Genomic DNA, 144,179 nt, shown 5'->3' with positions numbered 1-144,179 from the left:
TAGAATGTGTGCTGCCCCCTGCAGGAATAACAGTGTATACATAGAATAATGTGTGCTGCCCCCTGCAGGAATAACAGTGTATACATAGAATAATGTGTGCTGCCCCCTGCAGGAATAACAGTGTATACATGGAATAATGTGTGCTGCCCCCTGCAGGAATAACAGTGTATACATGGAATAATGTGTGCTGCCCCCTGCAGGAATAACAGTGTATACATAGAATAATGTGTGCTGCCCCCTGCAGGAATAACAGTGTATACATGGAATAATGTGTGCTGCCCCCTGCAGGAATAACAGTGTATACATAGAATAATGTGTGCTGCCCCCTGCAGGAATAACAGTGTATACATAGAATAATGTGTGCTGCCCCCTGCAGGAATAACAGTGTATACATGGAATAATATGTGCTGCCCCCTGCAGGAATAACAGTGTATACATAGAATGTGTGCTGCCCCCTGCAGGAATAACAGTGTATACATAGAATAATGTGTGCTGCCTCCTGCAGGAATAACAGTGTATACATAGAATAATGTGTGCTGCCCCCTGCAGGAATAACAGTGTATACATGGAATAATGTGTGCTGCCCCCTGCAGGAATAACAGTGTATACATAGAATAATGTGTGCTGCCCCCTGCAGGAATAACAGTGTATACATAGAATAATGTGTGCTGCCCCCTGCAGGAATAACAGTGTATACATGGAATGTGTGCTGCCCCCTGCAGGAATAACAGTGTATACATAGAATAATGTGTGCTGCCCCCTGCAGGAATAACAGTGTATACATAGAATAATGTGTGCTGCCCCCTGCAGGAATAACAGTGTATACATGGAATAATGTGTGCTGCCCCCTGCAGGAATAACAGTGTATACATGGAATAATGTGTGCTGCCCCCTGCAGGAATAACAGTGTATACATAGAATAATGTGTGCTGCCCCCTGCAGGAATAACAGTGTATACATGGAATAATGTGTGCTGCCCCCTGCAGGAATAACAGTGTATACATAGAATAATGTGTGCTGCCCCCTGCAGGAATAACAGTGTATACATAGAATAATGTGTGCTGCCCCCTGCAGGAATAACAGTGTATACATGGAATAATATGTGCTGCCCCCTGCAGGAATAACAGTGTATACATAGAATGTGTGCTGCCCCCTGCAGGAATAACAGTGTATACATAGAATAATGTGTGCTGCCTCCTGCAGGAATAACAGTGTATACATGGAATAATGTGTGCTGCCCCCTGCAGGAATAACAGTGTATACATAGAATAATGTGTGCTGCCCCCTGCAGGAATAACAGTGTATACATAGAATGTGTGCTGCCCCCTGCAGGAATAACAGTGTATACATAGAATAATGTGTGCTGCCCCCTGCAGGAATAACAGTGTATACATAGAATGTGTGCTGCCCCCTGCAGGAATAACAGTGTATACATAGAATAATGTGTGCTGCCCCCTGCAGGAATAACAGTGTATACATAGAATGTGTGCTGCCCCCTGCAGGAATAACAGTGTATACATAGAATAATGTGTGCTGCCCCCTGCAGGAATAACAGTGTATACATAGAATAATGTGTGCTGCCCCCTGCAGGAATAACAGTGTATACATAGAATAATGTGTGCTGCCCCTGCAGGAATAACAGTGTATACATAGAATAATGTGTGCTGCCCCCTGCAGGAATAACAGTGTATACATAGAATAATATGTGCTGCCCCCTGCAGGAATAACAGTGTATACATAGAATGTGTGCTGCCCCCTGCAGGAATAACAGTGTATACATAGAATAATATGTGCTGCCCCCTGCAGGAATAACAGTGTATACATAGAATGTGTGCTGCCCCCTGCAGGAATAACAGTGTATACATAGAATAATGTGTGCTGCCCCCTGCAGGAATAACAGTGTATACATGGAATAATGTGTGCTGCCCCCTGCAGGAATAACAGTGTATACATAGAATAATGTGTGCTGCCCCCTGCAGGAATAACAGTGTATACATGGAATAATGTGTGCTGCCCCCTGCAGGAATAACAGTGTATACATGGAATAATGTGTGCTGCCCCCTGCAGGAATAACAGTGTATACATAGAATAATGTGTGCTGCCCCCTGCAGGAATAACAGTGTATACATAGAATAATGTGTGCTGCCCCCTGCAGGAATAACAGTGTATACATAGAATAATGTGTGCTGCCCCCTGCAGGAATAACAGTGTATACATAGAATAATGTGTGCTGCCCCCTGCAGGAATAACAGTGTATACATAGAATATGTGCTGCCCCCTGCAGGAATAACAGTGTATACATAGAATAATGTGTGCTTCCCCCTGCAGGAATAACAGTGTATACATAAAATAATGTGTGCTGCCCCCTGCAGGAATAACACTGTATACATAGAATAATGTGTGCTGCCCCCTGCAGGAATAACAGTGTATACATAGAATAATGTGTGCTGCCCCCTGCAGGAATAACAGTGTATATACATGGAATAATGTGTGCTGCCCCCTGCAGGAATAACAGTGTATACATGGAATAATGTGTGCTGCCCCCTGCAGGAATAACAGTGTATACATAGAATAATGTGTGCTGCCCCCTGCAGGAATAACAGTGTATACATGGAATAATGCGTGCTGCCCCCTGCAGGAATAACAGTGTATACATAGAATGTGTGCTGCCCCCTGCAGGAATAACAGTGTATACATAGAATAATGTGTGCTGCCCCCTGCAGGAATAACAGTGTATACATGGAATGTGTGCTGCCCCCTGCAGGAATAACAGTGTATACATAGAATAATGTGTGCTGCCCCCTGCAGGAATAACAGTGTATACATAGAATAATGTGTGCTGCCCCTGCAGGAATAACAGTGTATACATAGAATAATGTGTGCTGCCCCCTGCAGGAATAACAGTGTATACATAGAATAATGTGTGCTGCCCCCTGCAGGAATAACAGTGTATACATAGAATAATGTGTGCTTCCCCCTGCAGGAATAACAGTGTATACATAAAATAATGTGTGCTGCCCCCTGCAGGAATAACACTGTATACATAGAATAATGTGTGCTGCCCCCTGCAGGAATAACAGTGTATACATAGAATAATGTGTGCTGCCCCCTGCAGGAATAACAGTGTATACATAGAATAATATGTGCTGCCCCCTGCAGGAATAACAGTGTATACATGGAATAATGTGTGCTGCCCCCTGCAGGAATAACAGTGTATACATAGAATAATGTGTGCTGCCCCCTGCAGGAATAACAGTGTATACATAGAATAATGTGTGCTGCCCCCTGCAGGAATAACAGTGTATACATGGAATAATGTGTGCTGCCCCCTGCAGGAATAACAGTGTATACATAGAATAAATGTGTGCTGCCACCTGCAGGAATAACAGTGTATACATGGAATAATGTGTGCTGCCCCCTGCAGGAATAACAGTGTATACATAGAATGTGTGCTGCCCCCTGCAGGAATAACAGTGTATACATAGAATAATGTGTGCTGCCCCCTGCAGGAATAACAGTGTATACATGGAATAATGTGTGCTGCCCCCTGCAGGAATAACAGTGTATACATAGAATAATGTGTGCTGCCCCTGCAGGAATAACAGTGTATACATAGAATAATGTGTGCTGCCCCCTGCAGGAATAACAGTGTATACATAGAATAATGTGTGCTGCCCCCTGCAGGAATAACAGTGTATACATGGAATAATATGTGCTGCCCCCTGCAGGAATAACAGTGTATACATAGAATGTGTGCTGCCCCCTGCAGGAATAACAGTGTATACATAGAATAATGTGTGCTGCCCCCTGCAGGAATAACAGTGTATACATAGAATAATGTGTGCTGCCCCCTGCAGGAATAACAGTGTATACATAGAATAATGTGTGCTGCCCCCTGCAGGAATAACAGTGTATACATGGAATAATGTGTGCTGCCCCCTGCAGGAATAACAGTGTATACATAGAATAATGTGTGCTGCCCCCTGCAGGAATAACAGTGTATACATAGAATAATGTGTGCTGCCCCCTGCAGGAATAACAGTGTATACATGGAATAATATGTGCTGCCCCCTGCAGGAATAACAGTGTATACATAGAATGTGTGCTGCCCCCTGCAGGAATAACAGTGTATACATAGAATAATGTGTGCTGCCTCCTGCAGGAATAACAGTGTATACATGGAATAATGTGTGCTGCCCCCTGCAGGAATAACAGTGTATACATAGAATAATGTGTGCTGCCCCCTGCAGGAATAACAGTGTATACATAGAATGTGTGCTGCCCCCTGCAGGAATAACAGTGTATACATGGAATAATGTGTGCTGCCCCCTGCAGGAATAACAGTGTATGCATAGAATAATGTGTGCTGCCCCCTGCAGGAATAACAGTGTATACATAGAATAATGTGTGCTGCCCCTGCAGGAATAACAGTGTATACATAGAATAATGTGTGCTGCCCCCTGCAGGAATAACAGTGTATACATAGAATGTGTGCTGCCCCCTGCAGGAATAACAGTGTATACATAGAATAATGTGTGCTGCCCACTGCAGGAATAACAGTGTATACATAGAATAATGTGTGCTGCCCCCGGCAGGAATAACAGTGTATACATGGAATAATGTGTGCTGCCCCCTGCAGGAATAACAGTGTATACATAGAATAATGTGTGCTGCCCCCTGCAGGAATAACAGTGTATGCATAGAATAATGTGTGCTGCCCCCTGCAGGAATAACAGTGTATACATAGAATAATATGTGCTGCCCCCTGCAGGAATAACAGTGTATACATAGAATAATGTGTGCTGCCCCCTGCAGGAATAACAGTGTATACATAGAATGTGTGCTGCCCCCTGCAGGAATAACAGTGTATACATAGAATAATGTGTGCTGCCCCCGGCAGGAATAACAGTGTATACATGGAATAATGTGTGCTGCCCCCTGCAGGAATAACAGTGTATACATAGAATAATGTGTGCTGCCCCCTGCAGGAATAACAGTGTATGCATAGAATAATGTGTGCTGCCCCCTGCAGGAATAACAGTGTATACATAGAATAATATGTGCTGCCCCCTGCAGGAATAACAGTGTATACATAGAATAATGTGTGCTGCCCCCTGCAGGAATAACAGTGTATACATAGAATAATGTGTGCTGCCCACTGCAGGAATAACAGTGTATACATAGAATAATGTGTGCTGCCCCCGGCAGGAATAACAGTGTATACATGGAATAATGTGTACTGCCCCCTGCAGGAATAACAGTGTATACATAGAATAATGTGTGCTGCCCCCTGCAGGAATAACAGTGTATACATGGAATAATGTGTGCTGCCCCCTGCAGGAATAACAGTGTATACATAGAATAATGTGTGCTGCCCCCTGCAGGAATAACAGTGTATACATAGAATAATGTGTGCTGCCCCCTGCAGGAATAACAGTGTATACATAGAATAATGTGTGCTGCCCCCTGCAGGAATAACAGTGTATACATGGAATAATGTGTGCTGCCCCCTGCAGGAATAACAGTGTATACATAGAATGTGTGCTGCCCCCTGCAGGAATAACAGTGTATACATAGAATAATGTGTGCTGCCCACTGCAGGAATAACAGTGTATACATAGAATAATGTGTGCTGCCCCCTGCAGGAATAACAGTGTATACATGGAATAATGTGTGCTGCCCCCTGCAGGAATAACAGTGTATACATAGAATAATGTGTGCTGCCCCCTGCAGGAATAACAGTGTATACATGGAATAATGTGTACTGCCCCCTGCAGGAATAACAGTGTATACATAGAATAATGTGTGCTGCCCCCTGCAGGAATAACAGTGTATACATGGAATAATGTGTGCTGCCCCCTGCAGGAATAACAGTGTATACATAGAATGTGTGCTGCCCCCTGCAGGAATAACAGTGTATACATAGAATAATGTGTGCTGCCCCCTGCAGGAATAACAGTGTATACATGGAATAATGTGTGCTGCCCCCTGCAGGAATAACAGTGTATACATGGAATAATGTGTGCTGCCCCCTGCAGGAATAACAGTGTATACATGGAATAATGTGTGCTGCCCCCTGCAGGAATAACAGTGTATACATAGAATGTGTGCTGCCCCCTGCAGGAATAACAGTGTATACATAGAATAATGTGTGCTGCCCCCTGCAGGAATAACAGTGTATACATAGAATAATGTGTGCTGCCCCCTGCAGGAATAACAGTGTATACATGGAATGTGTGCTGCCCCCTGCAGGAATAACAGTGTATACATAGAATGTGTGCTGCCCCCTGCAGGAATAACAGTGTATACATAGAATAATGTGTGCTGCCCCCTGCAGGAATAACAGTGTATACATAGAATAATGTGTGCTGCCCCCTGCAGGAATAACAGTGTATACATAGAATAATGTGTGCTGCCCCCTGCAGGAATAACAGTGTATACATAGAATAATGTGTGCTGCCCCCTGCAGGAATAACAGTGTATACATAGAATAATGTGTGCTGCCCCCTGCAGGAATAACAGTGTATACATAGAATAATGTGTGCTGCCCCCTGCAGGAATAACAGTGTATACATAGAATGTGTGCTGCCCCCTGCAGGAATAACAGTGTATACATAGAATAATGTGTGCTGCCCCCTGCAGGAATAACAGTGTATACATAGAATAATGTGTGCTGCCCCCTGCAGGAATAACAGTGTATACATGGAATAATGTGTGCTGCCCCCTGCAGGAATAACAGTGTATACATGGAATAATGTGTGCTGCCCCCTGCAGGAATAACAGTGTATACATAGAATAATGTGTGCTGCCCCCTGCAGGAATAACAGTGTATACATGGAATAATGTGTGCTGCCCCCTGCAGGAATAACAGTGTATACATAGAATAATGTGTGCTGCCCCCTGCAGGAATAACAGTGTATACATAGAATAATGTGTGCTGCCCCCTGCAGGAATAACAGTGTATACATGGAATAATATGTGCTGCCCCCTGCAGGAATAACAGTGTATACATAGAATGTGTGCTGCCCCCTGCAGGAATAACAGTGTATACATAGAATAATGTGTGCTGCCTCCTGCAGGAATAACAGTGTATACATAGAATAATGTGTGCTGCCCCCTGCAGGAATAACAGTGTATACATGGAATAATGTGTGCTGCCCCCTGCAGGAATAACAGTGTATACATAGAATAATGTGTGCTGCCCCCTGCAGGAATAACAGTATATACATAGAATAATGTGTGCTGCCCCCTGCAGGAATAACAGTGTATACATGGAATGTGTGCTGCCCCCTGCAGGAATAACAGTGTATACATAGAATGTGTGCTGCCCCCTGCAGGAATAACAGTGTATACATAGAATAATGTGTGCTGCCCCCTGCAGGAATAACAGTGTATACATAGAATAATGTGTGCTGCCCCCTGCAGGAATAACAGTGTATACATAGAATAATGTGTGCTGCCCCCTGCAGGAATAACAGTGTATACATAGAATAATGTGTGCTGCCCCCTGCAGGAATAACAGTGTATACATAGAATAATGTGTGCTGCCCCCTGCAGGAATAACAGTGTATACATAGAATAATGTGTGCTGCCCCCTGCAGGAATAACAGTGTATACATAGAATGTGTGCTGCCCCCTGCAGGAATAACAGTGTATACATAGAATAATGTGTGCTGCCCCCTGCAGGAATAACAGTGTATACATAGAATAATGTGTGCTGCCCCCTGCAGGAATAACAGTGTATACATGGAATAATGTGTGCTGCCCCCTGCAGGAATAACAGTGTATACATGGAATAATGTGTGCTGCCCCCTGCAGGAATAACAGTGTATACATAGAATAATGTGTGCTGCCCCCTGCAGGAATAACAGTGTATACATGGAATAATGTGTGCTGCCCCCTGCAGGAATAACAGTGTATACATAGAATAATGTGTGCTGCCCCCTGCAGGAATAACAGTGTATACATAGAATAATGTGTGCTGCCCCCTGCAGGAATAACAGTGTATACATGGAATAATATGTGCTGCCCCCTGCAGGAATAACAGTGTATACATAGAATGTGTGCTGCCCCCTGCAGGAATAACAGTGTATACATAGAATAATGTGTGCTGCCTCCTGCAGGAATAACAGTGTATACATGGAATAATGTGTGCTGCCCCCTGCAGGAATAACAGTGTATACATAGAATAATGTGTGCTGCCCCCTGCAGGAATAACAGTGTATACATAGAATGTGTGCTGCCCCCTGCAGGAATAACAGTGTATACATAGAATAATGTGTGCTGCCCCCTGCAGGAATAACAGTGTATACATAGAATGTGTGCTGCCCCCTGCAGGAATAACAGTGTATACATAGAATAATGTGTGCTGCCCCCTGCAGGAATAACAGTGTATACATAGAATGTGTGCTGCCCCCTGCAGGAATAACAGTGTATACATAGAATAATGTGTGCTGCCCCCTGCAGGAATAACAGTGTATACATAGAATAATGTGTGCTGCCCCCTGCAGGAATAACAGTGTATACATAGAATAATGTGTGCTGCCCCTGCAGGAATAACAGTGTATACATAGAATAATGTGTGCTGCCCCCTGCAGGAATAACAGTGTATACATAGAATAATGTGTGCTGCCCCTGCAGGAATAACAGTGTATACATAGAATAATGTGTGCTGCCCCCTGCAGGAATAACAGTGTATACATGGAATAATGTGTGCTGCCCCCTGCAGGAATAACAGTGTATACATAGAATAATGTGTGCTGCCCCCTGCAGGAATAACAGTGTATACATAGAATAATGTGTGCTGCCCCCTGCAGGAATAACAGTGTATACATAGAATAATGTGTGCTGCCCCCTGCAGGAATAACAGTGTATACATAGAATAATGTGTGCTGCCCCCTGCAGGAATAACAGTGTATACATAGAATATGTGCTGCCCCCTGCAGGAATAACAGTGTATACATAGAATAATGTGTGCTTCCCCCTGCAGGAATAACAGTGTATACATAAAATAATGTGTGCTGCCCCCTGCAGGAATAACACTGTATACATAGAATAATGTGTGCTGCCCCCTGCAGGAATAACAGTGTATACATAGAATAATGTGTGCTGCCCCCTGCAGGAATAACAGTGTATATACATGGAATAATGTGTGCTGCCCCCTGCAGGAATAACAGTGTATACATGGAATAATGTGTGCTGCCCCCTGCAGGAATAACAGTGTATACATAGAATAATGTGTGCTGCCCCCTGCAGGAATAACAGTGTATACATGGAATAATGCGTGCTGCCCCCTGCAGGAATAACAGTGTATACATAGAATGTGTGCTGCCCCCTGCAGGAATAACAGTGTATACATAGAATAATGTGTGCTGCCCCCTGCAGGAATAACAGTGTATACATGGAATGTGTGCTGCCCCCTGCAGGAATAACAGTGTATACATAGAATGTGTGCTGCCCCCTGCAGGAATAACAGTGTATACATAGAATAATGTGTGCTGCCCCCTGCAGGAATAACAGTGTATACATGGAATAATGTGTGCTGCCCCCTGCAGGAATAACAGTGTATACATAGAATAATGTGTGCTGCCCCCTGCAGGAATAACAGTGTATACATAGAATAATGTGTGCTTCCCCCTGCAGGAATAACAGTGTATACATAAAATAATGTGTGCTGCCCCCTGCAGGAATAACACTGTATACATAGAATAATGTGTGCTGCCCCCTGCAGGAATAACAGTGTATACATAGAATAATGTGTGCTGCCCCCTGCAGGAATAACAGTGTATACATAGAATAATATGTGCTGCCCCCTGCAGGAATAACAGTGTATACATGGAATAATGTGTGCTGCCCCCTGCAGGAATAACAGTGTATACATAGAATAATGTGTGCTGCCCCCTGCAGGAATAACAGTGTATACATAGAATAATGTGTGCTGCCCCCTGCAGGAATAACAGTGTATACATGGAATAATGTGTGCTGCCCCCTGCAGGAATAACAGTGTATACATAGAATAATGTGTGCTGCCACCTGCAGGAATAACAGTGTATACATGGAATAATGTGTGCTGCCCCCTGCAGGAATAACAGTGTATACATAGAATGTGTGCTGCCCCCTGCAGGAATAACAGTGTATACATAGAATAATGTGTGCTGCCCCCTGCAGGAATAACAGTGTATACATGGAATAATGTGTGCTGCCCCCTGCAGGAATAACAGTGTATACATAGAATAATGTGTGCTGCCCCTGCAGGAATAACAGTGTATACATAGAATAATGTGTGCTGCCCCCTGCAGGAATAACAGTGTATACATAGAATAATGTGTGCTGCCCCCTGCAGGAATAACAGTGTATACATGGAATAATGTGTGCTGCCCCCTGCAGGAATAACAGTGTATACATAGAATGTGTGCTGCCCCCTGCAGGAATAACAGTGTATACATAGAATAATGTGTGCTGCCCACTGCAGGAATAACAGTGTATACATAGAATAATGTGTGCTGCCCCCTGCAGGAATAACAGTGTATACATGGAATAATGTGTGCTGCCCCCTGCAGGAATAACAGTGTATACATAGAATAATGTGTGCTGCCCCCTGCAGGAATAACAGTGTATACATGGAATAATGTGTACTGCCCCCTGCAGGAATAACAGTGTATACATAGAATAATGTGTGCTGCCCCCTGCAGGAATAACAGTGTATACATGGAATAATGTGTGCTGCCCCCTGCAGGAATAACAGTGTATACATGGAATAATGTGTGCTGCCCCCTGCAGGAATAACAGTGTATACATGGAATAATGTGTGCTGCCCCCTGCAGGAATAACAGTGTATACATGGAATAATGTGTGCTGCCCCCTGCAGGAATAACAGTGTATACATAGAATGTGTGCTGCCCCCTGCAGGAATAACAGTGTATACATAGAATAATGTGTGCTGCCCCCTGCAGGAATAACAGTGTATACATAGAATAATGTGTGCTGCCCCCTGCAGGAATAACAGTGTATACATGGAATGTGTGCTGCCCCCTGCAGGAATAACAGTGTATACATAGAATGTGTGCTGCCCCCTGCAGGAATAACAGTGTATACATAGAATAATGTGTGCTGCCCCCTGCAGGAATAACAGTGTATACATAGAATAATGTGTGCTGCCCCCTGCAGGAATAACAGTGTATACATAGAATAATGTGTGCTGCCCCCTGCAGGAATAACAGTGTATACATAGAATAATGTGTGCTGCCCCCTGCAGGAATAACAGTGTATACATAGAATAATGTGTGCTGCCCCCTGCAGGAATAACAGTGTATACATAGAATAATGTGTGCTGCCCCCTGCAGGAATAACAGTGTATACATAGAATGTGTGCTTCCCCCTGCAGGAATAACAGTGTATACATAAAATAATGTGTGCTGCCCCCTGCAGGAATAACACTGTATACATAGAATAATGTGTGCTGCCCCCTGCAGGAATAACAGTGTATACATAGAATAATGTGTGCTGCCCCCTGCAGGAATAACAGTGTATATACATGGAATAATGTGTGCTGCCCCCTGCAGGAATAACAGTGTATACATGGAATAATGTGTGCTGCCCCCTGCAGGAATAACAGTGTATACATAGAATAATGTGTGCTGCCCCCTGCAGGAATAACAGTGTATACATGGAATAATGCGTGCTGCCCCCTGCAGGAATAACAGTGTATACATAGAATGTGTGCTGCCCCCTGCAGGAATAACAGTGTATACATAGAATAATGTGTGCTGCCCCCTGCAGGAATAACAGTGTATACATGGAATGTGTGCTGCCCCCTGCAGGAATAACAGTGTATACATAGAATAATGTGTGCTGCCCCCTGCAGGAATAACAGTGTATACATAGAATAATGTGTGCTGCCCCCTGCAGGAATAACAGTGTATACATGGAATAATGTGTGCTGCCCCCTGCAGGAATAACAGTGTATACATAGAATAATGTGTGCTGCCCCCTGCAGGAATAACAGTGTATACATAGAATAATGTGTGCTTCCCCCTGCAGGAATAACAGTGTATACATAAAATAATGTGTGCTGCCCCCTGCAGGAATAACACTGTATACATAGAATAATGTGTGCTGCCCCCTGCAGGAATAACAGTGTATACATAGAATAATGTGTGCTGCCCCCTGCAGGAATAACAGTGTATACATAGAATAATATGTGCTGCCCCCTGCAGGAATAACAGTGTATACATGGAATAATGTGTGCTGCCCCCTGCAGGAATAACAGTGTATACATAGAATAATGTGTGCTGCCCCCTGCAGGAATAACAGTGTATACATAGAATAATGTGTGCTGCCCCCTGCAGGAATAACAGTGTATACATGGAATAATGTGTGCTGCCCCCTGCAGGAATAACAGTGTATACATAGAATAATGTGTGCTGCCACCTGCAGGAATAACAGTGTATACATGGAATAATGTGTGCTGCCCCCTGCAGGAATAACAGTGTATACATAGAATGTGTGCTGCCCCCTGCAGGAATAACAGTGTATACATAGAATAATGTGTGCTGCCCCCTGCAGGAATAACAGTGTATACATAGAATAATGTGTGCTGCCCCCTGCAGGAATAACAGTGTATACATAGAATAATGTGTGCTGCCCCCTGCAGGAATAACAGTGTATACATAGAATAATGTGTGCTGCCCCCTGCAGGAATAACAGTGTATACATAGAATAATGTGTGCTGCCCCCTGCAGGAATAACAGTGTTTACATAGAATAATGTGTGCTGCCCCCTGCAGGAATAACAGTGTATACATAGAATAATGTGTGCTGCCCCCTGCAGGAATAACAGTGTATACATAGAATGTGTGCTGCCCCCTGCAGGAATAACAGTGTATACATGGAATAATGTGTGCTGCCCCCTGCAGGAATAACAGTGTATACATAGAATAATATGTGCTGCCCCATGCAGGAATAACAGTGTATACATAGAATGTGTGCTGCCCCCTGCAGGAATAACAGTGTATACATAGAATAATGTGTGCTGCCTCCTGCAGGAATAATAGTGTATACATAGAATGTGTGCTGCCCCCTGCAGGAATAACAGTGTATACATGGAATAATGTGTGCTGCCCCCTGCAGGAATAAGTGTATACATAGAGTAATGTGTGCTGCCCCCTGCAGGAATAACAGTGTATACATAGAATAATGTGTGCTGCCCCCTGCAGGAATAACAGTGTATACATAGAATAATGTGTGCTGCCCCCTGCAGGAATAACAGTGTATACATAGAATAATGTGTGCTGCCCCCTGCAGGAATAACAGTGTATACATAGAATAATGTGTGCTGCCCCCTGCAGGAATAACAGTGTATACATAGAATGTGTGCTGCCCCCTGCAGGAATAACAGTGTATACATGGAATAATGTGTGCTGCCCCCTGCAGGAATAACAGTGTATACATAGAATAATGTGTGCTGCCCCCTGCAGGAATAACAGTGTATACATAGAATAATGTGTGCTGCCCCCTGCAGGAATAACAGTGTATACATAGAATAATGTGTGCTGCCCCTGCAGGAATAACAGTGTATACATAGAATAATGTGTGCTGCCCCCTGCAGGAATAACAGTGTATACATGGAATAATGTGTGCTGCCCCCTGCAGGAATAACAGTGTATACATAGAATAATATGTGCTGCCCCCTGCAGGAATAACAGTGTATACATAGAATAATGTGTGCTGCCCCCTGCAGGAATAACAGTGTATACATAGAATAATGCGTGCTGCCCCCTGCAGGAATAACAGTGTATACATAGAATAATGTGTGCTGCCCCCTGCAGGAATAACAGTGTATACATGGAATAATGTGTGCTGCCCCCTGCAGGAATAACAGTGTATACATAGAATAATATGTGCTGCCCCCTGCAGGAATAACAGTGTATACATAGAATGTGTGCTGCCCCCTGCAGGAATAACAGTGTATACGTAGAATAATGCGTGCTGCCCCCTGCAGGAATAACAGTGTATACATGGAATAATGTGTGCTGCCCCCTGCAGGAATAACAGTGTATACATAGAATAATGTGTGCTGCCCCCTGCAGGAATAACAGTGTATACATGGAATGTGTGCTGCCCCCTGCAGGAATAACAGTGTATACATAGAATAATGTGTGCTGCCCCCTGCAGGAATAACAGTGTATACATAGAATAATGTGTGCTGCCCCCTGCAGGAATAACAGTGTATACATAGAATAATGTGTGCTGCCCCCTGCAGGAATAACAGTGTATACATAGAATGTGTGCAGCCCCCTGCAGGAATAACAGTGTATACATAGAATAATGTGTGCTGCCCCCTGCAGGAATAACAGTGTATACATAGAATAATGTGTGCTGCCCCCTGCAGGAATAACAGTGTATACATAGAATGTGTGCAGCCCCCTGCAGGAATAACAGTGTATACATAGAATAATGTGTGCTGCCCCCTGCAGGAATAACAGTGTATACATAGAATAATGTGTGCTGCCCCCTGCAGGAATAACAGTGTATACATAGAATAATGTGTGCTGCCCCCTGCAGGAATAACAGTGTATACATGGAATAATGTGTGCTGCCCCCTGCAGGAATAACAGTGTATACATAGAATAATGTGTGCTGCCCCCTGCAGGAATAACAGTGTATACATAGAATAATGTGTGCTGCCCCCTGCAGGAATAACAGTGTATACATGGAATAATATGTGCTGCCCCCTGCAGGAATAACAGTGTATACATAGAATGTGTGCTGCCCCCTGCAGGAATAACAGTGTATACATAGAATAATGTGTGCTGCCTCCTGCAGGAATAACAGTGTATACATGGAATAATGTGTGCTGCCCCCTGCAGGAATAACAGTGTATACATAGAATAATGTGTGCTGCCCCCTGCAGGAATAACAGTGTATACATAGAATGTGTGCTGCCCCCTGCAGGAATAACAGTGTATACATGGAATAATGTGTGCTGCCCCCTGCAGGAATAACAGTGTATGCATAGAATAATGTGTGCTGCCCCCTGCAGGAATAACAGTGTATACATAGAATAATGTGTGCTGCCCCTGCAGAAATAACAGTGTATACATAGAATAATGTGTGCTGCCCCCTGCAGGAATAACAGTGTATACATAGAATAATGTGTGCTGCCCCCTGCAGGAATAACAGTGTATACATGGAATAATGTGTGCTGCCCCCTGCAGGAATAACAGTGTATACATAGAATGTGTGCTGCCCCCTGCAGGAATAACAGTGTATACATAGAATAATGTGTGCTGCCCACTGCAGGAATAACAGTGTATACATAGAATAATGTGTGCTGCCCCCTGCAGGAATAACAGTGTATACATGGAATAATGTGTGCTGCCCCCTGCAGGAATAACAGTGTATACATAGAATAATGTGTGCTGCCCCCTGCAGGAATAACAGTGTATACATGGAATAATGTGTACTGCCCCCTGCAGGAATAACAGTGTATACATAGAATAATGTGTGCTGCCCCCTGCAGGAATAACAGTGTATACATGGAATAATGTGTGCTGCCCCCTGCAGGAATAACAGTGTATACATAGAATAATGTGTGCTGCCCCTGCAGGAATAACAGTGTATACATAGAATAATGTGTGCTGCCCCCTGCAGGAATAACAGTGTATACATAGAATAATGTGTGCTGCCCCCTGCAGGAATAACAGTGTATACATGGAATAATGTGTGCTGCCCCCTGCAGGAATAACAGTGTATACATAGAATGTGTGCTGCCCCCTGCAGGAATAACAGTGTATACATAGAATAATGTGTGCTGCCCACTGCAGGAATAACAGTGTATACATAGAATAATGTGTGCTGCCCCCTGCAGGAATAACAGTGTATACATGGAATAATGTGTGCTGCCCCCTGCAGGAATAACAGTGTATACATAGAATAATGTGTGCTGCCCCCTGCAGGAATAACAGTGTATACATAGAATAATGTGTGCTGCCTCCTGCAGGAATAACAGTGTATACATGGAATAATGTGTGCTGCCCCCTGCAGGAATAACAGTGTATACATAGAATAATGTGTGCTGCCCCCTGCAGGAATAACAGTGTATACATAGAATGTGTGCTGCCCCCTGCAGGAATACCAGTGTATACATAGAATAATGTGTGCTGCCCCCTGCAGGAATAACAGTGTATACATAGAATGTGTGCTGCCCCCTGCAGGAATAACAGTGTATACATAGAATAATGTGTGCTGCCCCCTGCAGGAATAACAGTGTATACATAGAATAAAGTGTGCTGCCCCCTGCAGGAATAACAGTGTATACATAGAATAATGTGTGCTGCCCCCTGCAGGAATAACAGTGTATACATGGAATAATGTGTGCTGCCCCCTGCAGGAATAACAGTGTATACATGGAATAATGTGTGCTGCCCCCTGCAGGAATAACAGTGTATACATAGAATAATGTGTGCTGCCCCCTGCAGGAATAACAGTGTATACATGGAATAATGTGTGCTGCCCCCTGCAGGAATAACAGTGTATACATAGAATAATGTGTGCTGCCCCCTGCAGGAATAACAGTGTATACATAGAATAATGTGTGCTGCCCCCTGCAGGAATAACAGTGTATACATGGAATAATATGTGCTGCCCCCTGCAGGAATAACAGTGTATACATAGAATGTGTGTTGCCCCCTGCAGGAATAACAGTGTATACATAGAATAATGTGTGCTGCCTCCTGCAGGAATAACAGTGTATACATAGAATAATGTGTGCTGCCCCCTGCAGGAATAACAGTGTATACATAGAATAATATGTGCTGCCCCCTGCAGGAATAACAGTGTATACATAGAATGTGTGCTGCCCCCTGCAGGAATAACAGTGTATACATGGAATAATGTGTGCTGCCCCCTGCAGGAATAACAGTGTATGCATAGAATAATGTGTGCTGCCCCCTGCAGGAATAACAGTGTATACATAGAATAATGTGTGCTGCCCCCTGCAGGAATAACAGTGTATACATAGAATAATGTGTGCTGCCCCCTGCAGGAATAACAGTGTATACATAGAATAATGTGTGCTGCCCCCTGCAGGAATAACAGTGTATACATAGAATGTGTGCTGCCCCCTGCAGGAATAACAGTGTATACATAGAATAATGTGTGCTGCCCCCTGCAGGAATAACAGTGTATACATAGAATAATGTATGCTGCCCCTGCAGGAATAACAGTGTATACATAGAATAATGTGTGCTGCCCCCTGCAGGAATAACAGTGTATACATAGAATAATGTGTGCTGCCCCCTGCAGGAATAACAGTGTATACATGAAATAATGTGTGCTGCCCCCTGCAGGAATAACAGTGTATACATAGAATGTGTGCTGCCCCCTGCAGGAATAACAGTGTATACATAGAATAATGTGTGCTGCCCACTGCAGGAATAACAGTGTATACATAGAATAATGTGTGCTGCCCCCTGCAGGAATAACAGTGTATACATAGAATAATGTGTGCTGCCCCCTGCAGGAATAACAGTGTATACATGGAATGTGTGCTGCCCCCTGCAGGAATAACAGTGTATACATAGAGTAATGTGTGCTGCCCCCTGCAGGAATAACAGTGTATACATAGAATATGTGCTGCCCCCTGCAGGAATAACAGTGTATACATGGAATGTGTGCTGCCCCCTGCAGGAATAACAGTGTATACATAGAATAATGTGTGCTGCCCCCTGCAGGAATAACAGTGTATACATGGAATAATGTGTGCTGCCCCCTGCAGGAATAACAGTGTATACATAGAATAATGTGTGCTGCCCCCTGCAGGAATAACAGTGTATACATGGAATAATGTGTACTGCCCCCTGCAGGAATAACAGTGTATACATAGAATAATGTGTGCTGCCCCCTGCAGGAATAACAGTGTATACATGGAATAATGTGTGCTGCCCCCTGCAGGAATAACAGTGTATACATAGAATGTGTGCTGCCCCCTGCAGGAATAACAGTGTATACATAGAATAATGTGTGCTGCCCCCTGCAGGAATAACAGTGTATACATGGAATAATGTGTGCTGCCCCCTGCAGGAATAACAGTGTATACATGGAATAATGTGTGCTGCCCCCTGCAGGAATAACAGTGTATACATGGAATAATGTGTGCTGCCCCCTGCAGGAATAACAGTGTATACATAGAATGTGTGCTGCCCCCTGCAGGAATAACAGTGTATACATAGAATGTGTGCTGCCCCCTGCAGGAATAACAGTGTATACATAGAATAATGTGTGCTGCCCCCTGCAGGAATAACAGTGTATACATGGAATGTGTGCTGCCCCCTGCAGGAATAACAGTGTATACATAGAATGTGTGCTGCCCCCTGCAGGAATAACAGTGTATACATAGAATAATGTGTGCTGCCCCCTGCAGGAATAACAGTGTATACATAGAATAATGTGTGCTGCCCCCTGCAGGAATAACAGTGTATACATAGAATAATGTGTGCTGCCCCCTGCAGGAATAACAGTGTATACATAGAATAATGTGTGCTGCCCCCTGCAGGAATAACAGTGTATACATAGAATAATGTGTGCTGCCCCCTGCAGGAATAACAGTGTATACATAGAATAATGTGTGCTGCCCCCTGCAGGAATAACAGTGTATACATAGAATGTGTGCTGCCCCCTGCAGGAATAACAGTGTATACATAGAATAATGTGTGCTGCCCCCTGCAGGAATAACAGTGTATACATAGAATAATGTGTGCTGCCCCTGCAGGAATAACAGTGTATACATGGAATAATGTGTGCTGCCCCCTGCAGGAATAACAGTGTATACATGGAATAATGTGTGCTGCCCCCTGCAGGAATAACAGTGTATACATAGAATAATGTGTGCTGCCCCCTGCAGGAATAACAGTGTATACATGGAATAATGTGTGCTGCCCCCTGCAGGAATAACAGTGTATACATAGAATAATGTGTGCTGCCCCCTGCAGGAATAACAGTGTATACATAGAATAATGTGTGCTGCCCCCTGCAGGAATAACAGTGTATACATGGAATAATATGTGCTGCCCCCTGCAGGAATAACAGTGTATACATAGAATGTGTGCTGCCCCCTGCAGGAATAACAGTGTATACATAGAATAATGTGTGCTGCCTCCTGCAGGAATAACAGTGTATACATGGAATAATGTGTGCTGCCCCCTGCAGGAATAACAGTGTATACATAGAATAATGTGTGCTGCCCCCTGCAGGAATAACAGTGTATACATAGAATGTGTGCTGCCCCCTGCAGGAATAACAGTGTATACATAGAATAATGTGTGCTGCCCCCTGCAGGAATAACAGTGTATACATAGAATGTGTGCTGCCCCCTGCAGGAATAACAGTGTATACATAGAATAATGTGTGCTGCCCCCTGCAGGAATAACAGTGTATACATAGAATAATGTGTGCTGCCCCCTGCAGGAATAACAGTGTATACATAGAATAATGTGTGCTTCCCCCTGCAGGAATAACAGTGTATACATAAAATAATGTGTGCTGCCCCCTGCAGGAATAACACTGTATACATAGAATAATGTGTGCTGCCCCCTGCAGGAATAACAGTGTATACATAGAATAATGTGTGCTGCCCCCTGCAGGAATAACAGTGTATATACATGGAATAATGTGTGCTGCCCCCTGCAGGAATAACAGTGTATACATAGAATAATGTGTGCTGCCCCCTGCAGGAATAACAGTGTATACATAGAATAATGTGTGCTGCCCCCTGCAGGAATAACAGTGTATACATGGAATAATGTGTGCTGCCCCCTGCAGGAATAACAGTGTATACATAGAATAATGTGTGCTGCCCCCTGCAGGAATAACAGTGTATACATGGAATAATGCGTGCTGCCCCCTGCAGGAATAACAGTGTATACATAGAATGTGTGCTGCCCCCTGCAGGAATAACAGTGTATACATAGAATAATGTGTGCTGCCCCCTGCAGGAATAACAGTGTATACATGGAATGTGTGCTGCCCCCTGCAGGAATAACAGTGTATACATAGAATAATGTGTGCTGCCCCCTGCAGGAATAACAGTGTATACATAGAATAATGTGTGCTGCCCCCTGCAGGAATAACAGTGTATACATGGAATAATGTGTGCTGCCCCCTGCAGGAATAACAGTGTATACATAGAATAATGTGTGCTGCCCCCTGCAGGAATAACAGTGTATACATAGAATAATGTGTGCTTCCCCCTGCAGGAATAACAGTGTATACATAAAATAATGTGTGCTGCCCCCTGCAGGAATAACACTGTATACATAGAATAATGTGTGCTGCCCCCTGCAGGAATAACAGTGTATACATAGAATAATGTGTGCTGCCCCCTGCAGGAATAACAGTGTATACATAGAATAATGTGTGCTGCCCCCTGCAGGAATAACAGTGTATACATAGAATAATATGTGCTGCCCCCTGCAGGAATAACAGTGTATACATGGAATAATGTGTGCTGCCCCCTGCAGGAATAACAGTGTATACATAGAATAATGTGTGCTGCCCCCTGCAGGAATAACAGTGTATACATAGAATAATGTGTGCTGCCCCCTGCAGGAATAACAGTGTTAACATGGAATAATGTGTGCTGCCCCCTGCAGGAATAACAGTGTATACATAGAATAATGTGTGCTGCCCCCTGCAGGAATAACAGTGTATACATAGAATAATGTGTGCTGCCCCCTGCAGGAATAACAGTGTATACATAGAATAATGTGTGCTGCCCCCTGCAGGAATAACAGTGTATACATAGAATAATGTGTGCTGCCCCCTGCAGGAATAACAGTGTATACATAGAATGTGTGCTGCCCCCTGCAGGAATAACAGTGTATACATAGAATAATGTGTGCTGCCCCCTGCAGGAATAACAGTGTATACATAGAATAATGTGTGCTGCCCCCTGCAGGAATAACAGTGTATACATAGAATAATGTGTGCTGCCCCCTGCAGGAATAACAGTGTATACATAGAATAATGTGTGCTGCCCCCTGCAGGAATAACAGTGTATACATGGAATAATGTGTGCTGCCCCCTGCAGGAATAACAGTGTATACATAGAATGTGTGCTGCCCCCTGCAGGAATAACACTGTATACATAGAATAATGTGTGCTGCCCCCTGCAGGAATAACAGTGTATACATAGAATAATGTGTGCTGCCCCCTGCAGGAATAACAGTGTATACATAGAATGTGTGCTGCCCCCTGCAGGAATAACAGTGTATACATAGAATAATGTGTGCTGCCCCCTGCAGGAATAACAGTGTATACATAGAATAATGCGTGCTCCCCCTGCAGGAATAACAGTGTATACATGGAATAATGTGTGCTGCCCCCTGCAGGAATAACAGTGTATACATAGAATAATGTGTGCTGCCCCCTGCAGGAATAACAGTGTATACATAGAATAATGTGTGCTGCCCCCTGCAGGAATAACAGTGTATACATAGAATAATGTGTGCTGCCCCCTGCAGGAATAACAGTGTATACATGGAATAATATGTGCTGCCCCCTGCAGGAATAACAGTGTATACATAGAATGTGTGCTGCCCCCTGCAGGAATAACAGTGTATACATAGAATAATGTGTGCTGCCCCCTGCAGGAATAACAGTGTATACATAGAATAATGTGTGCTGCCCCCTGCAGGAATAACAGTGTATACATAGAATAATGTGTGCTGCCCCCTGCAGGAATAACAGTGTATACATAGAATGTGTGCTGCCCCCTGCAGGAATAACAGTGTATACATGGAATAATGTGTGCTGCCCCCTGCAGGAATAACAGTGTATACATAGAATAATGTGTGCTGCCCCCTGCAGGAATAACAGTGTATACATGGAATAATGTGTGCTGCCCCCTGCAGGAATAACAGTGTATACATGGAATAATGTGTGCTGCCCCCTGCAGGAATAACAGTGTATACATGGAATAATGTGTGCTGCCCCCTGCAGGAATAACAGTGTATACATGGAATAATGTGTGCTGCCCCCTGCAGGAATAACAGTGTATACATGGAATAATGTGTGCTGCCCCCTGCAGGAATAACAGTGTATACATAGAATAATGTGTGCTGCCCCCTGCAGGAATAACAGTGTATACATAGAATGATGTGTGCTGCCCCCTGCAGGAATAACAGTGTATACATAGAATAATGTGTGCTGCCCCCTGCAGGAATAACAGTGTTTACATAGAATAATATGTGCTGCCCCCTGCAGGAATAACAGTGTATACATAGAATAATGTGTGCTGCCCCCTGCAGGAATAACAGTGTATACATGGAATAATGTGTGCTGCCCCCTGCAGGAATAACAGTGTATACATAGAATAATGTGTGCTGCCCCCTGCAGGAATAACACTGTATACATAGAATAATGTGTGCTGCCCCCTGCAGGAATAACAGTGTATACATGGAATAATGTGTGCTGCCCCCTGCAGGAATAACAGTGTATACATAGAATAATGTGTGCTGCCCCCTGCAGGAATAACAGTGTATACATAGAATAATGTGTGCTGCCCCCTGCAGGAATAACAGTGTATACATGGAATAATGTGTGCTGCCCCCTGCAGGAATAACAGTGTATACATAGAATAATGTGTGCTGCCCCCTGCAGGAATAACGGTGTATACATAGAATAATGTGTGCTGCCCCCTGCAGGAATAACAGTGTATACATAGAATAATGTGTGCTGCCCCCTGCAGGAATAACAGTGTATACATAGAATAATGTGTGCTGCCCCCTGCAGGAATAACAGTGTATACATAGAATAATGTGTGCTGCCCCCTGCAGGAATAACAGTGTATACATAGAATAATGTGTGCTGCCCCCTGCAGGAATAACAGTGTATACATAGAATGTGTGCTGCCCCCTGCAGGAATAACAGTGTATACATAGAATGTGTGCTGCCCCCTGCAGGAATAACAGTGTATACATAGAATGTGTGCTGCCCCCTGCAGGAATAACAGTGTATACATAGAATGTGTGCTGCCCCCTGCAGGAATAACAGTGTATACATAGAATAATGTGTGCTGCCCCCTGCAGGAATAACAGTGTATACATAGAATAATGTGTGCTGCCCCTGCAGGAATAACAGTGTATACATAGAATAATGTGTGCTGCCCCCTGCAGGAATAACAGTGTATACATAGAATGTGTGCTGCCCCCTGCAGGAATAACAGTGTATACATAGAATAATGTGTGCTGCCCCCTGCAGGAATAACAGTGTATACATAGAATGTGTGCTGCCCCCTGCAGGAATAACAGTGTATACATAGAATAATGTGTGCTGCCCCCTGCAGGAATAACAGTGTATACATAGAATAATGTGTGCTGCCCCCTGCAGGAATAACAGTGTATACATAGAATAATGTGTGCTGCCCCCTGCAGGAATAACAGTGTATACATAGAATAATGTGTGCTGCCCCCTGCAGGAATAACAGTGTATACATAGAATAATGTGTGCTGCCCCCTGCAGGAATAACAATGTGTGCTGCCCCCTGCAGGAATAACAGTGTATACATAGAATAATGTGTGCTGCCCCCTGCAGGAATAACAGTGTATACATAGAATAATGTGTGCTGCCCCCTGCAGGAATAACAGTGTATACATAGAATAATATGTGCTGCCACCTGCAGGAATAACAGTGTATACATAGAATAATGTGTGCTGCCCCCTGCAGGAATAACAGTGTATACATAGAATAATGTGTGCTGCCCCCTGCAGGAATAACAGTGTATACATAGAATAATGTGTGCTGCCCCCTGCAGGAATAACAGTGTATACATAGAATGTGTGCTGCCCCCTGCAGAAATAACAGTGTATACATGGAATAATGTGTGCTGCCCCCTGCAGGAATAACAGTGTATACATAGAATAATGCGTGCTGCCCCCTGCAGGAATAACAGTGTATACATAGAATAATGCGTGCTGCCCCCTGCAGGAATAACAGTGTATACATAGAATAATGTGTGCTGCCCCCTGCAGGAATAACAGTGTATACATGGAATGTGTGCTGCCCCCTGCAGGAATAACAGTGTATACATATAATAATGTGTGCTGCCCCCTGCAGGAATAACAGTGTATACATAGAATAATGTGTGCTGCCCCCTGCAGGAATAACAGTGTATACATAGAATAATGTGTGCTGCCCCCTGCAGGAATAACAGTGTATACATGGAATAATGTGTGCTGCCCCCTGCAGGAATAACAGTGTATACATGGAATAATGTGTGCTGCCCCCTGCAGGAATAACAGTGTATACATAGAATAATGTGTGCTGCCCCCTGCAGGAATAACAGTGTATACATGGAATAATGTGTGCTGCCCCCTGCAGGAATAACAGTGTATACATGGAATAATATGTGCTGCCCCCTGCAGGAATAACAGTGTATATACATAGAATAATGTGTGCTGCCCCCTGCAGGAATAACAGTGTATACATGGAATAATGTGTGCTGCCCCCTGCAGGAATAACAGTGTATACATAGAATAATGTGTGCTGCCCCCTGCAGGAATAACAGTGTATACATAGAATGTGTGCTGCCCCCTGCAGGAATAACAGTGTATACATAGAATAATGTGTGCTGCCCCCTGCAGGAATAACAGTGTATACATGGAATAATGTGTGCTGCCCCCTGCAGGAATAACACTGTATACATAGAATAATGTGTGCTGCCCCCTGCAGGAATAACAGTGTATACATAGAATAATGTGTGCTGCCCCCTGCAGGAATAACAGTGTATACATAGAATAATGTGTGCTGCCCCCTGCAGGAATAACAGTGTATACATGGAATAATGTGTGCTGCCCCCTGCAGGAATAACAGTGTATACATAGAATAATGTGTGCTGCCCCCTGCAGGAATAACAGTGTATACATAGAATAATGTGTGCTGCCCCCTGCAGGAATAACAGTGTATACATAGAATAATGTGTGCTGCCCCCTGCAGGAATAACAATGTGTGCTGCCCCCTGCAGGAATAACAGTGTATACATAGAATAATGTGTGCTGCCCCCTGCAGGAATAACAGTGTATACATAGAATAATGTGTGCTGCCCCCTGCAGGAATAACAGTGTATACATAGAATAATGTGTGCTGCCCCCTGCAGGAATAACAGTGTATACATAGAATAATGTGTGCTGCCCCCTGCAGGAATAACAGTGTATACATAGAATGTGTGCTGCCCCCTGCAGGAATAACAGTGTATACATAGAATAATGTGTGCTGCCCCCTGCAGGAATAACAGTGTATACATAGAATAATGTGTGCTGCCACCTGCAGGAATAACAGTGTATACATAGAATAATGTGTGCTGCCCCCTGCAGGAATAACAGTGTATACATAGAATAATGCGTGCTGCCCCCTGCAGGAATAACAGTGTATACATAGAATGTGTGCTGCCCCCTGCAGGAATAACAGTGTATACATAGAATGTGTGCTGCCCCCTGCAGAAATAACAGTGTATACATGGAATAATGTGTGCTGCCCCCTGCAGGAATAACAGTGTATACATAGAATAATGCGTGCTGCCCCCTGCAGGAATAACAGTGTATACATAGAATAATGTGTGCTGCCCCCTGCAGGAATAACAGTGTATACATGGAATGTGTGCTGCCCCCTGCAGGAATAACAGTGTATACATAGAATAATGTGTGCTGCCCCCTGCAGGAATAACAGTGTATACATAGAATAATGTGTGCTGCCCCCTGCAGGAATAACAGTGTATACATAGAATAATGTGTGCTGCCCCCTGCAGGAATAACAGTGTATACATGGAATAATGTGTGCTGCCCCCTGCAGGAATAACAGTGTATACATGGAATAATGTGTGCTGCCCCCTGCAGGAATAACAGTGTATACATGGAATAATGTGTGCTGCCCCCTGCAGGAATAACAGTGTATACATAGAATAATGTGTGCTGCCCCCTGCAGGAATAACAGTGTATACATGGAATAATGTGTGCTGCCCCCTGCAGGAATAACACTGTATACATAGAATAATGTGTGCTGCCCCCTGCAGGAATAACAGTGTATACATAGAATAATGTGTGCTGCCCCCTGCAGGAATAACAGTGTATACATGGAATAATGTGTGCTGCCCCCTGCAGGAATAACAGTGTATACATAGAATAATGTGTGCTGCCCCCTGCAGGAATAACAGTGTATACATGGAATAATGTGTGCTGCCCCCTGCAGGAATAACAGTGTATACATGGAATAATGTGTGCTGCCCCCTGCAGGAATAACAGTGTATACATAGAATAATGTGTGCTGCCCCCTGCAGGAATAACAGTGTATACATGGAATAATGTGTGCTGCCCCCTGCAGGAATAACACTGTATACATAGAATAATGTGTGCTGCCCCCTGCAGGAATAACAGTGTATACATAGAATAATGTGTGCTGCCCCCTGCAGGAATAACAGTGTATACATGGAATAATGTGTGCTGCCCCCTGCAGGAATAACAGTGTATACATAGAATAATGTGTGCTGCCCCCTGCAGGAATAACAGTGTATACATGGAATAATGTGTGCTGCCCCCTGCAGGAATAACAGTGTATACATGGAATAATGTGTGCTGCCCCCTGCAGGAATAACAGTGTATACATAGAATAATGCGTGCTGCCCCCTGCAGGAATAACAGTGTATACATAGAATAATGTGTGCTGCCCCCTGCAGGAATAACAGTGTATACATAGAATAATGTGTGCTGCCCCCTGCAGGAATAACAGTGTATACATAGAATGTGTGCTGCCCCCTGCAGGAATAACAGTGTATACATAGAATAATGTGTGCTGCCCCCTGCAGGAATAACAGTGTATACATAGAATGTGTGCTGCCCCCTGCAGGAATAACAGTGTATACATAGAATAATGTGTGCTGCCCCCTGCAGGAATAACAGTGTATACATGGAATAATGTGTGCTGCCCCCTGCAGGAATAACAGTGTACACATAGAATAATGCGTGGGGTGTATCTGCACACCACCATCACCTCTATCTCTCTCTGACATCACCATAATACTCACCAGTCACCAGGGACTCCTCCGGGTAAACAAACTGCATAGGTTTGATAAAATGATGCTTCTTCAGGAAACTGATGGGTTTAAAACCGATGAGAACCAAGCTGGGATCATCAAATCTCTTCAGCTCGTCAGTCTCCTCCTTCTCCATCACAATCTGCTTGTTGCTATAAGTCTGAAATAACAGAACATAGGGCAGAATGCAATACTTACACCAGTGTACTACCAACAGAGAGCTCATCTGTTACTCCTTCTGCCACTACCTGTGACGTCACTTCCTTCTGCCAAGTACCTGTGACGTCACTTCCTTCTGCTACTACCAGCGACGGTCACTGCCTTCTGCCACTACCAGCGACGTCACTGCCTTCTGCCACTACCAGCGACGTCACTGCCTTCTGCCACTACCAGCGACGTCACTGCCTTCTGCCACTACCAGCGACGTCACTGCCTTCTGCCACTACCAGCGACGTCACTTCCTTCTGCCACTACCTGTGACGTCACTTCCTTCTGCCAAGTACCTGTGACGTCACTTCCTTCTGCCAAGTACCTGTGACGTCACTTCCTTCTGCTACTACCAGCGACGTCACTGCCTTCTGCCACTACCAGCGACGTCACTTCCTTCTGCCACTACCTGTGACGTCACTTCCTTCTGCCAAGTACCTGTGACGTCACTTCCTTCTGCCAAGTACCTGTGACGTCACTTCCTTCTGCTACTACCAGCGACGTCACTGCCTTCTGCCACTACCAGCGACGTCACTGCCTTCTGCCACTACCAGCGACGTCACTGCCTTCTGCCACTACCAGCGACGCCACTGCCTTCTGCCACTACCAGCGACGTCACTGCCTTCTGCCACTACCAGCGACGTCACTTCCTTCTGCCAAGTACCTGTGACGTCACTTCCTTCTGCCAAGTATCTGTGACGTCACTTCCTTCTGCCAAGTACCTGTGACGTCACTTCCTTCTGCTACTACCAGCGACGTCACTGCCTTCTGCCACTACCAGCGACGTCACTGCCTTCTGCCACTACCAGCGACGTCACTGCCTTCTGCCACTACCAGCGACATCACTGCCTTCTGCCACTACCAGCGACGTCACTGCCTTCTGCCACTACCTGCGACGTCACTGCCTTCTGCCACTACCTGCGACGTCACTTCCTTCTGCCACTACCTGCGACGTCACTTCCTTCTGCCACTACCTGCGACGTCACTTCCTTCTGCCACTACCTGCGACGTCACTGCCTTCTGCCACTACCTGCGACGTCACTGCCTTCTGCCACTACCTGCGACGTCACTGCCTTCTGCCACTACCTGCGACGTCACTGCCTTCTGCCACTACCTGCGACGTCACTGCCTTCTGCCACTACCTGCGACGTCACTTCCTTCTGCCACTACCTGCGACGTCACTTCCTTCTGCCACTACCTGCGACGTCACTTCCTTCTGCCACTACCTGCGACGTCACTTCCTTCTGCCACTACCTGCGACGTCACTTCCTTCTGCCACTACCTGCGACGTCACTTCCTTCTGCCACTACCTGCGACGTCACTGCCTTCTGCCACTACCTGCGACGCCACTGCCTTCTGCCACTACCAGCGACGTCACTGCCTTCTGCCACTACCTGCGACGTCACTGCCTTCTGCCACTACCTGCGACGTCACTTCCTTCTGCCACTACCTGCGACGTCACTTCCTTCTGCCACTACCTGCGACGTCACTTCCTTCTGCCACTACCTGCGACGTCACTTCCTTCTGCCACTACCTGCGACGTCACTGCCTTCTGCCACTACCTGCGACGCCACTGCCTTCTGCCACTACCAGCGACGTCACTGCCTTCTGCCACTACCTGCGACGTCACTGCCTTCTGCCACTACCTGCGACGTCACTGCCTTCTGCCACTACCTGCGACGTCACTGCCTTCTGCCACTACCAGCGACATCACTGCCTTCTGCCACTACCAGCGACGTCACTTCCTTCTGCCAAGTACCTGTGACGTCACTTCCTTCTGCCAAGTACCTGTGACGTCACTTCCTTCTGCCACTACCAGCGACATCACTGCCTTCTGCCACTACCAGCGATGCCACTGCCTTCTGCCACTACCAGCGACGTCACTGCCTTCTGCCACTACCAGCGATGTCACTGCCTTCTGCCACTACCTGCGACATCACTTCCTTCTGCCACTACCTGCGACGTCACTTCCTTCTGCCACTACCTGCGACGTCACTTCCTTCTGCCACTACCTGCGACGTCACTGCCTTCTGCCACTACCTGCGACGTCACTGCCTTCTGCCACTACCTGCGACGTCACTTCCTTCTGCCACTACCTGCGACGTCACTGCCTTCTGCCACTACCTGCGACGTCACTGCCTTCTGCCACTACCTGCGACGTCACTGCCTTCTGCCACTACCTGCGACGTCACTGCCTTCTGCCACTACCTGCGACGTCACTTCCTTCTGCCACTACCTGCGACGTCACTTCCTTCTGCCACTACCTGCGACGTCACTTCCTTCTGCCACTACCTGCGACGTCACTTCCTTCTGCCACTACCTGCGACGTCACTGCCTTCTGCCACTACCTGCGACGTCACTGCCTTCTGCCACTACCTGCGACGTCACTTCCTTCTGCCACTACCTGCGACGTCACTTCCTTCTGCCACTACCTGCGACGTCACTTCCTTCTGCCACTACCTGCGACGTCACTTCCTTCTGCCACTACCTGCGACGTCACTTCCTTCTGCCACTACCTGCGACGTCACTTCCTTCTGCCACTACCTGCGACGTCACTGCCTTCTGCCACTACCTGCGACGCCACTGCCTTCTGCCACTACCAGCGACGTCACTGCCTTCTGCCACTACCTGCGACGTCACTGCCTTCTGCCACTACCTGCGACGTCACTTCCTTCTGCCACTACCTGCGACGTCACTTCCTTCTGCCACTACCTGCGACGTCACTTCCTTCTGCCACTACCTGTGACGTCACTTCCTTCTGCCACTACCTGCGACGTCACTGCCTTCTGCCACTACCTGCGACGCCACTGCCTTCTGCCACTACCAGCGACGTCACTGCCTTCTGCCACTACCTGCGACGTCACTGCCTTCTGCCACTACCTGCGACGCCACTGCCTTCTGCCACTACCAGCGACGTCACTGCCTTCTGCCACTACCTGCAACGTCACTGCCTTCTGCCACTACCTGCGACGCCACTGCCTTCTGCCACTACCTGCGACGTCACTGCCTTCTGCCACTACCTGCGACGTCACTGCCTTCTGCCACTACCTGCGACGTCACTGCCTTCTGCCACTACCTGCGACGTCACTTCCTTCTGCCACTACCTGTGATGTCACTTCCTTCTGCCACTACCTGTGACGCCACTGCCTTCTGCCACTACCTGCGACGTCACTTCCTTCTGCCACTACCTGTGACGTCACTTCCTTCTGCCACTACCTGCAACGTCACTGCCTTCTGCCACTACCTGCGACGCCACTGCCTTCTGCCACTACCTGCGACGTCACTGCCTTCTGCCACTACCTGCGACGTCACTGCCTTCTGCCACTACCAGCGACGCCACTGCCTTCTGCCACTACCTGCGACGCCACTGCCTTCTGCCACTACCTGCGACGTCACTGCCTTCTGCCACTACCTGTGACATCACTTCCTTCTGCCACTACCTGTGATTTCTTTATGTCGCTGGGAAGGAGTAGGCTTCCATTCTCCCGATTGAAAGAACGTGTTTTGGTTTTCACTGGTTCGTTGTTTTCCCGGTAAAGTTTGATAGGTGATGGTTTCATGGCTTTCTGGATCAAGTTATAGACACCGACGGCAAGACTGACATCATTCCCCAACTTCAGGGAAATCCTGCATTGGATGAAACAAAACCGGCAAACTCAGCATCTGCCTGGCCTACAATGCGTGACACATTGCCATGCATACACAGGAGAGGCAGAGGAAGGGGGATTGGAGGAGGAGCGGGTACAGGCACGGTACAAGGGGTACAGAGGATGAAATAATGGAGCTACGCATCAGGTATTACAAGGTATCACCACTGCTTGACATTAACAGAGGCAAACTGACGTTTTAATACCAACAGCGGTTGGGTAGTGGTTAATACCCAAGTGGTAACACTTGAGACGGGCCTCTGGACGAAACCTTGTGTTTTTTAGTGGTTATAGTACTTAAAATAAACCTGCAAATTTTGCATAAATCCAGGTAGAGACCCAGTCTTTCTTCTATTTGGATAGTGGTCAATAATTCTTCAGGTAGCAACCTACAGAAACGGAACAGAAAACCTGCAGGGTGTGACCATCACTTGCCTTTCCCACGTAGACCGTCTTGTACAAAACTCGGCAGGTTGGCCGTTCCCGACATCTAGGAGAGCCAATCCCGTCTCGTCTGTATGCCCGACTCCTCAATTTTCCCCCATAAATCCCTGCCAGATACCTGCACAACCCTCTCCTCAATTATCCCCCAGCAATCCCTGCCGGATACCTGCACAGGGCTCTCCTCAATTATCCCCCAGAATTCCCTGCCGGATACCTGCACAGGGCTCTCCTCAATTATCCCCCTGAGATCCCTGCTGGTTACCGTACCTGCAAAGCCCTCTCCTCAATTATCCCCCAGCAATCCCTGCCGGTTACCTGCACAGCCCTCTCCTCAATTATCCCCCAGCAATCCCTGCCGGTTACCTGCAAAGCCCTCTCCTCAATTATCCCCCAGAAATCCCTGCCGGTTACCTGCACAGCGCTCTCCTCAATTATCCCCCAGAGATCCCTGCTGGTTACCTGCACAGGGCTCTCCTCAATTATCCCCCAGAGATCCCTGCTGGTTACCTGCACAGCGCTCTCCTCAATTATCCCCCAGAGATCCCTGCTGGTTACCTGCACAGGGCTCTCCTCAATTATCCCCCAGACATCCCTGCCGGTTACCTGCACAGCGCTCTCCTCAATTATCCCCCAGAGATCCCTGCTGGTTACCTGCACAGGGCTCTCCTCAATTATCCCCCAGAGATCCCTGCTGGTTACCTGCAGAGCGCTCTCCTCAATTATCTTCCAGAGATCCCAGCTGGTTACCTGCACAGCCCTCTCCTCAATTATCCCCCAGAGATCCCTGCTGGTTACCTGCAGAGCGCTCTCCTCAATTATCCCCCAGAGATCCCTGCTGGTTACCTGCACAGGGCTCTCCTCAATTATCCCCCAGCAATCCCTGCTGGTTACCTGCACAGGGCTCTCCTCAATTATCCCCCAGAGATCCCTGCTGGTTACCTGCAAAGCCCTCTCCTCAATTATCCCCCAGAGATCCCTGCTGGTTACCTGCACAGGGCTCTCCTCAATTATCCCCCAGAGATCCCTGCTGGTTACCTGCACAGGGCTCTCCTCAATTATCCCCCAGAGATCCCAGCTGGTTACCTGCACAGGGCTCTCCTCAATTATCCCCCAGAGATCCCTGCTGGTTACCTGCAGAGCGCTCTCCTCAATTATCTTCCAGAGATCCCAGCTGGTTACCTGCACAGGGCTCTCCTCAATTATCCCCCAGACATCCCTGCTGGTTACCTGCACAGGGCTCTCCTCAATTATCTTCCAGAGATCCCAGCTGGTTACCTGCACAGCGCTCTCTTCCTGTTCTCTTTTGCCCGAACTTTTTTCATTAAGTCATCCAATTTGGTGGATGCTTTAAACTGCACACCAAGGTCTTCATCCTCATCGGTATTCACAATATCCCGATAAAATACAGAGATGTCAAATCCACCCGCCTTCTCCAGGTGCATCAGATCCAAGATGATTCCTGAGGATACAAGATTCAGAAATCAGGAGATAGTGTCATGTGACAAGAGAGATACATCCAACAGCCACAGAGAGGGTCTGAGGAAATCAGGACATGGCATCATACGACAAGGGAAATACATCCAACGGGCAGTCAGGGGCTAAGGAAATCAGGACATGCCGTCATGTGAAAAGGGAAATACATCCAACAGGCACAGAGAGGGTTTGAGGAAATCAGGAGATGACATCATGTGACAAGAGAAATATGTCCAACAGGCAGTCAAAGGGTTTGCATTACTGCTTGAGATACAGAAGAGAGTGCTGTCCTACTGGGCCCACCTACAGCGCAGCAGCCCTGACTCCTCCCACTACAAAGATACAGAAGAGAGTGCTGTCCTACTGGGCCCACCTACAGCGCAGCAGCCCTGACTCCTTCCACTACAGAGATACAGAGGAGAGTGCTGTCCTACTGGGCCCACCTACAGCGCAGCAGCCCTGACTCCTCCCACTACAGAGATACAGAAGAGAGTGCTGTCCTACTGGGCCCACCTACCGAGCAGCAGCCCTGACTCCTCCCACTACAGAGATACAGAAGAGAGGGCTGTCCTACTGGGCCCACCTACAGCGCAGCAGCCCTGACTCCCCCCACTACAGAGATACAGAAGAGAGTACTGTCCTACTGGGCCCACCTACAGCGCAGCAGCCCTGACTCCTCCCACTACAGAGATACAGAAGAGAGTGCTGTCCTACTGGGCCCACCTACAGCGCAGCAGCCCTGACTCCTCCCACTACAGAGATACAGAAGAGAGTGCTGTCCTACTGGGCCCACCTACCGAGCAGCAGCCCTGACTCCCCCCACTACAGAGATACAGAAGAGAGTGCTGTCCTACTGGGCCCACCTACAGAGCAGCAGCCCTGACTCCCCCCACTACAGAGATACAGAAGAGAGTGCTGTCCTACTGGGCCCACCTACAGCGCAGCGGCCCTGACTCCCCCCACTACAGAGATACAGAAGAGAGCGCTGTCCTACTGGGCCCACCTACAGAGCAGCAGCCCTGACTCCCCCCACTACAGAGATACAGAAGAGAGGGCTGTCCTACTGGGCCCACCTACAGCGCAGCAGCCCTGACTCCCCCCACTACAGAGATACAGAAGAGAGTACTGTCCTACTGGGCCCACCTACAGCGAAGCAGCCCTGACTCCTTCCACTACAGAGATACAGGAGAGAGTGCTGTCCTACTGGGCCCACCTACAGCGCAGCAGCCCTGACTCCCCCCACTACAGAGATACAGAGATACAGAAGAGAGTGCTGTCCTACTGGGCCCACCTACAGCGCAGCAGCCCTGACTCCCCCCACTACAGAGATACAGAACAGAGGGCTGTCCTACTGGGCCCACCTACAGCGCAGCAGCCCTGACTCCCCCCACTACAGAGATACAGAACAGAGGGCTGTCCTACTGGGCCCACCTACAGCGCAGCAGCCCTGACTCCCCCCACTACAGAGATACAGAAGAGAGTACTGTCCTACTGGGCCCACCTACAGCGCAGCAGCCCTGACTCCTTCCACTACAGAGATACAGAAGAGAGTACTGTCCTAATGGGCCCACCTACAGCGCAGCAGCCCTGACTCCTTCCACTACAGAGATACAGGAGAGAGTACTGTCCTACTGGGCCCACCTACAGCGCAGCAGCCCTGACTCCCCCCACTACAGAGATACAGAAGAGAGTACTGTCCTACTGGGCCCACCTACAGCGCAGCAGCCCTGACTCCTCCCACTACAGAGATACAGAAGAGAGTGCTGTCCTACTGGGCCCATCTACAGAGCAGCAGCCCTGACTCCTTCCACTACAGAGATACAGGAGAGAGTACTGTCCTACTGGGCCCACCTACAGCGCAGCAGCTCTGACTCCTCCCACTACAGAGATACAGAGGAGAGGGCTGTCCTACTGGGCCCACCTACAGCGCAGCAGCCCTGACTCCCCCCACTACAGAGATACAGAAGAGAGTGCTGTCCTACTGGGCCCACCTACAGCGCAGCAGCCCAGACTCCTCCCACTACAGAGATACAGAGGAGAGTGCTGTCCTACTGGGCCCACCTACAGCGCAGCAGCCCTGACTCCTCCCACTACAAAGATACAGAGGAGAGGGCTCTCCTACTGGGCCCACCTACAGCGCAGCAGCCCTGACTCCCCCCACTACAGAGATACAGAAGAGAGTACTGTCCTACTGGGCCCACCTACAGTGCAGCAGCCCTGACTCCTTCCACTACAGAGATACAGAAGAGAGTACTGTCCTACTGGGCCCACCTACAGCGCAGCAGCCCTGACTCCTCCCACTACAAAGATACAGAGGAGAGGGCTCTCCTACTGGGCCCACCTACAGCGCAGCAGCCCTGACTCCTTCCACTACAGAGATACAGAAGAGAGTGCTGTCCTACTGGGCCCACCTACAGCGCAGCAGCCCCGACTCCCCCCACTACAGAGATACAGAAGAGAGTGCTGTCCTACTGGGCCCACCTACAGCGCAGCAGCCCTGACTCCTCCCACTACAAAGATACAGAGGAGAGTGCTGTCCTACTGGGCCCACCTACAGCGCAGCAGCCCTGACTCCTTCCACTACAGAGATACAGAAGAGAGTGCTGTCCTACTGGGCCCACCTACCGAGCAGCAGCCCTGACTCACCCCACTACAGAGATACAGAAGAGAGTGCTGTCCTACTGGGCCCACCTACAGCGCAGCAGCCCTGACTCCCCCCACTACAGAGATACAGAAGAGAGTGCTGTCCTACTGGGCCCACCTACAGCGCAGCAGCCCTGACTCCCCCCACTACAGAGATACAGAAGAGAGTGCTGTCCTACTGGGCCCACCTACAGCGCAGCAGCCCTGACTCCTTCCACTACAAAGATACAGAAGAGAGTGCTGTCCTACTGGGCCCACCTACCGAGCAGCAGCCCTGAATCCTTCCACTACAGAGATACAGAAGAGAGTGCTGTCCTACTGGGCCCACCTACCGAGCAGCAGCCCTGACTCACCCCACTACAGAGATACAGAAGAGAGTGTTGTCCTACTGGGCCCACCTACAGAGCAGCAGCCCTGACTCCTTCCACTACAGAGATACAGAAGAGAGTGCTGTCCTACTGGGCCCACCTACCGAGCAGCAGCCCTGACTCACTCCACTACAGAGATACAGAAGAGAGTACTGTCCTACTGGGCCCACCTACAGCGCAGCAGCCCTGACTCCTTCCACTACAAAGATACAGAAGAGAGTGTTGTCCTACTGGGCCCACCTACAGAGCAGCAGCCCTGACTCCTTCCACTACAGAGATACAGAAGAGAGTGCTGTCCTACTGGGCCCACCTACCGAGCAGCAGCCCTGACTCACTCCACTACAGAGATACAGAAGAGAGTACTGTCCTACTGGGCCCACCTACAGCGCAGCAGCCCTGACTCCTTCCACTACAAAGATACAGAAGAGAGTGTTGTCCTACTGGGCCCACCTACAGAGCAGCAGCCCTGACTCCTTCCACTACAGAGATACAGAAGAGAGTGCTGTCCTACTGGGCCCACCTACAGCGCAGCAGCCCTGACTCCCCCCACTACAGAGATACAGAAGAGAGTGCTGTCCTACTGGGCCCACCTACAGCGCAGCAGCCCTGACTCCTTCCACTACAAAGATACAGAAGAGAGTGTTGTCCTACTGGGCCCACCTACAGCGCAGCAGCCCTGACTCCTCCCACTACAGAGATACAGAAGAGAGTGCTGTCCTACTGGGCCCACCTACCGAGCAGCAGCCCTGACTCACTCCACTACAGAGATACAGAAGAGAGTACTGTCCTACTGGGCCCACCTACAGCGCAGCAGCCCTGACTCCTTCCACTACAAAGATACAGAAGAGAGTGTTGTCCTACTGGGCCCACCTACAGCGCAGCAGCCCTGACTCCTCCCACTACAGAGATACAGAAGAGAGTACTGTCCTACTGGGCCCACCTACAGAGGAGCAGCCCTGCCCCCCACTACAGAGATACAGAAGAGAGGGCTGTCCTACTGGGCTCATCTACAGAGCAGCAGCCCTGACTCCTCCCACTACAGAGATACAGAAGAGAGTACTGTCCTACTGGGCCCACCTACAGCGCAGCAGCCCTGACTCCTCCCACTACAGAGATACAGAAGAGAGTGCTGTCCTACTGGGCCCATCTACAGAGCAGCAGCCCTGACTCCTCCCACTACAGAGATACAGAGGAGAGGGCTGTCCTACTGGGCCCACCTACAGCGCAGCAGCCCTGACTCCCCCCACTACAGAGATACAGAAGAGAGTGCTGTCCTACTGGGCCCACCTACAGAGCAGCAGCCCTGACTCCCCCCACTACAGAGATACAGAAGAGAGTACTGTCCTACTGGGTCCACCTACAGCGCAGCAGCCCTGACTCCCCCCACTACAGAGATACAGAAGAGAGTGCTGTCCTACTGGGCCCACCTACAGAGGAGCAGCCCTGACTCCTTCCACTACAGAGATACAGAAGAGAGTACTGTCCTACTGGGCCCACCTACAGCGCAGCAGCCCTGACTCCTCCCACTACAGAGATACAGAAGAGAGTACTGTCCTACTGGGCCCACCTACAGCGCAGCAGCCCTGACTCCTCCCACTACAGAGATACAGAAGAGAGGGCTGTCCTACTGGGCCCACCTACAGAGGAGCAGCCCTGACTCCTTCCACTACAGAGATACAGAAGAGAGTACTGTCCTACTGGGCCCACCTACAGCGCAGCAGCCCTGACTCCCCCCACTACAAAGATACAGAAGAGAGTACTGTCCTACTGGGCCCACCTACAGAGCAGCAGCCCTGACTCCCCCCACTACAGAGATACAGAAGAGAGTGCTGTCCTACTGGGCCCACCTACAGAGCAGCAGCCCTGACTCCTCCCACTACAAAGATACAGAAGAGAGTGCTGTCCTACTGGGCCCACCTACAGCGCAGCAGCCCTGACTCCCCCCACTACAGAGATACAGAAGAGAGTACTGTCCTACTGGGCCCACCTACAGCGCAGCAGCCCTGACTCCTCCCACTACAGAGATACAGAAGAGAGTGCTGTCCTACTGGGCCCACCTACAGAGCAGCAGCCCTGACTCCTTCCACTACAGAGATACAGAAGAGAGTGTTGTCCTACTGGGCCCACCTACAGCGCAGCAGCCCTGACTCCTCCCACTACAGAGATACAGAAGAGAGTGCTGTCCTACTGGGCCCACCTACAGAGCAGCAGCCCTGACTCCTCCCACTACAGAGATACAGAAGAGAGTACTGTCCTACTGGGCCCACCTACAGCGCAGCAGCCCTGACTCCTTCCACTACAGAGATACAGAAGAGAGTACTGTCCTACTGGGCCCACCTACAGCGCAGCAGCCCTGACTCCTCCCACTACAGAGATACAGAAGAGAGTGCTGTCCTACTGGGCCCACCTACAGAGCAGCAGCCCTGACTCCTTCCACTACAGAGATACAGAAGAGAGTACTGTCCTACTGGGCCCACCTACAGCGCAGCAGCCCTGACTCCTTCCACTACAGAGATACAGAAGAGAGTGCTGTCCTACTGGGCCCACCTACAGCGCAGCAGCCCTGACTCCCCCCACTACAGAGATACAGAAGAGAGTGCTGTCCTACTGGGCCCACCTACAGCGCCGCAGCCCTGACTCCCCTCACTACAGAGATACAGAAGAGAGTACTGTCCTACTGGGCCCACCTACAGCGCAGCAGCCCTGACTCCTCCCACTACAGAGATACAGAAGAGAGTGCTGTCCTACTGGGCCCACCTAAAGAGCAGCAGCCCTGACTCCTCCCACTACAGAGATACAGAAGAGAGTACTGTCCTACTGGGCCCACCTACAGCGCAGCAGCCCTGACTCCTTCCACTACAGAGATACAGAAGAGAGTGCTGTCCTACTGGGCCCACCTACAGCGCAGCAGCCCTGACTCCTTCCACTACAGAGATACAGAAGAGAGTGCTGTCCTACTGGGCCCACCTACAGCGCAGCAGCCCTGACTCCTTCCACTACAGAGATACAGAAGAGAGTGTTGTCCTACTGGGCCCACCTACAGCGCAGCAGCCCTGACTCCTTCCACTACAGAGATACAGAAGAGAGTGCTGTCCTACTGGGCCCACCTACAGCGCAGCAGCCCTGACTCACCCCACTACAGAGATACAGAAGAGAGTGCTGTCCTACTGGGCCCACCTACAGAGCAGGAGCCCTGACTCCTCCCACTACAGAGATACAGAAGAGAGTGCTGTCCTACTGGGCCCACCTACAGAGCAGGAGCCCTGACTCCTTCCACTACAGAGATACAGAAGAGAGTGCTGTCCTACTGGGCCCACCTACAGCGCAGCAGCCCTGACTCCCCCCACTACAGAGATACAGAAGAGAGTGCTGTCCTACTGGGCCCACCTACAGCGCAGCAGCCCTGACTCCTTCCACTACAAAGATACAGAGGAGAGTGCTGTCCTACTGGGCCCACCTACAGCGCAGCAGCCCTGACTCCTCCCACTACAGAGATACAGAAGAGAGTGCTGTCCTACTGGGCCCACCTACAGCGCAGCAGCCCTGACTCCCCCCACTACAGAGATACAGAAGAGAGTGCTGTCCTACTGGGCCCACCTACAGAGCAGGAGCCCTGACTCCTCCCACTACAGAGATACAGAAGAGAGTGCTGTCCTACTGGGCCCACCTACAGAGCAGGAGCCCTGACTCCTTCCACTACAGAGATACAGAAGAGAGTGCTGTCCTACTGGGCCCACCTACAGCGCAGCAGCCCTGACTCACGCCACTATGAAGTCATAGTGGAGTGAGTCACAAAATGAAGACCAAGAAAAGCCATGTGCTGTGAAAGAAGTGGTCATTTCTGTGCTCCTCCCAAATCCAGATCCACACAGGTCCTATCAAGAGCCCAGATAAATCCCACCACAGCCAGGAGCAAAGAGGACTATGTGGAGAAATGGACGAGTGAAGCAAATCATATAGAAATCACTGCAGGCCTGCACAAGTTATCCTCAATGCCAAGGCCAGCAGAACGTATAACAACTACAAATCTTTCCCAGACGATACCTCTATACACCAGCTTAAAGAGACTCTGTAACAAAAATGTCATCCTTTTTTCTACCATCCTACAGGTTCCTAAACCTATTCTAATGTGCTCTGGCTTACTGCAGAACTTTCTACTATCACCGTCTCTGTAATAAATCAATGTATCTTTCCCCTGTCTGACTTGTCGCCCTGTGTCTGGAAGGCTGCACACCCCTCTCCAGGCCCCTCTATGCACACTCCAGTGTGTGTGTTATTTGCATAAGCCAGCAGAGTCTCTGCTCTCTTATCAGTGATAGAGAGCTGGATAAAAATCCTCTGTTAGGCTGTGAAAGGAGCTGGCTGACACATACTGAGGAATTACAGACACAGGGCAGAGCTGTCTGCAGGAAGAAACGATCAGCCTGTCACTAGTATTCAGTGGATGAGAGCTGCAGGGGACAGAAGGTAAACACACAAGTGATCTATTGAGATTCAAAAGGAAGGGTGTATACAGCCTGCTTGTGTATGGATGTATTTTCTATGTGTGGACATACTGTACATCAACCTACATCCTGTTTTGGTGGCCATTTTGTTTGTTTACAAACAAACTTTTTAAAACAGTTTTTGACTACTTTTAATGCGGCGGGGAGCGGTGAAATTGTGACAGAGGGGAATAGGAGATGTCCCCTAACGCACTGGTATGTTTACTTTTGTGTGATTTTAACAATACAGATTCTCTTTAAGCAAAGACCAGGATGGTTACAGTCATAATAATAATAATAATAATCAGACCTCTTCACAGACAAAACTGACAGTTTCAAACCTCCAGGACTTTAGTCAGAAGTGCAGGATATATACGCTCTCTGATCACAGCATCGTATTCCTAGGCCTGGATGTGTCTCTATATGACCTCATCCTTGAGAAATACTGCCTGAACTACGCACTGTCCCATCTCAGCTTCTGCAGAAATGACAGAGTAAGCCAGAGAACTTCCAGAACAATCATTCCCTTATTGGAGACAATGAAAAGAAGGCCTTCTACAGCAGTTGTGTCTGTTCTACCCACATGCACTCCCAGCTGCCTTAGTACATCTGATGAACCAGATTAATTGGAGCAAAAAAGAAAGGTCCTCAGGCCACCATGATTATACCAATATACAAAAAGATTTATTGCAAAATAATCCATACAAAGCACAATCCCCTGAATGTAGCCCATAAATAAGTAACGATCCCTCCCCAAATTTAAAAACCAACAAAGCATGCGGAGCAGAGGTTATGCATGAGTGATGCAGTGCCCGCTACTAGATCAGCATGTCAATCACTGGCCCAGGCCTATAAGATTATACACACCAACACAGTCGCCCGCGCATACATACACCTTTCATTCTGCCATCATATCTCAAAAGTGTTTTCGGGGGAATCATGTGACAAGATATCCGGAAGCCGTTGGCTAATATTACTGGAACTTGTAACGTATATATGGACAATCCTATCCTGAGACAAAGGGAGGAAGAGGGGGGCCCCCGAAGACACTTTTGAGATATGATGGCAGAATGAAAGGTGTATGTATGCGCGGGCGACTGTGTTGGTGTGTATAATCTTATAGGCCTGGGCCAGTGATTGACATGCTGATCTAGTAGCGGGCACTGCATCACTCATGCATAACCTCTGCTCCGCATGCTTTGTTGGTTTTTAAATTTTGGGGAGGGATCGTTACTTATTTATGGGCTACATTCAGGGGATTGTGCTTTGTATGGATTATTTTGCAATAAATTTTTTTGTATATTGGTATAATCATGGTGGCCTGAGGACCTTTCTTTTTTGCTCCAATTAATCTGATTCCAGTACTTAGGTTGGCCCCACCCTATATTGTTCAGGGATATTAACCAATTTATGAAGCACCATTGCTCTCTCATTTATTATTGTACTTGATTTAGGCTTGTTAAATTAACAAATTGCATTGGCTGGATAATTTAGTCTGGCATCCCTAATTGCCCTGAATTGTTGTATACAATTGAGTTCCTCCCCTGGTTTTTATTCAAGTTTCTTGCATATTTGGGTCTGTTAAGAAATTTCCTTGACATGGCTTACACAATAGGTGAAGATCTGGATGGTGAAATTGCTGCTAGTTTTACTCATGTGGCTGTGGAGACAGACAGTGACCTCTCGGAACTTAAGGAATTGTTTTTTTTTACATAAAAACCTGTTGATAAAACAATTAAAAAGGAAGTGGAATGCCTCCCTCCTGGAGTCCTATGTAAAGGCAGGTGTAATACCTAATGGTATATTAGAGAGAATTATTCCTGCCGGTAACCTCCTAACTCCACGTTTTGTGGAAAAATGGAAAGAAAAATCTCTTGAACGGGGACTAGAAATCTTAAAGATGATGGCTGATGAGGAACGGGAACAACTTAAGGAAATTACTGAAGAAATTTCAGATAGTGTGACTGAATTGAACACACTAAGTACCCATATAGAGTTCAATTCTTTTAATGAGAACTTAAAGAGGCAGATTGAGAAAATACAGGCCAGTATTAAGAAACAAAAGCAACAAAAATTTCAGAAAGACCTAGCAGGTTGGGACTCGGATGAGGCCCTTAACCCAATTAATAGAATAGAACAGAAAAAATCAAGAAGGGGTAGAAAAGGTTCCTCTGGACTTGAGAGTTTGGAGCCATCGAGTATTGATACTGATGGATCCACGGGAAGTAAAAAATCTGTCACTTTTTTAGAAGAGAGCAATACCCCCAGGAGAGGACGAGGGAGGAACAAAAAAGGAAGAGGACGAGGCAGAGGAGGTCGAGGAGAATGGAAAAATGGAGGAGTGAGGGGGACAGAACAGGAATACAGACACGATCAGACAGACGAGGAGTTACCAGTCAGAGTCACCAGGAGCGGGAACCAGAGGAAATAGAACTTAGAAATGAGGAGATCGGCAGGAATATAATAAATCTTTCTGTCTTTCAACTCCAGGACAGACATATTTCATTGTTAAAGCGAGGACTGTCTTTCTCCCCAACCACCTCTGGTGACATTTTTGAAATCTATAAGGACATATACCTGTTCCTGAGAAAAGTCTTGCTAAAATTGTCTTATGGACAATCTTCTCAGCAATCAATAGAACAGCGACAGAATTATACCCCTCTCACATTGAGTGAGAGAGAAACATTAGCAGCTTTGGAATCATTAATGCAGGAACAGGTATCAATGGATGACTCCGTAAATGTACAAAACTACAATGATGTCTCTATAGATCGGGAGTTGACTCCCTCTCAGATTACCCAGGAAATTTTGCAATAAATCTTTTTGTGTATTGGTATAATCATGGTGGCCTGAGGACCTTTCTTTTTTGCTCCAATTAATCTGATTCCAGTACTTAGGTTGGCCCCACCCTATATTGTTCAGGGATATTAACCAATTTATGAAGCACCATTGCTCTCTAATTTATTATTGTACATCTGATGAACGCCTGGCGGATGGAGAGCCCGGGTGAACGCACGAGTTAAGCCCCACACACGCTCAACAGCGCTCTTTTATGCAGCACAATTATCAAAACTTTTATTGTGAAACAACTAAAAAAAAAGTATTTTGCTATTGTTCAAACAGCTGATAAGACTGATAAGAAGTCAATCCAACAGAAATTTTTTTCAGTTGTTTCAACTTGTTTCACAATAAAAGTTGTTCAACAAGTGTGCTGCATAAAAGAGCGCTGGTGAGCGTGTGTGTAGGGATAAACAGGTGCATCTGATCACACACCATTTCTCTAGATGGACCACTCCTTCAGGTAGTAGTGTTTAGAGTTTCAGGACACCTCTGGACCTTGTACAGGCCAGAGACCCAACTAGAGGTGGGAAGTCTTCAGTCATTGCCCAATGTATGCCGAAAGCAATTTCATCTTCTCCATGTGTGGCAGGTACATTATTTACTGAACAGGACAGGCCCTGTTTGGGCCTTTATTATTAAGGCTGGGAGCTACATGTGATGTTGTTCTGTATAATAGTACTGGCCTCGGTGAGTATGGATCATCATGAAGGTAGCAATTCCTGAAAGCCAGTCCTAGAACAATAAAACGAGGATCACTTTCACTTCTGCCCATGTTGTGATGCTACATTTGTACTATAATCAGATACCGGCATTGCTTGTGTGACTTCAGGTCCTCGGGCCTCTTTTCTTGCTATCTCTATAGAAGGTCCTTGCTCCTCTTTTCTTGCTATCTCTATAGAGGTCCTTGCTCCTCTTTTCTTGCCATCTCTATAGAAGGTCCTTGCTCCTCTTTTCTTGCTATCTCTATAGAGGTCCTTGGCCCTCTTTTCTTGCTATCTCTATAGAGGTCCTTGCTCCTCTTTTCTTGCTATCTCTATAGAGGTCCTTGCTCCTCTTTCTCTTGCTATCTCTATAGAGGTCCTTGCTCCTCTTTTCTTGCTATCTCTATAGAGGTCCTTGGCCCTCTTTTCTTGCTATCTCTATAGAGGTCCTTGCTCCTCTTTTCTTGCTATCTCTATAGAAGGTCCTTGGCCCTCTTTTCTTGCTATCTCTATAGAAGGTCCTTGCTCCTCTTTTCTTGCTATCTCTATAGGAGGTCCTTGCTCCTCTTTTCTTGCTATCTCTATAGAAGGTCCTTGCTCCTCTTTTCTTGCTATCTCTATAGAGGTCCTTGCTCCTCTTTTCTTGCTATCTCTATAGAAGGTCCTTGCTCCTCTTTTCTTGCTATCTCTATAGAGGTCCTTGGCCCTCTTTTCTTGCTATCTCTATAGAGGTCCTTGCTCCTCTTTTCTTGCTATCTCTATAGAAGGTCCTTGCTCCTCTTTTCTTGCTATCTCTATAGAAGGTCCTTGGCCCTCTTTTCTTGCTATCTCTATAGAAGGTCCTTGCTCCTCTTTTCTTGCTATCTCTATAGAAGGTCCTTGCTCCTCTTTTCTTGCTATCTCTATAGAGGTCCTTGGCCCTCTTTTCTTGCTATCTCTATAGAAGGTCCTTGGCCCTCTTTTCTTGCTATCTCTATCGAAGGTCCTTGCTCCTCTTTTCTTGCTATCTCTATAGAAGGTCCTTGGCCCTCTTTTCTTGCTATCTCTATAGAAGGTCCTTGCTCCTCTTTTCTTGCTATCTCTATAGAAGGTCCTTGCTCCTCTTTTCTTGCTATCTCTATAGAAGGTCCTTGCTCCTCTTTTCTTGCTATCTCTATAGAGGTCCTTGCTCCTCTTTTCTTGCTATCTCTATAGAGGTCCTTGGCCCTCTTTTCTTGCTATCTCTATAGAAGGTCCTTGCTCCTCTTTTCTTGCTATCTCTATAGAAGGTCCTTGGCCCTCTTTTCTTGCTATCTCTATAGAGGTCCTTGGCCCTCTTTTCTTGCTATCTCTATAGAGGTCCTCGGGCTTCTTTTCTTGCTATCTCTATAGAGGTCCTTGGCCCTCTTTTCTTGCTATCTCTATAGAAGGTCCTTGCTCCTCTTTTCTTGCTATCTCTATAGAGGTCCTTGGCCCTCTTTTCTTGCTATCTCTATAGAAGGTCCTTGCTCCTCTTTTCTTGCTATCTCTATAGAGGTCCTTGCTCCTCTTTTCTTGCTATCTCTATAGAAGGTCCTTGGCCCTCTTTTCTTGCTATCTCTATAGAAGGTCCTTGGCCCTCTTTTCTTGCTATCTCTATAGAAGGTCCTTGGCCCTCTTTTCTTGCTATCTCTATAGAAGGTCCTTGCTCCTCTTTTCTTGCTATCTCTATAGAAGGTCCTTGCTCCTCTTTTCTTGCTATCTCTATAGAAGGTCCTTGCTCCTCTTTTCTTGCTATCTCTATAGAGGTCCTTGCTCCTCTTTTCTTGCTATCTCTATTGAGGTCCTTGGCCCTCTTTTCTTGCTATCTCTATAGAAGGTCCTTGCTCCTCTTTTCTTGCTATCTCTATAGAGGTCCTTGCTCCTCTTTTCTTGCTATCTCTATAGAGGTCCTTGCTCCTCTTTTCTTGCTATCTCTATAGAGGTCCTTGCTCCTCTTTTCTTGCTATCTCTATAGAGGTCCTTGCTCCTCTTTTCTTGCTATCTCTATAGAGGTCCTTGCTCCTCTTTTCTTGCTATCTCTATAGAAGGTCCTTGCTCCTCTTTTCTTGCTATCTCTATAGAAGGTCCTTGGCCCTCTTTTCTTGCTATCTCTATAGAAGGTCCTTGCTCCTCTTTTCTTGCTATCTCTATAGAAGGTCCTTGCTCCTCTTTTCTTGCTATCTCTATAGAAGGTCCTTGCTCCTCTTTTCTTGCTATCTCTATAGAAGGTCCTTGGCCCTCTTTTCTTGCTATCACTATAGAAGGTCCTTGCTCCTCTTTTCTTGCTATCTCTATAGAAGGTCCTTGCTCCTCTTTTCTTGCTATCACTATAGAAGGTCATTGCTCCTCTTTTCCTGCTATCTCTATAGAGGTCCTTGCTCCTCTTTTCTTGCTATCTCTATAGAGGTCCTTGCTCCTCTTTTCCTGCTATCTCTATAGAGGTCCTTGCTCCTCTTTTCTTGCTATCTCTATAGAAGGTCCTTGCTCCTCTTTTCTTGCTATCTCTATAGAAGGTCCTTGCTCCTCTTTTCTTGCTATCTCTATAGAGGTCCTTGGCCCTCTTTTCTTGCTATCTCTATAGAAGGTCCTTGCTCCTCTTTTCTTGCTATCTCTATAGAAGGTCCTTGCTCCTCTTTTCTTGCTATCTCTATAGAAGGTCCTTGGCCCTCTTTTCTTGCTATCTCTATAGAAGGTCCTTGCTCCTCTTTTCTTGCTATCTCTATAGAAGGTCCTTGGCCCTCTTTTCTTGCTATCTCTATAGAGGTCCTTGCTCCTCTTTTCTTGCTATCTCTATAGAAGGTCCTTGCTCCTCTTTTCTTGCTATCTCTATAGAAGGTCCTTGCTCCTCTTTTCTTGCTATCTCTATAGAGGTCCTTGCTCCTCTTTTCTTGCTATCTCTATAGAAGGTCCTTGGCCCTCTTTTCTTGCTATCTCTATAGAAGGTCCTTGCTCCTCTTTTCTTGCTATCTCTATAGAAGGTCCTTGCTCCTCTTTTCTTGCTATCTCTATAGAAGGTCCTTGCTCCTCTTTTCTTGCTATCTCTATAGAGGTCCTTGCTCCTCTTTTCTTGCTATCTCTATAGAAGGTCCTTGCTCCTCTTTTCTTGCTATCTCTATAGAAGGTCCTTGCTCCTCTTTTCTTGCTATCTCTATAGAAGGTCCTTGCTCCTCTTTTCTTGCTATCTCTATAGAGGTCCTTGCTCCTCTTTTCTTGCTATCTCTATAGAGGTCCTTGCTCCTCTTTTCTTGCTATCTCTATAGAGGTCCTTGCTCCTCTTTTCTTGCTATCTCTATAGAAGGTCCTTGCTCCTCTTTTCTTGCTATCTCTATAGAAGGTCCTTGGCCCTCTTTTCTTGCTATCTCTATAGAAGGTCCTTGCTCCTCTTTTCTTGCTATCTCTATAGAAGGTCCTTGCTCCTCTTTTCTTGCTATCTCTATAGAAGGTCCTTGCTCCTCTTTTCTTGCTATCTCTATAGAAGGTCCTTGGCCCTCTTTTCTTGCTATCTCTATAGAAGGTCCTTGCTCCTCTTTTCTTGCTATCTCTATAGAAGGTCCTTGCTCCTCTTTTCTTGCTATCTCTATAGAAGGTCCTTGCTCCTCTTTTCTTGCTATCTCTATAGAAGGTCCTTGCTCCTCTTTTCTTGCTATCTCTATAGAAGGTCCTTGGCCCTCTTTTCTTGCTATCTCTATAGAGGTCCTTGCTCCTCATTTCTTGCTATCTCTATAGAGGTCCTTGCTCCTCTTTTCTTGCTATCTCTATTGAGGTCCTTGCTCCTCTTTTCTTGCTATCTCTATTGAGGTCCTTGGCCCTCTTTTCTTGCTATCTCTATAGAGGTCCTCGGGCCTCTTTTCTTGCTATCTCTATAGAAGGTCCTTGCTCCTCTTTTCTTGCTATCTCTATTGAGGTCCTTGCTCCTCTTTTCTTGCTATCTCTATAGAAGGTCCTTGCTCCTCTTTTCTTGCTATCTCTATTGAGGTCCTTGGCCCTCTTTTCTTGCTATCTCTATAGAAGGTCCTTGCTCCTCTTTTCTTGCTATCTCTATAGAGGTCCTTGCTCCTCTTTTCTTGCTATCTCTATAGAGGTCCTTGGCCCTCTTTTCTTGCTATCTCTATTGAGGTCCTTGCTCCTCTTTTCTTGCTATCTCTATTGAGGTCCTTGCTCCTCTTTTCTTGCTATCTCTATAGAAGGTCCTTGCTCCTCTTTTCTTGCTATCTCTATTGAGGTCCTTGGTCCTCTTCTTGTCATCTCTACTGCGGTCCTTTGGACATACTTCTCCAATGCCCACTATCTTGTGTACTTTCAGAAGAAATACCATCATAAGCACAATAACCCAAAATGTTACAGAAACCCTCCCAGGAAACACTTCCTAAGATTTCAGTAGGAAACCCCTAAATGACGGCCCCTCGTGTGTTCAGGGAGCCCCTCGTGTACTCAGGCAGCTCCTTGTGTATCCAGGCAGCCCCCCCCCCCACAGCCCCTGTGTTCAGGCAACAGCCAATGCTATGCTATCTCACCTGTTTCGCAGAGGTCTTTGGCCTTGGCCCTGGCCTGCATGGCTTTGTCCGGATCCCCGGCATGTGGGTTGTCCTCATTGGTGAACAGCATGATCCGCTTGTGACTCAGCTTCAGCTTCACATTGCTGAAGAGGTTTGAACATTGCCAGAGAGCTTCTCCCAGAGAGAAATCCCGGGAATGGCCGATGGAGCTGGAGAAAAAATCCCTTCCTTTATCCTCCCGGAACTTGTCCAGATCCAGAACTCGCTTCGCACCTACACAGGAAACACACAGCACTGATTACCCAACACTGGCCTCTCCCTATTCCACACCCAGAGCTCGCTTCACACCTAGACAGGAAACACACAGCGCACTGATTACCCAACACTGGCCTCTCCCTATTCCACACCCAGAGCTCGCTTCACACCTAGACAGGAAACACACAGCGCACTGATTACCCAACACTGGCCTCTCCCTATTCCACACCCAGAGCTCGCTCCACACCCAGACAGGAAACACACAGTGCCCGGATTACCCAACACTGGCCTCTCCCTATTCCACACCCAGAACTCGCTTCGCACCTAGACAGGAAACACACAGCGCACTGATTACCCAACACTGGCCTCTCCCTATTCCACACCCAGAACTCGCTTCGCACCTAGACAGGAAACACACAGCGCACTGATTACCCAACACTGGCCTCTCCCTATTCCACCCCCAGAGCTCGCTTCACACCTAGACAGGAAACACACAGCGCACTGATTACCCAACACTGGCCTCTCCCTATTCCACACCCAGAGCTCGCTTCACACCTAGACAGGAAACACACAGCGTACTGATTACCCAACACTGGCCTCTCCCTATTCCACACCCAGAACTCGCTTCGCACCTAGACAGGAAACACACAGCACACTGATTACCCAACACTGGCCCTTCCCTATTCCACACCCAGAGCTCGCTTCACACCTAGACAAGAAACACACAGCACTGATTACCCAACACTGGCCTCTCCCTATTCCACACCCAGAGCTCGCTTCACACCCATACAGGAAACACACAGCGCACTGATTACCCAACACTGGCCTCTCCCTATTCCACACCCAGAGCTCGCTTCACACCTAGACAGGAAACACACAGCGTACTGATTACCCAACACTGGCCTCTCCCTATTCCACATCCAGAGCTCGCTTCACACCCAGACAGGAAACACACAGCGCACTGATTACCCAACATTGGCCTCTCCCTATTCCACACCCAGAGCTCGCTTCACACCTAGACAGGAAACACACAGCGCACTGATTACCCAACACTGGCCTCTCCCTATTCCACCCCCAGAGCTCGCTTCACATCTAGACAGGAAACACACAGCACTGATTACCCAACACTGGCCTCTCCCTATTCCACCCCCAGAGCTCGCTTCACATCTAGACAGGAAACACACAGCGCACTGATTACCCAACACTGGCCCCTCCCTATTCCACACCCAGAGCTCGCTTCGCACCTAGACAGGAAACACACAGCGCACTGATTACCCAACACTGGCCTCTCTCTATTCCACACCCAGAGCTCGCTTCACACCTAGACAGGAAACACACAGCGCACTGATTACCCAACACAGGCCTCTCCCTATTCCACCCCCAGAACTCGCTTCGCACCTAGACAGGAAACACACAGCGCACTGATTACCCAACACTGGCCTCTCCCTATTCCACACCCAGAGCTCGCTTCACACCTAGACAGGAAACACAAGGCGCACGGATTACCCAACACTGGCCTCTCCCTATTCCACACCTAGAGCTCGCTTCACACCTAGACAGGAAACACACAGCGCACTGATTACCCAACACTGGCCCCTCCCTATTCCACATCCAGAGCTCGCTCCACACCCAGACAGGAAACACACAGCGCACGGATTACCCAACACTGGCCTCTCCCTATTCCACACCCAGAACTCGCTTCGCACCTAGACAGGAAACACACAGCGCACTGATTACCCAACACTGGCCTCTCCCTATTCCACACCCAGAACTCGCTTCGCACCTAGACAGGAAACACACAGCGCACTGATTACCCAACACTGGCCTCTCCCTATTCCACCCCCAGAGCTCGCTTCACACCTAGACAGGAAACACACAGCGCACTGATTACCCAACACTGGCCTCTCCCTATTCCACACCCAGAGCTCGCTTCACACCTAGACAGGAAACACACAGCGTACTGATTACCCAACACTGGCCTCTCCCTATTCCACACCCAGAGCTCGCTTCACACCTAGACAGGAAACACACAGCGTACTGATTACCCAACACTGGCCTCTCCCTATTCCACACCCAGAACTCGCTTCGCACCTAGACAGGAAACACACAGCACACTGATTACCCAACACTGGCCCTTCCCTATTCCACACCCAGAGCTCGCTTCACACCTAGACAGGAAACACACAGCGTACTGATTACCCAACACTGGCCTCTCCCTATTCCACATCCAGAGCTCGCTTCACACCCAGACAGGAAACACACAGCGCACTGATTACCCAACATTGGCCTCTCCCTATTCCACACCCAGAGCTCGCTTCACATCTAGACAGGAAACACACAGCGCACTGATTACCCAACACTGGCCCCTCCCTATTCCACACCCAGAGCTCGCTTCGCACCTAGACAGGAAACACACAGCACTGATTACCCAACATTGGCCTCTCCCTATTCCACATCCAGAGCTCGCTTCACACCTAGACAGGAAACACACAGCGTACTGATTACCCAACACTGGCCTCTCCCTATTCCACATCCAGAGCTCGCTTCACACCCAGACAGGAAACACACAGCGCACTGATTACCCAACACTGGCCTCTCCCTATTCCACCCCCAGAGCTCGCTTCACATCTAGACAGGAAACACACAGCGCACTGATTACCCAACACTGGCCCCTCCCTATTCCACACCCAGAGCTCGCTTCGCACCTAGACAGGAAACACACAGCACTGATTACCCAACATTGGCCTCTCCCTATTCCACATCCAGAGCTCGCTTCACACCCAGACAGGAAACACACAGCGCACTGATTACCCAACATTGGCCTCTCCCTATTCCACACCCAGAGCTCGCTTCACACCTAGACAGGAAACACACAGCGCACTGATTACCCAACACTGGCCTCTCCCTATTCCACATCCAGAGCTCGCTTCACACCCAGACAGGAAACACACAGCGCACTGATTACCCAACACTGGCCTCTCCCTATTCCACACCCAGAGCTCGCTTCACACCTAGACAGGAAACACACAGCGCACTGATTACCCAACACTGGCCTCTCCCTATTCCACACCCAGAACTCGCTTCGCACCTAGACAGGAAACACACGGCGCACTGATTACCCAACACTGGCCTCTCCCTATTCCACACCCAGAACTCGCTTCGCACCTAGACAGGAAACACACAGCACTGATTACCCAACACTGGCCTCTCCCTATTCCACCCCCAGAGCTCGCTTCACATCTAGACAGGAAACACACAGCACTGATTACCCAACACTGGCCTCTCCCTATTCCACACCCAGAGCTCGCTTCACATCTAGACAGGAAACACACAGCCCACTGATTACCCAACACTGGCCTCTTCCTATTCCACACCCAGAGCTCGCTTCACAGCTAGAAAGGAAACACACAGCACTGATTACCCAACACTGGCCTCTCCCTATTCCACCCCCAGAGCTCGCTTCACACCTAGACAGGAAACGCACAGCACTGATTACCCAACACTGGCCTCTCCCTATTCCACACCCAGAGCTCGCTTCACATCTAGACAGGAAACACACAGCACTGATTACCCAACACTGGCCCCTCCCTATTCCACACCCAGAGCTCGCTTCACATCTAGACAGGAAACACACAGCACTGATTACCCAACACTTGCCTCTCCCTATTCCACCCCCAGAGCTCGCTTCACACCTAGACAGGAAACACACAGCGCACTGATTACCCAACACTGGCCTCTCCCTATTCCACACCCAGAGGTCACTTCACACCCAGACAGGAAACACAGAGCGCACTGATTACCCAACACTGGCCTCTCCCTATTCCACCCCCAGAGCTCGCTTCACATCTAGACAGGAAACACACAGCGCACTGAATACCCAACACTGGCCCCTCCCTATTCCACATCCAGAGCTCGCTTCACACCTAGACAGGAAACACACAGCACTGATTACCCAATGGTGGCCTCTCCCTATTCAACACCCAGAGCTCGCTTCACACCTAGACAGGAAACACACAGCACACTGATTACCCAACACTGGCCTCTCCCTATTCCACCTCCAGAGCTCGCTTCACACCTAGACAGGAACCACACAGCGCACTGATTACCCAACACTGGCCTCTCCCTATTCCACACCCAGAGCTCGCTTCACACCTAGACAGGAAACACACAGCACTGATTACCCAACACTGGCCTCTCCCTATTCCACACCCAGAGCTCGCTTCACACCTAGACAGGAACCACACAGCGCACTGATTACCCAACACTGGCCTCTCCCTATTCCACACCCAGAGCTCGCTTCACACCTAGACAGGAAACACACAGCGCACTGATTACCCAACACTGGCCCCTCCCTATTCCACACCCAGAGCTCGCTTCACACCTAGACAGGAAACACACAGCACTGATTACCCAACACTGGCCTCTCCCTATTCCACCTCCAGAGCTCGCTTCACACCTAGACAGGAACCACACAGCGCACTGATTACCCAACACTGGCCTCTCCCTATTCCACACCCAGAGCTCGCTTCACACCTAGACAGGAAACACACAGCGCACTGATTACCCAACACTGGCCCCTCCCTATTCCACACCCAGAGCTCGCTCCACACCTAGACAGGAAACACACAGCGCACTGATTACCCAACACTGGCCTCTCTTTATTCCACACCCAGAGCTCGCTTCACACCTAGACAGGAAACACACAGCGCAGTGATTACCCAACACTGGCCTCTCCCTATTCCACACCCAGAGCTCGCGTCGCACCTAGACAGGAAACACACAGCACTGATTACCCAACACTGGCCTCTCTTTATTCTACACCCAGAGCTCGCTTCACACCTAGACAGGAAACACACAGCACACTGATTACCCAATGCTGGCCTCTCCCTATTCCACCCCCAGAGCTCGCTTCACACCTAGACAGGAAACCCACAGCGCACTGATTCCCCAACACTGGCCTCTCCCTATTCCACCCCCAGAGCTCGCTTCACACCTAGACAGGAAACACACAGCACTGATTACCCAACATTGGCCTCTCCCTATTCCACACCCAGAGCTCGCTTCACACCTAGACAGGAAACACACAGCGCACTGATTACCCAACACTGGCCTCTCCCTATTCCACACCCAGAACTCGCTTCACACCTAGACAGGAAACACACAGCGCACTGATTACCCAACACTGGCCTCTCCCTATTCCACACCCAGAGCTCGCTTCGCACCTAGACAGGAAACACACAGCGCACTGATTACCCAACACTGGCCTCTCCCTGTTCCACACCCAGAGCTCGCTTCACACCTAGACCGGAAAAACACACAGCACTGATTACCCAACATTGGCCTCTCCCTATTCCACACCCAGAGCTCGCTTCACACCTAGACAGGAAACACACAGCGCACTGATTACCCAACACTGGCCTCTCCCTATTCCACACCCAGAACTCGCTTCGCACCTAGACAGGAAACACACAGCGCACTGATTACCCAACACTGGCCTCTCCCTATTCCACACCCAGAGCTCGCTTCGCACCTAGACAGGAAACACACAGCGCACTGATTACCCAACACTGGCCTCTCTCTATTCCACACCCAGAACTCGCTTCGCACCTAGACAGGAAACACACAGCACTGATTACCCAACACTGGCCTCTCCCTATTCCACACCCAGAGCTCGCTTCACATCTAGACAGGAAACACACAGCACTGATTACCCAACACTGGCCTCTCCCTATTCCACCCCCAGAGCTCGCTTCACATCTAGACAGGAAACACACAGCACTGATTACCCAACACTTGCCTCTCCCTATTCCACCCCCAGAGCTCGCTTCACATCTAGACAGGAAACACACAGCACTGATTACCCAACACTGGCCTCTCCCTATTCCACACCCAGAGCTTGCTTCACATCTAGACAGGAAACACACAGCGCACTGATTACCCAACACTGGCCTCTCCCTATTCCACACCCAGAGCTCGCTCCACACCCAGACAGGAAACACACAGCGCACGGATTACCCAACACTGGCCTCTCCCTATTCCACACCCAGAGCTCGCTTCACACCTAGACAGGAAACACACAGCCCACTGATTACCCAACACTGGCCTCTCCCTATTCCACACCCAGAGGTCACTTCACACCTAGACAGGAAACACACAGCACTGATTACCCAACATTGGCCTCTCCCTATTCCACCTCCAGAGCTCGCTTCACACCTAGACAGGAAAAACACAGCGCACTGATTACCCAACACTGGCCTCTCCCTATTCCACCCCCAGAGCTCGCTTCACACCTAGACAGGAAACCCACAGCGCACTGATTACCCAACACTGGCCTCTCCCTATTCCACATCCAGAGCTCGCTTCACACCTAGACAGGAAACACACAGCACTGATTACCCAATGGTGGCCTCTCCCTATTCCACACCCAGAGCTCGCTTCACACCTAGACAGGAAACACACAGCACACTGATTACCCAACACTGGCCTCTCCCTATTCCACCTCCAGAGCTCGCTTCACACCTAGACAGGAACCACACAGCGCACTGATTACCCAACACTGGCCTCTCCCTATTCCACACCCAGAGCTCGCTTCACACCTAGACAGGAAACACACAGCACTGATTACCCAACACTGGCCTCTCCCTATTCCACCCCCAGAGCTCGCTTCACACCTAGACAGGAAACACACAGCGCACTGATTACCCAACACTGGCCCCTCCCTATTCCACACCCAGAGCTCGCTTCACACCTAGACAGGAAACACACAGCACTGATTACCCAACATTGGCCTCTCCCTATTCCACCTCCAGAGCTCGCTTCACACCTAGACAGGAAACACACAGCACTGATTACCCAACACTGGCCTCTCCCTATTCCACACCCAGAGCTCGCTTCACACCTAGACAGGAAACACACAGCACTGATTACCCAACACTGGCCTCTCCCTATTCCACACCCAGAGCTCGCTTCACACCTAGACAGGAAACACACAGCGCACTGATTACCCAACACTGGCCTCTCCCTATTCCACACCCAGAGCTCGCTTCACACCTAGACAGGAAACACACAGCACTGATTACCCAACACTGGCCTCTCCCTATTCCACACCCAGAACTCGCTTCACACCTAGACAGGAAACACACAGCACTGATTACCCAACACTGGCCTCTCCCTATTCCACACCCAGAGCTCGCTTCACACCTAGACAGGAAACCCACAGCGCACTGATTCCCCAACACTGGCCTCTCCCTATTCCACACCCAGAGCTCGCTTCACACCTAGACAGGAAACACACAGCGCACTGATTACCCAATGGTGGCCTCTCCCTATTCAACACCCAGAGCTCGCTTCACACCTAGGCAGGAAACACACAGCGCACTGATTACCCAACACTGGCCTCTCTTTATTCCACACCCAGAGCTTGCTTCACACCTAGACAGGAAACACACAGCGCACTGATTACCCAACACTGGCCTCTCTTTATTCCACACCCAGAGCTCGCTTCACACCTAGACAGGAAACACACAGCACACTGATTACCCAATGCTGGCCTCTCCCTATTCCACACCCAGAGCTCGCTTCACACCTAGACAGGAAACCCACAGCGCACTGATTCCCCAACACTGGCCTCTACCTATTCCACACCCAGAGCTCACTTCACACCTAGACAGGAAACACACAGCGCACTGAATACCCAACACTGGCCCCTCCCTATTCCACACCCAGAGCTCGCTTCACACCCAGACAGGAAACACACAGCGCACTGATTACCCAACACTGGCCTCTTCCTATTCCACACCCAGAGCTCACTTCACACCTAGACAGGAAACACACAGCGTACTGATTACCCAACACTGGCCTCTCCCTATTCCACACCCAGAGGTCACTTCACACCTAGACAGGAAACACACAGCGCACTGATTACCCAACATTGGCCTCTCCCTATTCCACCTCCAGAGCTCGCTTCACACCTAGACAGGAAACACACAGCGCACTGATTACCCAACACTGGCCTCTCCCTATTCCACATCCAGAGCTCGCTTCACACCTAGACAGGAAACACACAGCGCACTGATTACCCAACACTGGCCTCTCCCTATTCCACCCCCAGAGCTCGCTTCACATCTAGACAGGAAACACACAGCACTGATTACCCAACACTGGCCTCTCCCTATTCCACACCCAGAGCTCGCTTCACACCTAGACAGGAAACACACAGCACTGATTACCCAACACTGGCCCCTCCCTATTCCACACCCAGAGCTCGCTCCACACCCAGACAGGAAACACACAGCGCACTGATTACCCAACACTGGCCTCTCCCTATTCCACACCCAGAGCTCGCTTCACACCTAGACAGGAAACACACAGCGCACTGATTACCCAACACTGGCCTCTCCCTATTCCACACCCAGAGCTCGCTTCACACCTAGACAGGAAACACACAGCACTGATTACCCAACACTGGTCCCTCCCTATTCCACACCCAGAGCTCGCTTCACACCTAGACAGGAACCACACAGCGCACTGATTACCCAACACTGGCCCCTCCCTATTCCACACCCAGAGCTCGCTCCACACCCAGACAGGAAACACACAGCGCACGGATTACCCAACACTGGCCTCTCCCTATTCCACATCCAGAGCTCGCTTCACACCTAGACAGGAAACACACAGCGCACTGATTACCCAACATTGGCCTCTCCCTATTCCACCTCCAGAGCTCGCTTCACACCTAGACAGGAAACACACAGCGCACTGATTACCCAACACTGGCCTCTCCCTATTCCACACCCAGAGCTCGCTTCACACCTAGACAGGAAACACACAGCGCACTGATTACCCAACACTGGCCTCTCCCTATTCCACATCCAGAGCTCGCTTCACACCTAGACAGGAAACACACAGCGCACTGATTACCCAACACTGGCCTCTCCCTATTCCACACCCAGAGCTCGCTTCACACCTAGACAGGAAACACACAGCACTGATTACCCAACGCTGGCCTCTCCCTATTCCACATCCAGAGCTTGCATCACACCCAGACAGGAAACACACAGCACTGATTACCCAACACTGGCCTCTCCCTATTCCACACCCAGAGCTCGCTTCACACCTAGACAGGAAACACACAGCGTACTGATTACCCAACACTGGCCTCTCCCTATTCCACACCCAGAGCTCGCTTCACACCTAGACAGGAAACACACAGCGCACTGATTACCCAACACTGGCCTCTCCCTATTCCACACCCAGAGCTCGCTTCACACCTAGACAGGAAACCCACAGCGCACTGATTACCCAACACTGGCCTCTCCCTATTCCACACCCAGAGCTCGCTTCACACCTAGACAGGAAACACACAGCGCACTGATTACCCAACACTGGCCCCTCCCTATTCCACACCCAGAGCTCGCTCCACACCTAGACAGGAAACACACAGCGCACTGATTACCCAACACTGGCCTCTCTTTATTCCACACCCAGAGCTCGCTTCACACCTAGACAGGAAACACACAGCACTGATTACCCAACACTGGCCTCTCTTTATTCCACACCCAGAGCTCGCTTCACACCTAGACAGGAAACACACAGCACACTGATTACCCAATGCTGGCCTCTCCCTATTCCACCCCCAGAGCTCGCTTCACACCTAGACAGGAAACCCACAGCGCACTGATTCCCCAACACTGGCCTCTCCCTATTCCACCCCTAGAGCTCGCTTCACACCTAGACAGGAAACACACAGCACTGATTACCCAACATTGGCCTCTCCCTATTCCACACCCAGAGCTCGCTTCACACCTAGACAGGAAACACACAGCGCACTGATTACCCAACACTGGCCTCTCCCTATTCCACATCCAGAGCTCGCTTCACACCTAGACAGGAAACACAGCGCACTGATTACCCAACACTGGCCTCTCCCTATTCCACACCCAGAGCTCGCTTCACACCTAGACAGGAAACACACAGCACTGATTACCCAACGCTGGCCTCTCTTTATTCCACATCCAAAAAAGCTTTATTGGCAGCACCAAATCCCTCTAGCATCGCCAAATGAATACATTAGTATTAGCATGGGAGGGGGTGGTATAGGGGGTTGGGTATACAGTCCATAAAGGTGTGGAGGATACAAGGGACAGTATGGGGGGATATAGGTTGATAGGGGTGCGGAGTGTATAGGGGGCAGTATAAGGGCTATACAGTCCATAGGGGAAGGTATAGGGGGCAGTATGAGGGGTATACAGTCCATAGGGGAGGGTATAGGGGGAAGTATAAGGGATATACAGTCCACAGGGGAGGGGAGTATAGGGGGCAGTATAAGGGGTATACAGTCCATAGGGGAGGGTATAGGGGGCAGTATAAGGGGTATACAGTCCACAGGGGAGGGGAGTATAGGGGGCAGTATAAGGGGTATACAGTCCATAGGGGAGGGGGTATAGGGGGCAGTATAAGGGGTATACAGTCCATAGGGGAGGGGAGTATAGGGGGCAGTATAAGGGGTATACAGTCCATAGGGGAGGGTATAGGGGGCAGTATAAGGGGTATACAGTCCATAGGGGAGGGTATAGGGGGCAGTATAAGGGATATACAGTCCACAGGGGAGGGGAGTATAGGGGGCAGTATAAGGGGTATACAGTCCATAGGGGAGGGGGTATAGGGGGCAGTATAAGGGGTATACAGTCCATAGGGGAGGGGAGTATAGGGGGCAGTATAAGGGGTATACAGTCCATAGGGGAGGGGAGTATAGGGGGCAGTATAAGGGGTATACAGTCCATAGGGGAGGGTATAGGGGGCAGTATAAGGGATATACAGTCCACAGGGGAGGGGAGTATAGGGGGCAGTATAAGGGGTATACAGTCCATAGGGGAGTATAGGGGGCAGCATAAGGGGTATACAGTCCATAGGGGAGGGGGTATAGGGGCAGTATAAGGGGTATACAGTCCATAGGGGAGGATATAGGGGGCAGTATAAGGGGTATACAGTCCATAGGGGAGGGGAGTATAGGGGGCAGTATAAGGGGTATACAGTCCATAGGGGAGGCTATAGGGGGCAGTATAAGGGGTATACAGTCCATAGGGGAGGGTATAGGGGGCAGTATAAGGGGTATACAGTCCATAGGGGAGGATATAGGGGGCAGTATAAGGGGTATACAGTCCATAGGGGAGGATATAGGGGGCAGTATAAGGGGTATACAGTCCATAGGGGAGGATATAGGGGGCAGTATAAGGGGTATACAGTCCATAGGGGAGGGTATAGGAGGCAGTATAAGGGGTATACAGTCCATAGGGGAGGGTATAGGGGCAGTATAAGGGATATACAGTCCACAGGGGAGGGGAGTATAGGGGGCAGTATAAGGGGTATACAGTCCATAGGGGAGGGTATAGGGGGCAGTATAAGGGATATACAGTCCACAGGGGAGGGGAGTATAGGGGGCAGTATAAGGGGTATACAGTCCATAGGGGAGGGGGTATAGGGGGCAGTATAAGGGGTATACAGTCCATAGGGGAGGGGAGTATAGGGGGCAGTATAAGGGGTATACAGTCCATAGGGGAGGGGAGTATAGGGGGCAGTATAAGGGGTATACAGTCCATAGGGGAGGATATAGGGGGCAGTATAAGGGGTATACAGTCCATAGGGGAGGGGAGTATAGGGGGCAGTATAAGGGGTATACAGTCCATAGGGGAGGCTATAGGGGGCAGTATAAGGGGTATACAGTCCATAGGGGAGGGTATAGGGGGCAGTATAAGGGGTATACAGTCCATAGGGGAGGATATAGGGGGCAGTATAAGGGGTATACAGTCCATAGGGGAGGATATAGGGGGCAGTATAAGGGGTATACAGTCCATAGGGGAGGATATAGGGGGCAGTATAAGGGGTATACAGTCCATAGGGGAGGATATAGGGGGCAGTATAAGGGGTATACAGTCCATGTGGTATCATGTTCCTCTCAGTTGGTGGCAGGCAGTGACATATCGGGCAGCTATTTGCACGGTTGTTTCCTCCTCCCCCAGTAGGATGTAGAATTTCCTCTCCTTCTCTGCGGATTTATCCTTAATGTCCTCTCTGTTTTCTGATAATTATGAATAAGCAAATCCCAGATCCCCGGCAAGGCTTAGATCTACAATATTTCTATCAGACATTGTACTCGATTTATAAAAAGATGTGCTGAATATTTGGGAGGAAAATATAACCCACTTATTTGGTATTTGGTGGTAATATCTACAACTGAAACTCAGTGTGTCTGAATATGGAGTTCTGAACTAGGGCAAGTCAGTGAAATGCAAATAAATCGGTACAGGATTATGTAAATTTTGTATGCAAATTTATGCAACTTGAAAATGTACCAATCAAGTCCCACCAAGGTTTAATGGAGTGGCCTATCTTCAAGTCGCATATATTTGCATTAAGAATTTACATAATCCTGCATCAGCTAAGAGTTCTTATTGCCCATCCCTAGTCTGGACACTCCAGAGGCAATAACGGCGCAGGAGATTTGGGGCGCACAGGCGCCACCACAGGCGGTCAGGAGAATTACAGCTAGAGCGGCACTCAGACAGCAATTTGGGCTCCGTCAAAAGAATATGAAACTATAAAAACTGTGTCCTTCGGCCGCCAGCAATAGCGTACTTCTGAATGCACGGCGGCCTGCAGGGGGATAGCAATAATGCTGCAGACGCCTCTAATAAGGCCATGATGCTCCAGGAACATCCCAGGAACAGTACGAGGGAAATAGCGTACTTCTGAATGCACAGCGGCCTGCAGGGGGATAGTAATAATGCTGCCGGGACGCTGCTGAAGCCTCTAATAAGGCCATGATGCTGCAGGAACATCCCAGGAACAGTACGAGGGAAATAGCGTACTTCTGAATGCACAGCGGCCTGCAGGGGGATAGTAATAATGCCGCCGGGACGCTGCTGAGGCCTCTAATAAGGCCATGATGCTCCAGGAACATCCCAGGAACAGTACGAGGGAAATAGCGTACTTCTGAATGCACGGCGGCATGCAGGGGGATAGCAATAATGCTGCCGGGACGCTGCTGAAGCCTCTAATAAGGCCATGATGCTCCAGGACCATCCCAGGAACAGTACGGGGGAAATAGCGTACTTCTGAATGCACAGCGGCCTGCAGGGGGAGAGCAATAATGCTGCCGGGACGCTGCTGAAGCGTCTAATAAGGCCATGATGCTGCAGGACCATCCCAGGAACAGTACGGGGGAAATAGCGTACTTCTGAATGCACGGCGGCCTGCAGGGGGATAGCAATAATGCTGCCGGGACGCTGCTGAAGCCTCTAATAAGGCCATGATGCTCCAGGAACATCTCAGGAACAGTACGAGGGAAATAGCGTACTTCTGAATCCACGGTGGCCTGCAGGGGGATAGCAATAATGCTGCCGGGACGTTGCTGAGGCCTCTAATAAGGCCATGATGCTCCAGGAACATCCCAGGAACAGTACGGGGGAAATAGCGTACTTCTGAATCCACAGCGGCCTGCAGGGGGATAGCAATAATGCTGCCGGGACGCTGCTGAGGCCTCTAATAAGGCCATGATGCTCCAGGAACATCCCAGGAACAGTACGAGGGAAATAGCGTACTTCTGAATGCACAGCGGCCTGCAGGGGGATAGCAATAATGCCGCCGGGACACTGCTCAAGCCACTAATAAGGCCATGATGCTCCAGGAACATCCCAGGAACAGTACGAGGGAAATAGCGTACTTCTGAATGCACGGCGGCCTGCAGGGGGATAGCAATAATGCTGCCGGGATACTGCTGAAGCCTCTAATAAGGCCATGATGCTCCAGGAACATCCCAGGAACAGTACGAGGGAAATAGCGTACTTCTGAATCCATGGCGGCCTGCAGGGGGATAGCAATAATGCCGCCGGGACGCTGCTGAAGCCTCTAATAAGGCCATGATGCTCCAGGAACATCCCAGGAACAGTACGAGGGAAATAGCGTACTTCTGAATCCACAGCGGCCTGCAGGGGGATAGCAATAATGCTGCAGGGACGCCGCTGACGCCTCTAATAAGGCCATGATGCTCCAGGAACATCCCAGGAACAGTACGAGGGAAATAGTGTACTTCTGAATCCACAGCGGCCTGCAGGGGGATAGCAATAATGCTGCCGGGACGTTGCTGAGGCCTCTAATAAGGCCATGATGCTCCAGGAACATCCCAGGAACAGTACGAGGGAAATAGCGTACTTCTGAATGCACGGCGGCCTGCAGGGGGATAGCAATAATGCTGCCGGGACGCTGCTGAAGCCTCTAATAAGGCCATGATGCTCCAGGAACATCCCAGGACCAGTACGAGGGAAATAGCGTACTTCTGAATGCACGGCGGCCTGCAGGGGGATAGCAATAATGCTGCCGGGATACTGCTGAAGCCTCTAATAAGGCCATGATGCTCCAGGAACATCCCAGGACCAGTACGGGGGAAATAGTGTACTTCTGAATGCACGGCGGCCTGCAGGGGGATAGCAATAATGCTGCCGGGATACTGCTGAAGCCTCTAATAAGGCCATGATGCTCCAGGAACATCCCAGGAACAGTACGAGGGAAATAGCGTACTTCTGAATGCACAGCGGCCTGCAGGGGGATAGCAATAATGCTGCCGGGACGCTGCTGAAGCCTCTAATAAGGCCATGATGCTCCAGGAACATCTCAGGAACAGTACGGGGGAAATAGCGTACTTCTGAATGCACAGCGGCCTGCAGGGGGATAGCAATAATGCTGCCGGGACGCTGCTGAAGCCTCTAATAAGGCCATGATGCTCCAGGACCATCCCAGGAACAGTACGAGGGAAATAGCGTACTTCTGAATCCACGGCGGCCTGCAGGGGGATAGCAATAATGCTGCCGGGACGCTGCTGAAGCCTCTAATAAGGCCATGATGCTCCAGGAACATCCTAGGGACAGTACGAGGGAAATAGCGTACTTCTGAATCCACAGTGGCCTGCAGGGGGATAGCAATAATGCTGCCGGGACGCTGCTGGAGCCTCTAATAAGGCCATGATGCTCCAGGAACATCCCAGGAACAGTACGAGGGAAATAGCGTAGTTCTGAATGCACGGCGGGCTGCAGGGGGATAGCAATAATGCTGCCGGGACGCTGCTGAAGCCTCTAATAAGGCCATGATGCTCCAGGAACATCCCAGGAACAGTACGAGGGAAATAGCGTACTTCTGAATGCACGGCGGCCTGCAGGGGGATAGCAATAATGCTGCCGGGACGCTGCTGAAGCCTCTAATAAGGCCATGATGCTCCAGGAACATCCCAGGGACAGTACGAGGGAAATAGCGTACTTCTGAATCCACAGCGGCCTGCAGGGGGATAGCAATAATGCTGCCGGGATACTGCTGAAGCCTCTAATAAGGCCATGATGCTCCAGGAACATCCCAGGAACAGTACGAGGGAAATAGCGTACTTCTGAATGCACAGCGGCCTGCAGGGGGATAGCAATAATGCTGCCGGGACGCTGCTGAAGCGTCTAATAAGGCCATGATGCTCCAGGAACATCCCAGGAACAGTACGAGGGAAATAGCGTACTTCTGAATGCACGGCGGCCTGCAAGGGGATAGCAATAATGCCGCCGGGACGCTGCTGAAGCCTCTAATAAGGCCATGATGCTCCAGGACCATCCCAGGAACAGTACGAGGGAAATAGCGTACTTCTGAATCCACAGCGGCCTGCAGGGGGATAGCAATAATGCTGCAAGGACGCTGCTGAAGCCTCTAATAAGGCCATGATGCTCCAGGAACATCCCAGGAACAGTACGAGGGAAATAGCGTACTTCTGAATGCACGGCGGCATGCAGGGGGATAGCAATAATGCTGCCGGGACGCTGCTGAAGCCTCTAATAAGGCCATGATGCTCCAGGAACATCCCAGGAACAGTACGGGGGAAATAGCGTACTTCTGAATGCACGGCGGCCTGCAGGGGGATAGCAATAATGCTGCCGGGACGCTGCTGAAGCCTCTAATAAGGCCATGATGCTCCAGGGACATCCCAGGAACAGTACGAGGGAAATAGTGTACTTCTGAATGCACGGCGGCCTGCAGGGGGAGAGCAATATTGCTGCCGGGACGCTGCTGAAGCCTCTAATAAGGCCATGATGCTCCAGGAACATCTCAGGAACAGTACGGGGGAAATAGCGTACTTCTGAATCCACAGCGGCCTGCAGGGGGATAGCAATAATACTGCCGGGACGCTACTGAAGCCTCTAATAAGGCCATGATGCTCCAGGGACCATCCCAGGAACAGTACGAGGGAAATAGTGTACTTCTGAATGCACGGCGGCCTGCAGGGGGATAGCAATAATGCTGCCGGGACGCTGCTGAGGCCTCTAATAAGGCCATGATGCTCCAGGACCATCCCAGGAACAGTACGAGGGAAATAGCGTACTTCTGAATGCACGGCGGCCTGCAGGGGGAGAGCAATAATGCTGCCGGGACGCTGCTGAGGCCTCTAATAAGGCCATGATGCTCCAGGAACATCCCAGGAACAGTACGGGGGAAATAGTGTACTTCTGAATGCACGGCGGCCTGCAGGGGGATAGCAATAATGCTGCCGGGACGTTGCTGAGGCCTCTAATAAGGCCATGATGCTCCAGGAACATCCCAGGAACAGTACGGGGGAAATAGCGTACTTCTGAATGCACAGCGGCCTGCAGGGGGATAGTAATAATGCTGCCGGGACGCTGCTGAAGCCTCTAATAAGGCCATGATGCTCCAGGAACATCTCAGGAACAGTACGGGGGAAATAGCGTACTTCTGAATCCACAGCGGCCTGCAGGGGGATAGCAATAATACTGCCGGGACGCTACTGAAGCCTCTAATAAGGCCATGATGCTCCAGGGACCATCCCAGGAACAGTACGAGGGAAATAGTGTACTTCTGAATGCACGGCGGCCTGCAGGGGGATAGCAATAATGCTGCCGGGACGCTGCTGAGGCCTCTAATAAGGCCATGATGCTCCAGGAACATCCCAGGAACAGTACGAGGGAAATAGCGTACTTCTGAATGCACGGCGGCCTGCAGGGGGATAGCAATAATGCTGCCGGGACGCTGCTGAAGCCTCTAATAAGGCCATGATGCTCCAGGAACATCCCAGGAACAGTACGAGGGAAATAGCGTACTTCTGAATGCACGATGGCCTGCGGGGGGATAGCAATAATGCTGCCGGGACGCTGCTGAAGCCTCTAATAAGGCCATGATGCTCCAGGAACATCCCAGGAACAGTACGAGGGAAATAGCGTACTTCTGAATCCACAGCGGCCTGCAGGGGGGAGAGCAATAATGCTGCCGGGACGCTGCTGAGGCCTCTAATAAGGCCATGATGCTCCAGGACCATCCCAGGAACAGTACGAGGGAAATCGTGTACTTCTGAATGCACGGCGGCCTGCAGGGGGAGAGCAATAATGCTGCCGGGACGCCTCTAATAAGGCCATGATGCTCCAGGAACATCCCAGGAACAGTACGAGGGAAATAGCGTACTTCTGAATGCACGGTGGCCTGCAGGGGCATCGCAATAATTCCGCCGGGACGCTGCTGAAGCCTCTAATAAGGCCATGATGCTCCAGGAACATCCCAGGACCAGTACGAGGGAAATAGCGTACTTCTGAATGCACAGCGGCCTGCAGGGGGATAGCAATAATGCTGCCGGGACGCTGCTGAAGCGTCTAATAAGGCCATGATGCTCCAGGAACATCCCAGGAACAGTACGGGGGAAATAGCGTACTTCTGAATCCACAGCGGCCTGCAGGGGGAGAGCAATAATGCCGCCGGGACGCTGCTGAAGCCTCTAATAAGGCCATGATGCTCCAGGAACATCCCAGGAACAGTACGGGGGAAATAGTGTACTTCTGAATCCACAGCGGCCTGCAGGGGGAGAGCAATAATGCTGCCGGGACGTTGCTGAAGCGTCTAATAAGGCCATGATGCTCCAGGAACATCCCAGGACCAGTACGAGGGAAATAGCGTACTTCTGAATGCACAGCGGCCTGCAGGGGGATAGCAATAATGCTGCCGGGACGCTGCTGAAGCCTCTAATAAGGCCATGATGCTCCAGGAACATCCCAGGAACAGTACGAGGGAAATAGTGTACTTCTGAATGCACGGCAGCCTGCAGGGGGATAGCAATAATGCTGCCGGGACGCTGCTGAAGCCTCTAATAAGGCCATGATGCTCCAGGAACATCCCAGGACCAGTACGAGGGAAATAGCGTACTTCTGAATGCACAGCGGCCTGCAGGGGGATAGCAATAATGCCGCCGGGACGCTGCTGAAGCCTCTAATAAGGCCATGATGCTGCAGGAACATCCCAGGAACAGTACGAGGGAAATAGTGTACTTCTGAAACCACGGCGGCCTGCAGGGGGATAGCAATAATGCTGCCGGGACGCTGCTGAAGCCTCTAATAAGGCCATGATGCTCCAGGAACATCCCAGGAACAGTACGAGGGAAATAGCGTACTTCTGAATGCACGGCGGCCTGCAGGGGGATAGCAATAATGCCGCCGGGACGCTGCTGAAGCCTCTAATAAGGCCATGATGCTGCAGGAACATCCCAGGAACAGTACGAGGGAAATAGCGTACTTCTGAATGCACAGCGGCCTGCAGGGAGATAGCAATAATGCTACCGGGACGCTGCTGAAGCCTCTAATAAGGCCATGATGCTCCAGGACCATCCCAGGAACAGTACGAGGGAAATAGTGTACTTCTGAATGCACGGCGGGCTGCAGGGGGATAGCAATAATGCTGCCGGGACGCTGCTGAGGCCTCTAATAAGGCCATGATGCTCCAGGAACATCTCAGGAACAGTACGGGGGAAATAGCGTACTTCTGAATGCACGGTGGCCTGCAGGGGGATAGCAATAATGCTGCCGGGACGCTGCTGACGCCTCTAATAAGGCCATGATGCTCCAGGAACATCCCAGGAACAGTACGAGGGAAATAGCGTACTTCTGAATCCACAGCGGCCTGCAGGGGGATAGCAATAATGCTGCAAGGACGCTGCTGAAGCCTCTAATAAGGCCATGATGCTCCAGGAACATCCCAGGAACAGTACGAGGGAAATAGCGTACTTCTGAATCCACAGTGGCCTGCAGGGGGATAGCAATAATGCTGCCGGGACGCTGCTGAAGCCTCTAATAAGGCCATGATGCTCCAGGAACATCCCAGGAACAGTACGAGGGAAATAGCGTACTTCTGAATGCACGGCGGCCTGCAGGGGGATAGCAATAATGCTGCCGGGATACTGCTGAAGCCTCTAATAAGGCCATGATGCTCCAGGAACATCTCAGGAACAGTACGGGGGAAATAGCGTACTTCTGAATGCACGGTGGCCTGCAGGGGGATAGCAATAATGCTGCCGGGACGCTGCTGAAGCCTCTAATAAGGCCATGATGCTCCAGGAACATTCCAGGAACAGTACGAGGGAAATAGTGTACTTCTGAATGCACGGCGGCCTGCAGGGGGATAGCAATAATGCTGCCGGGACGCTGCTGAAGCCTCTAATAAGGCCATGATGCTCCAGGAACATCCCAGGACCAGTACGAGGGAAATAGCGTACTTCTGAATGCACGGCGGCCTGCAGGGGGATAGCAATAATGCTGCCGGGACGCTGCTGAAGCCTCTAATAAGGCCATGATGCTCCAGGAACATCCCAGGAACAGTACGAGGGAAATAGCGTACTTCTGAATGCACGGCGGCCTGCAGGGGGATAGCAATAATGCTGCCGGGACGCTGCTGAAGCCTCTAATAAGGCCATGATGCTCCAGGAACATCCCAGGAACAGTACGGGGGAAATAGCGTACTTCTGAATGCACGGCGGGCTGCAGGGGGATAGCAATAATGCTGCCGGGACGCTGCTGAAGCGTCTAATAAGGCCATGATGCTCCAGGAACAGCCCAGGAACAGTACGAGGGAAATAGCGTACTTCTGAATGCACGGCGGGCTGCAGGGGGATAGCAATAATGCTGCCGGGACGCTGCTGAAGCGTCTAATAAGGCAGTCACCCCACAAACTGCCAGACTTTCCAGGAGATTTAGGTCCAATTGTGAAATAAACGTTCACTTAATGGACACCTAAAGTGAGAGGGATATGAAGGCTGCCATATGTATTTTCTGTTAAACAATAACAGTTGCCTGGCTGTCCTGCTGGTCTCTCTGGCTGCAGTAGTGTCTGAATCAAACACCTGAAACAAGCATGCAGCTAATCTTGTCACACTTCAGTCACAGCACCTGATCTGCTGCATGCTTGTTCAGGGGTTATGGCTAAAAGTATAAGAGGCAGAGGCTCAGCAAAACTGCCAGGCAATCTGCATAGTTCATAAGGAAATACATTTGGCATCCTCTATATCTCATTTCATGTTCTCTGTACAGTCAGGTCATCGGCATGGACATTCCGAGGCGAGGAACTGATTACTCTTACCTGGCGTGTCCAGATCATGGAGGACATAGATGTGCTTAAAGGGGTCGAGATTTTTGCTTTCTTTGGTCCCAAAAAACACCAGCGATAAGAGATCCCGGTCACTGCTGATGATCTTGCTTGTGTAGACACTGCGAATGCACTACAGAAAGGAAACCATTACCGACAACGTCACACGATCATGTATCTTGTACCCTCTCCCTTCCCTAGTGTATTCTACATGATTGTGTGCTCCTTTCCTATGACAGCCTGTACTTGTATTACTGGGCCTACCTAACCAGCCCAAATCCCATGATCATGTATCTTGTACCCTCTCCCTTCCCTAGTGTATTCTACATGATCGTGTGCTCCTTTCCTATGACAGCCTCCTCCTTGTATTACTGGACCTACCTAACCAGCCCCAAATCACATGATCATGCATCTTGTACCCTCTCCCTTCCCTAGTGTATTCTACAGGATCGTGTGCTCCTTTCCTATGACAGCCTCGTACTTGTACTACTGGGCCTACCTAACCAGCCCAAATCACATGATCATGTATCTTGTACCCTCTCCCTTCCCTAGTGTATTCTACATGATCGTGTGCTCCTTTCCTATGACAGCCTCGTACTTGTACTACTGGGCCTACCTAACCAGCCCAAATCACATGATCATGTATCTTGTACCCTCTCCCTTCCCTAGTGTATTCTACAGGATCGTGTGCTCCTTTCCTATGACAGCCTTGTACTTGTATTACTGGACCTACCTAACCAGCCCAAATCACATGATCATGTATCTTGTACCCTCTCCCTTCCCTAGTGTATTCTACATGATTGTGTGCTCCTTTCCTATGACAGCCTGTACTTGTATTACTGGGCCTACCTAACCAGCCCAAATCACATGATCATGTATCTTGTACCCTCTCCCTTCCCTAGTGTATTCTACATGATCGTGTGCTCCTTTCCTATGACTGCCTGTACTTGTATTACTGGACCTACCTAACCAGCCCAAATCACATGATCATGTATCTTGTACCCTCTCCCTTCCCTAGTGTATTCTACATGATCGTGTGCTCCTCTCCTATGACAGCCTCCTCCTTGTATTACTGGACCTACCTAACCAGCCCCAAATCACATGATCATGTATCTTGTACCCTCTCCCTTCACTAGTGTATGCTACATGATCGTGTGCTCCTTTCCTATGACAGCCTCGTACTTGTATTACTGGACCTACCTAACCAGCCCAAATCACATGATCATGTATCTTGTACCCTCTCCCTTCCCTAGTGTATTCTACAGGATCGTGTGCTCCTTTCCTATGACTGCCTGTACTTGTATTACTGGGCCTACCTAACCAGCCCATATCACATGATCATGTATCTTGTACTCTCTCCCTTCCCTAGTGTATTCTACATGATGGTGTGCTCCTTTCCTATGACAGCCTCGTACTTGTATTACTGGACCTACCTAACCAGCCCAAATCACATGATCATGTATCTTGTACCCTCTCCCTTCCCTAGTGTATGCTACATGATCGTGTGCTCCTTTCCTAGGACAGACTCGTATTTGTATTACTGGGCCTACCTAACCAGCCCAAATCACATGATCCTGTATCTTGTATCCTCTCCCTTCCCTAGTGTATTCTACATGATTGTGTGCTCCTTTCCTATGACAGCCTCATACTTGTATTACTGGACCTACCTAACCAGCCCAAATCACATGATCATGTATCTTGTACCCTCTCCCTTCCCTAGTGTATTCTACATGATAGTGTGCTCCTTTCCTATGACTGCCTGTACTTGTATTACTGGACCTACCTAACCAGCCCAAATCACATGATCATGTATCTTGTACCCTCTCCCTTCCCTAGTGTATTCTACATGATCGTGTGCTCCTCTCCTATGACAGCCTCCTCCTTGTATTACTGGACCTACCTAACCAGCCCCAAATCACATGATCATGTATCTTGTACCCTCTCCCTTCACTAGTGTATGCTACATGATCGTGTGCTCCTTTCCTATGACAGCCTCGTACTTGTATTACTGGACCTACCTAACCAGCCCAAATCACATGATCATGTATCTTGTACCCTCTCCCTTCACTAGTGTATGCTACATGATCGTGTGCTCCTTTCCTATGTCAGCCTCATACTTGTATTACTGGACCTACCTAACCAGCCCAAATCATATGATCATGTATCTTGTACCCTCTCCCTTCCCTAGTGTATTCTACAGGATCGTGTGCTCCTTTCCTATGACTGCCTGTACTTGTATTACTGGGCCTACCTAACCAGCCCATATCACATGATCATGTATCTTGTACTCTCTCCCTTCCCTAGTGTATTCTACATGATGGTGTGCTCCTTTCCTATGACAGCCTCGTACTTGTATTACTGGACCTACCTAACCAGCCCAAATCACATGATCATGTATCTTGTACCCTCTCCCTTCCCTAGTGTATTCTACATGATCGTGTGCTCCTCTCCTATGACAGCCTCCTCCTTGTATTACTGGACCTACCTAACCAGCCCCAAATCACATGATCCTGTATCTTGTACCCTCTCCCTTCACTAGTGTATGCTACATGATTGTGTGCTCCTTTCCTATGACTGCCTCGTACTTGTATTACTGGACCTACCTAACCAGCCCAAATCACATGATCATGTATCTTGTACTCTCTCCCTTCCCTAGTGTATTCTACATGATGGTGTGCTCCTTTCCTATGACAGCCTCGTACTTGTATTACTGGACCTACCTAACCAGCCCAAATCACATGATCATGTATCTTGTACCCTCTCCCTTCCCTAGTGTATTCTACATGATCGTGTGCTCCTCTCCTATGACAGCCTCCTCCTTGTATTACTGGACCTACCTAACCAGCCCCAAATCACATGATCCTGTATCTTGTACCCTCTCCCTTCACTAGTGTATGCTACATGATTGTGTGCTCCTTTCCTATGACTGCCTCGTACTTGTATTACTGGACCTACCTAACCAGCCCAAATCACATGATCCTGTATCTTGTACCCTCTCCCTTCACTAGTGTATGCTACATGATCCTGTGCTCCTTTCCTATGACAGCTTTGTACTTGTATTACTGGACCTACCTAACCAGCCCAAATCACATGAGCATGTATCTTGTACCCTCTCCCTTCCCTAGTGTATTGTACATGACCGTGTGCTCCTTTCCTATGACAGCCTGTACTTGTATTACTGGGTCTACCTAACCAGCCCAAATCACATGATCATGTATCTTGTACCCTCTCCCTTCCCTAGTGTATTCTACATGATAGTGTGCTCCTGTCCTATGACTGCCCTGTACTTGTATTACTGGACCTACCTAACCTGCTCAAATCACATGATCATGTATCTTGTTCCCTCTCCCTTCCCTAGTGTATTCTACATGATGGTGTGCTCCTTTCCTATGACAGCCTCGTACTTGTATTACTGGACCTACCTAACCAGCCCAAATCTCATGATCATGTCTCTTGTACCCTCTCCCTTCCCTAGTGTATTCTACATGATGGTGTGCTCCTTTCCTATGACAGCCTCATACTTGTATTACTGGGCCTACCTAACCAGCCCAAATCACATGATCATGTCTCTTGTACCCTCTCCCTTCCCTAGTGTATTCTACATGATTGTGTGCTCCTTTCCTATGACAGCCTCGTACTTGTATTACTGGACCTACCTAACCAGCCCAAATCTCATGATCATGTCTCTTGTACCCTCTCCCTTACCTAGTGTACTCTACATGATCGTGTGCTCCTGTCCTATGACAGCCTGTACTTGTATTACTGGCCCTACCTAACCAGCCCAAATCTCATGATCATGTCTCTTGTACCCTCTCCCTTACCTAGTGTACTCTACATGATCGTGTGCTCCTGTCCTATGACAGCCTGTACTTGTATTACTGGGCCTACCTAACCAGCCCAAATCACATGATCATGTATCTTGTACCCTCTCCCTTCCCTAGTGTATGCTACATGACCGTGTGTTCCTTTCCTATGACAGCCTGTACTTGTATTACTGGACCTACCTAACCAGCCCATGGACCTACCTAACCAGCCCAAATCACATGATCATGTATCTTGTACCCTCTCCCTTACCTAGTGTACTCTACATGATCGTGTGCTCCTGTCCTATGACAGCCTGTACTTGTATTACTGGGCCTACCTAACCAGCCCAAATCACATGATCATGTATCTTGTACCCTCTCCCTTCCCTAGTGTATTCCACATGATCATGTGCTCCTTTCCTATGACAGCCTCGTACTTGTATTACTGGACCTACCTAACCAGCCCAAATCACATGATCCTGTATCTTGTACCCTCTCCCTTCCCTAGTGTATTCTACATGATAGTGTGCTCCTTTCCTATGACTGCCTCGTACTTGTACTACTGGGCCTACCTAACCTGCTCAAATCACATGATCATGTATCTTGTATCCTCTCCCTTCCCTAGTGTATTCTACATGATTGTGTGCTCCTGTCCTATGACAGCCTCGTACTTGTATTACTGGACCTACCTAACCAGCCCAAATCTCATGATCATGTCTCTTGTACCCTCTCCCTTCCCTAGTGTATTCTACATGATGGTGTGCTCCTTTCCTATGACAGCCTCATACTTGTATTACTGGGCCTACCTAAACAGCCCAAATCACATGATCATGTCTCTTGTACCCTCTCCCTTCCCTAGTGTATTCTACATGATTGTGTGCTCCTGTCCTATGACAGCCTCGTACTTGTATTACTGGACCTACCTAACCAGCCCAAATCTCATGATCATGTCTCTTGTACCCTCTCCCTTCCCTAGTGTAGTCTACATGATGGTGTGCTCCTTTCCTATGACAGCACTGTACTTGTATTACTGGGCCTACCTAACCAGCCCAAATCACATGATCATGTATCTTGTACCCTCTCACTTCCCTAGTGTACTCTACATGATCGTGTGCTCCTTTCCTATGACTGCCTGTACTTGTATTACTGGGCCTACCTAACCAGCCCAAATCACATGATCATGTATCTTGTACCCTCTCCCTTCCCTAGTGTATTCTACATCAGTGTTCTCCCCAGAAAATTTTTCCAGCCGGGTGGCATGAAAAAGTAGCCGGGTGGGGTGCGATGGGAAAATGTATGTGGTATTTACTACCCCGTCTCACCCTCAAACCACCCCCACCCATATATTGCTTACCTACTCATTGGTGGTGAGTGCCCACTATTATTATTACTTAAGTATTTATATAGCGCAGACGAATTCCGCAGCGATGTACAGCGTAAGTTGTCTTGTCACTTAACTGTCCATTAAAGTGGCTCAGTCTAGTCCCTACCAGTCATATGTGTGTATTGTGTAGTGTATGTATTGTAGTCTATGGCTAATTTAGGGGGAAGCCAGTGAACTTATCTGTATGGTTTTGGGATTTGGAAGGAAACTGGAGTGCCCAGCAGAAACCCATGCAGACACAGGGAGAACATACAGACTCCATGCAGATAGTGCCCTTCTGATTATCTCCCTGCAGCAGTACTGGTAAAAGCAGGGACATGTGAGCCCTTTGCGTCATCTGAAAGGCGACTAAATGCTGTAAGCCCACCCAGAGCTGTGTATCAGCGTTGGTTATAAATTGAAGCCACGCTGCTATACAGCCCTGTGCAGGTTTACAGCGCATGGCTGCCTGTCAGATGACACAGAAAATACTGTTCTGTACCTAAATGTATCTGTGCTGCAGCAGTGGAGATCTGCTATACAGTATAGAAGAAGCAGTGAGGTCTTGTAGCAATGGTGCCTCTGGGCAAGGAATGGTAGGACTAGTGGTGGGTGAAAGCAGAGGATACAAGGTACAGACCTTTTTGAAAAATGCTGGGCAGAGGGGGTAGGAAATGGAGGCAGACTGCAGTCCAATCAGAATTTTTTTTTTTTCATTTAGCAGTACAGGATCTGGCCCTCACCTCTCGCACAGACAGTGCAGTAGGAATTGAGGAAACTAAAATGGCTCGGCCTCTCCTGCTATATACAGGCATGAATGAACTCTATGTGACCTGGTCAGTGGTCACAGGAGTCAGACCAGAGCGAGCCCCGATGGAATGTGAGGAGTGAAGGACCGCATTTACTGAGCGGGCTGCCGTGCTCCATTAGCTGGCCACACGCTGCGAGGTCTAGAGTGTGACTCGCTTGCTTAAGCGTAACTATGCCGTGCCGTCCCTGCTATCAGAAGAATACAGAGGACAGCAGTAGCTGGAGGTAGAGCCTGACACGCTGGACGCTTGCAGAGAGAAGGGACCTGGCTGTGAGGAGTACAAGCAGAGGGAGAAGCTGTGGTATTTGGAAACTGTGACTGCATCAATAATTCCCCGTCTGCCAAACCATGTGCGTGTACCTCATACAGGCTCGAGTCTCCCTGCTATGTAAACTCCGGCAAGCAGACAGCCTCTAACACGCCCCTCACAGTCTATAGGCTAGCGCAGATGGTCCCACCTCTCACCAAGCGCTGAGCCAATGAATGTACGAGTCTGCCGGGAAGCAGAAGAGTTTGTACGCAGAAAAGCAGAGCAGATTCAGGACAGCGCTGGGTTTTGCCATTTTGCAAGAGAGCCCAGCGCGTCTTGATAGATCACGTGAAACCAGCCGGGCGGTGCTTAATTTCAAGTGGGCGGCCCGCCCACTTGTTTGATTCTGGGGAGAACACTGCTACATGATTGTGTGCTCCTTTCCTATGACAGCCTCGTACTTGTATTACTGGACCTACCTAACCAGCCCAAATCACATGATCATGTATCTTGTACCCTCTCCCTTCCCTAGTGTATTCTACATGATCGTGTGCTCCTTTCCTATGACAGCCTCGTACTCGTATTACTGGACCTACCTAACCAGCCCCAAATCATATGATCATGTATCTTGTACCCTCTCCCTTCCCTAGTGTATTCTACATGATCCTGTGCTCCTTTCCTATGACAGCCTCGTACTTGTATTACTGGACCTACCTAACCAGCCCCAAATCACATGATCATGTCTCTTGTACCCTCTCCCTTCCCTAGTGTATTCTACATGATCGTGTGCTCCTTTCCTATGACAGCCTCGTACTTGTATTACTGGGTCTACCTAACCAGCCCAAATCACATGATCATGTATCTTGTACCCTCTCCCTTCCCTAGTGTAATCTACATGATTGTGTGCTCCTTTCCTATGACTGCCTGTACTTGTATTACTGGACCTACCTAACCAGTCCAAATCACATGATCATGTATCTTGTACCCTCTCCCTTCCCTAGTGTATTCTACATGATCGTGTGCTCCTTTCCTATTACTGCCTCGTACTCGTATTACTGGACCTACCTAACCAGCCCAAATCACATGATCATGTATCTTGTACCCTTTTTGCCTTCTATAAGTTTGTCCTATGTTGTATAACCTTGTGTATCATTTTATGTACCAACTTTTTGGACTATAAGACACACTTTTTCTTTCCCAAAACTTTGGAGGAAAAGTGGGTGCATCTCATAGTCTGAAGGTAAGGAGATGCACAGGGAGCACTTGCCCAACTAGCGCTGCGCTGCGCTCCTCTACCCCGTGCTCCGGTCATCTTCAAGTAAATAAGCTCTTCTCCTCCTCCTCCTGCAGCCTAAGCTTCTCTGGGTCCTCCATGCTTCCTGCTGCCACCACCGCGCTCCTCTTCCCCATCACTCCGGTGTTCTTCAGGTAATAGGCTCCTCTTCCTGCAGCCAGCGGGACACTGCAGCCGCCTCAGCTTCTCCGGGTCCTCCATGCTTCTATCTTCTGCCCCAAAGTGGTTATTACTGTAACCACAGCGGCACACGGAGGACCCGGAGGAGCTGAGGTGGCTACAGGAGGAGGAGGAAGAGAAGGGGAGCCTGCTGACTGAAATGGAGACCACCGGAGAGGGGGAAGGAGCGTGGCGGCAGGAAGCACGGAGGACCCGGAGTAGCTGAGGTGGTCACTGGAGGAGGGAAGAGGAGCCTGCTGACTGAAATGGAGACCACCGGAGAGGGGGAAGAGGAGCGTGGCAGCAGGAAGCACGGAGGACCCGGAGAAGCTGAGGTGGTCACTGGAGGAGGGAAGAGGAGCCTGCTGACTGAAATGGAGACCACCGGAGAGGGGGAAGAGGAGCGTGGCGGCAGGAAGCACGGAGGACCCGGAGAAGCTGAGGTGGCCACTGGAGGAGGAAAGAGGATCCTGCTGACTGAAATGGAGACCACCGGAGAGGGGGAAGAGGAGCGTGGCGGCAGGAAGCACGGAGGACCCGGAGAAGCTGAGGTGGCCACTGGAGGAGGGAAGAGGAGCCTGCTGACTGAAATGGAGACCACCGGAGAGGGGGAAGAGGAGCGTGGCGGCAGGAAGCACGGAGGACCCGGAGAAGCTGAGGTGGCCACTGGAGGAGGGAAGAGGAGCCTGCTGACTGAAATGGAGACCACCGGAGAGGGGGAAGAGGAGCGTGGCGGCAGGAAGCACGGAGGACCCGGAGAAGCTGAAGTGGCCACTGGAGGAGGGAAGAGGAGCCTGCTGACTGAAATGGAGACCACCGGAGAGGGGGAAGAGGAGCACGGCAGCAGGAAGCATGGAGGACCCGGAGAAGCTGAGGTGGTCACTGGAGGAGGGAAGAGGAGCCTGCTGACTGAAATGGAGACCACTGAAGAGGGGGAAGAGGAGCGTGGCGGCAGGAAGCACAGAGGACCCGGAGAAGCTGAGGTGGCCACTGGAGGAGGGAAAAGGAGCCTGCTGACTGAAATGGAGACCACCGGAGAGGGGGAAGAGGAGCACGGCAGCAGGAAGCATGGAGGACCCGGAGAAGCTGAGGTGGCCACTGGAGGAGGGAAAAGGAGCCTGCTGACTGAAATGGAGACCACCGGAGAGGGGGAAGAGGAGCGTGGCGGCAGGAAGCACGGAGGACCCGGAGAAGCTGAGGTGGCCACTGGAGGAGGGAAGAGGAGCCTGCTGACTGAAATGGAGACCACCGGAGAGGGGGAAGAGGAGCGTGGCGGCAGGAAGCACGGAGGACCCGGAGAAGCTGAAGTGGCCACTGGAGGAGGGAAAAGGAGCCTGCTGACTGAAATGGAGACCACCGGAGAGGGGGAAGAGGAGCACAGGAGCACGGCAGCAGGAAGCATGGAGGACCCGGAGAAGCTGAGGTGGCCACTGGAGGAGGGAAGGGGAGCCTGCTGACTGAAATGGAGACCACCGGAGAGGGGGAAGAGGAGCGTGGCGGCAGGAAGCACGGAGGACCCGGAGAAGCTGAAGTGGCCACTGGAGGAGGGAAAAGGAGCCTGCTGACTGAAATGGAGACCACCGGAGAGGGGGAAGAGGAGCACGGCAGCAGGAAGCACGGAGGACCCGGAGAAGCTGAGGTGGTCACTGGAGGAGGGAAGAGGAGGCTGCTGACTGAAATGGAGACCACCGGAGAGGGGGAAGAGGAGCATGGCAGCAGGAAGCACGGAGGACCCGGAGAAGCCGAGGTGGCCACTGGAGGAGGGAAGAGGAGCCTGCTGACTGAAATGGAGACCACTGAAGAGGGGGAAGAGGAGCACAGCAGCAGGAAGCATGGAGGACCCGGAGAAGCTGAGGTGGCCACTGGAGGAGGGAAGAAGAGCCTGCTGACTGAAATGGAGACCACCGGAGAGGGGGAAGAGGAGCACGGCAGCAGGAAGCATGGAGGACCCGGAGAAGCTGAGGTGGCCACTGGAGGAGGGAAGAGGAGCCTGCTGACTGAAATGGAGACCACCGGAGAGGGGGAAGAGGAGCACAGCAGCAGGAAGCATGGAGGAGCTGAAGCGGCTGCAGCAAAAGGAGAAGAGATGTCTGTGTACATGAGGGGCAAAGGAGCGGGACGGCAGGATCAGATGCAGTATGGAAGTGTCAGTGTAGTGTAGTGTAGTCTAAGATCATTGGCTGTGTATTGTTATTGTAGTGTTGTGCAGTATAGTGCAGTGCTGTGTAGCTTAGATGCTGGGGCAGCAGGGGTTAGTGTAGTTTAGTATGTAGTGTTGTGCACTGTTAGTGTAGTGTTTTGTTGTATAGTGTGTAGTGAATTGAATAGTGTTCTGGTGAATAGTGTGTTGTGTTCTGTTGTAAAGTTTGTAGTGCAGTGCTGTGTAGCTTAGCTGCTGGATCAGCAGAGGTTAATGTAGTGTTAGTGTAGTGCAGTACAGTACAGTGCTGTGTACCTTAGCTGGTGGGGCAGCAGGGGTTAGTGTAGTTTAGTATGTAGTGTTGTGCACTACTAGTGTAGTGTTCTGTTGTGTAGTGTTCTGTTGTATAGTGAGTAGTGCTGTGTTGTGTAGTGTTCTATTGTATAGTGTGTAGTGCTGTGTTGTGTAGTGTTCTGTTGTATAGTGTGTAGTGTTGTGTAGTGTACTGTTGTAAAGTGTGTAGTGCTGTGTTGTGTTCTGTTGTATAGTGTGTAGTGTTCTGTTGTACAGTGTGTAGTGTTCTGTTGCATAGTGTGTAGTGCAGTGCTGTGTACCTTAGCTGGTGGGGCAGCAGGGGTTAGTGTAGTTTAGTATGTAGTGTTGTGCACTATTAGTGTAGTGTTCTGTTGTATAGTGTGTAGTGCTGAGTTGTGTTCTGTTGTATAGTGTGTAGTGTTCTGTTGTACAGTGTGTAGTGTTGTGTAGTGTTCGGTTGTATAGTGTGTAGTGTAGTGCTGTGTACCTTAGCTGGTGGGGCAGCAGGGGTTAGTGTAGTTTAGTATGTAGTGTTGTGCACTATTAGTGTAGTGTTCTGTTGTATAGTGTGCAGTGTTGTGTAGTGTTGTGTAGTGTTCTGTTGCATAGTGTGTAGTGCAGTGCTGTGTACCTTAGCTGGTGGGGCAGCAGGGGTTAGTGTAGTGTAGTATGTAGTGTTGTGTACTATTAGTGTAGTGTTCTGTTGTAGTGTAGTGTTGTGTTGTATAGTGTGTAGTGTTGTCTAGTGTGTAGTGTTCTGTTGCATAGTGTGTAGTGCAGTGCTGTGTTGTATAGTGTGTAGTGTTGTCTAGTGTGTAGTGTTCTGTTGCATAGTGTGTAGTGCAGTGATGTGTACCTTAGCTGGTGGGGCAGCAGGGGTTAGTGTAGTGTAGTATGTAGTGTTGTGTACTATTAGTGTAGTGTTCTGTTGTATAGTGTGTGGTTCTGTGTTGTGTAGTGTTCTGTTGTACAGTGTGTAGTGTTCTGTTGCATAGTGTGTGGTGCAGTGCTGTGTAGTTTAGCTGGTGGGGCAGCAGGGGTTAGTGTAGTGTAATGTAGCTGGTGGGGCCAGGAAGGGTTAGTGTAGTGTAGCTGGGCAGAGTAGCTTAGAGACAAGTTAGGGAGAATAGGTCCATAGGACACACCTGCACTATACATGCACCAGGTTTAGGATTTCTTTTTACCTGATTTTTGGCCTCTATACCTTGGTGCGTATTATAGTCCGGAACATTTTAACCACTTCACAGCTCCAGTACAGTATATCTACTCCCCTGCAGACTTCATCTAACCGCCCAGGGGAGTAAATATACGTACTCCCGCTGCTACCACTGCTGTAAGCGCTCCCGCTTATTTGTGCGCTCGTTCATGTTGCCATCTGCCCGCCAGGAGATCAATGAATGAGAAAGCAATTCCTAATCATTGATCTAAGTCCCCGTAGCAATTATCGGCGCCTTTTATGAGAAGCTGCACGATAATTCTAATAAATAAAAGTTTCCCATCTTCAGTACACTTCCTGTAAGCATACATATTTCGGTTACAGGACATATAACAAAAAAAAGACTGAGGCCATCTTGTGGCCAAATAGTAAAACTACATCTAAAAGTACTTTTTTTAAATGCAAAGACCTGTTTTTACATTTTAAATTAACCCCTTAGGCCCCGTTCACACTTGCGGTTGTCTGCCAAACGGACCGGATGACCTGACCGGATCCGGATCGGATCCGTACGGTTCTGATCCGGATCCGATCCGGATCCAGTCAGGTTGCATCAGGTGTTCATCAGGATGCGATCCGGATCCGTTTGGCAAAAGTTACGTAAAAAACAAAAAAAATGTTGGGGTCTGGGAGGTCAGCAGAAGGGGGACCTGTGGAATCAGGCCCTCCGCTGTTTAGCACTCACCTCCACCTCCAACATGCTGCCAACATCTCCAGCTCGTGCTGCTCCACTCCAAAATGCTTGCCCATGTGTCCCCGATCCAATATCGCCGCAACAATCCTCATAGGAAGTGGGGTAGAACATCCGGATTTTTAGCCAGTGTGTTGTGCGCTATCCGGTTCTCATTGATTTGTATTGGCCGGATGGTGCAGTCCGGCTCCGCCCCGGATACGGCTGCCGGAGGAGCCGGACCAAAAAATAGCGCATGTTGGAACGGACGCCAGAGTCCGGATCCGGTCCGGCTCCGGTCCGGACGAAACGGACGCATGTGAACGGTGGCATAGACTTACATTGCTATGCCGTGCGTCCGTTTCGCATGCGGTGCGGCTCCGGCACGGCGATTCCGGATAGCCACCGCTAATGTGAACCGGGCCTAACCTCCCACACTCCCCAATAATTACCAACATTTATTTTTGTTGTAAAAAAAATACAATGAAATACATTTACAATTATAAAAAATGCATTAATAGTTTTCTTAGGGACTGAACTTTTTTAATATGTATGTCAAGACGGTATAATACTGTTACTTTATAAATTATGGGCTTTTTATTAATGATGGATGCAAAACTGAAAAAAAATGCATCTTTATTTCCTAATAAAATATTGGCGCCAAACATTGTGATAGGGACATCATTTAAATGGTGTAATAACCGGTACAAATGGGCACATTAATTACGTGGATTTTAATTATGGTAGCATGCATTATTTAAAAATTATAATGGCCGAAAACTGAAAAATAAGGATTTTTTTCCAATTTCTTTCTTATTTTTCCATTAAAAAACATTTATAATAAAAAAATTCTTGGCATAATGTACCACCCAAAGTAAGCCTAATTAGTGATAAAAAAAAAAACACATTTAACACATTTCATTCTGATAAGTAGAGATAAAGTTATTGGCAAATGAATGGAAGGAGCTGAAAGGTGAAAATTGCTTGGATGCTGAAGGGGTAAAACCCCTCAGTTGTGAAGTGGTTAAAGTCCAAAAAATACGGGTATTTATTGTTCAGCGCTGCATAATATGTTGGTGCTTTATAAATAACAATTAATATCAGTTACAGGAATTCCATATACAGGAAGTGAGGCGTACGTTACCTGCAGAGCGATTTCAAATGGTGGCAGCTCCCCATCAAGGCTGTCAAACATGGACTCCGAGGCATCAACCAGGAAGATAATGCTGTCTCTACCGCCAAAGCCAAGCTCTAAAGCAATATACAACGGATCATACCATTACCAGATCACACGGGGGTCAGCAGTCACCTCACATCATAACATGAAGCGCTAATGCAATATACAACAGATCATACCATTACCAGATCACACGGGGGTCAGCAGTCACCTCACATCATAACATGAAGCTCTAACGCTATATACAACGGATCATACCATTACCAGATCACACGGGGGTCAGCAGTCACCTCACATCATAACATGAAGCGCTAATGCAATATACAAACAGATCATACCATTACCAGATCACACGGGGGTCAGCAGTCACCTCACATCATAACATGAAGCGCTAATGCAATATACAAACAGATCATACCATTACCAGATCACACGGGGGTCAGCAGTCACCTCACATCATAACATGAAGCTCTAACGCTATATACAACAGATCATACCATTACCAGATCACACGGGGGTCAGCAGTCACCTCACATCATAACATGAAGCTCTAACGCTATATACAACGGATCATACCATTACCAGATCACACGGGGGTCAGCAGTCACCTCACATCATAACATGAAGCGCTAATGCAATATACAAACAGATCATACCATTACCAGATCACACGGGGGTCAGCAGTCACCTCACATCATAACATGAAGCGCTAATGCAATATACAAACAGATCATACCATTACCAGATCACACGGGGGTCAGCAGTCACCTCACATCATAACATGAAGCTCTAACGCTATATACAACAGATCATACCATTACCAGATCACACGGGGGTCAGCAGTCACCTCACATCATAACATGAAGCTCTAACGCTATATACAACGGATCATACCATTACCAGATCACACGGGGGTCAGCAGTCACCTCACATCATAACATGAAGCGCTAATGCAATATACAAACAGATCATACCATTACCAGATCACACGGGGGTCAGCAGTCACCTCACATCATAACATGAAGCGCTAATGCAATATACAAACAGATCATACCATTACCAGATCACACGGGGGTCAGCAGTCACCTCACATCATAACATGAAGCTCTAACGCTATATACAACGGATCATACCATTACCAGATCACACGGGGGTCAGCAGTCACCTCACATCATAACATGAAGTGCTAATGAAATATACAATGGATCATACCATTACCAGATCACACGGGGGTCAGCAGTCACAAGAGCTCCGCCCCTCACATCATAACATGAAGCTCTGAAGCAATATACAACGGATCATACCATTACCAGATCACACGGGGGTCAGCAGTCACCTCACATCATAACACGAAGCGCTAATGCAATATACAACGGATCATACCATTACCAGATCACACGGGAGTCAGCAGTCACCTCACATCATAACATGAAGCTCTTCCTGGAAATAAGGAAACGTTTCTTACCACCCGAAGCAGCTTCCCCGGACTCCTGTTCTTCATCTTCATCCCCCTCCTCGTTGGCATAGTACGACCCCCATTCAGGCATGATTCAAGGCAGCCTCAGGTAGCTGAAAGGAAGGATTATTCCTGTTACAGCCCGGCTCACTGTCAGCTACAGTGGATTGCAAAAGTATTCGGCCCCCTTGAAGTTTTCCACATTTTGTCACATTACTGCCACAAACATGAACCAATTTTATTGGAATTCCACGTGAAAGACCAATACAAAGTGGTGTACACGTGAGAAGTGGAACGGAAATGATACATGATTCCAAACATGTTTTACAAACCAATAACTGCAAAGTGGGGTGTGCGTAATTATGTAGCCCCCTGAGACAATACTTTGTACAACCACCTTTTGCTGCAATTACAGCTGCCAGTCTTTTAGGGTATGTCTCTACCAGCTTTGCACATCTAGAGACTGAAATCCTTGCCCATTCTTCTTTGCAAAACAGCTGCAGCTCAGTCAGATTAGATGGACAGCGTTTGTTTTTAAATTTCTCAATAACTTTATCCCTGACCTGTCTGGTGTGTTGTTTGGACTTCACGGTGTTGTTGCTCCCAATATTCTCTTAGACAACCTCTGAGGCCATCACAGAGCAGCTGTATTTGTACTGACATTAGATTACACACAGGTGCACTCTATTTAGTCATTGTAGAGAGAAGCCGGCACCATCCAATATAAAATGATGCTCTTTTATGAAATAAGGGCATTACAGCAATAAAGCAACGTTTCGAGGAAGAACCTCTTTGTCAAGCTGTTGCTGCATTTCCAACAAAACATGAAATGACACACACACATACAGGTCCTTCTAAAAAAAATAGCATATTGTGATAAAGTTCATTATTTTCTGCAATTGCAAAAATCAAGCACCTCATACCCCCAGAAGATCTGCCAACCTTAGTCCACGCCTTCATCACATCCCGACTGGACTACTGCAATGCTCTCTACACTGGCCTTCCAAAAAAGGTCTTGTACCGCCTACAGCTGATACAGAATACTGCTGCCAGACTGCTAACCAACCAACCCCGTCACTGCCACATAACGCCAGTCCTGCATTCCCTTCACTGGCTACCTATAGAATGGAGGGTCCTATTCAAGATCGGCCTACTGACATTTAAATCCCTGAATAATCTAGGCCCTGGATACATGAAAGATATGTTACAGCTGCGTAGCAATCCCCGCATTCTCAGATCCACAGGTTCTAATAATCTAGTCATACCCAGAGTCCACTTGGAAACTTTTGGTCCCAGAGCCTTCTGTCATGCTGCCCCTACGTTTTGGAACTCCTTACCTCAACAGATCAGGACAGCCCCATCCCTGGACGTGTTTAAATCTAGACTGAAAACCCACCTGTTCAGTCTGGCATTTGCAGAAATATAACTTTTGTTGTGTGAATACTTCATCCTACTAATTACTGAATCTGAGAGAGCCTAAGCGCTTTGAGTTCTATGGGAGAAAAGCGCTATAGAAATGTTATTGTATTGTAATGTACTGTACTGATAAACATTAGACTTTCATATATTTTAGATTCATTACACACAACGGAAGCAGTTCACAAGCCTTTTATTGTTTTAATATTGATGAGTTTGGCATACAGCTCATGAAAACCCCAAATTTCTATCTAAAAAAATTAGCATATCATGAAAAAATTCTCTAAACGAGCTATTAACCTAATCATCTGAATCAACTAATTGACTCTAAACACCTGCAAAAGATTCCTGAGGCTTTTAAAAGCTCCCAGCCTGGTTCATTACTCAAAACCGCAATCATGGGTAAGACTGCCGACCTGACTGCTGTCCAGAAGGCCACCATTGACACCCTCAAGCAAGACTCCTGCCTGCCGCTGACTCGCATCATGCCGCCGGCCCCGCCGCTGACTCCCACCATGCCGCCGGCCCCGCCGCTGACTCCCACCATGCCGCCGGCCCCGCCGCTGACTCACATCATGCCGCCGGCCCTGCAGCTGATTCCCATCATGCCGCCGGCCCTGCCGCTGACTCACATCATGCCGCCGGCCACGCCGCTGACTCCCATCATGCCGCCGGCCCTGCAGCTGACTCACATCATGCCGCCGGCCCTGCCGCTGACTCCCATCATGCCGCCGGCCCCGCCGCTGACTCCCACTATGCCGCCGGCCCTGCCGCTGACTCACATCATGCCGCCGGCCCTGCCGCTGACTCACATCATGCCGCCGGCCCTGCCGCTGACTCACATCATGCCGCCGGCCCTGCCGCTGACTCACATCATGCCGCCGGCCCTGCCGCTGACTCACATCATGCCGCCGGCCCTGCCGCTGACTCACATCATGCCGCCGGCCCCGCCGCTGACTCCCACCATGCCGCCGGCCCCGCCGCTGACTCCCACCATGCCGCCGGCCCCGCCGCTGACTCACATCATGCCGCCGGCCCTGCAGCTGATTCCCATCATGCCGCCGGGCCTGCAGCTGATTCCCATCATGCCGCCGGCCCTGCCGCTGACTCACATCATGCCGCCGGCCACGCCGCTGACTCCCATCATGCCGCCGGCCCTGCAGCTGACTCACATCATGCCGCCGGCCCTGCCGCTGACTCCCATCATGCCGCCGGCCCCGCCGCTGACTCCCACCATGCCGCCGGCCCCGCCGCTGACTCCCACCATGCCGCCGGCCCTGCCGCTGACTCACATCATGCCGCCGGCCCTGCCGCTGACTCACATCATGCCGCCGGCCCTGCCGCTGACTCACATCATGCCGCCGGCCCTGCCGCTGACTCACATCATGCCGCCGGCCCTGCCGCTGACTCACATCATGCCGCCAGCCCTGCCGCTGACTCACATCATGCCGCCGGCCCTGCAGCTGACTCACATCATGCCGCCGGCCCTGCAGCTGACTCACATCATGCCGCCGGCCCTGCAGCTGACTCACATCATGCCGCCGGCCCTGCAGCTGACTCACATCATGCCGCCGGCCCTGCAGCTGACTCACATCATGCCGCCGGCCCCGCCGCTGACTCACATCATGCCGCCGGCCCTGCCGCTGACTCACATCATGCCGCCGGCCCTGCCGCTGACTCACATCATGCCGCCGGCCCTGCAGCTGACTCACATCATGCCGCCGGCCCTGCAGCTGACTCACATCATGCCGCCGGCCCTGCAGCTGACTCACATCATGCCGCCGGCCCTGCAGCTGACTCACATCATGCCGCCGGCCCTGCAGCTGACTCACATCATGCCGCCGGCCCTGCAGCTGACTCACATCATGCCGCCGGCCCTGCAGCTGACTCACATCATGCCGCCGGCCCTGCAGCTGACTCACATCATGCCGCCGGCCCTGCAGCTGACTCACATCATGCCGCCGGCCCTGCCGCTGACTCACATCATGCCGCCGGCCCTGCCGCTGACTCACATCATGCCGCCGGCCACGCCGCTGACTCCCATCATGCCGCCGGCCCTGCAGCTGACTCACATCATGCTGCCGGCCCTGCAGCTGACTCACATCATGCCGCCGGCCCTGCCGCTGACTCACATCATGCCGCCGGCCACGCCGCTGACTCACATCATGCCGCCGGCCCTGCAGCTGACTCACATCATTCCACCGGCCCTGCCGCTGACTCACATCATGCCGCCGGCCCTGCAGCTGACTCACATCATGCCGCCGGCCCTGCCGCTGACTCACATCATGCCGCCGGCCCTGCAGCTGACTCACATCATGCCGCCGGCCCCGCCGCTGACTCAAATCATGCCGCCGGCCCCGCCGCTGACTCAAATCATGCCGCCGGCCCTGCCGCTGACTCCCACCATGCCGCCGGCCCTGCAGCTGACTCACATCATGCCGCCGGCCCTGCAGCTGACTCACATCATGCCGCCGGCCCTGCAGCTGACTCACATCATTCCGCCGGCCCTGCCCCTGACTCACATCATGCCGCCGGCCCTGCAGCTGACTCACATCATGCCGCCGGCCCTGCCGCTGACTCACATCATGCCGCCGGCCCTGCCGCTGACTCCCACCATGCCGCCGGCCCTGCAGCTGACTCCCACCATGCCGCCGGCCCTGCCGCTGACTCACATCATGCCGCCGGCCCTGCCGCTGACTCACATCATGCCACCGGCCCTGCCGCTGACTCCCACCATGCCGCCGGCCCTGCTGCTGACTCACATCATGCCGCCGGCCACGCCACTGACTCCCATCATGCCGCCGGCCACGCCGCTGACTCCCATCATGCCGCCGGCCCTGCAGCTGACTCACATCATGCCACCGGCCCTGCCGCTGACTCCCATCATGCCGCCAGCCCTGCAGCTGACTCACATCATGCCGCCGGCCCTGCAGCTGACTCACATCATGCCGCCGGCCCTGCAGCTGACTCACATCATGCCGCCGGCCCTGCAGCTGACTCACATCATGCCGCCGGCCCTGCAGCTGACTCACATCATGCCGCCGGCCCTGCCGCTGACTCACATCATGCCGCCGGCCCTGCCGCTGACTCACATCATGCCGCCGGCCCTGCAGCTGACTCACATCATGCCGCCGGCCCTGCAGCTGACTCACATCATGCCGCCGGCCCTGCAGCTGACTCACATCATGCCGCCGGCCCTGCCGCTGACTCACATCATGCCGCCGGCCCTGCAGCTGACTCACATCATGCCGCCGGCCCTGCAGCTGACTCACATCATGCCGCCGGCCCTGCCGCTGACTCACATCATGCCGCCGGCCCTGCAGCTGACTCACATCATGCCGCCAGCCCTGCAGCTGACTCACATCATGCCGCCGGCCCCGCCGCTGACTCACATCATGCCGCCGGCCCTGCCGCTGACTCACATCATGCCGCCGGCCCTGCCGCTGACTCACGCGCAGTGCAGGCCGGAAGACACATTTTTAGTGCGCGCTCCGCCGATGTAAACAGTAGCCACATTTTTGCCTGCGTGTCAGCTGAGAGTTATTGGTTGAATTCAATTCTGTTTGTGTTGGTTAGGCCTTGTATATTAACACAGAGAGTGCCCCCAGTCATCACCCATGACAGCATTAGGTGTGGCTTGTTGCTGGATATACGCTCTCTTCCTGATTAATTCCCGTGACCGACTTCTGCTTTGATCCTGACCACGCTTACCTGTTGATTCCTGTTGACAGACTTCTGCCTGTCACTGGATTACAATTGAATGCTGCCTGGACTGATATTTGGCTTTCCCTTGACCACGATTACTCTTGAAGATATATCTGGACTACACTGCCTCTGGGTCTTGTACTACAGTCATCTGGTTGATTCATCTGGACTGCATCCACTACTAGGCCGCAGGTGACTATACACTCAGAGATATTTGTCCCGCTGCATTTCTTGTTACAGGTTCTGTTCTATTGCATTTCTTGTTACAGGTTCTGTCGGTGGATTACGATCTGTCAGTCTGTATGCTACATCTACCTGCAGGGTGTATTGTGTTAGGTAGGAGATTTCGCAGGTGTTACGGGCTGGGCTATAGGTCAGTCATATGGGCAGCCTGACCTACAGTCATTGACCAGACAAGCTTGACACAGACATCATACATTATCTTAATTAACAAATCCTTCAGTCCTTCAAGTAGTATGAACAGTCCTAGCAGACAAATAGTCCAGGCTTTTATGCGAAAAAATCTTTATCAGACCCCCCACCCCAAAGAAAAACTGAACAACCTCCCCTCCTCTCTCAGTGCTGATTTAAAGAGAATCTGTATTGTTAAAATCACACAAAAGTAAACATACCAGTGCGTTAGGGGACATCTCCTTTTCCCCTCTGTCACAATTTCGCCGCTCCCCGCCGTATTAAAAGTGGTTAAAAACAGCTTTAAAAAGTTTGTTTATAAACAAACAAAATGGCCACCAAAACAGGAAGTAGGTTGATGTACAGTATGTCCACACATAGAAAATACATCCATACACAAGCAGGCTGTATACAGCCTTACTTCTGAATCTCAAGAGATCACTTGTGTGTGTTTCTTTCCCCCCTGAGGGGGGAGTGCATAGCAGAACCACAACACTGAAGAACTTGGCAGCCTTCCAGACACAGGCTGACAAGTCTGACAAAGGAAAGATACATTGATTTATTACAGAGATAGTGATAGCAGAAAGTGCTGCAGTAAGCCAGAACACATTAGAATAGCTTTTGGAACTTGTAGGATGATAAAAAACAGGATGCAATTTTTGTTACGGAGTCTCTTTAAGGAGGATAAAGAAATTGGGGAGGCCTTCCCAAGAGCCAAGAATCAACAAACAGTTAATCCCCAGATCTCAGTACCAGAACCAGGCAACATCCAAAACTTCTCTGCCAAGGCCTTGAGTCACAAGGTATGCTTGAGAGCCCCCAGACCCCCCATAGAGCCCCCTATGCCATCCAGGCAGTACCAAGTCAGGACACAATTTCCTATCAACAGATTGATTTCAGATGCCGAAAAAGTGGTCAGGATACCTTTTTCCAGGCTGTAAAAAAAGACTGTTTTGCTTTTCCAAAGCCTGCAATACATTCAATTTGTCCAGCGAAAATAACGCTAGCAATCCTTTCCACACCTGATGAATCTGGGGACGGTGAGGTGAGATCCACACTTGAAAGATGCCTCGCTACAGAGAAGATAATATGAAAAGGCAGAAGAACGGTTTCCCTGGTCTTCATCCTGCCTATCCGAGTATATTGAATGAGCATAGTTGGACATCCTTAGCAATGGTTTTACCACACAGCTTATTGGCAAATAGAAGAACCTCATCCCAGAAATGGTCTATAGCATGACAGTCCAAGATACAATGGAATAGCCCAGCATTAGCCACAGTACACTTAGGCCATGCAGGTGCGTAATGAAGCGGAGGGTTGCGATAATGTCAAAGATCAAAGAAACAGCAGGTGGAAATTTCTAAGCTGCTCGTTTTTAAATTCTCATTCTCGTATCAGGGTGGGAGACCTGTGACAGCCTATCAGCAAAAATGTTTACATGCTGGTTGATGAGAGAGATAGGTCTATAGGTGACACTATAAGGATCCTTACCCTCCTTCAGGAACAATTTCACATAGGTTGCATTGCCTGATCATGGGTAAATCGAGTCCTTCAAGACCACAGCGTACAATCTAGCGAGATGATCTGCAATCTCCTCCTGCAAAATTTTGAAGAATTTGTCTGGGAAGCCATCTGGGTCCAGGTGATTTCTGATTAGCAAGTTCTTTTACCACCTCCTGACCTCCTGCACAGTGACATCCCGATTCAAAACCTCAAGCTCTTCTGAGGATAGTTTCTAAATGGGTAGACCTGAAAAAACACCCTCCTATCTAGAAAAGCTGTCATGGGAAGAGGTATAGAGATCTGCAGTCTTGAAATAGTCCATTAAGCTATTGGGGATTGTGAGTGAGGAGACCCTGCTTGTCCCTTATCTCAAAAGCCCAACCAGATATGTATGTGCCGCGATCACTCGAAAACGCCTTGACCGGTTTGAACGAAACTTGGTATACAGATCCCTTACTACCTGGGATGATATGTTCTGGGGGTCTCGGGTCCCCCCTGCACACCTGGGCGGAGCTACAAACAGCAAATCAGATTTCACCCATTCATTTCAATGGAAAAAATGTAAAAGGCTGCCATTCTCACTGTAATCAAGCCAGAGTCCCCACACTTGGCACAGATGGTCACTTGGTGACCGAGGTTACAAATCCAGGAAAAGTGGGAGGAGCATAAAACAGCCAATCAAGTTTCAGCCATTCATTTTTAATGGGAAAATGTGAAGTGCAGCCATTCTTACATTGTTAATCACAGGGTTCTCACACTTGCCACACTTGGTCACTGGGTGAATGAGATTAAGATTCAGGAAAGTGGGTGGAGCCTATAACAGCCAATCAAAATTCACCTATAGATTTTCAAGGGGAATAGTTAAACTGCTGCCATTCTTACACTGTTAATGGCAGAGGCTTCAAACTTGCTGCAGTCAGTCATTAGGTGACTGGGGTCCAAATTCACCAATGGGGAGCGTCCACAAAAAGCCAATCAGATTTCTTTGCTGGATAAACTGCTTCCATTCACACATTTTTGATGCCAGGAACCTGAAAGCTCACAAACTTGGTCATTGAGTAGTGACTGTGTGTCAAGGTTACAAAAAGTGGGCGGAGCCAAATACAAATTTCACTGGTCAAATATAAACTGCAGCTATTCTTACACTGTTAATGGCAGGGTTCTCAAACTTTGCACAGTTAGACACTGGGTGACTGGAAAATTCAGGAAAATGGGTGGAGCTTACAACAGCCAATCAAAATTCTCCTGTTTATTTTCAAGGGGAATATTTAAATTGCTGATAACACAGGGATAACAGAGGCGCCAACATAGAGTAAAATATGTTAAAAACCGTTTAAAAGGAAGGAAATGGGTGGATTCACCTCCCTCAGGTACATAAATGACTAGGCAATGTAAGCAGTTTATAAATATAACCAGAACATTTATTTAAAACAATTCTCCAGATATTATGCAATGCGTTTCACGGGCCAAGCACCCCGCTTCATCAGGCAATTGAACAAGGAGAACTCAGTTGCAGGTCTATCACTTTGCTAGAGCGCCTCTGTGATATTTAACCTTCCTGGCGGTAAGCCCGAGCTGAGCTCGGGCTATGCCGCGCAGAAGGATTTCTCAGGCCCCGCTGGGCCGATTCGCATAATTTTTTTTTTTGCAACACGCAGCTAGCACTTTGCTAGCTGCGTGTGCATTCCGATCGCCGCCGCTACCCGCCGATCGCCGCACCGCCCCCCCCCCCCCAGACCCCGTGCGCTGCCTGGCCAATCAGTGCCAGGCAGTGCTGAGGGGTGGATCGGGATTCCATTTGACATCACGATGTCGGTGAAGTCATCCCGCCCCGTCGCCATGGCGACGGGGGAAGCCCTTCAGGAAATTGGGTTCTTTGAACGGGATTTCTTGGTCAAAGTTCGCTGGAGGCGATCGAAGCGGGCGGGGGGATGTTGCTGTACAGCGGCTATCATGTAGCGAGCCCTGGGCTCGCTACATGATTTAAGAAAAAAACTGTTGTGCTGCCCCCTGGCGGTTTCTAATAGACCTCCAGGAGGGTTAAATTGCTGCCATTGTTACTCTGTTAATAGCAGATGCATCAAACCTGGTACAGTTGGTCATTGGGTGACTGGGGTTTAAATTCAGAAAGGGGCGGAGCCACAGCCAATCAAAATTCACCTATTGATTTTTAAAGGGGAATATTTACACTGCTACCATTCTTACACTTTTAATGGCAGAGGCCTCAAACCTGATAGTCAGTTATTGGGTGACTGGGATCCAAATTCACTAAAGGGGTGGAGCCACAAACAGCCAATCAGATTTGTTAGATTGATTTCAGCCATTCTGTTATTGGCAGGGTTCTCACACTTGACACAGTTGGCCACTGGGTGACTGGGACTAATATTCAGGAAAGTGGGTGGAGCCTACAGCAGCCAATCAAAATTCACCTATTGATTTTCAAAGGGAATATTTACATTGCTGCCATTCATACACTCTTAATGGCAGAGGCCTCAAATCTGGTACAGTCAGTCACTGGGAGACTGGGGTTTAAATTCTGAAAAGGGGGAGGGCCACAAACAGCCTATCAGATTTGTTTAATTTCAGTGGGAGAATGCAAATTATTGATGCGAAGGACCCCAAAGCTCATAAACTTGGTCATTGAGTGACTGTATGTCAAGGTTACAAACAGCCAAAAACAACTAACTTTTTCCAGGGGAAAATATAAACTACAGCCATTCTTACCACTGTTAATGGCAGGGTTCTGAAACTTTGCAGTTGGTCACTGGGATTTATGTTCAAGAAAGTAGGTGGAGCCTACAACAGCCAATCAAAATTCACCTGTTGGATTTCATGGGGAACATTAAAATTGCTGCCATTCTTACACTGTTAAAGAAAACCTGTAACGAAAAAAACCTCCCCTGGGGGTACTTACCTGTGGTGGGGGAAACCTCCGAATCCTATTGAGGCTTCCCCGTCCTCCTGGGTCCTACGGCGGCGGTGATAAATCTCCCTGAACAGCGGGGATGTAAATATTTACCTTCCCGGCTCCAGCGCAATATCGGCTCTCCGCTCGCAGATAGGCAGAAATAGCCGATCGTTGTCGGGCCGCTCTGCTGTGCAGGCGCAAGTCTCCTGCAAGTCTCCTGCGCCTGCATAGTAGAGCGGACCCGACTGAGATCGGCTATTTCCGTGCTGAGAGCCGCAACAGCGCCCCCCGCTGGAGAGGTAAATATAGCAAGCCTTGTCGAGCCAGGATTACGGATGCTTCGGGGGAGCCAGCGCTGGATTGCAGCTACAGGGATGGGGGAAGCCTCATTGGGACCATAAGGCTTCCCCCTCCCCAGGTGAGCACCCCTCCCCCTGAGGAACTGTTTTTTGTTACAGGTTCTCTTTAATGGCATGATTTATCACCTGATTTACAGGCACTTTTCTCAAACATTAATCACACTCGGTACATTTTTAGTGAATACTGAAAAGTCGGTAATTCTCACTGGAGGTAGTTTTTTCACCCGTGATTGTGAATAGAGCCCCTCGTGCAGAGCAGTGTGACCCCCCCCCCCCCTGGGGGCGGGGCTTATCTCCAGGGTAACGGCCACATACTCACCCTGCAGGAAACGCGCCGTCACCTCGGCTCAGCAGAAACACACTTGACGCTCCCGCCTCGCTCTGACGTCATCAGCCCGCGCCCGACGTCTCACGCTGCGTCGGCGCGTCTCTTCTCTCAGAAGCCTGCAGCGTCACCGTGACACAGGAGAGGGGCGTGTCCTTCCCATGGGGGCGAGGCTCGTGCCGGGCTGTTGCCGTGTTTTGGTCCTGAGAGCGGAGGCCGTGATTGGGTGAGTCAGTGACAGGGGGCGGGGCGGAGGGCGTGTCCTGTGGCTGGTTAGGCGCTGCGGTCTGGGCTGAGGGAGGCAGTGATTGGCTGATAACCGGCATGGAGTCTGCAGAGCGCTGTCACCCCGTCCGCCTGTATGTGTACGACCTGTCCCGGGGCATGGCCCGCCGCCTGAGCCCCGTCATGCTGGGTAACTATGGTGACTGCACCCCCTGCCGCCCCCCCACCACTGCCTGACCCTCCCATACCCCCCTACAGCCCCCCCATACACCATATACACCACTATACTGCCTGACACCCCCTCCCTGGGGCATGGCCCGCCGCCTGAGCCCCGTCATGCTGGGTAACTATGGTGACTGCACCCCCTGCCGCCCCCCCACCACTGCCTGACCCTCCCATACCCCCCTACAGCCCCCCCATACACCATATACACCACTATACTGCCTGACACCCCCTCCCCCGGGCATGGCCCGCCGCCTGAGCCCCGTCATGCTGGGTAACTATGGTGACTGCTGCCCCCCCACCACTGCCTGACACTGCACTGCCCCCCCCCCCCTACAGCCCACCCATACACCACTGCACTGCCCTACACCTCACTGCCCTCCTATACCCCCCTACTGACCCCCCCCCCCCCCCCATACACCACTACTACCTGACACCCCCTCCCTGGGGCATGGCCCGCCTCCTGAGCCCTGTCATGCTGGGTAACTATGGTGACTGCACCCCCTGCTGCCCCCCCACCACTGCCTGACACTGCACTGCCCCCCCCCCTACAGCCCACCCATACACCACTGCACTGCCCTACACCTCACTGCCCTCCTATACCCCCCTACTGACCCCCCCCCCCCCCCCCATACACCACTACTACCTGACACCCCCTCCCTGGGGCATGGCCCGCCTCCTGAGCCCTGTCATGCTGGGTAACTATGGTGACTGCACCCCCTGCTGCCCCCCCACCACTGCCTGACACTGCACTGCCCCCCCCCCTACAGCCCACCCATACACCACTGCACTGCCCTACACCTCACTGCCCTCCTATACCCCCCTACTGACCCCCCCCCCCATACACCACTACTACCTGACACCCCCTCCCTGGGGCATGGCCCGCCTCCTGAGCCCTGTCATGCTGGGTAACTATGGTGACTGCACCCCCTGCTGCCCCCCCACCACTGCCTGACACTGCACTGCCCCCCCCCCTACAGCCCACCCATACACCACTGCACTGCCCTACACCTCACTGCCCTCCTATACCCCCCTACTGACCCCCCCCCCCCCCCCCCCCCCATACACCACTACTACCTGACACCCCCTCCCTGGGGCATGGCCCGCCTCCTGAGCCCTGTCATGCTGGGTAACTATGGTGACTGCACCCCCTGCTGCCCCCCCACCACTGCCTGACACTGCACTGCCCCCCCCCCTACAGCCCACCCATACACCACTGCACTGCCCTACACCTCACTGCCCTCCTATACCCCCCTACTGACCCCCCCCCCCCCATACACCACTACTACCTGACACCCCCTCCCTGGGGCATGGCCCGCCTCCTGAGCCCTGTCATGCTGGGTAACTATGGTGACTGCACCCCCTGCTGCCCCCCCACCACTGCCTGACACTGCACTGCCCCCCCCCTACAGCCCACCCATACACCACTGCACTGCCCTACACCTCACTGCCCTCCTATACCCCCCTACTGACCCCCCCCCCCCCATACACCACTACTACCTGACACCCCCTCCCTGGGGCATGGCCCGCCTCCTGAGCCCTGTCATGCTGGGTAACTATGGTGACTGCACCCCCTGCTGCCCCCCCACCACTGCCTGACACTGCACTGCCCCCCCCCCCCTACAGCCCACCCATACACCACTGCACTGCCCTACACCTCACTGCCCTCCTATACCCCCCTACTGACCCCCCCCCCCCCCCATACACCACTACTACCTGACACCCCCTCCCTGGGGCATGGCCCGCCTCCTGAGCCCTGTCATGCTGGGTAACTATGGTGACTGCACCCCCTGCTGCCCCCCCACCACTGCCTGACACTGCACTGCCCCCCCCCCTACAGCCCACCCATACACCACTGCACTGCCCTACACCTCACTGCCCTCCTATACCCCCCTACTGACCCCCCCCCCCCCCATACACCACTACTACCTGACACCCCCTCCCTGGGGCATGGCCCGCCTCCTGAGCCCTGTCATGCTGGGTAACTATGGTGACTGCACCCCCTGCTGCCCCCCCACCACTGCCTGACACTGCACTGCCCCCCCCCCCTACAGCCCACCCATACACCACTGCACTGCCCTACACCTCACTGCCCTCCTATACCCCCCTACTGACCCCCCCCCCCCATACACCACTACTACCTGACACCCCCTCCCTGGGGCATGGCCCGCCTCCTGAGCCCTGTCATGCTGGGTAACTATGGTGACTGCACCCCCTGCTGCCCCCCCACCACTGCCTGACACTGCACTGCCCCCCCCCTACAGCCCACCCATACACCACTGCACTGCCCTACACCTCACTGCCCTCCTATACCCCCCTACTGACCCCCCCCCCCCATACACCACTACTACCTGACACCCCCTCCCTGGGGCATGGCCCGCCTCCTGAGCCCTGTCATGCTGGGTAACTATGGTGACTGCACCCCCTGCTGCCCCCCCACCACTGCCTGACACTGCACTGCCCCCCCCCTACAGCCCACCCATACACCACTGCACTGCCCTACACCTCACTGCCCTCCTATACCCCCCTACTGACCCCCCCCCCCCCATACACCACTACTACCTGACACCCCCTCCCTGGGGCATGGCCCGCCTCCTGAGCCCTGTCATGCTGGGTAACTATGGTGACTGCACCCCCTGCTGCCCCCCCACCACTGCCTGACACTGCACTGCCCCCCCCCTACAGCCCACCCATACACCACTGCACTGCCCTACACCTCACTGCCCTCCTATACCCCCCTACTGACCCCCCCCCCCATACACCACTACTACCTGACACCCCCTCCCTGGGGCATGGCCCGCCTCCTGAGCCCTGTCATGCTGGGTAACTATGGTGACTGCACCCCCTGCTGCCCCCCCACCACTGCCTGACACTGCACTGCCCCCCCCCTACAGCCCACCCATACACCACTGCACTGCCCTACACCTCACTGCCCTCCTATACCCCCCTACTGACCCCCCCCCCCCCCATACACCACTACTACCTGACACCCCCTCCCTGGGGCATGGCCCGCCTCCTGAGCCCTGTCATGCTGGGTAACTATGGTGACTGCACCCCCTGCTGCCCCCCCACCACTGCCTGACACTGCACTGCCCCCCCCCTACAGCCCACCCATACACCACTGCACTGCCCTACACCTCACTGCCCTCCTATACCCCCCTACTGACCCCCCCCCCCCATACACCACTACTACCTGACACCCCCTCCCTGGGGCATGGCCCGCCTCCTGAGCCCTGTCATGCTGGGTAACTATGGTGACTGCACCCCCTGCTGCCCCCCCACCACTGCCTGACACTGCACTGCCCCCCCCCCTACAGCCCACCCATACACCACTGCACTGCCCTACACCTCACTGCCCTCCTATACCCCCCTACTGACCCCCCCCATACACCACTACTACCTGACACCCCCTCCCTGGGGCATGGCCCGCCTCCTGAGCCCTGTCATGCTGGGTAACTATGGTGACTGCACCCCCTGCTGCCCCCCCACCACTGCCTGACACTGCACTGCCCCCCCCCTACAGCCCACCCATACACCACTGCACTGCCCTACACCTCACTGCCCTCCTATACCCCCCTACTGACCCCCCCCCCCCCCCATACACCACTACTGCCTGACACCCCCTCCCTGGGGCATGGCCTGCCTCCTGAGCCCTGTCATGCTGGGTAACTATGGTTACTGCACCCCCCTGCTGCCCCCCCACCACTGCCTGACACTGCACTGCCCCCCCTAAAGCCCCCCCATACACCATATACACCACTATACTGCCTGACACCCCCTCCCCCGGGGCATGGCCCGCCGCCTGAGCCCCGTCATGCTGGGTAACTATGGTGACTGCACCCCCTGCTGCCCCCCCACCACTGCCTGACACTGCACTGCCCCCCCCCTACAGCCCACCCATACACCACTGCACTGCCCTCCTATACCCCCCTACTGACCCCCCCCCCCATACACCACTACTACCTGACACCCCCTCCCTGGGGCATGGCCCGCCTCCTGAGCCCTGTCATGCTGGGTAACTATGGTGACTGCACCCCCTGCTGCCCCCCCACCACTGCCTGACACTGCACTGCCCCCCCCTACAGCCCCCCCATACACCACTGCACTGCCCTACACCTCACTGCCCTCCTATACCCCCCTACTGACCCCCCCCCATACACCACTACTACCTGACACCCCCTCCCTGGGGCATGGCCCGCCTCCTGAGCCCTGTCATGCTGGGTAACTATGGTTACTGCACCCCCCTGCTGCCCCCCCACCACTGCCTGACACTGCACTGCCCCCCCTAAAGCCCCCCCATACACCATATACACCACTATACTGCCTGACACCCCCTCCCCCGGGGCATGGCCCGCCGCCTGAGCCCCGTCATGCTGGGTAACTATGGTGACTGCACCCCCTGCTGCCCCCCCACCACTGCCTGACACTGCACTGCCCCCCCCCTACAGCCCACCCATACACCACTGCACTGCCCTACACCTCACTGCCCTCCTATACCCCCCTACTGACCCCCCCCCCCCCATACACCACTACTGCCTGACACCCCCTCCCTGGGGCATGGCCCGCCTCCTGAGCCCTGTCATGCTGGGTAACTATGGTGACTGCACCCCCTGCTGCCCCCCCACCACTGCCTGACACTGCACTGCCCCCCCCCTACAGCCCCCCCATACACCACTGCACTGCCCTACACCTCACTGCCCTCCTATACCCCCCTACTGACCCCCCCCATACACCACTACTACCTGACACCCCCTCCCTGGGGCATGGCCCGCCTCCTGAGCCCTGTCATGCTGGGTAACTATGGTTACTGCACCCCCCTGCTGCCCCCCCACCACTGCCTGACACTGCACTGCCCCCCCTAAAGCCCCCCCATACACCATATACACCACTATACTGCCTGACACCCCCTCCCCCGGGGCATGGCCCGCCGCCTGAGCCCCGTCATGCTGGGTAACTATGGTGACTGCACCCCCTGCTGCCCCCCCACCACTGCCTGACACTGCACTGCCCCCCCCCTACAGCCCACTCATACACCACTGCACTGCCCTACACCTCACTGCCCTCCTATACCCCCCTACTGACCCCCCCCCCCCATACACCACTACTGCCTGACACCCCCTCCCTGGGGCATGGCCCGCCTCCTGAGCCCTGTCATGCTGGGTAACTATGGTGACTGCACCCCCTGCTGCCCCCCCACCACTGCCTGACACTGCACTGCCCCCCCCTACAGCCCCCCCATACACCACTGCACTGCCCTACACCTCACTGCCCTCCTATACCCCCCTACTGACCCCCCCCCCCCCATACACCACTACTACCTGACACCCCCTCCCTGGGGCATGGCCCGCCTCCTGAGCCCTGTCATGCTGGGTAACTATGGTTACTGCACCCCCCTGCTGCCCCCCCACCACTGCCTGACACTGCACTGCCCCCCCTACAGCCCCCCCATACACCATATACACTACTGAACTGCCTGACACCCCCCTACTGCCCCCCTATACACCATATACTGCCCCCCCCATACTCCATGTACACCTCACTGCCCTACTATACCCTCCTACAGCCCCCCCATACACCACTGTACTGCCTGACACCCCCTCCCCGGGGCATGGCCCGCCGCCTGAGCCCTGTCATGCTGGGTGAGTATGGTTACTGCACCCCCCTGCTGCCCCCCCACCACTGCCTGACCCTCCCATACCCCCCTACAGCCCCCCCATACTCCATATACACCTCACTGCCCTCCTATACCCCCCTACAGCCCCCCCATGCACCATATACACCACTATACTGCCTGACACCCCCTCCCCCGGGCATGGCCCGCCACCTGAGCCCTGTCATGCTGGGTAACTATGGTTACTGCACCCCCCTGCTGCCCCCCCCCACCACTGCCTGACACTGCACTGCCCCCCCTACAGCCCCCCCATACACCATATACACTACTGAACTGCCTGACACCCCCCTACTGCCCCCCTATACACCATATACTGCCCCCCCATACTCCATATACACCTCACTGCCCTACTATACCCTCCTACAGCCCCCCCATACACCACTGTACTGCCTGACACCCCCTCCCCGGGGCATGGCCCGCCGCCTGAGCCCTGTCATGCTGGGTAACTATGGTTACTGCACCCCCCTGCTGCCCCCCCACCACTGCCTGGCCCCCCCATACTCCATATACACCTCACTGCCCTACTATACCCCCCTACAGCCCCACCATATACACCACTATACTGCCTGACACCCCCTCCCCGGGCCATGGCCCGCCGCCTGAGCCCTGTCATGCTGGGTAACTATGGTTACTGCACCCCCTGCCGCCCTCCCACCATTGCCTGACCCTCCCATACCCCCCTACAGCCCCCCCATACACCATATACACCACTGTACTGCCTGACACCACCTCCCCGGGGCATGGCCCGCCGCCTGAGCCCCGTCATGCTGGGTAACTATGGTTACTGCACCCCCCTGCTGCCCCCCCACCGCTGCCTGACACTGCACTGCCCTACACCTCACTGCCCTCCTATACCCTCCTACTGACCCCCCCCCCCCATACACCACTACTGCCTGACACCCCCTCCCTGGGGCATGGCCCGCCTCCTGAGCCCTGTCATGCTGGGTGACTATGGTTACTGCACCTCCCTGCTGCCCCCCCCCCTACAGCCCCCCACCACTGTCTGACACTGCCTCCCCCTACAGCCCCCCCATACACCATATACACCACTGTACTGCCTGACACCCCCTCCCCGGGGCATGGCCCGCCGCCTGAGCCCTGTCATGCTGGGTAACTATGGTTACTGCACTTCCCATACCCCCCCCTACAGCCCCCCCCACCACTGCCTGACACTGCACTGCCCCCCCTACACCCCCCCCCCCCATACACCACTATACTGCCTGACACCCCCTCCCCAGGGCATGGCCTGCCACCTAAGTCCGCTCATGCTGGGTAACTATGCCCACTGACACCCCTATACTGCCCCCGGCTTATTGGCTGAAGTGTGACTGCGACTGTGAATGGGGTGTGGCGGGTGATTGGCTGAGGTGACACTGATCGTCATTGCACAGCAGAAGCTGTCACCTATGTCACTTTAGTCTTTTTGTCTTTGCAGGCAAGCAGCTGGAAGGAATCTGGTGAGTATTTATAAACGGACAACATTTATCTCGAGCGTTCCGAAATGATGATACACCGATGAGATAATTGTATGTGTAGTACTAATGGTAAATAGAACATCAGTAACATAGACCTGAGTCTCATATTTTTATTCTGAGTTTGAGATCTGAATTCTGAACAGCAGACACGACAGTACGATTTAAAATCTGCTTCATTCATCTGCAAAACAAACTGAAGTAATGACCCCTTTGGACCTTACAGAACTAAAACCTTAATAGGAGTGTTTCCTTATATTTAAGGAATTACATTTGGAGACGAGTCCGATGGCTGGTGGGAGAGAGTTGCAGAGATTGGGGGCAGCCCTAGTGAAGTCCTGCACTCGCAATGGGAATGAGATATGCACAGTGCAACCAGGAGCAGGTACTTGGTGGATCAGAGGGGGTGGGCTGATATGTGCCTGTGGACAAGATCAGAGATGTAGGTCGGGCAGGTCCTGTGCGCCGATTTGTAGGTCAAGCACAGAACTTGGAAGTTGATCCAGAATCGGATGGGGAGCCAGTGGAGGGCTTTACAGAGGGGGTTGTGGAGGTGCCGCAATGAGGAGTTGATCAGTCTGGCTCCCGCATTCATTACCAATTGAAGGGGGGTCAATGCAGTTTAGATGGGAGGCCTGGCAAAAGGGAATTGCAATAGTCTAGGCAGGAGATGACAAGAGCATGGATGAGGAGTTTGGTGATGTCAGGGGACAGGTAGGAGCGGATCCTGGAGATGTAGAGGTGAAAGTAGCCGAATTGAATTGTTTTGGATGTGGGGCACAAGGGAGAGAGCAGAGTCCATGGTGACCCCAAGGCAGCGACTTTTGGGGTAGGGTGGATGGTAGTGTTTTTTTCGATAGTGAAATGCATATCTGGGAGGGGACCAGCTCTCTGGGGCGGGAATATCAGAATCTCTGTTTTGTCCAGAAACTGATGGTTTTGAGGCAGGTGGAGACCTTGTTCATAGTGGAGGTGGAGAGAAGGTAAAGCTGAGTGTTGTCGGTATACAGGTGGTAGATGAATCCCACAGTGGAGATGAATTTCCCAATCGAGCTGGTATAGAATGAGAACAGTAAGGGGCCCAGGACAGAGACTTGGGGAACACCAACCGCGGGGGGTATGGGAGTGGAGGAGGAGCGGTTGATGGGTGTTGTGAAGGAGCAGTTGGAGAGGTAGGGAGAGACTAAGGCTAGGTCCTGGATACCCCTGGACTGCAGGGAATGGAGGAGGAGGAAATAGTCCATAGTATCAAATGCTGAGGTGAGGTCCAGAGGGAGTCGGATGGAGGTCTTGGAGGAGATGAGACTGCTAAGCTGCAGTGCTAGTCACACAGGGCAGGAGTCACAAAGCTTTATCTGTGTTACATGTTTAAGCTCCCAAAGAGCAAAAAAAAGTATATAATTAAGGTAAGAAAAGTTATACTGTACTGAAATAAAGTTAATCAAGAACAACTTACTTTGAGTGATTAAATTGCTCGTAAATGTGCTAAAAGGTTATTTTTATTAATCAGGAGAAAAGTAAGTCATTTATGAGAAGTTTTGTGAATTGACCCCAAAGTGTTAATCTCTCTCAGCAGTACAGAGAGTAAGTGGGTGGGGTCAGTCTTGCTCACCTCTAACAATGCAAAATCAGTTGCTCCCCTATGCAGAGGGAAGGCTCTGGATCCTAGAGAGCCTTCCCTGTCTTCTGTGTGGGTCCTTCTTCCAGCACTTTCACCCCGCTGCAGCTGTTCAGCTGACTGAATAAGCCTTGGGAGACCCCCAGGAGCCCTCGGAAGTACTCGTCTCCCCAAAGTGCGTCCGAAGAGGGGTGGCTCCATGCTGCGTGTGACGTATTGCGAGTGTGTGCCGTATTGTGTGCGCTCGTGTGTGTGTGCCGTATTGGGAGTGTGCGCGCTCATGTGTGCCGTATTGTGTGTGCTCATGCGTGTGCCGTATTGTGTGTGCGCGTGCCGTATTTTATGTGTGTGTGTGTGTGTGTGTGTGCTTGCGTGCGTGCGCGTGTGTGCCGTATTGTGTGCGCTCGTGTGTGTGCCGTATTGGGAGTGTGCGCGCTCATGTGTGCCGTATTGTGTGTGCTCATGCGTGTGCCGTATTGTGTGTGCGCGTGCCGTATTTTATGTGTGTGTGCGCGTGCCGTATTGTGTGTGTGTGTGTGCGCGCGCGTGCCGTATTGTGTGCGCTCGTGTGTGTGCCGTATTGGGAGTGTGCGCTCATGTGTGCCGTATTGTGTGCGCTCGTGTGTGTGTGTGTGTGTGTGTGTGTGCCGTATTGGGAGTGTGCGCTCATGTGTGCCATATTGTGTGCCGTATTGGGAGTGTGCGCTCATGTGTGCCGTATTGTGTGCGCTCGTGTGTGTGTGTGTGTGTGTGTGTGTGCCGTATTGGGAGTGTGCGCTCATGTGTGCCATATTGTGTGCCGTATTTCGTGCGCTCATGTGTGCCGCATTGTGTGCGCTCGTGCGCGTGCCGTATTGTGTGTGTGCGCCGTATTGGGAGTGTGCGCTCGTGTGCCATATTGTGTGCCGTATTGTGTGCGCTCGTGTGTGTGCCGTATTGGGAGTGTGCGCTTGTGTGCGTGCCGTATTGTGTGCGCCATATTGGGAGTGTGCACTCGTGCGCGTGCCGTATTGGGAGTGTGCGCTCATGCTGTATTGTGTGCGATCGTGCGTGCGCTGTATTGCGAGTGTGCGCTGTATTGCGAGTGTGTGCTTGTGCATTTGCCGTATTGCGAGTGTGTGCTGTACTGCGAGTGTGCGCTTGTGCATTTGCCGTATTGCGAGTGTGCGCTGTATTGCGAGTGTGTGCTTGTGCATTTGCCGTATTGCGAGTGTGTGCTGTATTGCGAGTGTGTGCTTGTGCATTTGCCGTATTGCGAGTGTGCGCTGTATTGCGAGTGTGTGCTTGTGCATTTGCCGTATTGCGAGTGTGTGCTGTATTGCGAGTGTGTGCTTGTGCATTTGCCGTATTGCGAGTGTGCGCTGTATTGCGAGTGTGCGCTTGTGCATTTGCCGTATTGCGAGTGTGTGCTGTATTGCGAGTGTGCGCTTGTGCATTTGCCATATTGCGAGTGTGCGCTTGTGCATTTGCCGTATTGCGAATGTGCGCTGTATTGCGAGTGTGCGCTTGTGCATTTGCCATATTGCGAGTGTGCGCTTGTGCATTTGCCGTATTGCGAGTGTGCGCTGTATTGCGAGTGTGCGCTTGTGCATTTGCCATATTGCGAGTGTGCGCTGTATTGCATTTGCCGTATTGCGAGTGTGCGCTGTATTGCGAGTGTGTGCTTGTGCATTTGCCGTATTGCGAGTGTGCGCTGTATTGCGAGTGCGTGGTAGTGCATGCATGCAAGTAGCAGATTTTTCTTTGTTGTATCAGATTTTATACATTTGTGTGCAGCAGAAGTGCCACCACTTTCCATAAAAGTAATACTGAAAAGTGTTTCCTGCTTCTGGCGCGTAACCCCTGTTTTTCTGCATTTCAGGCACACATCTATTATAGCATTTGATGAGGAATTCTTCTACGGTGGAGGTGGCATCACCAGCTGTCCCCCGGTAATTATTTATGTGGGCAGTGTACTACTAGGGGGTGGGGCTTGTGAAACCTCTGTACTGTCAGGACCAGGAACGGGGCAGTATATGGATCTAGTACTAATATATGTTGCGCTTGTTCTGCCTGTGGTGGCATACTGGCGCTGGGGAAGGGTGCCGAGTACTGCTGGGGAGGAGCAGTGTACAGCTGGGGAGGAGCAGTGTACAGCTGGGGAGGAGCAGTGTACAGCTGGGGAGGAGCAGTGTACAGCTGGGGAGGAGCAGTGTACTGCTGGGGAGGAGCAGTGTACAGCTGGGGAGGAGCAGTGTACTGCTGGGGAGGAGCAGTGTACTGCTGGGGAGGAGCAGTGTACTGCTGGGGAGGAGCAGTGTACAGCTGGGGAGGAGCAGTGTACAGCTGGGGAGGAGCAGTGTACAGCTGGGGAGGAGCAGTGTACAGCTGGGGAGGAGCAGTGTACAGCTGGGGAGGAGCAGTGTACAGCTGGGGAGGAGCAGTGTACTGCTGGGGAGGAGCAGTGTACTGCTGGGGAGGAGCAGTGTACTGCTGGGGAGGAGCAGTGTACTGCTGGGGAGGAGCAGTGTACTGCTGGGGAGGAGCAGTGTACTGCTGGGGAGGAGCAGTGTACTGCTGGGGAGGAGCAGTGTACTGCTGGGGAGGAGCAGTGTACAGCTGGGGAGGAGCAGTGTACAGCTGGGGAGGAGCAGTGTACAGCTGGGGAGGAGCAGTGTACAGCTGGGGAGGAGCAGTGTACAGCTGGGGAGGAGCAGTGTAGGTGCCGAGTACTGCTGGGGAGGAGCAGTGTACAGCTGGGGCTTGTATAGAGTGTGGGGAAGAGTAGAGTTGTGAATGTTTTGTTTTTGCAGGTCACACATGAGAATGTAAGTGAAACCTGTCATGCTCTTTCTCCCGACCAGGGCGGCACACTGCTGGGTGATCCTGACACCGTGGTGGATCTCGGCAGCACTGAGGTGACTGAGGAGATATTCCTGGAGTATCTGTCCTCCCTAGGAGAGTCCGGCTTCAGGTGGGCCTGAACTAACATATTCCTCAGTTATTTGCTCCGGAAGATGTCTTATTATCTGTATACAATTCACTGTAGAAGGGTGGAGACGCTGGGTAGTAAAAAAACAGAATACCTAAATAAACTAAAAATAGGAGTGATTTTCAGTGTTCCTGTAGATATAATAGCAGAGAGTTGCTGCTCTGTATTCCTGAAATGTCAGTGTCTGCATGCTGGTCTCCTCCCATTGGGGAATAATCAGGAGTAATAATTGTGATGGTTTTACCATTCATGGATGCGCCATTTACATGAAGGTACACAAACGGAGGCGTGCTCCAGAGTTCCTCTTAAAGAGACTCTGTAACAAAATTTTCTGTCTTACTTCTTCTATCCTAGAAGTTCCTATACCTGTTCTAATGTGCTCTGTCTTACTGCAGCCTTTCCTAGTTGCACTTTCTCTGTAATAAATCTTCTTTCCTCTGTCGGATGAGGCTGGAATGTGCTGCACTGCTTGTCATTGGCAGAAGCTTTACACACCCTCTCCAAGCTCTGCATGACTCAGAGACTGAGCTCCTCTCAGCCTATCACATGCTGGTTAGCAGCCATGTCTTTTGTTTGTAAACACTGCCTAAAACTGGCAATTACAAGTCAGGATTGCAGCAGGGAGTGGCAGAAACAGCACAGAGGGGCCCAGGAGAACATAAGGAATAGAATGGTATGCTTTTTATTGTAAGAATTTTAGAGTACAGAGTCTCTTTAAGTTTGAGTATTATGCCCCTACTCGGGTCATACAACTGTATGCAGAGGAGAGCAAATAATGGAGGTGACGGAGAGGTTTCACATGACAGATGGTGGTGGAGATGGAGGAGACGTTGCAGATGTTGGGAGACGGTTGGAGGCTGAAGGTTATGATGCAGGTAGAGATGATGCAGACGACTCTAGATGGTGAAAATTATGGAGATGGTGTAGATGTGTGAGATGAGGCAGGTGGTGGAGAGGATGGAGACGGTGCAGATGTGTGAGATGAGGCAGGTGGTGGAGATGGTGCAGATGTGTGAGATGAGGCAGGTGGTGGAGAGGATGGAGATGGTGCAGATGTGTGAGATGAGGCAGGTGGTGGAGAGGATGGAGACGGTGCAGATGTGTGAGATGATGCGGGTGGTGGAGAGGATGGAGATGGTGCAGATGTGTGAGATGAGGCAGGTGGTGGAGATGGTGCAGATGTGTGAGATGAGGCAGGTGGTGGAGAGGATGGAGATGGTGCAGATGTGTGAGATTAGGCAGGTGATGGAGAGGATGGAGACGGTGCAGATGTGTGAGATGATGCGGGTGGTGGAGAGGATGGAGATGGTGCAGATGTGTGAGATGAGGCAGGTGATGGAGAGGATGGAGACGGTGCAGATGTGTGAGATGAGGCAGGTGGTGGAGAGGATGGAGATAGTGCAGATGTGTGAGATGAGGCAGGTGGTGGAGATGGTGCAGATGTGTGAGATGAGGCAGGTGGTGGAGAGGATGGAGATGGTGCAGATGTGTGAGATGAGGCAGGTGGTGGAGAGGATGGAGATGGTGCAGGTGGTGGAGAGGATGGAGATGGCTGATGTTTGGGGGTCTTGCTTTCTGGACATGTGGATCCTGCAATGGTCTGCTGATAAATGAAGAGGCCTCTCTGGTATGTGGTGTGTAAATGATATGAAGCTCTGTATAGTTACTGGTGAGGTTTGTGTGGGAACAATCTCCAGGCAGAAAGTATTACGTTCTATGTAAAGATACAGAATATCGGCTGTTTCCAGGGATTCTGGATCTAATATTTGTTTCTCTCATTACAGTGGAAATTCATACAACTTATTTGATCACAACTGTAATACTTTCTCCAATGAAGTTGCCCAATTCCTTACGGGGCGGAAAATTCCCTCGTATATCACCGAACTGCCGTCCGAAGTGCTCTCCACGTAAGTGTCTTAGGAAATCTCGCACTGCGCATGCGCAGGGTGCTCCCAGTTGCGGGAGCGTGATGAAAGAAGCACGCGGCCAGGGCTGCACAGGTGCCGGCGACTGGCTCTGTCACTGAAAGGGACTGTAGGAAGGTTTTGTGACGCACAGGGGGGCTGCACAGGTGCCGGCGACTGGCGCTGTCACTGAAGGGGACCGGAGGATGGTTTTGTGACGCACAGGGGGGCTGCACAGGTGCCGGTGACTGGCTCTGTCACTGAAGGGGACCGGAGGATGGTTTTGTGACGCACAGGGCGGCTGCAGGGGGCTGCACAGGTGCCGGTGACTGGCGCTGTCACTGAAAGGGGACCGGAGGCTGGTTTTGTGATGCACAGGTGCCGGCGACTGGCGCTGTCACTGAAGGGGACCGGAGGATGGTTTTGTGACGCACAGGGGGGCTGCACAGGTGCCGGTGACTGGCTCTGTCACTGAAGGGGACCGGAGGATGGTTTTGTGACGCACAGGGCGGCTGCAGGGGGCTGCACAGGTGCCGGTGACTGGCGCTGTCACTGAAAGGGGACCGGAGGCTGGTTTTGTGATGCACAGGTGCCGGCGACTGGCATTGTCACTGAAGGGGACCGGAGGATGGTTTTGTGACGCACAGGGGGGCTGCACAGGTGCCAGCGACTGGCGCTGTCACTGAAGGGGACCGGAGGATGGTTTTGTGACGCACAGGGGGGCTGCACAGGTGCCAGCGACTGGCGCTGTCACTGAAGGGGACCGGAGGATGGTTTTGTGACGCACAGGGCGGCTGCAGGGGGCTGCACAGGTGCCGGTGACTGGCTCTGTCACTGAAGGGGACCGGAGGATGGTTTTGTGACGCACAGGGCGGCTGCAGGGGGCTGCACAGGTGCCGGTGACTGGCGCTGTCACTGAAGGGGACCGGAGGCTGGTTTTGTGATGCACAGGTGCCAGCGACTGGCGCTGTCACTGAAGGGGACCGTAGGATGGTTTTGTGACGCACAGGGGGGCTGCACAGGATGCCGGCGACTGGCGCTGTCACTGAAGGGGACCGGAGGATGGTTTTGTGGCGCACAGGGCTGCTGCAGGGGGCTGCACAGGTGCCGGCGACTGGCACTGTCACTGAAGGGGACCGTAGGATGGTTTTGTGACGCACAGGGGGGCTGCACAGGTGCCGGCGACTGGCGCTGTCACTGAAGGGGACCGGAGGATGGTTTTGTGGCGCACAGGGCGGCTGCAGGGGGCTGCACAGGTGCCGGCGACTGGCGCTGTCACTGAAGGGGACCGGAGGATGGTTTTGTGGCGCACAGGGCTGCTGCAGGGGGCTGCACAGGTGCCGGCGACTGGCGCTGTCACTGAAGGGGACCGGAGGATGGTTTTGTGACGCACAGGGCGGCTGCAGGGGGCTGCACAGGTGCCGGCGACTGGCGCTGTCACTGAAGGGGACCGGAGGATGGTTGTGTGACGCACAGGGCGGCTGCAGGGGGCTGCTAGAAGCCCCAGGGAGTAACATTTATTTTTTTTAGGTTCACTTAAGTTTCCCTTTAAATAGACTCTGGGGGATACTTACCTCAGGCGGGGGGATCCCTCTGGATCCTAATGAGGCTTCTCCCTGAGCTTCAGGAATCCAGCACTGGCTCCCCCGAAACCACAGCTGACAAGGATGACGGCTGTGGGGCAGATGCAGCAGCGCCTGGAATAATTACCTTCCCCAGCGCAGGCGCAGTATCTGCTTTCCTATCGGGCTCAGGCAGAAATGGCCGCTCCGTATCGGGTCCGCTCTATTACGCCTGAGCTGGATCCCAGTAGGATAGTTACCTCACCGACATACAGGGGCTTCCAGAGCTGATCGCCAAGGCTTAGGAAGACAAGGGGAGCCTGGTTAGGACCCTGAGGCTCCCCCTCCCCCCCCTCCTGAGGTAAGTATCCCCCAGAGGGTTGTTCTTACAGATGTTCTCATTCTATAGCAAGCTGCCCTTCAGCTGAAATGCTTATCAGGGTTTATGTCCTTCATATTTATATTTTCGGCTTAAAGGGACTCAGAGATTAAACTAAGAAAAGATTTTATACATACCTGGGCTTCCTCCAGCCCCATCCGCTCGGATCACTCCCACGCCGCCGTCCTCCAATGTCTGCAGCTCCGTTACCGGCTCCCGTCACTGCTGTCAGTCGCGGCCAGCCTACGCAGGAGAAGAGCCCCCTCTACATATATCTGCAGTAGCTGCTGGAGAGATACGCAAAGAGCGCACTTCTCTTAAAGGGAATGTCCAAGCAAAATAAAGAAATGAGTTTCACTTACCTGGGGCTTATGTAATGCGTAAAAATGTATATGTTAATTTTCCTGCACTAGCGGGAGTGCGTAAAAATGTACGCAATGCGGCCCCCGACCTCCGAGGTCGGCAAGCTGCCAGCGGGGAACTGGAGCAGCAGTGAGTGACAGCGAGGGCACAGGATGGCTGGTAGAAGCCCCAGGTAAGTGAAACTCATTTTTTTAAATTTTGCTTGGACATTCCCTTTAAGCTAGACTGGCTCCGGTGACAGGAGCCGGTACCGGAGCTGCAGACATTGGAGGACGGCGGCATGGGAGCGATCCGAGCGGATGGAGCTGGAGGAAGCCCAGACTGGCTCCGGTGACACGGTGACGGGAGCCGGTACCGGAGCTGCAGACATTGGAGGACGGCGGCGTGGGAGCGATCCGAGCGGATGGAGCTGGAGGAAGCCCAGACTGGCTCCGGTGACACGGTGACAGGAGCCGGTACCGGAGCTGCAGACATTGGAGGACGGCGGCGTGGGAGCGATCCGAGCGGATGGAGCTGGAGGAAGCCCAGACTGGCTCCGGTGACACGGTGACAGGAGCCGGTACCGGAGCTGCAGACATTGGAGGACGGCGGCGTGGGAGCGATCCGAGCGGATGGAGCTGGAGGAAGCCCAGACTGGCTCCGGTGACACGGTGACAGGAGCCGGTACCGGAGCTGCAGACATTGGAGGACGGCGGCGTGGGAGCGATCCGAGCGGATGGAGCTGGAGGAAGCCCAGACTGGCTCCGGTGACATGGTGACAGGAGCCGGTACCGGAGCTGCAGACATTGGAGGACGGCGGTGTGGGAGCGATCCGAGCGGATGGGGCTGGAGGAAGCCCAGGCTGGCTCCGGTGACGGGAGCCGGTACCGGAGCTGCAGACATTGGAGGACGGCGGCGTGGGAGCGATCCGAGCGGATGGAGCTGGAGGAAGCCCAGACTGGCTCCGGTGACGGGAGCCGTTACCGGAGCTGCAGACATTGGAGGACGGCGGTGTGGGAGCGATCCGAGCGGATGGGGCTGGAGGAAGCCCAGGCTGGCTCCGGTGACGGGAGCCGGTACCGGAGCTGCAGACATTGGAGGACGGCGGTGTGGGAGCGATCCGAGCGGATGGGGCTGGAGGAAGCCCAGGCTGGCTCCGGTGACGGGAGCCGGTACCGGAGCTGCAGACATTGGAGGACGGCGGCGTGGGAGCGATCCGAGCGGATGGAGCTGGAGGAAGCCCAGACTGGCTCCGGTGACACGGTGACAGGAGCCGGTACCGGAGCTGCAGACATTGGAGGACGGCGGCGTGGGAGCGATCCGAGCGGATGGAGCTGGAGGAAGCCCAGACTGGCTCCGGTGACACGGTGACAGGAGCCGGTACCGGAGCTGCAGACATTGGAGGACGGCGGCGTGGGAGCGATCCGAGCGGATGGAGCTGGAGGAAGCCCAGACTGGCTCCGGTGACGGGAGCCGGTACCGGAGCTGCAGACATTGGAGGACGGCGGTGTGGGAGCGATCCGAGCGGATGGAGCTGGAGGAAGCCCAGACTGGCTCCGGTGACGGGAGCCGGTACCGGAGCTGCAGACATTGGAGGACGGCGGTGTGGGAGCGATCCGAGCGGATGGGGCTGGAGGAAGCCCAGACTGGCTCCGGTGACACGGTGACAGGAGCCGGTACCGGAGCTGCAGACATTGGAGGACGGCGGCGTGGGAGCGATCCGAGCGGATGGAGCTGGAGGAAGCCCAGACTGGCTCCGATGACACGGTGACAGGAGCCGGTACCGGAGCAGCAGACATTGGAGGACGGCGGCGTGGGAGCGATCCGAGCGGATGGAGCTGGAGGAAGCCCAGACTGGCTCCGGTGACACGGTGACAGGAGCCGGTACCGGAGCTGCAGACATTGGAGGACGGCGGCGTGGGAGCGATCCGAGCGGATGGGGCTGGAGGAAGCCCAGGCTGGCTCCGGTGACGGGACCCGGTACCGGAGCTGCAGACATTGGAGGACGGCGGCGTGGGAGCGATCCGAGCGGATGGGGCTGGAGGAAGCCCAGGCTGGCTCCGGTGACGGGAGCCGGTACCGGAGCAGCAGACATTGGAGGACGGCGGCGTGGGAGCGATCCGAGCGGATGGGGCTGGAGGAAGCCCAGGCTGGCTCCGGTGACGGGAGCCGGTACCGGAGCTGCAGACATTGGAGGACGGCGGCGTGGGAGCGATCCGAGCGGATGGGGCTGGAGGAAGCCCAGGCTGGCTCCGGTGACGGGAGCCGGTACCGGAGCAGCAGACATTGGAGGACGGCGGCGTGGGAGCGATCCGAGCGGATGGGGCTGGAGGAAGCCCAGGTATGTATACAATCTTTTCTTAGTTTCATCTCTGAGTCCCTTTAACATTAGAATTCCTAAGCTGCAGCTGTGACGGTCTGATGTAAAATCTGCTTCATTCAGCTGAAAAGCTAACAGAACAGGATTATATCTTTGCACAGAGTAAGATATCAGACAGAGGTATGGGGGGGGGGGGGGGGGGCATTGTGAAAGCTGTGTACTCTCAGCTGTTACTGACATGGGAGTGATTACACTAGCAGCTGCTGTGTACCCAGAGCAAGCCTCTCTATGGATACATTGCCACCTCCCTGCAGTGTGAAGGCGTCACTATGCTGGTCTGTGAGGGGAGGCAAGTCTTCCTGCTTTGTGCAGGTTTATGATTGGAGACATTTGCGTGTCTTTTATACATTGTTACCACTGTTTACAAAAAGTTTCCTAAAAGCAATTGTACAAATATATTGATGTAATGGTATTCCGTTACAGAATGTTATACTGAATGTCCCATTATAAATTGTTGGTAGTAATGAGGTGACGCAATCCCTGTGATTTTCCCGTTCACCATAAGGGGGCGACAGAGGGAAGGAATAACTGCAGATTTCCTGATAGTTTTACACACACTTATAATTCCTTCTACAGTATATTTTATACCTGGAGGTTCTGCTTATGAGATATCGCTGTAAAGGTGGCCCCACCATACCATTTATTACATTTTACTTTGAGAATTACAATCGAGTTGTCTGATTGTAACTTTTGATGCAACTGACCAATGTATCTCACAAGTTCTATTTATTTATTTTGTATTTTTTTCCTTAATTATGAAAAAGTTCAAAATTTTCTGCCTCTCCTGATACCCTCATGTGGCGAGTGCGGCGGCTGCTGGTGGGAATCTGTGAGGAGTGCGGGGGCTGCTGGTGGGAATCTATGGCGAGTGCGGCGGCTGCTGGTGGGAATCTGTGAGTGCGGAGGCTGCTGGTGGGAATCCGTGAGTGCGGGGGCTGCTGGTGGGAATCCGTGAGGAGTGCGGGGGCTGCTGGTGGGAATCTGTGGCGAGTGCGGCGGCTGCTGGTGGGAATCTGTGGCGAGTGCGGCGGCTGCTGGTGGGAATCTGTGAGGAGTGCGGGGGCTGCTGGTGGGAATCTGTTGCGAGTGCGGGGGCTGCTGGTGGGAATCTGTGGCGAGTGCGGGGGCTGCTGGTGGGAATCTGTGGCGAGTGCGGGGGCTGCTGGTGGGAATCTGTGGCGAGTGCGGGGGCTGCTGGTGGGAATCTGTGGCGAGTGCGGGGGCTGCTGGTGGGAATCTGTGGCGAGTGCGGCGGCTGCTGGTGGGAATCTGTGGCGAGTGCGGGGGCTGCTGGTGGGAATCTGTGGCGAGTGCGGGGGCTGCTGGTGGGAATCTGTGGCGAGTGCGGGGGCTGCTGGTGGGAATCTGTGGCGAGTGCGGGGGCTGCTGGTGGGAATCTGTGAGGAGTGCGGGGGCTGCTGGTGGGAATCTGTGAGGAGTGCGGGGGCTGCTGGTGGGAATCTGTGGCGAGTGCGGGGGCTGCTGGTGGGAATCTGTGGCGAGTGCGGGGGCTGCTGGTGGGAATCTGTGGCGAGTGCGGGGGCTGCTGGTGGGAATCTGTGGCGAGTGCGGCGGCTGCTGGTGGGAATCTGTGGCGAGTGCGGGGGCTGCTGGTGGGAATCTGTGGCGAGTGCGGGGGCTGCTGGTGGGAATCTGTGGCGAGTGCGGGGGCTGCTGGTGGGAATCTGTGGCGAGTGCGGGGGCTGCTGGTGGGAATCTGTGGCGAGTGCGGTGGCTGCTGGTGGGAATCTGTGGCGAGTGCGGTGGCTGCTGGTGGGAATCTGTGGCGAGTGCGGGGGCTGCTGGTGGGAATCTGTGGCGAGTGCGGGGGCTGCTGGTGGGAATCTGTGGCGAGTGCGGCGGCTGCTGGTGGGAATCTGTGGCGAGTGCGGGGGCTGCTGGTGGGAATCTGTGGCGAGTGCGGGGGCTGCTGGTGGGAATCTGTGGCGAGTGCGGGGGCTGCTGGTGGGAATCTGTGGCGAGTGCGGCGGCTGCTGGTGGGAATCTGTGGCGAGTGCGGCGGCTGCTGGTGGGAATCCGTGAGTGCGTCGGCTGCTGGTGGGAATCCGTGAGTGCGGGGGCTGCTGGTGGGAATCTGTGGCGAGTGCGGGGGCTGCTGGTGGGAATCTGTGGCGAGTGCGGCGGCTGCTGGTGGGAATCTGTGGCGAGTGCGGCGGCGGCTGCTGGTGGGAATCTGTGGCGAGTGCGGCGGCTGCTGGTGGGAATCTGTGGCGAGTGCGGCGGCTGCTGGTGGGAATCTGTGGCGAGTGCGGGGGCTGCTGGTGGGAATCTGTGGCGAGTGCGGGGGCTGCTGGTGGGAATCTGTGGCGAGTGCGGGGGCTGCTGGTGGGAATCTGTGGCGAGTGCGGGGGCTGCTGGTGGGAATCTGTGGCGAGTGCGGGGGCTGCTGGTGGGAATCTGTGGCGAGTGCGGGGGCTGCTGGTGGGAATCTGTGGCGAGTGCGGCGGCTGCTGGTGGGAATCTGTGGCGAGTGCGGGGGCTGCTGGTGGGAATCTGTGGCGAGTGCGGGGGCTGCTGGTGGGAATCTGTGGCGAGTGCGGGGGCTGCTGGTGGGAATCTGTGGCGAGTGCGGCGGCTGCTGGTGGGAATCTGTGGCGAGTGCGGCGGCTGCTGGTGGGAATCTGTGGCGAGTGCGGCGGCTGCTGGTGGGAATCTGTGGCGAGTGCGGCGGCTGCTGGTGGGAATCTGTGGCGAGTGCGGCGGCTGCTGGTGGGAATCTGTGGCGAGTGCGGCGGCTGCTGGTGGGAATCTGTGGCGAGTGCGGCGGCTGCTGGTGGGAATCCGTGGCGAGTGCGGCGGCTGCTGGTGGGAATCCGTGAGGAGTGCGGCGGCTGCTGGTGGGAATCCGTGAGGAGTGCGGCGGCTGCTGGTGGGAATCCGTGAGGAGTGCGGCGGCTGCTGGTGGGAATCCGTGAGGAGTGCGGCGGCTGCTGGTGGGAATCCGTGAGGAGTGCGGCGGCTGCTGGTGGGAATCCGTGAGGAGTGCGGGGGCTGCTGGTGGGAATCCGTGAGGAGTGCGGGGGCTGCTGGTGGGAATCCGTGAGGAGTGCGGGGGCTGCTGGTGGGAATCCGTGAGGAGTGCGGGGGCTGCTGGTGGGAATCCGTGAGGAGTGCGGGGGCTGCTGGTGGGAATCCGTGAGGAGTGCGGGGGCTGCTGGTGGGAATCCGTGAGGAGTGCGGCGGCTGCTGGTGGGAATCCGTGAGGAGTGCGGCGGCTGCTGGTGGGAATCCGTGAGGAGTGCGGCGGCTGCTGGTGGGAATCCGTGAGGAGTGCGGCGGCTGCTGGTGGGAATCCGTGAGGAGTGCGGCGGCTGCTGGTGGGAATCCGTGAGGAGTGCGGGGGCTGCTGGTGGGAATCCGTGAGGAGTGCGGGGGCTGCTGGTGGGAATCCGTGAGGAGTGCGGGGGCTGCTGGTGGGAATCCGTGAGGAGTGCGGGGGCTGCTGGTGGGAATCCGTGGCGAGTGCGGGGGCTGCTGGTGGGAATCCGTGGCGAGTGCGGGGGCTGCTGGTGGGAATCCGTGGCGAGTGCGGGGGCTGCTGGTGGGAATCCGTGGCGAGTGCGGGGGCTGCTGGTGGGAATCTGTGGCGAGTGCGGGGGCTGCTGGTGGGAATCTGTGGCGAGTGCGGCGGCTGCTGGTGGGAATCTGTGGCGAGTGCGGCGGCTGCTGGTGGGAATCTGTGGCGAGTGCGGCGGCTGCTGGTGGGAATCCGTGGCGAGTGCGGCGGCTGCTGGTGGGAATCCGTGAGGAGTGCGGCGGCTGCTGGTGGGAATCCGTGAGGAGTGCGGCGGCTGCTGGCGGGAATCTGTGGCAAGTGCACTCCCAGGTGTCCGCAGTGTTATCAGTGCCTCGGTGGGACCTCCCTCTAGTGCAGCAGACTCCACCCCCCCCTCCAAGCAGCACTTGTGCTGACTCATCAGTTCGGGGAGGAGCAGTCGGGAGCACACAGCAGAGGTAGCATAGGAGCAGCACAGCTGGCTTATAAGGGGGCAGGGACTATGCTGTTAGTTACTGTTTGTTTAGATGTCCCGCCTGCCAGTGCATCGGCACCAATGGAGGGAGGAAGTAGAGGGGGTGGTTCCTTTTCCTCTAACATTTACTGCTGGTTTTTAGTTACAGTTACAACATTTTTCCTTGTTTTACCACTTGCTGTAATCTTTGGGAATTGATGTTTATTGGGGTACCTACCACACAAGTCGGTCATTTACCTGACAAGTTGGTCATTTTACTTTTTCATGCTGTTGCTGCTTTAGTGAGTCAGTAATTACAAACTGTGCAGTAAAATGATCTGTTTTCTGCCTATCTGTGGTCCTGCTTAGTGAAGCCTGTGTTTGCATTTCTCTGCAGGCCGTTCGGACAGGCGCTCCGCCCGTTCCTGGACTCCATCCAGATTCAGCCTCCCGGGAGTAACACCTTCCACCGGCAGAGCGGCCCTAGCTAACCCCCGCTGACCCCGACCGCTCTTTTACTTACATTTTTAATATCTTCATCCTGTGAGTGTTTTATGTATCATTCCATGTTTGCCATATTCCGGGGATGTCAGAACTTTCTTATTCTGCTATTCAAGATGTTTTCTGTTTTGAATTGAAAAGTAATCCTATTGGTAAAACGTGTCAGTTTAGTGAAGCAGTGTTGACCCCGCTCCATGTAAACAATGGCAGAACTTCTGCTAGTCTCGCCCTCGGGTACCTTGTATGTTCTGCAGGAGCTCAGACGTCCGCACGATCTCACCCCATTACTGTCTCTCATTTACTTGCAGTGCCATTCTAGGCGTTCTCAAAGAAGGGCAGACCTCTGGTCAGATGGTGAGCGTATGTCCCACAATGCATAGCGAGACCATGGTACATTGTGTATAACACTTCCCACAATGCATAGCGAGACCATGGTACATTGTGTATAACACTTCCCACAATGCATAGCGAGACCATGGTACATTGTGAATAACACTTCCCACAATGCATAGCGAGACCATGGTACATTGTGTATAACTGGAGTATTACACGCCAGATGCATCCTCTGATTGTACATGGCAGTATAATTCCAGCACAGTATTTCTAAGACAAGTTGTGTTTTTCATGTTTCTCTTAAATTACCTCCAGAATCTTCCTTTTACCTATGATGGTATCAGATTTATTCATGATGGCAAGTGGGGCCTGTTGTATGGATGAAGCCGTGTTTTCTAGTTTTACAGTCGGCACCCTCCTCTCTGACAGTTAAATGCCCAGTCTTAAAGGAATCGTCAGGATCGTCGGACAAAAAAAAAAAGTTTCACTAACCTGGGGTTTCTACCAGCCCCCTGCAGCCATCCTGTGCCCTCCTAGTCACTCACTGCTGCTCCAGCCCCTCGCTTCCAGCTAGTTCTGCTTCTACCAGCCCCATACAGCCATCCTGTGCCCTCGTAGTCACTCACTGCTGCTCCAGTCCCCCGCCGCCAGCTAGTTCTGCTTCTACCAGCCCCCTGCAGCCATCCTGTGCCCTCGTAGTCACTCACTGCTGCTCCAGTCCCCTGCCACCAGCTAGTTCTGCTTCTACCAGCCCCCTGCAGCCATCCTGTGCCCTCGTAGTCACTCACTGCTGCTCCAGTCCCCTGCCACCAGCTAGTTCTGCTTCTACCAGCCCCCTGCAGCCATCCTGTGCCCTCGTAGTCACTCACTGCTGCTCCAGTCCCCTGCCACCAGCTAGTTCTGCTTCTCCCAGCCCCATGCAGCCATCCTGTGCCCTCGTAGTCACTCACTTCTGCTCCAGTCCCCCGCCACCAGCTAGTTCTGCTTCTACCAGCCCCCTGCAGCCATCCTGTGCCCTCGTAGTCACTGCTGCTCCAGTCACCCACCGCCAGCTAGTTCTGCTTCTACCAGCCCCATGCAGCCATCCTGTGCTCTCGTAGTCACTCACTTCTGCTCCAGTCCCCCGCCGCCAGCTAGTTCTGCTTCTACCAGCCCCCTGCAGCCATCCTGTGCCCTCGTAGTCACTCACTTCTGCTCCAGTCCCCCGCCGCCAGCTAGTTCTGCTTCTACCAGCCCCATGCAGCCATCCTGTGCCCTCGTAGTCACTCACTGCTGCTCCAGTCCCCCGCCGCCAGCTAGTTCTGCTTCTACCAGCCCCCTGCAGCCATCCTGTGCCCTCGTAGTCACTCACTGCTGCTCCAGTCCCCCGCCACCAGCTAGTTCTGCTTCTACCAGCCCCCTGCAGCCATCCTGTGCCCTCGTAGTCACTCACTGCTGCTCCAGTCCCCCGCCACCAGCTAGTTCTGCTTCTACCAGCCCCATGCAGCCATCCTGTGCCCTCGTAGTCACTCACTGCTGCTCCAGTCCCCCTCTACCAGCTAGTTCTGCCTCTACCAGCCCCATGCAGCCATCCTGTGCCCTCGTAGTCACTCACTGCTCCTCCAGTCCCCCGCCACCAGCTAGTTCTGCTTCTACCAGCCCCATGCAGCCATCCTGTGCCCTCGCAGTCACTCACTGCTGTTCCAGTCCCCCGCCACCAGCTAGTTCTGCTTCTACCAGCCCCATGCAGCCATCCTATGCCCTCGTAGTCACTCACTGCTGCTCCAGGCACCCGCCACCAGCTAGTTCTGCTTCTCCCAGCCCCCTGCAGCCATCCTGTGCCCTCGTAGTCACTCACTGCTGCTCCAGTCCCCTGCCACCAACTAGTTCTGCTTCTACCAGCCCCCTGCAGCCATCCTGTGCCCTCGTAGTCACTCACTGCTGCTCCAGTCCCCCTCTACCAGCTAGTTCTGCCTCTACCAGCCCCATGCAGCCATCCTGTGCCCTCGTAGTCACTCACTGGTCCTCCAGTCCCCCGCCACCAGCTAGTTCTGCTTCTACCAGCCCCATGCAGCCATCCTGTGCCCTCGCAGTCACTCACTGCTGTTCCAGTCCCCCGCCACCAGCTAGTTCTGCTTCTACCAGCCCCATGCAGCCATCCTGTGCCCTCGTAGTCACTCACTGCTGCTCCAGGCACCCGCCACCAAGCTAGTTCTGCTTCTCCCAGCCCCATGCAGCCATCCTGTGCCCTCGTAGTCACTGCTGCTCCAGTCCCCCGCCGCCAGCTAGTTCTGCTTCTACCAGCCCCATGCAGCCATCCTGTGCCCTTGTAGTCACTCACTGCTGCTCCAGTCCCCCGCCGCCAGCTAGTTCTGCTTCTACCAGCCCCATGCAGCCATCCTGTGCCCTCGTAGTCACTCACTGCTGCTCCAGTCCCTCGCTGCCAGCTAGTTCTGCTTCTACCAGCCCCCTGCAGCAGTCCTGTGCCCTCGTAGTCACTCACTAATCCTCTGCTCCCCCGCTGCCAGCTAGTTCTGCTTCTACCAGCCCCATGCAGCCATCCTGTGCCCTCGCAGTCACTCACTGCTGCTCCAGTCCCCCGCCACCAGCTAGTTCTGCTTCTACCAGCCCCCTGCAGCCATCCTGTGCCCTCGTAGTCACTCACTAATCCTCTGGTCCCCCGCTGCCAGCTAGTTCTGCTTCTACCAGCCCCCTGCAGCCGTCCTGTGCCCTCGTAGTCACTCACTAATCCTCTGGTCCCCCGCTGCCAGCTAGTTCTGCTTCTACCAGCCCCATGCAGCCATCCTGTGCCCTCGTAGTCACTCACTGCTGCTCCAGTCCCTCGCTGCCAGCTAGTTCTGCTTCTACCAGCCCCCTGCAGCCATCCTGTGCCCTCGTAGTCACTCACTGCTGCTCCAGTCCCCCGCCACCAGCTAGTTCTGCTTCTACCAGCCCCATGCAGCCATCCTGTGCCCTCGCAGTCACTCACTGCTGCTCCAGTCCCCCGCCACCAGCTAGTTCTGCTTCTACCAGCCCCATGCAGCCATCCTGTGCCCTTGTAGTCACTCACTGCTGCTCCAGTCCCCCGCCGCCAGCTAGTTCTGCATCTACCAGCCCCATGCCACCAGCTGCTTCTACCAGCCCCCTGCAGCCATCCTGTGCCCTCATAGTCACTCACTGCTGCTCCAGGCACCCGCCACCAGCTAGTTCTGCTACTACCAGCCCCCTGCAGCCATCCTGTGCCCTCGTAGTCACTGCTGCTCCAGTCCCCCGCCGCCAGCTAGTTCTGCATCTACCAGCCCCATGCAGCCATCCTGTGCCCTCGTAGTCACTGCTGCTCCAGTCCCCCGCCGCCAGCTAGTTCTGCTTCTACCAGCCCCTGCAGCCATCCTGTGCCCTCGTAGTCACTCACTGCTGCTCCAGTCCCCCGCCACCAGCTACTACTGCTTCTACCAGCCCCCTGCAGCCATCCTGTGCCCTCGTAGTCACTGCTGCTCCAGTCCCCCGCCGCCAGCTAGTTCTGCTTCTACCCGCCCCATGCAGCCATCCTGTGCCCTCGTAGTCACTCACTGCTGCTCCAGTCCCCCGCCACCAGCTAGATTCGCTTTTGCCAATCTCGTGTCGGTGGGACGCATTGCGTACATTTTTCCGCTTTCCCACTGGTGCAGGAACATTAACACATACGTTTTTAGCGTTGGTGGTGCAATGATGCTTGACGATTCCTTTAAATCCAGATCTCCAGGCTGTGACCATGCTGCAGGAAGGACACTTCTCCACCAGTATGTGTGACATCTCAGTGTGTGTCCATTGCTGACTGTCCGTGACTGACGGTATGCAACACCAACCGCATGAGACCCTCTCGTGCCTCATCGCCGCTTCTCACTAAAGAACAGCTTTAAAGAGAACCCGAGGTGGGTTCTAAGAATGCTATCAGCACACACAGGCTGGGTCTGCATAAACTGCCCAGCCTCTATTACTATATCCCGATTCCCCCTCTAAGCCCCCCCACCCCGCACTCTGTTGTCCCCATTCATCAAACGCTGACCTGTCAACACACAGCGTGTCGCAGCCGGCTGTTTACCTCTGGATCTGTCAGTCTCTGCTGCTCCCCTGCCTCATCCATAGCTCCAGTCCCCGCCTGCGTCCCGTCCCTCCCTGCTGATTGGAGGGTAGGAACGCGGGCAGGGACCGGAGCTATGGACAAGGAGGGGGAGCTGCGAGACTGACAGATCCAGAGGTAAACAGCCGGCTGCGACAGGCTGTGTGCCAACAGCACGGCGGGGTGATTTATGGGGGCATAGCAGAGCACGGGGGGGATTGGGATAGCAACAGAGGCTGGGCAGTATATGCAGACCTAGCCTCTGTGTGCTGATAGCATTCTTAGAACCCACCTCGGGTTCTCGTTAAGAATTGACAGATTTTGACATATACTGACTTTTTGGCCACTTCCCTCTCCTCTATAGGATCCAGAGCCCTCCCTCTCATTATGTAATGGTGTGTACACACTTGAAAGATTAATGAATGATCTTAGACTAATTTTACCCCCTTCCATGTAGTACACATGGAAGGGAGTGAAATTGGTCTGATATCTTTCATTAATCTTTGAAAGCGGTGCAAACTGTTTGCACGCCAGTGAAAAGCCCTTTCTCACGCCTAAACTCCGTTTAGGCGCGATAAAAAGTAACTCGCGCAAAATTATCGTGCAGCGCGGTGTGCCCATTAAGCCCTATGGGCGTTGTGTGCAGGACTTTGCGCGCGATCAGCAGCACAAAGCGGTGCTAACTCAGCGGTGCAAAGGTTAGCACGCCTAGAAGTTGAAACTGGGTTAGCACCGCTTCGTGAATCAGGCCCCATATGTGTCCGGCTGATTTTCTTCTTTTTGTAAGATTCCCAGTGCTGACCTACCTCACTCTGCCTCCAGTCAGTCCTTGTATTACAGCGAAACCTCCATGCTACACATTACCATTCCACCAACCCCCACACAGTACACATCACCGTTCCACCAATCGTTCAGAAATAGCCTGTGAAATGTCTGACAGATCGGTGGAGAGATGTGTCGGTTACACAGCAGTGATGATTTGCTTCTCAGGAAATGCAGCGTTTTGCCGCGATGTCAAATAAATGCACTTTATTGCCCTAAAAATGATGTATTGTGACCTGAAGCAGCTTCCAGGAGGCTGCGGGTTCATCTACAGTCCAGCAAAATCTTCTCTCGTTCTGCAGTGTTAGTGGAGGCCCCAAGCCTAGTCTTCTCTCAGTTTGTCTCTAGCAGAAAACCTTTGTGCGTGAGTAGTTTGTAGGCCTGATTACCTTCAGCTAGCTGATCCCACTTTCATTGTAGGATGTGTTAATAAATGTATTTTACAATTCATAATGAAACGTATTGAAGGAATTATGAAAATCGGGATTACAGCTTTCTGTTAGTGGATTTTGTACGGTTTTCAGTGCCAATGAGAATGGCTTCATAATTGCTGTAAATACGTCACTTAGCTGGCTTCCTGTTACAAGGCCTGACCAAATGCATGTGTTTCAAACTCCTCCCAGAGTCTATACAGAAACACCACTTCCTGGGACGTGGCCTGGCCCGACACACGTGATGCAGCATTCTCCCAGAGTCTATACAGAAACACCACTTCCTGGGGCGTGGCCTGGCCCGACACACGTGATGCAGCATTCTCCCAGAATCTATACAGAAACACCACTTCCTGGGGCATGGCCTGGCCAGACACACATGCTGCAGCATTCTCCCAGAGTCTATACAGAAACACCACTTCCTGGGGTGTGGCCTGGCCAGACACACACATGCTGCAGCATTCTCCCAGAGTCTATACAGAAATGTCACTTCCTGGGGTGTGGCCTGGCCAGACACACACATGCTGCAGCATTCTCCCAGAGTCTATACAGAAATGCCACTTCCTGGGGCGTGGCCTGGCCAGACACACACATGCTGCAGCATTCTCCCAGAGTCTATACAGAAATACCACTTCCTGGGGCGTGGCCTGGCCAGACACATGCTGCAGCATTCTCCCAGAGTCTATAAAGAAATGCCACTTCCTGGGGCGTGGCCTGGCCAGACACACATGCTGCAGCATCCTTCCACAGTCTATACACAAACACCACTTCCTGGGGCGTGGCCTGGCCAGACACAGATGCTGCAGCATTCTACCAGAAACTATACACAAACACTTCCTGGGGTGTGGCCTGGCCAGACACACATGCTGCAGCATTCTCCCAGAGTCTATACAGAAATACCACTTCCTGGGGCGTGGCCTGGACAATATGCTGGTGTGTCACGTGACTGCCTATTACTGTGGAGACACAACGTAGGAAGCACTATGTAGGTGAGTTAACCCCAGCTACCCGCCCGATCGCAACTCTACCATGAGGGAGGGGGGAAATAGAAAGGAGGTGGCCAGGCATGTTAGGAATGTGGCCTGGGCCGCACAAAGTTTGCCCAGGCCTGGTTTAGATACAAACACTTCCTGGGGCGTGGCTTGCAGCATTTTCCCAGAGTCTATACACAATCACCACTTCCTGGGGCGTGGCTTGCAGCATTCTCCCAGAGTCTATCACCACTTCCTGGGGCGTGGCTTGCAGCATTCTCCCAGAGTCTATACACAATCACCACTTCCTGGGGCGTGGCTTGCAGCATTCTCCCAGAGTCTATACACATTTACCACTTCCTGGGGCGTGGCTTGCAGCATTCTCCCAGAGTCTGTACACAATCACCACTTCCTGGGGCGTGTCTGTGTACACACGCACAGACATGGTCATATCCTAAGAGTAGTTTCACACTTGTTTTATAAATGTATCCTTGGCACTGTTTTTTTTTTGGCTCAGATGAAAAACGGAGCCACGGATACCAATGTTAAAAATGGCGACCGTCTTCATTCAATTTAAAAACTGATCCGGAAACTGGGGATCTGTTTTGAAAACCTGAATGGACAGTCCGGATTTGCATGATTTTCACGGACCCGGGATACACAGAGGGGTAGTGAATGGAAAAACAGATCCCTCTCTACACAAGCAGCTTTGGACACACAAACGGATCAGTTTTCTGTGTCCCAGCCTGTGGGTGGGGGAGGGGGCTGCCATGCTGGAGGGGAAAGCAGGCAGGACGGGGGTGGCAGCAGGGAGGGGAGTCCCCGCTGCCCCACCAGCTATTTGTGCATGTTAAAATGTAATGTCGGCAGCAAACGGGGAAGCCTACCTACTCTCTTTACTTCCTCCGCTCGCCGCGTCACTTCCTGCAATGCCGCCCTCCGAAGTATAGAGGGCGACATTGCAGGAATCCAAGCGGTGAAACGGCAAGGAGAGAAGGTAAGCATCCCCTCTCTCTGCCGACATTACATTTTAACAACTTTTGCGCTAATAGCTGGGGGGAAGCAGGGACGGGGGACCGAAGTGGGGGGGGGGGGGGCAATACTATAACCCCTGTCCTGGCTGCTTCCCCAACCAGTTCGGTGCACCCCCCCCCCCATTTAGAAAAAGTTAAACGGGGGAGGGGGGGGGGGGGGGTAAAATACCAAACCAGATCCCATCTGTAAGCTGACAAGTGTGGACCTACTCTAAATGCATCCCACAGTTCTGTGGCCCAGCATAAGCTGCATGGCGGGAAGGCAGCCCTGTGTGACGTATTTACTGGTATTATGCGGCTATTTTCACACAGAATCAGGATGAGGAGTGCTCAGGAGAATGTACACAGAGCAGGCACAACTAACTCCTTCATAACTTCACTATCTATGTATGTTCAGACTTCTACCATTCACCACACTGCCATAAAGGTGGGAAATGTTGGATTTGGTCGTGTTCTATTCATAAATCAAATCTATTTTACCTCATGGACCCCCGCCGCATTCTTATCTATTTACTGATATCATTTTACAAATGTCTGTAATAACCATCTATAGAATTATTATTTCATGGAGTAACGATTTGTTCTGCCTTTATAACAGCAATCACCTTATTAATAAATTATTTGTGGTTTAATGATTATTTATTTTACAGACTTGTTTTTCTATTATCTGTCAAATGTTCTGTTTATTCCATTGACATTCATTCTAAATGTGTATTAAAATAATGTGCAATATCCAAACCTGTATATCCTTCGTCTGATTCTCCTGACCTTTTATATCTTGTCGGATGTTATATAGACAGTACGGTATATAATGTACACTTTGTAGCTGATTCTGACTGTTTGGTGTGCTCTGAGATGGCCACACAGCTACGAATTCCATTCTCTGCTTTCATCCTATAGCCTAAAAACCACATTATTTTCATGCTGCTGTTTTGTATTACATTCTGTCAAGCTCAACTTCTGATTTAAATAAAAGGGATCCAGTATGATGTAATGTGATGGAAAATGATGCGAGCAGCTTGTGTCATCTTCACTGAGAAGGCTAGGAACCGTCAAGACAAACTCCACAGCGTTCGGCCTGGCCAAACACGCGTGGTGCAGCATTCTCCCAGAGTCTATACAGAAATGTCACTTCCTGGGGCGTGGCCTGGCCAGACACACGTGCTGCAGCATTCTCCCAGAGTCTAGACACAAACGCCACTTCCTGTGGCGTGGCGTGGCCTGGCCAGACACACGTGCAACATTCTCCCAAAGTCTAGACACAAACACCACTTCCTGGGGCGTGGCCTGGCCAGACACGCGTGGTGCAGCATTCTCCCATAGTCTAGACACAATCACCACTTCCTGGGGCGTGGCCTGGCCGGACACACGTGGTGCAGCATTCTCCAAGAGTCTAGACACAAGCACCACTTCCTGGGGCGTGGCCTGGCCAGACACGCGTGGCGCAACATTCTCCCAGAGTCTAGACACAAACACCACTTCCTGGGACGTGGCCTGGCCAGACAAGCGTGGCGTAACATTCTCCCAGAGTCTAGACACAAACACCACTTCCTGGGACGTGGCCTGGCCAGACACGCATGGTGCAGCATTCTCCCAGAGTCTAGACACAAACTCCACTTCCTGGGGCGTGGTCTGGCCAGACACACGTGGTGCAGCATTCTCGCCAGACACGGGCCTCAACATTCTAGACACACAGGTCACTACTTCCTGGGGTGTGGCCCCATTCCTCACTATTCTGTCCCGGCTCTGGATAAATAATAAAATAAATGATTTTGATTCCATTATAGCCATTCAGGATGAATCTATTTTTATGTACAGAAAGTCCCTGACTTACGAACATTCGACTTATGAATAACCTGCTGATACAAACAGCCTGTAAATTTGTTAAAGTTAAAACAAAATTTTTCAAGACGACCTTGTAGTTTTTGAGAAAATCAATTTAAAATAATTCAAAGAAAAATGTTTTTTAAACCAGTAAAATGACATTTTGCTGCAGTACATTAAGGGCACAGGGGAACAGAGATGGCACAGAAAGCTGAAACGTGAAGATTCCTTACCGATCTCTGCATATTAAACTAGAGACGTGAAGGTTCCTTACCAGTCTCTCCCCATACTAAACCAGAAACGTGAAGGTTCCTTACCAGTCTCCACATAATAAACCAGAAACGTGAAGGTTCCTTACCAGTCTCCCCATACTAAACCAGAAACGTGAAGGCTCCTTACCAGTCTCCCCATACTAAACCAGAAACGTGAAGGTTCCTTACCAGTCTCCCCATACTAAACCAGAAACGTGAAGGTTCCTTACCAGTCTCCCCATACTAAACCAGCAACGTGAAGGCTCCTTACCAGTCTCCACATACTAAACCAGAAACGTGAAGGCTCCTTACCAGTCTCCCCATACTAAACCAGAAACGTGAAGGTTCCTTACCAGTCTCCACATACTAAACCAGAAACGTGAAGGTTCCTTACCAGTCTCCCCATACTAAACCAGAAACGTGAAGGTTCCTTACCAGTCTCCCCATACTAAACCAGAAACGTGAAGGTTCCTTACCAGTCTCCCCATACTAAACCAGAAACGTGACGGTTCCTTACCAGTCTCCCCATACTAAACCAGAAACGTGAAGGTTCCTTACCAGTCTCCACATAATAAACCAGAAACGTGAAGGTTCCTTACCAGTCTCCCCATACTAAACCAGAAACGTGAAGGTTCCTTACCAGTCTCCACATAATAAACCAGAAACGTGAAGGTTCCTTACCAGTCTCCCCATACTAAACCAGAAACGTGAAGGTTCCTTACCAGTCTCCCCATACTAAACCAGAAACGTGAAGGTTCCTTACCAGTCTCCCCATACTAAACCAGAAACGTGAGGGTTCCTTACCAGTCTCCGCATACTAAACCCGAAACGTGAGGGTTCCTTACCAGTCTCCGCATACTAAACCAGAAACGTGAAGGTCCCTTACCGGTCTTCCCATACTAAACCAGAAACATGAAGGCTCCTTACCAGTTTCCCCATACTAAACCAGAAACGTGAAGGTTCCTTACCAGTCTCCGCATACTAAACCAGAAACGTGACGGTCCCTTACCAGTCTCTCCATACTAAACCAGAAACGTGAAGGCTCCTTACCAGTCTCCCCATACTAAACCAGAAACGTGAAGGTTCCTTACCAGTCTCCCCATACTAAACCAGAAACGTGAAGGTTCCTTACCAGTCTCCCCATACTAAACCAGAAACGTGAGGGTTCCTTACCAGTCTCCGCATACTAAACCAGAAACGTGAGGGTTCCTTACCAGTCTCCGCATACTAAACCAGAAACGTGAAGGTCCCTTACCGGTCTTCCCATACTAAACCAGAAACATGAAGGCTCCTTACCAGTCTCCCCATACTAAACCAGAAATGTGAAGGCTCCTTACCAGTCTCCCCATACTAAACCAGAAACGTGAAGGTTCCTTACCAGTCTCCCCATACTAAACCAGAAACGTGAGGGTTCCTTACCAGTCTCCGCATACTAAACCAGAAACGTGAGGGTTCCTTACCAGTCTCCGCATACTAAACCAGAAACGTGAAGGTCCCTTACCGGTCTTCCCATACTAAACCAGAAACATGAAGGCTCCTTACCAGTTTCCCCATACTAAACCAGAAACGTGAAGGTTCCTTACCAGTCTCCGCATACTAAACCAGAAACGTGACGGTCCCTTACCAGTCTCTCCATACTAAACCAGAAACGTGAAGGCTCCTTACCAGTTTCCCCATACTAAACCAGAAACGTGAAGGTTCCTTACCAGTCTCCACATACTAAACCAGAAACGTAAAGGCTCCTTACCAGTCTCCACATACTAAACCAGAAACGTAAAGGCTCCTTACCAGTCTCCACATACTAAACCAGAAACGTAAAGGCTCCTTACCAGTCGCCACATACTAAACCAGAAACGTGAAGGCTCCTTACCAGTCTCCACATACTAAACCAGAAACGTGAAGGTTCCTTCCCAGTTTCCCCATACTAAACCAGAAACGTGAAGGTTCCTTACCAGTCTCCACATAATAAACCAGAAACGTGAAGGTTCCTTACCAGTCTCCCCATACTAAACCAGAAACGTGAAGGCTCCTTACCTGTCTCCCCATACTAAACCAGAAACGTGAAGGCTCCTTACCAGTCTCCCCATACTAAACCAGAAACGTGAAGGTTCCTTACCAGTCTCCCCATACTAAACCAGAAACGTGAGGGTTCCTTACCAGTCTCCGCATACTAAACCAGAAACGTGAGGGTTCCTTACCAGTCTCTCCATACTAAACCAGAAACGTAAAGGCTCCTTACCAGTCTCCACATACTAAACCAGAAACGTGAAGGTTCCTTACCAGTTTCCCCATACTAAACCAGAAACGTGAAGGTTCCTTACCTGTCTAAACATACTAAACCAGAAACGTGGGGGTTCCTTACCAGTCTCCCCATACTAAACCAGAAACATGAAGGCTCCTTACCAGTTTCCCCATACTAAACCAGAAACATGAAGGCTCCTTACCAATCTCCCCATACTAAACCAGAAACGTGAAGGTTCCTTACCAGTTTCCCCATACTAAACTAGAAACGTGACGGTCCCTTACCAGTCTCTCCATACTAAACCAGAAACGTAAAGGCTCCTTACCAGTCTCCCCATACTAAACCAGAAACTTGAAGGCCCCTTACCAGTCTCCACATACTAAACCAGAAACGTGAAGGTTCCTTACCTGTCTCCCCATACTAAACCAGAAACGTGAAGGCTCCTTACCAGTCTCCACGTACTAAACCAGAAACGTGAAGGCTCCTTACCAGTCTCCCCATACTAAACCAGAAACATGAAGGTTCCTTACCAGTCTCCCCATACTAAACCAGAAACGTGAAAGTTCCTTACCAGTCTCCCCATACTAAACCAGAAACGTGAAGGCTCCTTACCAGTCTGCCCATACTAAACCAGAAACGTGAAGGTTCCTTACCAATCTCCGCATACTAAACCAGAAACGTGAAGGCTCCTTACCTGTCTCCCCATACTAAACCAGAAACGTGAAGGCGCCTTACCAGTCTCCCCATACTAAACCAGAAACATGAAGGCTCCTTACCTGTCTCCCCATACTAAACCAGAAACGTGAAGGCTCCTTACCAGTCTCCCCATACTAAACCAGAAACGTGAGGGTTCCTTACCAGTCTCCACATACTAAACCAGAAACGTGAAGGTTCCTTACCAGTCTCCCCATACTAAACCAGAAACGTGAAGGCTCCTTACCAGTCTCCCCATACTAAACCAGAAACGTGAAGGCTCCTTACCTGTCTCCCCATACTAAACCAGAAACGTGAAGGCGCCTTACCAGTCTCCCCATACTAAACCAGAAACATGAAGGCTCCTTACCAGTCTCCCCATACTAAACCAGAAACGTGAAGGCTCCTTACCAGTCTCCCCATACTAAACCAGAAACGTGAAAGCTCCTTACCAGTCTCCACATACTAAACCAGAACCGTGAAGGCTCCATACCAGTCTCCCCATACTAAACCAGAAACGTGAAGGCTCCTTACCAGTCTCCCCATACTAAACCAGAAACGTGAAGGCTCCTTACCAGTCTCCCCATACTAAACCAGAAACGTGAAGGTTCCTTACCAGTCTCCCCATACTAAACCAGAAACGTGAAGGTTCCTTACCAGTCTCCCCATACTAAACCAGAAACGTGAAGGTTCCTTACCAGTCTCCACATACTAAACCAGAAACGTGAAGGCTCCTTACCAGTCTCCCCATACTAAACCAGAAACATGAAGGCTCCTTACCAGTCTCCCCATACTAAACCAGCAACGTGAAGGCTCCTTACCAGTCTCCCCATACTAAACCAGAAACGTGAGGGTTCCTTACCAGTCTCTCCATACTAAACCAGAAACGTGAAGGCTCCTAACCAGTCTCCCCATACTAAACCAGAAACGTGAGGGTTCCTTACCAGTCTCCCCATACTAAACCAGAAACGTGAAGGCTCCTTACCAGTCTCCCCATACTAAACCAGAAACGTGAGGGTTCCTTACCAGTCTCCCCATACTAAACCAGAAACGTGATGGCTCCTTACCAGTCTCCGCATACTAAACCAGAAACGTGAAGGTCCCTTACCGGTCTTCCCATACTAAACCAGCAACGTGAAGGCTCCTTACCAGTCTCCCCATACTAAACCAGAAACGTGAGGGTTCCTTACCAGTCTCTCCATACTAAACCAGAAACATGAAGGCTCCTTACCAGTTTCCCCATACTAAACCAGAAACGTGAAGGTTCCTTACCAATCTCCCCATACTAAACCAGAAACGTGATGGCTCCTTACCAGTCTCCCCATACTAAACCAGAAACATGAAGGCTCCTTACCAGTCTCCCCATACTAAACCAGAAACGTGAAGGTTCCTTACCAGTCTCCCCATACTAAACCAGAAACATGAAGGCTCCTTACCAGTCTCCCCATACTAAACCAGAAACGTGAAGGTTCCTTACCAGTCTCCGCATACTCAACCAGAAACGTGATGGCTCCTTACCAGTCTCCCCATACTAAACCAGAAACGTGAGGGTTCCTTACCAGTCTCCACATACTAAACCAGAAACGTGAAGGTTCCTTACCAGTCTCCCCATACTAAACCAGAAACGTGAGGGTTCCTTACCAGTCTCCACATACTAAACCAGAAACGTGAAGGTTCCTTACCAGTCTCCCCATACTAAACCAGAAACGTGAAGGTTCCTTACCAGTCTCCCCATACTAAACCAGAAACGTGAAGGTTCCTTACCTGTCTCCGCATAGTAAACCAGAAACGTGAAGGTTCCTTACCAGTCTCCCCATACTAAACCAGAAACGTGAAGGTTCCTTACCTGTCTCCCCATACTAAACCAGAAACGTGAAGGTTCCTTACCAGTCTCCCCATACTAAACCAGAAACGTGAAGGTTCCTTACCAGTCTCCCCATACTAAACCAGAAACGTGAAGGTTCCTTACCTGTCTCCGCATACTAAACCAGAAACATGAAGGCTCCTTACCAGTCTCCCCATACTAAACCAGAAATGTGAATGCTCCTTACCTGTCTCCCCATACTAAACCAGAAACGTGAAGGCTCCTTACCAGTCTCCCCATACTAAACCAGAAACTTGAGGGTTCCTTACCAGTCTCCACATACTAAACCAGAAACGTGAAGGTTCCTTACCAGTCTCCCCATACTAAACCAGAAACATGAAGGCTCCTTACCAGTCTCCCCATACTAAACCAGAAACGTGAAGGCTCCTTACCTGTCTCCCCATACTAAACCAGAAACGTGAAGGCTCCTTACCAGTCTCCACATACTAAACCAGAAACGTGAAGGCTCCTTACCAGTCTCCCCATACTAAACCAGAAACATGAAGGGTCCTTACCAGTCTCCCCATACTAAACCAGAAACGTGAAGGCTCCTTACCAGTCTCCCCATACTAAACCAGAAACGTGGAGGCTCCTTACCAGTCTCCACATACTAAACCAGAAACGTGAAGGCTCCTTACCAGTCTCCCCATACTAAACCAGAAACGTGAAGGCTCCTTACCAGTCTCCACATACTAAACCAGAAACGTGAAGGCTCCTTACCAGTCTCCCCATACTAAACCAGAAACGTGAAGGTTCCTTACCAGTCTCCGCATACTAAACCAGAAACGTGATGGCTCCTTACCAGTCTCCCCATACTAAACCAGAAACGTGAGGGTTCCTTACCAGTCTCCACATACTAAACCAGAAACGTGAAGGTTCCTTACCAGTCTCCCCATACTAAACCAGAAACATGAAGGCTCCTTACCAGTCTCCCCATACTAAACCAGAAACGTGAAGGCTCCTTACCTGTCTCCCCATACTAAACCAGAAACGTGAAGGCTCCTTACCAGTCTTCCCATACTAAACCAGAAACGTGAGGGTTCCTTACCAGTCTCCACATACTAAACCAGAAACGTGAAGGTTCCTTACCAGTCTCCCCATACTAAACCAGAAACATGAAGGCTCCTTACCAGTCTCCCCATACTAAACCAGAAACGTGAAGGCTCCTTACCTGTCTCCCCATACTAAACCAGAAACGTGAAGGCGCCTTACCAGTCTCCCCATACTAAACCAGAAACATGAAGGCTCCTTACCAGTCTCCCCATACTAAACCAGAAACGTGAAGGCTCCTTACCAGTCTCCCCATACTAAACCAGAAACGTGAAGGCTCCTTACCAGTCTCCACATACTAAACCAGAAACGTGAAGGCTCCTTACCAGTCTCCCCATACTAAACCAGAAACGTGAAGGCTCCTTACCAGTCTCGACATACTAAACCAGAAACGTGAAGGCTCCTTACCAGTCTCCCCATACTAAACCAGAAACGTGAAGGTTCCTTACCAGTCTCCCCATACTAAACCAGAAACGTGAAGGTTCCTTACCAGTCTCCCTATACTAAACCAGAAATGTGAAGGTTCCTTACCAGTCTCCACATACTAAACCAGAAACATGAAGGCTCCTTACCAGTCTCCGCATACTAAACCAGAAACGTGAAGGCTCCTTACCAGTCTCCCCATACTAAACCAGAAACGTGAGGGTTCCTTACCAGTCTCTCCATACTAAACCAGAAACGTGAAGGCTCCTTACCAGTCTCCCCATACTAAACCAGAAACGTGAGGGTTCCTTACCAGTCTCCCCATACTAAACCAGAAACGTGAAGGCTCCTTACCAGTCTCCCCATACTAAACCAGAAACGTGAGGGTTCCTTACCAGTCTCCCCATACTAAACCAGAAACGTGATGGCTCCTTACCAGTCTCCGCATACTAAACCAGAAACGTGAAGGTCCCTTACCGGTCTTCCCATACTAAACCAGAAACGTGAAGGCTCCTTACCTGTCACCCCATACTAAACCAGCAACGTGAAGGCTCCTTACCAGTCTCCCCATACTAAACCAGAAACGTGAGGGTTCCTTACCAGTCTCTCCATACTAAACCAGAAACATGAAGGCTCCTTACCAGTTTCCCCATACTAAACCAGAAACATGAAGGCTTCTTACCAATCTCCCCATACTAAACCAGAAACGTGAAGGTTCCTTACCAGTCTCCCCATACTAAACCAGAAACATGAAGGCTCCTTACCAGTCTCCCCATACTAAACCAGAAACGTGAAGATTCCTTACCAGTCTCCCCATACTAAACCAGAAACGTGAAGGTTCCTTACCAGTCTCCCCATACTAAACCAGAAACGTGAAGGTTCCTTTACCGGTCTCCCCATACTAAACCAGAAACGTGAAGGTCTCTTACCAGTCTCCGCATACTAAACCAGAAACGTGAAGGCTCCTTACCAGTCTCCCCATACTAAACCAGAAACGTGAAGGCTCCTTACCAGTCTCCACATACTAAACCAGAAACGTGAAGGTTCCTTTACCGGTCTCCCCATACTAAACCAGAAACGTGAAGGTTCCTTACCAGTCTCCCCATACTAAACCAGAAACGTGAAGGCTCCTTACCAGTCTCCCAAATACTAAACCAGAAACGTGAAGGCTCCTTACCAGTCTCCACATACTAAACCAGAAACGTGAAGGCTCCTTACCTGTCACCCCATACTAAACCAGCAACGTGAAGGCTCCTTACCAGTCTCCTAATACTAAACCAGAAACGTGAGGGTTCCTTACCAGTCTCTCCATACTAAACCAGAAACATGAAGGCTCCTTACCAGTTTCCCCATACTAAACCAGAAACATGAAGGCTTCTTACCAATCTCCCCATACTAAACCAGAAACGTGAAGGTTCCTTACCAGTCTCCCCATACTAAACCAGAAACATGAAGGCTCCTTACCAGTCTCCCCATACTAAACCAGAAACGTGAAGGTTCCTTTACCGGTCTCCCCATACTAAACCAGAAACGTGAAGGTCTCTTACCAGTCTCCGCATACTAAACCAGAAACGTGAAGGCTCCTTACCAGTCTCCCCATACTAAACCAGAAACGTGAAGGCTCCTTACCAGTCTCCACATACTAAACCAGAAACGTGAAGGTTCCTTTACCGGTCTCCCCATACTAAACCAGAAACGTGAAGGTCCCTTACCAGTCTCCACATACTAAACCAGAAACGTGAAGGTTCCTTACCAGTCTCCCCATACTAAACCAGAAACGTGAAGGCTCCTTACCAGTCTCCACATACTAAACCAGAAACGTGAAGGCTCCTTACCAGTCTCCCCATACTAAACCAGAAACGTGAAGGCTCCTTACCAGTCTCCACATACTAAACCAGAAACGTGAAGGCTCCTTACCAGTCTCCCCATACTAAACCAGAAACGTGAAGGTTCCTTACCAGTCTCCCCATACTAAACCAGAAACGTGAAGGTTCCTTACCAGTCTCCCCATACTAAACCAGAAACATGAAGGCTCCTTACCAGTCTCCCCATACTAAACCAGAAACGTGAAGGCTCCTTACCAGTCTCCACATACTAAACCAGAAACGTGAAGGCTCCTTACCAGTCTCCCCATACTAAACCAGAAACGTGAAGGCTCCTTACCAGTCTCGACATACTAAACCAGAAACGTGAAGGCTCCTTACCAGTCTCCCCATACTAAACCAGAAACGTGAAGGTTCCTTACCAGTCTCCCCATACTAAACCAGAAACGTGAAGGTTCCTTACCAGTCTCCCCATACTAAACCAGAAATGTGAAGGTTCCTTACCAGTCTCCACATACTAAACCAGAAACATGAAGGCTCCTTACCAGTCTCCGCATACCAAACCAGAAACGTGAAGGCTCCTTACCAGTCTCCCCATACTAAACCAGAAACGTAGGGTTCCTTACCAGTCTCTCCATACTAAACCAGAAACGTGAAGGCTCCTTACCAGTCTCCCCATACTAAACCAGAAACGTGAGGGTTCCTTACCAGTCTCCCCATACTAAACCAGAAACGTGAAGGCTCCTTACCAGTCTCCCCATACTAAACCAGAAACGTGAGGGTTCCTTACCAGTCTCCCCATACTAAACCAGAAACGTGATGGCTCCTTACCAGTCTCCGCATACTAAACCAGAAACGTGAAGGTCCCTTACCGGTCTTCCCATACTAAACCAGAAACGTGAAGGCTCCTTACCTGTCACCCCATACTAAACCAGCAACGTGAAGGCTCCTTACCAGTCTCCCCATACTAAACCAGAAACGTGAGGGTTCCTTAGCAGTCTCTCCATACTAAACCAGAAACATGAAGGCTCCTTACCAGTTTCCCCATACTAAACCAGAAACATGAAGGCTTCTTACCAATCTCCCCATACTAAACCAGAAACGTGAAGGTTCCTTACCAGTCTCCCCATACTAAACCAGAAACATGAAGGCTCCTTACCAGTCTCCCCATACTAAACCAGAAACGTGAAGATTCCTTACCAGTCTCCCCATACTAAACCAGAAACGTGAAGGTTCCTTACCAGTCTCCCCATACTAAACCAGAAACGTGAAGGTTCCTTTACCGGTCTCCCCATACTAAACCAGAAACGTGAAGGTCTCTTACCAGTCTCCGCATACTAAACCAGAAACGTGAAGGCTCCTTACCAGTCTCCCCATACTAAACCAGAAACGTGAAGGCTCCTTACCAGTCTCCACATACTAAACCAGAAACGTGAAGGTTCCTTTACCGGTCTCCCCATACTAAACCAGAAACGTGAAGGTCCCTTACCAGTCTCCACATACTAAACCAGAAACGTGAAGGTTCCTTACCAGTCTCCCCATACTAAACCAGAAACGTGAAGGCTCCTTACCAGTCTCCCCATACTAAACCAGAAACGTGAAGGCTCCTTACCAGTCTCCACATAATAAACCAGAAACGTGAAGGTTCCTTACCAGTCTCCCCATACTAAACCAGAAACGTGAAGGTTCCTTACCAGTCTCCACATAATAAACCAGAAACGTGAAGGTTCCTTACCAGTCTCCCCATACTAAACCAGAAACGTGAAGGTTCCTTACCAGTCTCCCCATACTAAACCAGAAACGTGAAGGTTCCTTACCAGTCTCCCCATACTAAACCAGAAACGTGAGGGTTCCTTACCAGTCTCCGCATACTAAACCCGAAACGTGAGGGTTCCTTACCAGTCTCCGCATACTAAACCAGAAACGTGAAGGTCCCTTACCGGTCTTCCCATACTAAACCAGAAACATGAAGGCTCCTTACCAGTTTCCCCATACTAAACCAGAAACGTGAAGGTTCCTTACCAGTCTCCGCATACTAAACCAGAAACGTGACGGTCCCTTACCAGTCTCTCCATACTAAACCAGAAACGTGAAGGCTCCTTACCAGTTTCCCCATACTAAACCAGAAACGTGAAGGTTCCTTACCAGTCTGCGCATACTAAACCAGAAACGTGACGGTCCCTTACCAGTCTCTCCATACTAAACCAGAAACGTAAAGGCTCCTTACCAGTCTCCCCATACTAAACCAGAAACGTGAAGGTTCCTTACCAGTCTCCCCATACTAAACCAGAAACGTGAAGGTTCCTTACCAGTCTCCCCATACTAAACCAGAAACGTGAGGGTTCCTTACCAGTCTCCGCATACTAAACCAGAAACGTGAGGGTTCCTTACCAGTCTCCGCATACTAAACCAGAAACGTGAAGGTCCCTTACCGGTCTTCCCATACTAAACCAGAAACATGAAGGCTCCTTACCAGTCTCCCCATTCTAAACCAGAAACATGAAGGCTCCTTACCTGTCTCCCCATACTAAACCAGAAATGTGAAGGCTCCTTACCAGTCTCCCCATACTAAACCAGAAACGTGAAGGTTCCTTACCAGTCTCCCCATACTAAACCAGAAACGTGAGGGTTCCTTACCAGTCTCCGCATACTAAACCAGAAACGTGAGGGTTCCTTACCAGTCTCCGCATACTAAACCAGAAACGTGAAGGTCCCTTACCGGTCTTCCCATACTAAACCAGAAACATGAAGGCTCCTTACCAGTTTCCCCATACTAAACCAGAAACGTGAAGGTTCCTTACCAGTCTCCGCATACTAAACCAGAAACGTGACGGTCCCTTACCAGTCTCTCCATACTAAACCAGAAACGTGAAGGCTCCTTACCAGTTTCCCCATACTAAACCAGAAACGTGAAGGTTCCTTACCAGTCTCCACATACTAAACCAGAAACGTAAAGGCTCCTTACCAGTCTCCACATACTAAACCAGAAACGTAAAGGCTCCTTACCAGTCTCCACATACTAAACCAGAAACGTAAAGGCTCCTTACCAGTCTCCACATACTAAACCAGAAACGTGAAGGTTCCTTCCCAGTTTCCCCATACTAAACCAGAAACGTGAAGGTTCCTTACCAGTCTCCACATAATAAACCAGAAACGTGAAGGTTCCTTACCAGTTTCCCCATACTAAACCAGAAACGTAAAGGCTCCTTACCAGTCTCCACATACTAAACCAGAAACGTGAAGGTTCCTTCCCAGTTTCCCCATACTAAACCAGAAACGTGAAGGTTCCTTACCAGTCTCCACATAATAAACCAGAAACGTGGGGGTTCCTTACCAGTCTCCACATACTAAACCAGAAACGTGAAGGCTCCTTACCTGTCTCCCCATACTAAACCAGAAACGTGAAGGTTCCTTACCAGTCTCCCCATACTAAACCAGAAACGTGAAGGCTCCTTACCTGTCTCCCCATACTAAACCAGAAACGTGAAGGCTCCTTACCAGTCTCCCCATACTAAACCAGAAACGTGAAGGTTCCTTACCAGTCTCCCCATACTAAACCAGAAACGTGAGGGTTCCTTACCAGTCTCCGCATACTAAACCAGAAACGTGAGGGTTCCTTACCAGTCTCTCCATACTAAACCAGAAACGTAAAGGCTCCTTACCAGTCTCCACATACTAAACCAGAAACGTGAAGGTTCCTTACCAGTTTCCCCATACTAAACCAGAAACGTGAAGGTTCCTTACCTGTCTAAACATACTAAACCAGAAACGTGGGGGTTCCTTACCAGTCTCCCCATACTAAACCAGAAACATGAAGGCTCCTTACCAGTTTCCCCATACTAAACCAGAAACATGAAGGCTCCTTACCAATCTCCCCATACTAAACCAGAAACGTGAAGGTTCCTTACCAGTTTCCCCATACTAAACCAGAAACATGAAGGCTCCTTACCAGTTTCCCCATACTAAACTAGAAACGTGACGGTCCCTTACCAGTCTCTCCATACTAAACCAGAAACGTGAAGGCTCCTTACCAGTCTCCCCATACTAAACCAGAAACTTGAAGGCCCCTTACCAGTCTCCACATACTAAACCAGAAACGTGAAGGTTCCTTACCTGTCTCCCCATACTAAACCAGAAACGTGAAGGCTCCTTACCAGTCTCCACGTACTAAACCAGAAACGTGAAGGCTCCTTACCAGTCTCCCCATACTAAACCAGAAACATGAAGGTTCCTTACCAGTCTCCCCATACTAAACCAGAAACGTGAAAGTTCCTTACCAGTCTCCCCATACTAAACCAGAAACGTGAAGGCTCCTTACCAGTCTGCCCATACTAAACCAGAAACGTGAAGGTTCCTTACCAATCTCCGCATACTAAACCAGAAACGTGAAGGCTCCTTACCTGTCTCCCCATACTAAACCAGAAACGTGAAGGCTCCTTACCTGTCTCCCCATACTAAACCAGAAACGTGAAGGCGCCTTACCAGTCTCCCCATACTAAACCAGAAACATGAAGGCTCCTTACCAGTCTCCCCATACTAAACCAGAAACGTGAAGGCTCCTTACCAGTCTCCCCATACTAAACCAGAAACGTGAAAGCTCCTTACCAGTCTCCACATACTAAACCAGAAACGTGAAGGCTCCATACCAGTCTCCCCATACTAAACCAGAAACGTGAAGGCTCCTTACCAGTCTCCCCATACTAAACCAGAAACGTGAAGGCTCCTTACCAGTCTCCCCATACTAAACCAGAAACGTGAAGGTTCCTTACCAGTCTCCCCATACTAAACCAGAAACGTGAAGGTTCCTTACCAGTCTCCCCATACTAAACCAGAAACGTGAAGGTTCCTTACCAGTCTCCACATACTAAACCAGAAACGTGAAGGCTCCTTACCAGTCTCCCCATACTAAACCAGAAACATGAAGGCTCCTTACCAGTCTCCCCATACTAAACCAGCAACGTGAAGGCTCCTTACCAGTCTCCCCATACTAAACCAGAAACGTGAGGGTTCCTTACCAGTCTCTCCATACTAAACCAGAAACGTGAAGGCTCCTAACCAGTCTCCCCATACTAAACCAGAAACGTGAGGGTTCCTTACCAGTCTCCCCATACTAAACCAGAAACGTGAAGGCTCCTTACCAGTCTCCCCATACTAAACCAGAAACGTGAGGGTTCCTTACCAGTCTCCCCATACTAAACCAGAAACGTGATGGCTCCTTACCAGTCTCCGCATACTAAACCAGAAACGTGAAGGTCCCTTACCGGTCTTCCCATACTAAACCAGCAACGTGAAGGCTCCTTACCAGTCTCCCCATACTAAACCAGAAACGTGAGGGTTCCTTACCAGTCTCTCCATACTAAACCAGAAACATGAAGGCTCCTTACCAGTTTCCCCATACTAAACCAGAAACGTGAAGGTTCCTTACCAATCTCCCCATACTAAACCAGAAACGTGATGGCTCCTTACCAGTCTCCCCATACTAAACCAGAAACATGAAGGCTCCTTACCAGTCTCCCCATACTAAACCAGAAACGTGAAGGTTCCTTACCAGTCTCCCCATACTAAACCAGAAACATGAAGGCTCCTTACCAGTCTCCCCATACTAAACCAGAAACGTGAAGGTTCCTTACCAGTCTCCGCATACTCAACCAGAAACGTGATGGCTCCTTACCAGTCTCCCCATACTAAACCAGAAACGTGAGGGTTCCTTACCAGTCTCCACATACTAAACCAGAAACGTGAAGGTTCCTTACCAGTCTCCCCATACTAAACCAGAAACGTGAGGGTTCCTTACCAGTCTCCACATACTAAACCAGAAACGTGAAGGTTCCTTACCAGTCTCCCCATACTAAACCAGAAACGTGAAGGTTCCTTACCAGTCTCCCCATACTAAACCAGAAACGTGAAGGTTCCTTACCTGTCTCCGCATAGTAAACCAGAAACGTGAAGGTTCCTTACCAGTCTCCCCATACTAAACCAGAAACGTGAAGGTTCCTTACCTGTCTCCCCATACTAAACCAGAAACGTGAAGGTTCCTTACCAGTCTCCCCATACTAAACCAGAAACGTGAAGGTTCCTTACCAGTCTCCCCATACTAAACCAGAAACGTGAAGGTTCCTTACCTGTCTCCGCATACTAAACCAGAAACATGAAGGCTCCTTACCAGTCTCCCCATACTAAACCAGAAATGTGAATGCTCCTTACCTGTCTCCCCATACTAAACCAGAAACGTGAAGGCTCCTTACCAGTCTCCCCATACTAAACCAGAAACTTGAGGGTTCCTTACCAGTCTCCACATACTAAACCAGAAACGTGAAGGTTCCTTACCAGTCTCCCCATACTAAACCAGAAACATGAAGGCTCCTTACCAGTCTCCCCATACTAAACCAGAAACGTGAAGGCTCCTTACCTGTCTCCCCATACTAAACCAGAAACGTGAAGGCTCCTTACCAGTCTCCACATACTAAACCAGAAACGTGAAGGCTCCTTACCAGTCTCCCCATACTAAACCAGAAACATGAAGGGTCCTTACCAGTCTCCCCATACTAAACCAGAAACGTGAAGGCTCCTTACCAGTCTCCCCATACTAAACCAGAAACGTGGAGGCTCCTTACCAGTCTCCACATACTAAACCAGAAACGTGAAGGCTCCTTACCAGTCTCCCCATACTAAACCAGAAACGTGAAGGCTCCTTACCAGTCTCCACATACTAAACCAGAAACGTGAAGGCTCCTTACCAGTCTCCCCATACTAAACCAGAAACGTGAAGGTTCCTTACCAGTCTCCGCATACTAAACCAGAAACGTGATGGCTCCTTACCAGTCTCCCCATACTAAACCAGAAACGTGAGGGTTCCTTACCAGTCTCCACATACTAAACCAGAAACGTGAAGGTTCCTTACCAGTCTCCCCATACTAAACCAGAAACATGAAGGCTCCTTACCAGTCTCCCCATACTAAACCAGAAACGTGAAGGCTCCTTACCTGTCTCCCCATACTAAACCAGAAACGTGAAGGCTCCTTACCAGTCTTCCCATACTAAACCAGAAACGTGAGGGTTCCTTACCAGTCTCCACATACTAAACCAGAAACGTGAAGGTTCCTTACCAGTCTCCCCATACTAAACCAGAAACATGAAGGCTCCTTACCAGTCTCCCCATACTAAACCAGAAACGTGAAGGCTCCTTACCAGTCTCCCCATACTAAACCAGAAACGTGAAGGCTCCTTACCTGTCTCCCCATACTAAACCAGAAACGTGAAGGCGCCTTACCAGTCTCCCCATACTAAACCAGAAACGTGAAGGCTCCTTACCAGTCTCCCCATACTAAACCAGAAACGTGAAGGCTCCTTACCAGTCTCCCCATACTAAACCAGAAACGTGAAGGCTCCTTACCAGTCTCCACATACTAAACCAGAAACGTGAAGGCTCCTTACCAGTCTCCCCATACTAAACCAGAAACGTGAAGGCTCCTTACCAGTCTCGACATACTAAACCAGAAACGTGAAGGCTCCTTACCAGTCTCCCCATACTAAACCAGAAACGTGAAGGTTCCTTACCAGTCTCCCCATACTAAACCAGAAATGTGAAGGTTCCTTACCAGTCTCCACATACTAAACCAGAAACATGAAGGCTCCTTACCAGTCTCCGCATACTAAACCAGAAACGTGAAGGCTCCTTACCAGTCTCCCCATACTAAACCAGAAACGTGAGGGTTCCTTACCAGTCTCTCCATACTAAACCAGAAACGTGAAGGCTCCTTACCAGTCTCCCCATACTAAACCAGAAACGTGAGGGTTCCTTACCAGTCTCCCCATACTAAACCAGAAACGTGAAGGCTCCTTACCAGTCTCCCCATACTAAACCAGAAACGTGAGGGTTCCTTACCAGTCTCCCCATACTAAACCAGAAACGTGATGGCTCCTTACCAGTCTCCGCATACTAAACCAGAAACGTGAAGGTCCCTTACCGGTCTTCCCATACTAAACCAGAAACGTGAAGGCTCCTTACCTGTCACCCCATACTAAACCAGCAACGTGAAGGCTCCTTACCAGTCTCCCCATACTAAACCAGAAACGTGAGGGTTCCTTACCAGTCTCTCCATACTAAACCAGAAACATGAAGGCTCCTTACCAGTTTCCCCATACTAAACCAGAAACATGAAGGCTTCTTACCAATCTCCCCATACTAAACCAGAAACGTGAAGGTTCCTTACCAGTCTCCCCATACTAAACCAGAAACATGAAGGCTCCTTACCAGTCTCCCCATACTAAACCAGAAACGTGAAGATTCCTTACCAGTCTCCCCATACTAAACCAGAAACGTGAAGGTTCCTTACCAGTCTCCCCATACTAAACCAGAAACGTGAAGGTTCCTTTACCGGTCTCCCCATACTAAACCAGAAACGTGAAGGTCTCTTACCAATCTCCGCATACTAAACCAGAAACGTGAAGGCTCCTTACCAGTCTCCCCATACTAAACCAGAAACGTGAAGGCTCCTTACCAGTCTCCACATACTAAACCAGAAACGTGAAGGTTCCTTTACCGGTCTCCCCATACTAAACCAGAAACGTGAAGGTCCCTTACCAGTCTCCACATACTAAACCAGAAACGTGAAGGTTCCTTACCAGTCTCCCCATACTAAACCAGAAACGTGAAGGCTCCTTACCAGTCTCCCAAATACTAAACCAGAAACGTGAAGGCTCCTTACCAGTCTCCACATACTAAACCAGAAACGTGAAGGCTCCTTACCTGTCACCCCATACTAAACCAG

The 144,179-nt window shown here is 50.8% G+C and overlaps 3 protein-coding genes across 4 annotated transcripts; 2 read left to right on the top strand and 1 right to left on the bottom strand.

Annotated features, from left to right (window-relative positions):
• Positions 1-27,037: 27,037 nt before the first annotated feature.
• Positions 27,038-94,305, bottom strand: XRCC6 (X-ray repair cross complementing 6). The gene is made up of 8 exons (XM_068252808.1): positions 94,233-94,305; positions 83,734-83,837; positions 82,236-82,342; positions 69,068-69,206; positions 48,401-48,655; positions 32,652-32,835; positions 30,726-30,912; positions 27,038-27,238 (listed from the first exon to the last, which is right to left on the bottom strand). The coding sequence occupies exons 2-8, from the start codon at positions 83,813-83,815 to the stop codon at positions 27,038-27,040; spliced, it is 1,155 nt and encodes a 384-aa protein (XP_068108909.1). The 5' UTR covers positions 83,816-83,837; positions 94,233-94,305.
• LOC137532375 (proline-rich protein 36-like) lies at positions 86,016-88,643 on the top strand. Its single transcript, XM_068252807.1, has one exon. It carries the CDS (start codon positions 86,016-86,018, stop codon positions 88,641-88,643), a length of 2,628 nt encoding a protein of 875 aa, XP_068108908.1.
• A 289-nt stretch (positions 94,306-94,594) lies between the features above and the next one.
• On the top strand, positions 94,595-118,616 carry DESI1 (desumoylating isopeptidase 1). 2 transcript variants are annotated; one of them, XM_068251822.1, is made up of 6 exons: positions 94,595-94,766; positions 101,905-101,926; positions 105,421-105,490; positions 106,403-106,512; positions 108,315-108,437; positions 117,466-118,616. In XM_068251822.1, the coding sequence occupies exons 1-6, from the start codon at positions 94,676-94,678 to the stop codon at positions 117,557-117,559; spliced, it is 510 nt and encodes a 169-aa protein (XP_068107923.1). In that variant the 5' UTR covers positions 94,595-94,675; the 3' UTR covers positions 117,560-118,616. The 2 variants fall into 2 exon arrangements, with proteins under 2 accessions (XP_068107923.1, XP_068107924.1); XM_068251823.1 differs by lacking the exon at positions 94,595-94,766 and adding an exon at positions 101,208-101,240 and having other exon boundaries at positions 117,466-118,614.
• The last annotated feature ends 25,563 nt before the right edge of the window (positions 118,617-144,179 follow it).

This window comes from Hyperolius riggenbachi, chromosome 9 (assembly GCF_040937935.1).
Source record: "Hyperolius riggenbachi isolate aHypRig1 chromosome 9, aHypRig1.pri, whole genome shotgun sequence".
Taxonomy (NCBI): domain Eukaryota; kingdom Metazoa; phylum Chordata; class Amphibia; order Anura; family Hyperoliidae; genus Hyperolius; species Hyperolius riggenbachi.
The sequence above is the reverse complement of the archived record's forward strand: the minus strand, read 5'-3'. Positions and strand labels throughout refer to the sequence as shown.

What these genes read in the sequence shown, in the direction of transcription:
- DESI1 (XM_068251822.1), top strand. Translation starts at nt 94,676, where the DNA reads ATGGAGTCTGCAGAGCGCTGTCACCCCGTCCGCCTGTATGTGTACGAC. An exon ending in AAGCAGCTGGAAGGAATCTG is followed by an intron (nt 101,927 to 105,420) that starts GTGAGTATTTAT and finishes TCTGCATTTCAG; the next exon opens with GCACACATCTATTATAGCAT. An exon ending in CTAGGAGAGTCCGGCTTCAG is followed by an intron (nt 106,513 to 108,314) that starts GTGGGCCTGAAC and finishes CTCTCATTACAG; the next exon opens with TGGAAATTCATACAACTTAT.
- LOC137532375 (XM_068252807.1), top strand. Translation starts at nt 86,016, where the DNA reads ATGCCGCCGGCCCTGCCGCTGACTCACATCATGCCGCCGGCCCTGCCG.
- XRCC6 (XM_068252808.1), bottom strand. Translation starts at nt 83,815, where the DNA reads ATGCCTGAATGGGGGTCGTACTATGCCAACGAGGAGGGGGATGAAGAT. An exon ending in AGGAAGAGAGCGCTGTGCAG is followed by an intron (nt 30,913 to 32,651) that starts GTAACCAGCTGG and finishes CATCCAATGCAG; the next exon opens with GATTTCCCTGAAGTTGGGGA. An exon ending in GCGACATAAAGAAATCACAG is followed by an intron (nt 27,239 to 30,725) that starts GTAGTGGCAGAA and finishes CTGTTATTTCAG; the next exon opens with ACTTATAGCAACAAGCAGAT.